A 144,179-nucleotide genomic window follows, 5' to 3' on the forward strand; every position below is an offset into this window, starting at 1 on the left:
GGTATCCTTACAAATGTTGCCTTCAATGACCAATCGACGACCCTACGATGTCCCTTTACATCCAAAGGATACGACTACTTACTTCTCAATAGTAAGGACAGTTTTACCCTCCTAAGGATAGGAAATACCTATAAAGACCTTGGTGAAGTATAACTCTTAAATGCTTGCTCACGACTTAAAATACTTTTCACACCTCACACTTTTCAAAACATCTTTTAGAAAATCACCACTTGGTATACATTCGCACCAGAATCATCGCCGAGTTATATTTTTCTAAACATCTTTCAAAATCAAACGAGATAAACACTTTGTATACATTCATACAAGAATCATTACAAAGTTAAATTCTCCTTTCAAAACATTTTCCCAAACACTTTCTCAAACAAGGAAAACATAAGTGAGTTAAGCAATTAAGAGCCCATGGATAACCATGGATACAAAGGGTGCTAACACCTTCCCTTTGTATAATGTACCTCCCGAACCCAAAATCTAATCAAGGTCTTTCCTGTTCTTTTCCGCCTTTCCTTATTGGATAAAAGAAAAGTCGGTGGCGACTCTTGCTATCCGCGACATTTGCTTTCCAAAGCAAAAACACCAAAGTCAGTTCACCGTATAACAGTTATGGTTGGAAGATTTATGTAAAATATGGATTTCACAACCATGGCTTACCAAATAGATTTGAAGGTAATTTGTTTATAGGTCGACTAAATGCTGATGAATAACAACATATCGTCGATTTGATAAAACATCATGATTCACCAAGACACATATTATTATCATTACAAGAGCAAGATTTGAAGAATGTGACTCGGATCCCATAAATATATAAACATAAGAGTAAGATTCAGAAAGACACATGGGGTCTTAGAACACAAATGTAACATTTGTTTAAGCTGATAGAGGATTCAGATTATGTTTACTGGAGTAAAAAAAGATGAGTTAGAAGTTATGAGAGATATCTTTTAGGCCCACCCAAAATCAGTGAAGTTGTTAAATGTTTCTTAATGTGTTGGTTATGGACAACATGTACAATATAAACAAGTATAGGTAACCTCTATTTGAAGTAGTTGGTATGACATCAACCGAGTTAAGATTTGTTGTTGCATTTGCCTATATGGAATATGACCAGACAAAGAACTTTTGTTGTGTATTGGATAAGTTGAAACAGTTTTTTACTTAGCAAGGGTTATGACCACAAGTGATTTTGACTGATAGAGATCTTGCTTTGATGAAAGAAATTAAAACAGTATTTCCAAGGACTACTAATTTGCTTTGTTGATTTCACATTAACAAAAATTGAAATCAAAGTGCAAGGAATAGGTTGTGAATGATATGCAAGAGCCAATAAAGAAATTATGGTATGAACTTGTAAGCGCTAGTGATGAGGTGGAGTACCATCAACAGTTGCAACAACTTGAGCATGCATGTGTTAATTTTAGACCATTTTTTTATTATGTGAAATACATGTGGTTGACTCCTCATAGGTATTGATTTGTTGGAGTATGGATCAATCAAGTGTTGCATTTGGGTAACACCACAACTAATAGGTATGTATGACTTTAGCTATAGTTTGTTTATCTTAATATTATGGATACTGATTTGTTTTTTTAGGGTTGAGTCTGTGCATTAGAAACTAAAGCAGATGTTGGAGAACAACTTAGGTGATATGTGCAAATGTTGAGAGTCTATGAATGGCAATATCAAGGTACAGTTGGGCAATATTAGAGCTTCATTTCAAAAGATTTTTTATGAAGTTGAACACACGTACACTAGTCCATTTTATGGGAATTTGCGTGGATCGGTATCAAGAGCTACTTTGAGGCACATTGCTGAAGAGTGTTTGAGGGTTGACATTGTGGGTACAAACACCCAAATGTGTGGGTGTACTCATAGAAAAGTATATGGGTTACCTTGTGCTTGTGAGTTAGGGAGATACACATTGTGTGGTGATTCAATACCAATTGATGTTATTCATATCCATTGAAGAAAGTTAAGCATGGGAGGAGAATAAGAGATAAATGTAGAGGATGGACCAGAGGTGGACATAATTAATGCAATTGATGCAATATGGAAAAGGTACATGTCACTAGATGTTGCAGGAAAAAGAGCACTAAAAAGTAGGGTGTGTGAAATTGCTTACCCCATTACAACAAGGATGTGTTCACCGCTTGAAAAAATAAAAACCAAAGGAGAGGTGAAGACGAAAGGGAAGAAACATGTGGGATATGATGTTTATCGTGACCCTTCATATCATGAGTATGTTGATCAAGTAAAATCGAGTTCTCAAAAATCTTCAAAGAGGTCATGTTCACAGTTATCCTAAACCTCGAAGAAGCAACCATCTAATAATTTCATTGTACAATTTCTAGATCATATCAGACCATTTATTGATGACATTTTTGATGTTAAGAGTGATGGAAATTATAGGTTTAGAGTCATTGCAACATTGCATGGATATGGTGAGGATGGTTGGCCAATCGTTCGTCATGACTTGAATAATGAAATTAGAGGTTCTAGAAGAAGCCTATATAAGAAGTTATTTGGAAATCGCTTATCAAAAGTTATAGAACCCTTGATGATATCATCTTTAGGTCCTTAGCCACCAGAGAAATGAATGACATTACTAGATATGGGTTATATGATAACAAATTGGTATACCGTCATTCTTGTCTCTTTGGGTTATCCTAAGAACATAAGTCTTAATATAGTAAATAAATAAGTCTCAAAATAATAATAATGCATCAATCACTCTGAGGTACTAGTTCGCCCTGAGCTACACGTGGTGCTCGAAATACCTCAGCAAAATCATTGTCGTCCTCATCATCCTCGTGATAATGTAAATAATGATGAAGCTCATGTGAAATAAATGATAACCTAGGATTTGGCGGTCCTTCGTTATAGACAGAAACCGGAACTTATCTCACTTCCCCCATGACATGGTGGTACCAAATGAGGATGTGACACCCTATAGTATCAATCCAAGTAATCATTGTTCACATCATATGGGATGCACTACTTCAAATAACCCCATTTTACCTCGTACGCAAATGGGATATAACCTCGGTTACACAAGCGAGGTAACAAACTGTGACATAAAAACCTGCCACTTTACCCCTCGGTTCTTGAATAACTGAGGGGGAAAGTGGCACTGATCATGTGTTCGATCCCCAACAACTGCCTTTTTTGGATTTTCAAAATTGCACAACTTTTTACCTCGGTTTTTTATAGCGGTAAATTCATGACCATTAAACTATGGATAAGTTCAACGTCAATAAAACCAGAGTCGCCGCCACGCTTTTATTGTTTGCAAAGGGAAAGGGAAAAGTACGAACAAAACCCAAAGATAAGAAGTTTTCAAATCAAAACTAATAAAATGCCAGAGATTACAGGTAATGGGGTTGGTTACATAGAGGGAAGGTGTTAGCACCCAAAATGTTCTAGGTACTCCTAGGGAGCCCTTTTTTATGTGTGTATGTGTTTTTGGTATAAAGATGTTTGAGAAAAAATAGAGTGTGGGGATGAGGAGAGAATTCATTGATTATATTTTTGTGTTTGACAAGACCTTCGGACTTGTGCCTATGTACCAACATAAAAATGAGGGATCAAAACCTTGTAGTTCATGGTATCAATTTCAAAATGGGAGAGTTGCTTTTAACAAAATTTAAGTGGAAAGAGGCACAAAATGCCCAAAAGTTTGAATGAGTGTTAGTTCTTTTTGCCTTTTAAAATTGTAAGTCAATATGATTAGATTTACTTACACGTTTGATTTAAGAAAAGAGTTTGAAAATCCATTGGCATAAGGCCAAAGTTTCTATTTTTTGAAATAAGGTCTAACTTTGAAATCACAAGCAAAGAAAGTTTTGAAAAAGGGGCAGAGGTTTGGAAATGTAAGAAGTGGGAGGAGATGAAGAGACTAATCCTAAGCATAAAATTAAAAGTTAAGAGTTGAAAAGGTCTGACCAATGGGATGCAATCCAACAGACAAGAGTGTCATATAGAAAACCTACTTCCCCTTTGGACTTGGAATCAAGCAAATAATCAGCAAGTAATTAGCAATATCAGTCATCATGTAGATCAAGACATCAAATAAAGATGGTCGCATCCAAGTAAGTAAATCCCATAGCTATCAGTCTTCTTTATCTTCTCATGTACCAGATGAAATACTCCTTGATTAACTCATAATAAAGCATTAGACACAAGATCAAAATAAAAGTTTGCATCAAGACAATGTAACAGATGAGTTCAAATAAATCCCAATACTTGCATCAAATGAATGCTCAATTCTAAATAACTTGGTCTTAGAATGTTGGCATTGGCCAAGTCCTTTTGCATATGGAATGTTGTCTAGTTATAAGTCCAAAAGTTCAAATCAAGATCAATAGTCCACCAAACATTTTTTAGGGTTTTTGTTGTTTATTAAGTATTTTAAGGTCCTAAGACCACAAACACAATCAAAATATATATTATCACAATCTATGGCTCAAATGAGCAAAAGTGAAAATGACATAAACATAAACAAGTTAAATGAAATGTAAATGGCAATGAATGATAAATGAATAGAAATTAAATCGCATAAAGTAAATGACTTGAAAATAAAGCAATATTAATAAGAGTTATTCAAATGTTAGTCAAAGTTAATTGGATGCTAGTAATGTTTTACTTTTTAATTGATTAAGTCATTCTTTGGAGAACACTCAACCATATATTCACAAGCATGAATCCTTGAACCAAGACATCTTCCATAGGAAGGAAAAAAGGCCAAGTTTCCACACAATACCATGAAATATGGGAGACTTACAATCTCACTTACTAGAATGTTATGCCTTTAGGTCAAATTTAGCTCTATGTTAAGCAATCGTAATTGGACTTATGTAGAAGTCACAACTATCTAAGGCCGGACAATAAAAATTTAGGTGTTAATGCATGTTAGAGATTTGGTATAATGAACCAAACTCCTAAATACCACACACTAAAATAAAAGATCAAAAGGGATGGACCTATCTCATCCATACTTGTATTGGCTCATCTGACACAAGGTCATTAATGAACCAATTAGCCTTAGGATATTAAGACTTCATTGGTCAATGAAAGGAACGGGAAAGAATATGAAGATGAAGAGGGAGGGAAAGTGAAAGAAACACAAATTGGTCATGGGAGGAATTTTATCAAATTAAAATCATTCATTCATTTTGGGAGATGAAATGTACATTTCATCAATCCCCTAAATCCATTGATTTTAATTCAACAAAAGTTAAATCAACCTTGACCAAGATCCAAACAAATAGTCAAACATCACAAGACCATAAAAATGACTCAACATAATTTTTATGCAATTAATCAATTAAAAATCAAATTAAAAATGCATCAAAATTCAATTTTATTTGGTCAAAACCTAAAATCTCTTCAAAACACCAAATAAATGGCCAAGAGGTTTATCCTAGGTCAAAGAACCTTAGAATTTTTTTTCATGATTTTTGAAAAGTCAGAAGTATTTTTAAACAATTAAAAATATGCACAAAAACATTTAGTTCATGAAAAATATCAAAATTAATCCAAATTTTAATTCAGAAAATGAAAGATAAAAATATTTAAAGATTTTTGGTGAAAGTCCCATATTTTTTGGATTAAAAATGAAATTAATATGAATTAAACAAAATAAAGCAATTAAATAAAAAATCAGAAAATACAAAAAAACAAGGGCCATCAAATCTCCCTCATTAATTGAGGTGGCAGATCTGATGGCCACACACGTTCTATCCATGGTGGACTTAAGTCAAAGTGCCACATGCGTGGTAATCAAAACCAATGGCCAAGATTAGAACGCTGGACCAAGATCAGATGGTTGAAACCTTGCCAACACACCACCAGAGCCCTATCTCCGGTCATCTTCTCCAGTGAGGACCACCAGACTGGTCCAACCTAAACTTCATGAAAAATGGAAAACAAGGACACTATCTTGAAGAGAAAATGCTCAGGATCAAGAATTTGACCTCAATTTTCTCCAATTCCAAGTATATAAAAAGATACAGGGATTTAAATTTTGAGGATCATGAACTAAGTTGCTTCGATTTGACCTCAAAGCAACTCAATCTTCTTGCCTACACTGATAGGACTTCAGCCAACCAAAAATCACAAAGAATAATGAAGAATTAAGAGAGAATCGAAGAGATGAAGTTTCTGAAATCCAACCTTCGAGTAGCTTCAATTCAACTTGATCTTGATCTGGATTTGCTTGATTCTTCCTCCTCTTGCTTGCAGTGATCAATTGAGATGGAAAGGGCAATGAATTCTTGGAGTTTGAACTTCAAAATAGAAGGTAAAATTCAAACTAGATTTCAATGAAATCCTCATGAAATTCTATGGAGTGAGGGGTCTAAGTTGTCTTGGAAAAGCTTGGACAAGGTGTTCATGCATTTCTGAGCTCACGACACTTGTATTTATAGGCTTATCAAATGCTTTTTGCAAATTTCCATTCAAACTCCAAATATAGCAATGATCTCATGCAAGCTTGCATGAGTGTGTACAAAGCCCAAAGAATGATGTCAAAGGGTCCAAAATCATGCACATGTGATGCTGAAAGCAATTCATGAAGCCATGAAATGTGGAATGGAAATTGGTCATGGAAATCTTCCAAATGGGGCCATGCATTGCACCCATGTGCAAGTCCTTCAATTTTAACCCAAATGAGATGATATTGGATTTTTTGGAAAGGTGAGATCAAGGGAAACAACTTTCATGTTGAACACTTTTATATTTGAAGCTTGGATCATAATGAATTTTGAGGTGGAAGTTTGGAAAATCTAACATATTTGGAAATTTTCTAAGTACCAAGTCAAATGTTCATTTCTTCCACCCTGGATAACTTTTGCTATGGACTTCAATTGGAAAAAGTTTATTCATAAAAGTTGTAGATATTCCAAACCTCTTCAATTTTGTCACAAATTTTACCTCATTTGGATTTGGCATGAAGGAGTTATGCATTTTAGAAGTTGAGGAAAATCACTTGTTCAAAGGTACTGGCCGAAAATGACCTATAATGTTTGCTCTTGGCATATGCATTTGCAAGTTGAATTTGAACTTCCTCAAAACATGAAAGTTTAAAAGGACACCTTGAATTTGATCATTTAATTTGAATGGCTTTCATCTCATAACAATTGAGCAATTTATGGTCTTGGGAAGTTGACCTCCTAACTAGGATTCAGACAAAATGACCTATAATCTTTTACCATAAAAAATGACTTTCCAAGAAAAAATAACTCTTGACTTAAACATGAAAGTTGTTTGTAATGTCATTATGAGTAACCGTTCTCTTGGAATCATTTTCATATGACAAAAATTGTAGGAAATAGGGTCTAGGGAACCCCAGTTTTGACTAGTTGACTTTCTCTTGTCAACCATCATGAACCAACTTGCAAACTTGAAATTCTCTTGATTTTTGGGACTCATGGAGGATCATACATATATGTAAGATGATGTAATATGAAATATCCCTTAAGATATTTCATCAATTGATGATGAAACTTTTTGAAGAAGTCACACAAGATGCCTAGATGAATTAGGGTTTCCAAGGCAAACAAGCTTCAAACTCTTGATGAATTCTTGATCAAAATGACATGTGAAGATCATGGGGATCCATGTATGTGTTGGAAATTTCGGAAAGATTAAAGGGATACAGGCTTGAATTGTGAACGCAACACTTTCCTTATAGTATTTCAAGCACTCTCGATTGTCTTAGAGTTCTGATGCAGAAATACCCAGGATAATTCAGCCTTATCGAGTTTGCGCAAGACCGGCGAAAACCCGAATGTAGCGAATAGCGTCTGGAATTATTTAGAGGATTTTCGGATTTTGTGTCTTTTTTTCTGAATCCAGATTTATGCTTTTATAGGCCATGTTGATATTGTTTCACAAGGTAGCGACCCTTGGTGAAGCAATGTCCTTTTCCAATAATCATAATGGTTGGCCTGCAACATGTTTCACCAATAGTTGCATGGTTTCGCCTTTGCAACATCTCATGAAGAGTTACAATCTCCGAATTCAAAATTCAAAATTCAAAATTCATGAAGAGTTATCTCATGCATTTATTAGCATTAACTCACTTCCACCATTTGTCATTTTGGAACACACTCGTATTTAATAAATTACATCAATCCCCCACTTGTTCTAATAATGACAAATCCAATTCCAGAATATAGAAAGCAAAAAGTGTTAATACAGTTAGGTATCTTTCGATTTGAACTTAACCTTAGTAAAGACAACGCAAAGCCTAATCGGAACGTTAGGTAGTTATGCTTTGAACCATTATCCCATGTGATCAAACCGGCGTTGCTATACACATACTTTTAGAGGTTCTTCGCCTACATATCTCGCCTAGCACTATTTATGGCCATGTGCTTTTCCTGTTTTCATGAACTTTTCATGAGAGAAACTCCAACTCTCACCTTAAGACGACACCATCTTGAAGTTCATATAGGTGAAGTTCAATTCGTATCTATTTCTTGAGATACATATCCTCCTTGATATAGAACTTCATTAAGAGTTTCTTTGAAAACTCAACCCTCAGTTTGTAATCGCCAACATTATCGCGGAATATTGCATAACCTTCCGAATCAACGACTTGTTGTTACCCATTGAATCTTAGGTTAAGATGTGTTAACTTCAGATTGGGTTGCTATCATTGTCGGAACCCTTATTCAAGGAGTTTTAATCCCATATCGAGGTAGTCTTTACTAAATCTATGGCCAGTGGTTTAGTAAATGGATCAGCCAAATTATAGCTTGTTTGTTTACATGTTAGTGAAATGATCCAATCCTTTATCATTTTTCTCACGAGAGAGTGTCTAAGACCTATGCGTCTAGACTTTCCACTGTACACTTCACTGAACGCTCTAGCCAGGGTGGCTTGACTATCACAATGTATCAATACTTATGAAACATTGTCTTTAGCTAACGAAACCTCCAATAAAAGGTCCCTCAACCATTCCGCTTCTTGTCCAGCAGACGCAGGAGCCATAAACTCTGATTCCATGGTTGAGAGAGTAATGCATGTTTGTTTCTTGCTTTTCCAAGAAATCGCACCTCCAGCTAATGTGAATATCCACCCAGTTGTAGATTTATAATCTCCAACACTTGATATCCAACTTGCGTCGGTATATCCTTCTAGTACGGCAGGAAACTTAGTTATGGCCTTCCAATGTTCATCATTTGGATTGCTAGTAAATCTACTCATCTTACTAACTACAAAAGCTATGTCAGGTCTGGTGCATTGCATTAAGTACATTAGACGTCCAATTGCACTTGCATATTCCAGTTGTGCCACGGTTCTCCCATTGTTCTTTTGAAGTTTGACACTAGGATCGAATGGAGTGTTTACTTCCTTAAAGTTTAGGTGTTTGAACATTTCCAACATTTTCTCAACATAATGTGTTTGACTAAGTTCACAACCCCCACTATTTCACTTTACTTTAATCCCCAAAAATGTGTCAACTAGTCCAAGATCATTCATCTTGAATATGAAAGTTTGAAACCTCTTTGTTTCTAAAATTCCATTCATCTTGTTGCTAATGATCAATCGTATAATCAATATGAATACGAGTGAATATCACAATATTCTCACACAACTTTGTGTACAAACACTTGTAACAAGAATTAGATGAATAATGTTTTTAGATAATCATGCATGATGATGTAAGAAGGTTTTTAGATGAAGTGAGAAATGAAATTATGAGCAATTTAAATTAGTATAATATAAATTTCAACGAGTACCTTAGTTATGTTCACTTGTCTCAAATCTTCACTTGAATTTCTATGTTCAACTTTCTTAATCAACTTCATCATTGATGTGCATGAACCTTTTGAACCTCTTCTCCTTTAATAATCTTTGTCTTCATCAAAATTGAACTAGATATAAGATTTATTCCTCACAATCTCCCCCTTTTTTATGATGACAAAATATTGTCTCCTCTTAAGTTATGTGTCTCCCCTTTTACTCATAACCTTATGGTTGATTCATGTAAATCTCGTCATCAAGATCTCCATATTGAAATTTCATTTTGACATCCATTTCATGAACTATAAAGTCATGCAAAGAAGCTAATGCAAACAATGCTCTAATTTTGTTGTGCTTGCTATTAGTGCATATGTATCAAATGATAAACACATTTTTTATTTAAAACACCATTGGTCATTAATCTAGACTTGTAGGTCTTTAGTGTACCATCACAATATGATACTTCCTTCTAAATAAGATGAGTCCCTTGAAGTTGTTGATTCCTTCCTTTTAAGTCATAGGATCATCTTCCACTTGAAGAATAATAAGAATCTTACAAACAAAATTCTTACTATTTCCTTCCATTAGATAAAAGAAATAAATTGATTATCAATTTTGTTTGATCCTAGATCCTTAGCCTTTCAAACTCTCTTTCTTATTCTAATTTAGGATTATGTTTCAGTAACCCATGAAGAAATTCTGGTTTGTGTTTCAACATTATGTGGAGAACTCTCCTCACAAGGGTCTTCATTGTAGGAATATTAAATTCCTTATTCTTTGTGATAAGGTTCTCAAAAATTTCATACATTAGAATTCAATAGTCACATTAGACTTCAAATTCAAAAGTTTATATAAGTCATGATACATCTTTGAATAATCTTTACATACCTTATTGAATCACAAATTATCCTTTATACATATTAATTTTAAAAATAAACAAAGGAACATCCCGTATTTTTAAAAAATAATTTCATACCAACTTGAATTGTTATGCAACATACATATAATATACATATAATATACATATAATAAGTAGTATTTATATGTCACCAAAATAAGGCACCGTATGGCAATCAATATGCCGGAAGAAGACAACATAGAACTCGTTATATGTTTATATTGTAAAACCTTTTAAAACTGTATATATAATTCCGTTTCCTTCAAAGGGCATAACATGTTTCTCTATTTCTTAAAGTAAAACAACATATTGTCATGCACTTCTATCATGGAACAAATTTACATATCATGAATGCACAATACGTATATTTACATATCATGAATTCCATATCCCATACTGGAATGAAAACTTTTCTATTATGTACAATACCAATGTGGAAATGTACATATTTCTTCCTATTATGTCCAAGACCCTTCAATTTCTATTCATATGGAAAATAGGTTACATAATCAAGTATAATATAATTGCATAATCATGATTTATTCATGTATTGTCAGATGCATATCATTCAACCATCAATATGTAATAATTTGTCCAACACATGGAAAATCATGATACGGATATTGCTTTTCTATTAAAAATCATGAAAACCATTAAATTAAGTAATACTATAGTTATTAAAGAAATCTAATTCAAAATCATATCAATTAGTTATTATCAAAAAATCACAATATCAATAATCTGACTCTGATCCTAATTAATAGAAAACTTTTATATTTAGATCTTGATATCATGATTTTCACGGTGCTCTAATTAATATGAAGAATAATAAAATCATACCAGATTTTGTAATACCGATTCTTCATGTGTTCTTTCTTGAGTTTTTCTTTTTGATGCTTGAAACTGAAGCCTTGATAACCATTATTTGAAATTACTATAAGACTGTTGGAAATTTCGGAAAGATTAAATGGATCCAGGCTTGAATCGTGAACGCAACACTTTCCTTATAGTATTTCAAGCACTCTCGATTGTCTTAGAGTTCTGATGTAGGAATACCCAGGATAATTCAGCCTTATCGAGTTTGCGCAAGACCGGCGAAAACCCGAATGCAACGAAGAGCGTCTGGAATTATTTAGAGGATTTTCGGATTTTGTGTCTTTTTTTCTGAATCCGGATTTATGCTTTTATAGGCCATGTTGATATTGTTTCATAAGGTAGCGACCCTTGGTGAAACAATGTCCTTTTCCAATAATCATAATGGTTGGCTTGCAACATGTTTCACCAACAGTTGCATGGTTTCGCCTTTGCAACATCTCATGAAGAGTTACAATCTCTGAATTCAAAATTCAAAATTCAAAATTCAAAATTCATGAAGAGTTATCTCATGCATTTATTAGCATTAACTCACTTCCATCATTTGTCATTTTGGAACACACTTGTATTTAATAAATTACAACAGTATGATGTCTAGAGTCTATGTTTAATAACGTGAAAATGTATCATATATTCGACTTAACATGCATTGCTTTTTACTTGATTTTCCATAGTATTACGTCGTATTTTATGTTTATTTCAGGTATTTATCGAATAAGAGATGTCTAGGCAAGCAAAGGGGAAATAGAAAAAAAGGAAATAAAAAGGGAAGAAAATGGAGCAAAAATGAAGAAATATGTGGCACCCACCATATTTGAAGAAGGTGGCACCCACCACAAGGAATTAAGAAGAGTGGCGCCCGTCACATTAGGAGAATATGGCGCCCGTCACATTAGGAGAATATGGCGCCCATCACATTAGGAGAATGTGGTGCCCACCATAAAGGAAAATGACGCCCGCCACGTATATCAAATTAGGGTTGTGGCAGCCACCACCAACCCAGTCTTCCTTGTTTCTCTCCATAATTTTCTCCACAATTTTCTCCATGTTTGGGTTTTGCTCATTCAACAAATCACTCCCCACTAGTAGATATTCAAGGCTAATTTTAAGGAGGAGTGGGGAGTATATATATAGACTTGGTCTTCAAGGCCAAAAGGTGGGCATTTTTCCAGTCAGATTTTGTTGTTAGATTTTCTTAGGCAGTTTCCTACTTTGTAAAAGCAATAGATTCTCCACATCGGGGACTATTGTAATTATTGTTTAAGCATCTGAATTTGATTGTAACGGTCTACTCGATTGCCAAAGCTTGCCGACATTGTTTAATTTGAAGAATCAGTATTCATTCCAAGTTCTCGATTTATATTCCAGGTTTTATTTTAATTGTCATTTTAATTACTTATGCCTTATTTTATGCTTAATTGTCTGAATATCATGTCTATTACCAGATCCATGTCCGGCTAAACCCTAAGTATCGGTATGTAAAGACCATCAAAATGACGGGATTCGTAAATAACTGGTGTTGGCTTTTATAAAATATTATTTTCCGGTTTTAGTTTCTTGCTTTATTCAAAAATGTTTTTCATACAAGATTACAAAGCAAATAAAGGTTACAGTCAATAAGAACGAGAGTTTGAGATTTTAACCGGATAGCTGAAACTATGCATTAATCCTAAACACAGCGAAAGCGCTTTAGGATTAATTAGACTTTATTCATATTCAAAAATTACTTTTAAATTCATAATGAGATCGCGAGAGCCAAGCATTCTGGTTTAAGAGTATGGTCAAAATCAATAAAAACGAGAGTGTGAGACAAAGTCCTTTTTATAAATAATTTCTACTGAAAAATATTTTGATCATTAAGATTACACCAACTATCTATCGAATCCCCGAAGTTTGATGCTGTAAGACCCCAATTTTGACCCTAAGATCCCTCATGCAATCTCATCATATGCATTAGCATTAGGATCTTACTTTGGCATCCTCCTTACCCCTCTTTGATTGGGTTTATTTTGGGAGAGATCACCAAGCACCATGTGATTGTATCATACTTGTATTTTTATCATTTTACTAACCAAAATACCAAAAATATGTCTTTGTATTTGCCTAACTTTTTGTAGGTAGGGCATGATCCTCCTTGATCTATCAAGTCCACACCTAGGTTTAAGACCCTCATGGTTACAAAGAGCACAACTAAGGATTGATTCACAATGTCTCAAAGAATCATATATGAGTCTCAATGATCTCTACATGTTATATTGATCAAGTTTTCTTCAAGAGTTTGGAGGTGATTTGCCTTGGAAACCCTAGTTTGATTGGGTATCTTGAGTAACTTCTCCAACAAGCTATCTCACCAATTGATCAAATTTCTCAAGGGATACTTCAAAAATTCATCATATTATGCATATATGATCTACCATGAGCCTATAAAGCCAAGAGAATTAAAGGTTAGCAAGTTGGTTGATGGTGGTTGGCCAGATGAATTCATATGATCAAAACTGGGTCTCCTTAGACCCTATCTCCTACAATTTTCACCATATGGAAATGATTCCAAGAGAAACGTTACTCTAAATGACATTCCAAACAACTTTCATTTGATACTTAGAGCTATTTTTGCTTGGACAATCATTTTCTGTGTTGAAACATTATAGGTCATTTTGTCTAAACCCTAATTTGAAAGTCAACTTCCCAAGGCCATAACTTGCTCAATTTTTATAAGATGAAAGATTTCCAAGTTGCACAATCAAATATAAGATGTCTACTTAAACTTTGATGTTTGGAGTGAGATCTAATTCAAATTTTATGAGCATGTGATATGAGGATACATTATAGGTCATTTTTGACCTATAGCATTGAGCAAGTGATTTTTCCAAACTTCAAAAATGCATAACTCTATCATTATAAATCCAAATGACATGAAATTTGTGACTATTTTGAAGTTCTTTGAAATAGATACAACTTTGATGAAGACATTTTTCTCATTTTAAGCTCACATAAAATGTTAAGCAAGATGGAATATTGAGATATATGGCTTAACACTTAGAAAAATTTTCAACAAGTTGAAATTTCCAAACTTCCACCTAAAAATGCACCATGATCCAAGTTCCAAATGAAAAAGTGTTCAAAATCAAACTTGTTCCCCTTTATCAAAGCTTTCCAAAGAACCCAATTTCATGCATTTTGGACAAAGTTTGTTAGGTTTACGCATGGCTTTAACAGAGCTGCATGATTGGAAGAAATCAAATGCCAAAAATCACATTTCACATTGCCTTCACATCCAAGCATGATTTGAACTTCAGAACAGATGCAAGTGGACCAAATTGGATTGCTTTATGGGCATGTACACGCCCATGCAAGCTTGTGCATGAAATGTCCAAATTTAGCAATTTTTCAAGTGTGCAAATATCAGTCCCAATTGCTATAAATACAGACCCTTGAAGCTCAATTCAAACACACCTTGCGCGCCAGCTTTTCCCCCCAATTGAAACCCTCACAATTCAAAGGAAAACCAGAGAATTTTCAACTTGAAATTTGAGTTTGAATCTCACTGTTTGGAGATTCAGAAACTCCAGGATCCAAAGCTTTGTACCATTGCTAAATCTCTCCTGGAAGCTTCTCAAGTGTGATCAGATCAAGGTTGAAGCAAGCAAGATCCATTTCTGCATAGCATTGAATGTAAATTTCAGAAAAGTTTTTCTCTTCGATTCTCACTCAATTCTCAATAATTCTCTTGGATCTTTGGTTGTCTGAAGTCCTACCAATATAGGCAAGAAGATTGAGTTGCTTTGAGGTCAAATCGAAGCAACTCAGTTGTCACACCTCAAAATTCAACTCCTCATATCTTTTTATATATTTGGAGTTAGTTGAAATTGAGGCCAGATTCGTGCTCTACGCCATTTTTTCTTTCAGATCATGTCCTCCTTTTTTATTTTGGTGATGGTTGAGGTTGGACCAGTCCGGTGAGGTCCACCGGAGAAGAAGATCGGAGCTCTGGCTCCGGCGGTGCGTTGGCACGTCTCCCAGCCACATGATCCATTCAAATTGTTTTAATCTTAGGAGTTAGTTATGATTACCACGCGTGTGGCGCGCTGACTAGGTTCCACCATGGAACGCGCGCGCTGACCCACTTGATCTGCCACCTCAATTAATGAGGGAGATCAAATGACTCACATTTTTTTGATTTTTTTTAATTTTAATTCATTTGATTTTCATTAATTCATATTAATTTTAATATTGATCCAAAAAATATGAGAGTTTCACCAAAAAAATTTAAATAAATCCCTCTTTCATATTCTGAATTAAAATTATTTTTTGGATCATTATTAATATTTTTCATGATTTAATTAATTTTGTGATTATTTTTAATTGTTCAAAAATACTTTTAAGTCTTTAAAAATTCTGAAAATTTTTCTCCAAGATCCTTTGACCTTGTTTGACCTATGATAAATCTCACGACCATTTTTTGGTGTTTTGATGAGGTTTTAGGAATTTGACAACCCATATTTAATTTAAATGAATTATTTTAGTATTTTTTTTAATTTGAATAAATGCCAAATAATTGTGTTGACCTCTTGTGATGGTTTGTGTAAGTTTGACTTGTGTTGTTGGGCCTTGATCAAGGTTAATTTGACTTTGCTAGGTTAATATCATTGGATTTAGGGGATTTATGAAATGTACATTCCATATCCCAAAATGAATGAATGATATTAACTTGGTAAAAGTCCTCCTTTGATCAATTTGAGTTTTGATCCATTCCCCTCCCTCTTCATCTAATTCCCTTTCTTTATGCATCCATTTCATTTGGCCTATGATGTCTCTAAATCCTAAGGCTAGTTGATTGTAAAATTGACATAAGTATGGATGAGATTAGGCCACCTCTTTTGCATATTATTTTTGTGTGTGGTATGTTTCATGAGCATAGTCCATTATAATATGTCTCTAACATGCATTAACACCAAAATTCTATTGCCCGACCTCAAATAGTTGTGACTTCTACATAAGTCCAATTACGATTGCTTAACATAACACTAAATTTTTGACACAAAAGGCATAGAATTCTAGTTAGTGAGATTGTAAGTCTCCCCTCTTTCATGGTATTATGTGGAAACTTGGTCTTTTTTCCTTCCTTTGAAAGATGTTTTGGCTCAAGGATCCATGCTTGTGATAAGTGGGTTGAGTGTTCTCCAAAGAATGACTTAAAAAGAAAAAGCAAAACAATACTAACTTCTAACTTATTAACAACTAACATTTAATTTCAAGTCCTTTATTTTAATGCGCTTTAATTTTTAAGCTCTATTCATTTGCCATTATTCATACCATTTTAATTGTTTATGTTAATGTCATTTTCCCTTTGTCCATTTGGACCATATTGTGTGATATATCTTGCTTGTGTATATTTTGTTTGTTTGTATGGTCTTGGACCATTAATGTACATAATAAGAACAAAAACCCTAAAAAACTTTTGTGTGAACTGTTGACTTGATCTTGAACAATTGGACTTAGAATCTAGGCAACATCCCTATGCAATAAGGATTTGGCCAATGCCAACTATCATGTAACCAAGTGCTTGCAATTTGAAACTTCATCTGGTACATCATTGAAGATCCTTTTGAGTTCATATGCAACATGATCATTGTGAAGCTGTTATTTTGAACCTGTGACTTGTGGAATTCATCTGCTACATGGGCAATTTTGAAAAGACATCATGGAGTGGCTAAGGCTTGGATGGGGCTATCTTTATTTGATGCCTTGCTCTTTAAGATAATATTGTATGCATTTGTTTGTGGCCTGATTCTAATGTCCAAGGGAATTTGGGGTTTCTATAAGACATTCCTGTCTATTGGATTGCTAGCCATTGGTCAGATCTTTTCAACTCTTAACTTTTAATTTTGTGCATAGGATTAGTCTCTTCATCTCCTCCCCACTTCTTTAATTTCAAAATCTCTCCCTCCTTTTAAAAATTCTTCTTTGCTTGAACTAGTTTTGTTCTAAACTTTGACCATTTTTAGGCCTTTGTGTCTTTCAAACTTAATTTTTATTAGAAGCAATGCATCCACTTTGAAATTTGTATCACAAACTATGAGGTTATGATCCCTCATTTTTATGTTGGTACGTAGGCACAAGTCCGAAGGTCTTGTCAAACACAAAAATATAATTAATGAATTCTTTTCTCATCCCCACATTCTATTTTTTTGTAAACATCACTTTGTACAAAATACATATGCATACAAAAAAGGGCTCCCTAAGAGTATCTAGGACACTTTGGATGCTAACACATTCCCTTTGTGTAACCAACCCCCTTACCTGTAATCTCTGACATTTTATTAGTTTTGATTTGAAAACTTCTTACTTTTGAGTTTTGTTCGTACTTTTTCCTTTTCCCTTAGAAACAATAAAAGAGCGGCGGCGACTCTTGTTATTTGATGTCTTGCTTATCCATAGCTTGATGATCATGAATTTACCGCTACAGATGTGTTACAGACCATTATCCCTTTATTAAATATCTTTATTAATATTCTGTTTATGTTATAGTTATTTCTCTTCATCCCTCAAATCTTAGAAATATCTTAAGCCTTAGATTTACATAGTAACATTAGATAACGGTACGTTCGATTATTAGTCCTTTGGGTTCGATAATATTTACAACTACGCGATACAATTGTGCACTTGCAGTCACGATTCCCATAGACTTACTAAGTCGCGATCAAGTTTTTGGCGCCGTTGTCGGAGAATAATTTAGTCGATATCGTAACTCCAGTATTGCCTAGTATAGACTAAGGCACTCTTTTCTCTGTTACTACGTATCACCCAAATTTTCTCTACGATTATCACTTCCACTATTTTGAGGAATCGCAAGATTCCTATAAATCCGACCTGGAAATATTAATGGAGGATTTCATTGCGATGCAAAATCACTCTAGGATAGAATCTATGATGGAATGCTTTGTGGCTACACAAACTCTTCAGAATGAAGAATTTAGAAAATAAAGTCTATATACCAATGAAACCCTTAGGCAACTGAACATTGTGGTCGAGTCCCTCGTCACTCACAACGAGGCATTGGAGACTCAAATATCCCTGCTTGCGCAGACACCTCTAAGACCATTCCCTGAGAAAAATGCGGATGTTGTAACAATCATCAGCGAAAAGTCTATCGAAAATCCTAAGGAGAGTGATAATGAGGAGGATTCATGTGAGAAAAGAATAGAGATTGAGAAAGATCCACCGACACCACCCGAAAGGGAGGTTATCGAAGAGGTAGAGAAGGAAGCACTATGTGTTGTTCCTACTCCCTATAAATCACCAATTACTTTCCCGCGAAGTTCTATGGAAGTTAAGGTAGACCCCAAATCCGAAAGGTATGAGGAGCTATTGGAAAATATCCACACCCAATGCACATTTATTTGAGACCCTGAATAAGAAGAGAAAATTAGAAGACCGTGAAACCAAGGAACTTATTAGTATTAAAAGGGGCAAGTTAGACTTTGAGGTGGTGGATAAAAAAATTGAGCCTAAACCTGAAAAGTTAGCTCTCAGGATAGAGCCAGAACCACCACCACAAGTTCAAAAGGATAAACTACCTCGCAGAAGAAAAAGAAGAAAAGGTGATGGATATGAGAGATGGCTTGATAAGTGGCCATGGAAATCGAGGATAATTGAATGTTTGACCGAGGATTCATCCTCGAAAGAACCACCATAAGTACTTACACTCCTGAGTCGTCGTGCTATCGGCGTAAAACATAGCGAATATTTCCTATTTTATTAATGTAATTTTTTTTTATTTATCCATTTTTTTTATTTCATAAATTCAATCGGTATTTTTCTTAATTATTAACCATTACTAACTTAATGCTATTATCCACTTAAGTTTATCTAGCTACTGACCATCACGAGGCAACAAATAGATTACATGGATATAGTCTTTAGAGGTAGAGGTCAAAGGAGACACTTTGAGGCCCTAGCTCAGAGAGAAATGGCACTAACCATATACCCAGATGGGCGTACCATGACCAAGTTAGGTATAAGAGACAATATTATGTTCCTAATTAACCAAATTGGCTGGGATACCTTTGCTATCAAAAGAAAATTTAGTTCCTACCGTAGGTTCACTTTAGAGTTCCTAAGCTCCCTAGTTTACTTGCCAAACCATGGTATGGGATTTAACAAAGGCCTCATCACCTTTAGGTTGTTCGATATTGAGTATCGCTACACTTATAGAGAAATAGTTGAACTCCTAGGATGCCCTAATGGTCTCGATACCTTTACCATCACCCAGGAAGACAGGCTTGTAGACCTTGAATTAAATTACTTTTGGGGTAGCATCATAGGAAACAATTATCCCGAGTCGGATCTCATGTATTCCGAGAAGATCCACAACCCTGCCATTCGTTACTTTCATAAGATCCTACCTCACACCCTATTTGGAAAGGAATAGAACATAAACTCCGTGTCCAAAGACGAACTCTTTATAATGTATTGTGCATCACATGCCCGACCTGTTAACACCGCTACATTTATGATAGCCAATTTGGACCGCATAGCGCAGGATAACCATGGACCAATCTTAGTGGGGGCCTTAGTCACTATGATAGCAAATGCCATTGGACGACAACCACTTATTAAGCTCAACCCTTTAGGTGGGATACGACCAATGAATATCTAATTCTGTTTCAACACTAGTATCATTAGGAACCTAGGCCCAGAAGTGTTTGAATTTCTAATTAACCGCCAAGTAGTACACATGTTTACCCTGCTAGACCATAGGACGAGTGTACATGATAAGAACAATGGGCTCTATGATTTGGATGGACCACCAAATGCACCACCTTCTCCTCCAGAGATGCCCCAAATCTACGACCACTATGATACCTTTCTCTCTGACGCTGAATCACATGTCCCAGCTATACCTAATGCGCCTCCTACCGATTATGTTATTGCCATCGAAGCTGTCCAGATAGACATCGCCAACCCGAGAGGCGAGCTGAGCACTTTGCGCATGGAATTCCATGACTTTATGGATGTAGTGATTGAGAACCTCGATCACATTTACCAGCACTTCTACTCGTTCGCTCCTCCTACCAGCAATCGCCGTAATGACTAATTTATTTAAATATTACCGATTTACTTACATTGACCTTATTTTATGTCTGGAATTTTATTATTGTTTTTACACATTGGGAATTTTTATTTATTTCATTTCTTTTTATTCCAGTAGACGAATTATATCATCTTTTCCTATCTACCTCATTCTTTTATTTTTCAATTTTGCGTTTTAATGTCATTTTACCATATCTTGTTTCTAATTCTTACTTCTATATATTATGTTGGTTTTCTTCTACCTAATTGTACAACTACTATTTAATGATGGTCAACTTAATTTATCATGCAAAAGATTTGGTCAAAGATAATATGCAGAGGCTAAGAATCCTAAAAGGATCACACATGGGAACACATAACACTGTATGTGGCGCCTGCCACATACAGGCTGCGGCGCCCATGTGAACACTGTGGCGCTCACCATAACCTCCTTGTGGCACCCGCCACACACATGAAAAGTGGTGCCAACCACCACATTAACACTCACGTGCACGCTGCTGTACTTTTGTCACATAAATCCTTTAATTTCCATGTCCCTTGCATGCTAGACATGGTAATAAAGCTTCTTCAACCACTAGAATTCCTATCTTTTAAGGACTCAGTCTATGCTCAATTTCCTATCTTTTAAGGACTCAGTCTATGCTCAATTAACACTAGAATTCCTAAGTTCGTTAATTTTTAGTCCCACACCCAACACAAACTGTTCCAGTGGGACTGTCCAATTTCACTTGTTTAACATAGAATATGCTTTTACCTTTGCCCAACTAGCGGACCTACTACAATTTCCTCATGAGGATGGCATAGTAAGTGAGGTCCCAGATACTGAAGGTTGGTAACGCGCCTTTCAACCATTTTGGAGGGCAATAACAGGTACAATAACCCATAGTTTTGAGGGAAACGTAGCCACTTTAATTCATAATCCGGCTATTCCATATTTCTGCCAAATATTGACATGCACCATTTTTTGCCGAGCAAACTCTAACAAGGTGGACGAAAAAGAACTCTTTTATCTGTTCACCACTTTTCTGCCACAAAAGGTAAATACCGTCCCTTTTATGTTCTCTCACATGCAGGCCATTATCAATGCGAAGAGAGGGCCAATTATTTTTGGAGGTTTAATAACCTCAATAGCCAGAGTCTTAGGACTCAAAGAAAAATTATCCCGGCTAACTCCGCTCCTGCCTCGTGCCATTGACATTGACATGACGAGGAGCAAGAAATTGGTAAAACGAAGGCGAGACGGTAAGTTTCACCTAATGGTTGCAAATAATGTTTTTCAAGATTTCATCCTCCCAAACCCAATTCGCACAGATGTGCGCAACCCGGAAAATTATTGCTATATTCATGATCCGATCCCTAACCAAGTCCCCGCGCACATTCCTGAGAATGTAGCTGCCGGAGGGGACATCGATGAGGATTATATTCAGGAGCAAGCTGCTCCCGCTACTGACACCAACCCATACACCACACACACATCTTCTAAAAATGTTGCAGGTACATCATCCAACCAAAGACCCAGAAGAAGAAATGTGGCACCTGCCACTCTTGAGGACATTTATGCTGAATTGCTACGGCATAACGAATTAGACGCTCACTGCGACCAACAAATCCAAAACATGGAAGCCCAACAAACATAAATGATGCAAATCCTTCGCCAGATGCAGCATGATCAATATGATTACACTTTCAAGACTAAACATAACATGTTTGGTCTGATTGATGAAATGGCAGCATTGGCAGTGCGTGTGGAGGATCTACAAGACTATGCCTCTTATGTGGGTACACCACCTCACCAACCTGGAAATTGTGGACATGGACGAACACGTGGCAGACGGCGCCAGTAGCAGGCTACCTAGGTTCTACCTTTCTTTCTTATCTTACGTCGTTGCATTGGGGACAATGTTCGGTTTAAGTATGGGGGAGGAAGCTTTACCGCTTGTATTTATCGCTTTCTAGGTAGATTTAAATTATTGTTATTTCCTTTTGTTATTTTATTTTTGTTAAGTGTTAGTTGAGTCAAATATAAATGTGGTGTCGAGTCTTTATGTGTGGTTTCCGTTATTTACTGATTCTCCCATTTGCTTAAGCCATACCAAAATTTTGCAAAAATTTTGGCTTAGAAATACAGTACATCTTTTGAAAATTCTAAACTATAAATAAAACTGAGGTTGAATTGTAGAGATTTGGAAAAACTTCACAAGATCGGTATCGTTTTAACACCTTAAATCTCCCAAGTATAAGATCGATTTGAGTACTTGTCATGCCGTAGCCTTAAACTCTATCCTTTAATATTCCTTAAGTAGTTTATCTAGCAGTCAACACCATCCTAAGCACACACTATGCAAGAAGTCGATGCAAATAAGTGTATGATCTCAGGCTTAAAAGAGAAAAAGATTGACAAATTATGAAAAATGTTGTTCCTTCTAAGTTAGGTGACCCTCACCCGGTTATTTAACCCAACAACATAACCATCTTTAACCATTATTTGAGCCAAAGTGCAAAAAAGAAAGAAATGAATAATGATGAGATCATAGTCACTAACATATTATCTTGCTATGAATGTGAAAGGATAACATGCTTAATGTGATTGCGCCAGAACGAAAAAAGGATAAAAAGAAGGATTGGTAAGGTAGGGTTATGCATGATGACATGATTCAAATTGGTTTGTGTAGAAGGGAGACTTATGGTTGCACGATTGCGACTATGTGTTCCAATGATACCCTTAGTGTGGTAGTTAGTACCTGTTGATGCAATTTCTGACCAAAGGAGAGTTTATAGGCTAGAATGAGTATCCGAATGCAACTGTGTCTTTCACGAGTCTTGATACTGTATGTTGCAAAGATTTTACAAAACTCTTTTATTCATGTACGCAACATTTGCTTGAGGACAAACAAAGGTTTAAGTATGTGGGAGTTTGATAACGCAAAAATGTATCATATATTTGACTTAACATGCATTACTTTTTACTTGATTTTACATAGTATTATGCCATGTTTTATGTTTATTTAAGGTATTTATCGAATAAGAGGTGTCTAGGCAAGCAAAGGGGAAAATAGCAAAAAGGAAAGAAAAGGGAAGAAAATGGAGCAAAAATGAAGAAATGTTTGGCGCCCATCACATGGAAGAGTGGCGTTCGCCACAAGGAATTAAGAAGGGTGGTGCCCATCACATTAGGAGAATATGGCGCCCACCACAAAGGAAAGTGACGCCCACCACGTATATCAAATTAAGGTTATGGCAACCGCCACCAACCCAGTCTTTCTTGTTTCTCTCCACAATTTTCTCCATGTTTGGTTTTTGCTCATTCAACAAACCACTCCCCACTAGTAGATATTTAAGGCTACTTTTAAGGAGGAGTGGGGAGTATATATATAGACTTGATCTTCAAGGCCAAAAGGAGGGCATTTTTCCAGTCTGATTTTGTTGTTAGATTTTCTTAGGCAGTTTCCTACTTTGTAAAAGCAATAGATTCTCCATATCGGGGACTATTGCAATTATTCTTTAAGCATCTGAATTTGATTGTAACGGTGTACTCGATTGCCAAAGCTTGTCGGCATTATTTAATTTGAAGAATCAGTATTCATTCCAAGTTCTCGATTTATATTCTAGGTTTTATTTTAATTTCCATTTTAATTACTTATGCCTTATTATATGCTTAATTATCTGAATATCATGTATGTTACCAGATCAATGTCCGGCTAAACCCCTAGGTATCGGTATGTAAAGATCGTCGAAACGACGGATTCGTAAATAACTGGTGTTGGATTTTATAAAATATTATTTTCCGGTTTTAGTTTATTGGTTTATTCAAAACTGTTTTTCATACGAGAGTACAAAGCAAATAAAGGTTACAGTTAATAAGAACGAGAGTTTGAGATTTTAACCGGATAGCTGAAACTAGGCATTAATCCTAAACACAGCGAGAACGCTTTAGGATTAATTAGACTTTATTCATATTCAAAAATTACTTTTAAATTCATAATGAGAACGCGAGAGCCAAGCATTCTGGTTTAAGAGTATGGTCAGAGTAAATAAAAACGAGAGTGTGAGACAAAGTCCTTTTTATAAATAATTTCTACTGAAGAATATTTTGATCATTAAGATTACACCAACTATCTATCGAATCCCCGAAGTTTGATGCGTTACATACCAATATACCTTTATTAAATATCTTTATTAATATTCTGTTTACGTTATAGTTATTTCTCTTCATCCCTCCAATCTTAGAAAGATCCTAAGCCTTAGATTTACATAGTAATATTAGATAACAATACGTTTGATTATTAGTCATTTGGGTTTGATAATATTTAAAACCACGCGATACGATTGTGCACTTGCAGTCACGATTCCCATAGACTTACTAAGTCGCGATCACTGAACCATCTCTTGATTAATCTCCTTGCACTGAGGGTCTTAAACCCAAGATATGAGCTTGATGTAGCATGGGTAAACACACACACACACACTACCTTCAAAAGCAACAAACTATATAATGACATATTTTTGGGTACTTTGGTTAGTAAATAATGAAAAACAAAGTATAATACAATCAAATGTGCTTGGTGACCTCTCCCAATGCAAACCCAATGAATGAGGGGTAAGGAGGATGCCAAGGTGTGATTCTAAAACCAATGCATATGATGAGATAACATGAGGGATCTTAGGGTCAATATTGGGGTCTTACAGTTTTAAACAATAATCGATGGTTAAAGTCCTGTCTACAAAATTTTAGTTCCAACCTGTTTTTTTTCTTCGTTTTAATCTGCAAAACATCAATTTTTTTAACAAATTCTAAATCTTTCTCATCATCATCAACAACAACGCCAATAACAACAACAAAAACAAAATCAATAGAATCCTTTAATATTAAATCTCAACAACAACAACAACAATAACAACAATAATAACAACAAAAATAAAACCCATAGAATATGTAAACGTCAATTCTCAACAACAATAGCAACAACAACAATAAATAAACAAAATCAATAGAATTGTTAAATATTAAATTCCAACAACATCAACAACAATATTAAATATTTTATTTGATACAACTACAACTAACATTAAACATTTTTAACAAGAAATTACTAGAGAAAATATTACATTAAGAGACCAACCTTGAAATATTATCCTGCTCTTATTTTAATTTTCATTGTTTTCAATATGTTAAGTTTAAATTTCAGCACTTTGCATCCAAGATGGATAGTTGTGACATTCACATTTTGATTGGTTAATGAGAGTTCAACGCAAATTACTAATGTTTAATGTGGATTTATGAGTTGTAAATATCTTTACCATTGTGATTTTATAAATGTGTAAGACCCCAATTTTGACCGTAAGATCCCTCATGCCATCTCATCATATGCATTGGCTTTGGGATTACACCTTGACATCCTCCTTACCCCTCATTCATTGGGTTTGCGTTGGGGAAGATCACCAAACATATTTTATTGTATCATAGTTTGTTTTTAATTATTTACTAAACAAAATGCCAAAAATATGTCAATGTATAATTTACTTCTTTTGTAGGTAGTGTGTGTGTTCACCTCTGCTCCATCAAGCTCATATCTAAGGTTTGAGACCCTCAATGCAATAAGACTAATCAAGAGATGGTGCAAATTAGTTATAGACATCATATATGGGTCCCCATGATCTTCACATATCATTTTGATCAAGACATCATCAAGAGTTTGGAGATTGTTTGTCTTGGAAGCCATAATTCATCTGGGTATCTTGTGTGACTTCCTCAGCAAGTTTCTTCACCATTTGATCAAATATTTTAAGGGATAATTCATATTACATCATATTACACATATATTATCCTCCATGAGTCCCAAGAGATCAATATAACTTCAATTTTGCAAGATGGTTCATGGTGGTTGACCAGAGAAAGTCAACTGGTCAAAACTGGGGTTCACTAGATCCTATCTCCTACACTTTTTGTCATATTAAAATGATTACAAGAGAAACTTTACTCCTTATGACATTACAAACAAGTTTCATTTTTAAGTCAAGAGCTATTTTAGCTTGGAAAGTCATTTTTTATGGTGAAATATTATAAGTCATTTTGTCTGAATCCTAGTTAGGAGATCAATTTCCAAAGACCATAACTTGCTCATTTTTTATGAGATGAAATCCATTCAAGTTACATGATCAAACTACATATATACTCTCCAACTTTGATGTTTGGAAGAAGTTTAAATTCATCTTGCAAATGCATGTGCCAAGAAGAAACATTATAGGTTATTTTGGGCCACTACCATTGAACAAGTGATTTTCCTCAACTTCTAAAATGCATAACTCCTTCATGCCAAATTCAAATGAGGTCAAATTTGTGACTAAATTGAAGAGGTTTAAAATAGATATAACTTTTATGAAGGAAAAATTTCCAGTTGAAGTCCATAGCAAAAGCTATTCAAGGTGGAAGAAATGAACATTTGACTTGGTACTTAGAAAATTTTCAAATATGTTTGATTTTCCAAACTTCCACCTCAAAATTCATCATGATCCAAGCTTCAAATCTAAAATTGTTAAACATGAAAGCTTTTCCCCTTGATTTCACCTTTCCAAAACGTCCAAGATCATCTCATTTGGCTAAGAAATGAAGGACTTGCACATGGGTTCTTTTCAAAGGTTCATTTGGATGGATTTCACATTCACTTTTCAATCTCCATTGCATGAGTACATGACATGATTTCAGCATTGCAAATTGGTGATTTTGGACCTGAATACATCACTTGATGGGCCTATCACACGCACATGCAAGCAAATTTCTAAATTTTGCAAATTTTGGAAGTGTGTGGAAATGAATCACAATGCCTATAAATACAACCCTATTGGCTCAGAATTGAGGACCTTGTGCCCAAGCTTTTAACTTGCAATCGAAACCCTCACCATTAAAGAATAATCTTGGAGGTTTTCATTTGAAAATCGAGCTTCAAATCTCATTCTGTTTTGAGATTGAAACTCCAAGAGTCCAAGCTTTTCTTTGATTCAACTCATCTCCTACAAGCTTCTGAAGCCAATCCAAGGACAATTGGAAGCAAGATCAAGCAAGGTTGAAGCTCATTCGAACGTGATTTTCCAGAATTTTCATCTCTTCGATTCTCTCTCAATTCTTCACTATTCTTTGTGATTTTTGGTTGGCTGAAGTCCTACCAATGTAGGCAACAAGATTGAGTTGCTTTGAGGTTAAATCGAAGCAACTCATTTCATGATCCTCAAAATTCAAATCCCTGTATCTTTTTATATACTTGGAATTGGAGAAAATTGAGGCCAGATTCATGATCCTGAGCATTTTCTCTTTGAAATAATGTCCTTGTTTTCCATTTTTCTTTGAAATGAAGTTGGACCAGTCCGGTGGAGGTCACCGGAGAAGAAGACCGGAGCCCTAGCTCCGGTGATGTGCTGATGCGCATCCTGGCCATCTGATCTATTTGAAATATTTTAATCTTGGTCTTTGGTTCTGATTACCACACGTGTGATGCATTGACTAAGGTTCACCAAGTGAAGCGCGCGCCTTTGGTTTTGATTACCATGCGTGTGATGCATTTACTAAGGTTCACCACACGTGTGATGGACCTTGTGTTTTTGTATTTTCTGAATTTCCATTTAATCCACTTATTTTATTTTATTCATAGAAATTTCATTTTTAATCCAAAAATGGGACTTTCACCAAAAATCTTTAAATATTTTTCTTTCATATTCTGAATTAAAATCATTTTTGGATTAATTTTGATATTTTTCATGAATTAAACGTTTTGTGCATATTTTTAATTGTTTAAAAGTACTTATGACTTTTCAAAAATCATGAAATTTTTTGTCTAAGGTCCTTTGATTTAGGTTTTGACCAAATTAAATTGTATTTTAATGCATTTTTAATTTTATTTTTAATTGATAAATTGTGAAAAAATTATGTTGAGCCATTTTTATGGTCTTATGGTGTTTGATTATTTGTTTGGGCCTTGGTCAAGGTTGATTTGACTTTTGTTGGATTAAAATCATTGGATTTAGGGGATTGCTGAAATATACATTTCATCTCCCAAAATGAATGAATGATTTTAATTTGATAAAATTCCTCCCATGACCAATTTGTGTTTCTCTCTTTACTATCCCTCTTCATCTTCATCCCCATTCTTTCCCATTCCTTTCATTGACCAATGAAATCTCTAATGTCTTAAGGCTAATTGGTTCATCAATAACCTTGTGCCAGATGAACCAATACAAGTATGACTAAGATAAGTCCATCCCTCTTGATATTTTCTTTTAGTGTGTGGTATGTTTTAGGAGTTTGGTGCATTATACCAAATCTCTAACATGCATTAACACCTAAATTTTTATTGATCGGCCTCAGATAGTTGTGGCTTCTACATAAGTCCAATTACGATTGCTTAACATAGAGCTAAATTTGACCCTAAAGGCATAACATTCTAGTAAGTGAGATTGTAAGTCTCCCATCCTTCATGGTATTATGTGGAAACTTGATCTTTTTTCCTTTCTATGGAAGATGTCTTGGTTTAAGGATCCATACTTGTAAATGGATGGTTGAGTATTCTCCAAAGAATGACTTAATCAATTAAAAAAAAACATCATTAACACTTGACTAACCTTTGACTAACATTTGAATAACTCTTATTAATATTGCTTTACTTTCAAGTCATTTATTTTATGCAATTTAAATTTCAGTCATTTACCATTCATTGCCATTTACATTTCATTTAACTTGTTTATGTTTATGCCATTTTGACTTTGCTCATTTGAGCCGTAACTTGTGATTGTATATATTTTGTTTGTGTATTTTGATTTTTTGTTTATGGTCTTAGGACCTTAAAACACTTAATAAACAACAAAACCCTAAAAAACATTGGGTGGACTGTTGATCTTGATATGAACTTTTGGACTTAGGATTAGGCAACATTCCTTGTGCAAAAAGGACTTGGCCAATGCCAACATTTTGAGACCAAATTATTGTGAATTGAGCCTTCATCTGACGCAAGCCTTGAATTCTGTTTTCATTTATTACTTTGTGTTTGTACTAATTGTTATTATGATCTTGTGTCTGATGCTTTATTCTGAGTTGATCAAGGAATATTTCGTTTGGTACATGAGAAGACAAAGAAGACTGTTAGCTATGGGAATCGTTGGCTTGGATGTGGCTATCTTTATTTGATGCCTTGATCTTCATGATGTCTGGATATTGCTTATTTGCTCATTGCTTGTTGTTTGTCAAAGTCCAAAGGGAAAATGGGTTTTCTATGTGACATTCTTGTCTGTTGGATTGCATTCCATTGGTTAGATCTTTTCAACTCTTAACTTTAAATTTATGCTTAGGGTAGCCTCTTCATCTTCTCCCACTTCTTAAATTTCAAAATCTCTCCCCCTTTTCAAAAACTTTCTTTGCTTGTGGTTTCAAACCTAGACCTTATTTCAAGTAGAAACTTTGGCCTTATGCCATTGAAATTTTGAACTTCTTTTCTTAAATCAAATTGGTAAATAAACTTAATCATATTGGCTTAAAATTTCAAAATACAACAAGAACTAACAACTCCATTCAAACTTTTGGCCCTTTGTGCCCTTCTCAATTAAATTATTTGTTAAAAGCAATTCACCGAATTTGAAATTATTATCACGAAATACGAGGTTTTGATCCCTCATTTTTATGTTGATACCTAGGCACAAGTCCGAAGGTCTTGTCAAACACAAAAATATAATTAATAAATTCTTTTCTCATCCCCACATTGTATTTTTCTTAAACATCTTTTATGCCAAAACACATACATACATAAAAAGGGTTCCCTAGGAGTACCTAGAACACTTTGGGTGCTAACACCTTCCCTATGTATACCCAACCCCCTTACCTCTAATCTCTGGCATTTTATTAGTTTTGATTTGAAAACTTCTTATCTTTGGGCTTTGTTCGTACTTTTTCCTTTTCCTTTAGAAACAATAAAAGCGCGACGGTGACTCTGGTTTTATTGACGTTAAGCTTATCCATAGCTTGATGGTCATAAATTTACCACTACAAAATGGACGACAAAGATTCGTTACTTAATTTTTTTCTTAAAATTGGTCATAGTAAAAAAAACTCTACTTTACCCATCGGTTTCCAGCAAAATCGAGGTAATAGGTCATTAAAAAATATTTAAAAATTAAAAGATGATAAAATGTAGTTGCTAAGATTCGAAGGCGTGTCCTCTAAATAATTTACCCCTCAGTTTCCAGCTACACCAAGGTAGTAGGTCATTAAAATTTTTTTTAAAAAAATAAAAGGTGCTAAATTGTAGTTGCTAAGATTCGAAGGCATGTCCTCTAAATACTTTATACCTGAGTTTCTAGCTCATTTGAGGTAATAAGTCATAAAAAAAATTAAAATTAAAAGGTGTTAAAATGTAGTCGTTGGGATTCGAAAGTGTGTCATCTAAATACTTTACCCTTCAGTTGCCAGCTCAACCGAGGGAATATATGGTATTTTAAAAAATATATATTAAAATGTGACACGTATATGATTTACACCTTGGTTTTTTGTTAGGTGAGGTGAAAGTTTTGTCATAAAATATATTACTTGTAGTAGTGGTGGTAGTGAAAACTGTCTGACGAATCACATTGAGCACGCTCACATGATATCCAATCCACTCAATATCCACATCGAGTGTGTCAGAAACAGGAGATGGACGCATTATGTATTGCCTATATCCAAACTGACGCATACATCTGTCAGGTAAGTATAATATAACTGTGTCATTAAATTTCAAGCCACCCTTATACATACATATATCATCAAATGGATGGTGTTATCCATGATCCTGAAAAAGACGCCAAATGACATCAACAGGTATCAATGCATCCAACATAAGCCTAAGCTCATCAAATTTTTGTGTGTCTTGCTTGTGAGCCCATTTCATCGCCCTAGGAAATGGACTACTGCTATCAGTAATCCTAGACAATTCTCTCTTTCAAACAATTGGAAAATACTCATGAATCCAACAATATTACACAACATGAATATTATCAATTAAAATAATTATAAATAAATAAAGATAAGTCAAAATAAAATTAAAATTAAACATTTGTACATGTAGCAGAGAAGCATATTCGCCAAGCTGCTTGCACGTAAAAAATGAAGCATCTTCTAAATATCTGTAAAGTGTGACATGTGCAGCTGCCCCCAACTATTTCTACCACATCCATCCATGTCCTTAAATAGTGATAAATATTTTGCCTCTATAAGATTAAAAGTCTTGTCGGGAAAAAAGGTGCAACCTATAAACAATAACATATATCAGCATAATCAAACCTACTATCAGCTCGTTGACGCATAAATACCTTCTTCAACCAATCCAACTTATAATAAGCACCCCTACAATTACCGATCTCTTCAGCTGTCTCCTTCAAGGAAACACCCAACAAATCAATAACAAGATTAATAACATCAACATCAGTGAAACCTCATGTAAGGTTCAAAAACTCACCCTACACGATAGCTGAAGAAGACAAGAAGCATCGTCCAATGTAATGGTCATCTGCCCAAATGGAATATGAAAGGATGATGTTTCTAGATGCCATCTCTCTACAAATGCTGATACAAAATTTTGATCTATCCTCGACAAACTGGTTCTCTGGAAAAAGGATAAACTAGAGTCAGACAACCAACTCTATCAACGGTGGGAGACTATATGGAACCCATTCTATCAATTTGCTACCATGTGCAACACTATTTAATTCTTTCTTCGGTTGTCTCTTCTAAAAACAGTTTATAGTATACGTTATAAAATGTAAGTAACTAAAATTAAAAATGATTCAACATAAAATGATAGAGATTAACTTACCTCGTTGTACCATAAACGGTGAGCAACATCATTCTGGTATCTCACCAGAAGAGACATATCATACGCCCCCGGGGAACTGTGGCTGCCATGGACAAGGCTCAAGTGCAACTATTTGATGTTCCTCTCCATCCATCACATGTCGAGGTTTTATTCCTTCACCTCTTCATGGAATAACTTCTCTGTTACGGCCTCTCATGCGTGCAACTAAAAATAACAAAAAGTCAATGAAAATTAAAAATAAGAACCAAATAACCCTTGACCAAGTTCTATAGAGGAAATATTAAGAACCTGATAACCTTGAGCCAAGTTCTCTGGTTGAAATATTAAGAACCGGATAACATGCTTCCGGGTTATCAGGTTAGTACAAATGTGAACTGTAGAACCACATACCAAGTTCTATGGTATGTAAAGTTTTTCATATGTAAAATCAAAGAACTTGTAAGATTTCTAGTGTGTTGAAAGAGTGAACCATATTTCTTTCCTTCGTGTTCTCCGGTTTGTTGTTGAATCGAATATCTTGGGTTTCTGTTTTCCAATTTGCAACTTCTCTCGCTTTATTTAAAATGAAATAAGGAAAAAGTGAAAAAATTTTAAGCCTAGGTATTTATATAGGGGTATTTTGGTCCAAACTCATAATTTGTAGGGGTAAAGGGCTAACTGATGGGGTATGGGGTAGAATTTTCATATGCTTAATATAATATATAATAATTTAAAAATTAATATTAAAAAATATAGTGATTGATTTGATTTATTTTAACCTCAAAATTATAAAAAGAGAAAAGAGAGGTTCAAGAGGGAAAGCTACGATAGAAGGCATCGACTTCACAGTTAAGAGAAACGAAAATGATACCTATCAAGTCTATTTCTAACACATTTTTCTCTAATAGAGATGGGGCAACTATCAAACCAAACATCATTAACCAAAGATAGACCTAAGTGGGTAAGCATATCCATATAATGATTACCTTCATAGTAGATATGGGAAACCATGAAATACATGTACCGAATCACGACCAAGAAGTTTTCCCGACAATTTCTTTACCTTCAAAGCATAGAAATACTTGACTTAAAATACAAGATGACAAGCATGAAGTCACGCTTCGATCAAAGCTTAGTACAACCTTCATGGTGAGCAATCTCAATTGCAAGCGTTGTAGTTGCATGTCCCTAATACATTCAGGGGATAACCCCAATACAATTATTTTGTTGTTTGTATCATCACTTTCATTTTGATTTACTTTCGATTATTGAGTTTCCTTCATGATTGCACCTCTCTGGATCAAGTTTTGAAATGATTTATTTTTAGCATGTATAAACCATTAGTTAGGTTTGAACTTGCCATATATTTTATTGATTCAAGTTAGGTGGAACGAAAAATCTCAAAGTCTTTTGAAAAACATGAAAATTGGGATTTTGGATGTTTGATTCGAATCAAGCACTAACCCTAATTTGAATCATTGATGGTACGTAAGAAAGGTGAAACTTCAAAGGCATATAATTCTGACTCCGATAATGAGTATTCTTATAATGAGTTATCGAAAGCATTCAATGAGATGTATGTGGATTCTAAAAAATCATTTAAGAAAATTTTTATCCAAAAATAAATGATTTTAAAACTTGAAGAGGAGATAAATCATCTTAATCGTGCTTTAGAATCTCTTAAGAAAGCACATACATCTCTAATGAATGAGCGTTGTAATGTTTCAGATACTTTAGTTGAAAATATGGAAATTATATAATGCGTTGAGTGTCCAATTTTAAAAATTTAAATTGAAACACTTAAGGGACAACTTGAAGGTGAGAAAAATATACACAAGAAGGAGGGGTTGAATTGTGTATGGGGAAATTTACTTCTTTTTCTTAAACTTGTTCAGAACCTGAGATGTCAAGCTCAAATTCTGATCTAAGTAAGGGTCTGAATCAGATCAGAATATGACTTAGAAGTTTGTTACACAATGGAATATAAATGTAGAAGTAAATAAAGAGACACACAATATATTCGGGTTCCACTCAAACCGAGAGTAGTCCAGTCCTCTTGCAACACAAGAGATTTTTACTATATCACTCAGACTATAATTTGCTCAATTAAACTAGAAAGAGACCTCCTCTTAAGCCCTCAAGCAAGAGACTTCCTTGCTTGAACTACCCATTTAGGATTTCCTGCTAAACCTATCCAAAAAGAGACTTCCTACTATGCCTGTAAGCATGAAACTTCATTGCTCAATCTATCCAAACAAAGACATCACTACGCCAAAAACTGGAATAGACAGCGCACCTTAGAGGGTGCTTTATTACAAAAGCACACTCTAAAGTGAAGAGAAAAAATAAGGAGCGAACAACTGGAATAGACAGCGCACTTTAGAGGGCGCTTTTGTAACAAAGCGCCCTCTAAAGTGAAGCGAAAAAATAATGAGGAAATGGAGGGACACCAATAAAGGGCGCGTTTATGAAAGCGCCCTCTAAGGGTACCCTTAGAGGGCGCTTTTAAAAAAGCGCTCTCTAAGTCCATGTACATTTCCAGTTTATAAGGCGCTTTTGGAAAGCCTTAGAGAGCGCTTTTAGAAGCGCCCTCTTAGGCCCCCTTTAGAGGGCGCTTTTTTTACACAAGCGCCCTCTAAGGTCCCCTTTAGTAAACATTAAAATTATAACATATACTGCATGTCTCTTTATTTTCCCTTGCTATATGCTATTTCGTTTACGTAACTGGGTTTTCTCTCTACTGCGATTACTCTCTACTGCGATTACTCTCGTCCTCCGTTCGTTCTCCCTCCCTCACCGTCGTCGTCGCCGTCGCCTTTTTCTGCTGCTGCGTTCACGTTCACTGAGTTATCTGCGTCCACCGTCGCTGTTCACTTTCTTCTCCATCGTTACCGTCACCTTGAAGGTATTTCTCTCAATAGTTTGTATTTTCAGGTGTTTGATTAGGGCATTTTCTAAACTGAGTTTTACATTTTGTGCATTATGTTGATTAATGTTGTTTAGGGCAAACGAGCACTATATGGTGTTCATGAGCACCTTGTTGAAAATCATTTTTTGTTATTTTTGTGTGTATGGTTTTGATCACTGAATGTTGTATGTTGTATGGTTATGTAAGGTTTTTTATTTCTGATTGAAAACTGATGTCATTTGGAGTGTGTTTGAGCTTGTGCTTGGAAGTTTGATGATTATGGATGCAAGTTTGTTCATGTTCCAAACACCATAAGTTTGCATTTGTCTTTTGTATGCAGTAGGTGTGTGTGAGTTTGTATTCAATAATGATGAAAAAAAGAGAGAGTTTAGATTGTTGTAACATGAGAGAAATGGAAGGTATATGAATGTGTTTTTTGTGTAGCTTCACGAATATGGTCATTGTCTTACTTGGGTCTTATTGAATCATTTCTATATTACAGATAAAATGGCTAGTAACCAAGACGATACCCATGACGCGAGTGGATCACGTAACAATGTTGAAAATGAAATCAAACGAGGATTGACTGTTATGAAGTCAATCATTCGTGCAAGAGACAAGGGTGAAAAATTCGAAGTACATTGGAATGCTGAAGACCAACTAATTGAGCCTAACGGTTCAATGTTGGCAAGTTATATTGGTTTCCTTGTTCGACAACATATTCCGATTACATGTGATAATTGGAGAAGTCCGGAATTGAAGGTTGGCAAAGAAAAAATATGGTCCGAGATACAGGTACTTACCATATATTGTTATATGTTTTTTTTGTTGACTACTTGTTGACCATATATTGTTATAATATTACTTATAATAACACACTCCATGTGTATGTTTTTTAGAGATCCTTTCACATCGATGAAAGCCGGCAAAAATATTGTATTCAATTGGCCGGAAAAAGACTCCGAGGATTTCGATCCTTTTTGTCCAACAAATTTCTCAAGGATGAGGAAGGAAAATTTGTTGAAGCAGAACGGCCAATGAAGTATGCGGAGATTATTTCAGCCGAAGAATGGGATAACTTTGTCGCCAAACAAAGAAACGAAAAATTCCATGTAATGTCTATTAATTATGGTATTATACAATTGTTAAGTTACTTGGTTCTGATATGCCTTAAACTTTTTTATCCAGGAAGTAAGCGACAAAAATCGGAAAAGGGCATCAAAACCCGCGTATCCGTACAAAAAAGGGCGTACGGGATATGCATGGTTACAACAAAGAATTGTGAGTATATTCAAATGCTATGAGCTTATACATTGTCACAATATGTTATAATTGATGATCTTATAATCTGATTCAATGTGTAGCTAGCCGAGGAGAAAAGTGACGCAACATCTCTTCCGGAGCACGTATTGTGGAAGGCTGCTCGGGTTGGGAAGGATGGGGCTGTCATTGAAGCGGTTCAAAATGTTTATGACGAATGTGTAAGTATATATAACATTATTTCTTTAATTATATCGAAAATTTGTTAGACATATAATTCATTTTAATCTCCTCTAATAATATTTCAGGAGACTTTATCCCAAACCTTACCTTCAACCGAGGTCCAGGATTGCAGGAGCCTACTTAGTCGAGTACTAAATGTTCCTGAGTATTCCGGTCGTGTGAGGGGTAAGGGTTTTGGTGTGACTCCGTCGTCATTTTATAAAAAACCAAAAACAAAAAATCCTACCAACAAAGAGGTGATGGAGACCTTGGCGGAGTTAAGGGCACAAGTACTCGAACTGCAAAAGGAGAATGCAAGGTATAGAGAGGAAAGGCGCGGTTCCGAGGCAAAAGATACTAGTGACCGAGCTAGTATCAATTGTCAACCGAAATTTCCCGAGGTAATTATATATGTTATTATGAAATTAAAATAACACTTTTTTACTTGACACATATACACGTTAACAATAACATATTTATTATTGGTTTAGGGCATTACACCTTGTCAGCTGTATCTATCGTCACCAACTTATCGCATAGTTGGCAAGGGAAAAGTGCACAACACTTTGGGTGAATTAATTCACCATAATCCCCTCCCGGTGGGATATATGAAAGTTTCGGTTGACCTTGTATTAGATACGGACGCGCTTCTACCATTACCTGACGTTGTTTCAGAGACAACGTTGATGCAAGATGCAGTCGGATCCTTTGTTGGATGACCGTCAGATCTAATTTTCCCATATGCCGAGGTATATATGTTCTAAATGATTATGAATATTTATTATTCACATTTCAATTCAGCTACAATTATGATATTAATCAATCCTTATTACATGGTAATGTTAGACTCCTACAAGACCCACACATAAAGCTGGTAAAGGGATTTCAAGACGCATCGAGTCGGTTGCATCTCAAAAAGAGGTACAAATATATATACCCATTGAATTATATACGCAACGATTCTGTTGCATCACAAAAAGTCATGATTTAATTTATATGAATTTTTAGGTTCCCGATCGAATGTTGAAAAAAGCTGGTAAGGATATTCCAACGAAGTCCGGGACAAAAACAAATCCTAAATCTCAAAAAGAGGTACAAATATATATACCCATTGAATTATATACACAACGATTCTGTTGCATCACAAAAAGTCATGATTTAATTTATATGAATTTTTAGGTTCCGGTCGAATGTTGAAAAAAGCTGGTAAGGATATTCCAACGAAGTCCGGGACAAAAACAAATCCTAAATCTCAAAAAGAGGTACAAATATATACCCATTGAATTATATACACAACGATTCTGTTGTATCACAAAAAGTCATGATTTAATTTATATGAATTTTTAGGTTCCCGGTCGAATGTTGAAAAAAGCTGGTAAGGATATTCCAACGAAGTCCGGGACAAAAACAAATCCTAAATCTCAAAAAGAGGTACAAATATATATACCCATTGAATTATATACACAACGATTCTGTTGCATCACAAAAAGTCATGATTTAATTTATATTTTTAGGTTCCCGGTCAAATGTTGGACAAAGCTAGTAAGGAAATTCCAACGACGTCCGGGACAAAATCTCAAATTATGATGCGTCTTGAGAAAATGGTGGAAGAGTCAGATATTATGCACGGTGCCATCCGTAGTGTAGATATGGATGAAGGTGTTTTCGGAATTGCTCATTCCGAATTAATTGCAAAGGAGGACATGCAACAACTTTTTGAACACGAAGAATTGGGCATCGCTGTCATTCATACATACATATGGTACTCCGATCAATCTATTATTTACTTAGTTGAACAATTTATTTACACATTTCAATGAGTAGTCTAATGTTTATTATGTTTCTATTTAAGGTATATGTATGACACATTGATGCGGGGAACTGAATTGTGTAACCGATTCAATTTTATTGCTGCTTCCCATATCAACACAACGTTTATAACGAAAAATCCAACATCCGTAATGAATGAACTAGTCGATAGATTCATGGTGGCCGGCGATAATACTACACCCAGTTTGCATTTTTTACCGTTTAATTCTGGCAACGGGTTAAATTTTCTTTCTAATAATTTCATTCTAATCTATGTATATCTTTTACGTAGAAAATTTTCATGCATCTAAATTTTTGTTTTATTTTACAGTGGTCACTGGGTGTTGGTTGCTATGGATCTTTCGAGACTAATGGTGTATTATCTCGATTCATTACCGGGTGATTGGAGTAAATATCCGAGTATGAAGAAGACGGTTGACGCGTAAGTGAAATTCCCCTAAATATTCGTGTGTATTTGTATATTTAATTATGTCTGTCAGATTGATCTCAATATACGTTTTTATTTTGTTAGGGCAATACTAAAATTTAGATCGAAAAAGAATTATCGTAATAGGAAGGACATTACCTGGGTCAGAGTTCAGGTATATATTAAGTTTCTTATTTTTGCTTATAATAGTGTTTGTTTTTTGCTTATAATAGTGTTTGTAAGAAATTAACTATATATATATATATATATTATAATATTATATATATAATATATATATATATATATATATTATATATATATATATATATATATATAATATATATATATATATATATAATATATATATTGTTTGTTTGTTTGTTTGTTTTTCTGTGTAGTGTCCTCAGCAAAATAATTCGATCGATTGCGGATTTTTTGTATTGAGATTTATGAGAGATATCATTGCGTTGAATCGTATAGACATCCCAAAAATGGTATGGAATAATAACTTAGGGTTTATTTTAATATTATCGGATATTTCATCTAATTTGTTACTAAATCATGAATATGTTTTATTCTCTTAATTGTAGTACTTTGACGAATACAAATCTTACTCAAGAGCTCATTTGGATGAAATGAAGGATGAATTGTGTCAATTCATTATTGATCATAGAATCATATAGGTTGTAGTTGTTGTACATATATGTATGGAATGTTGTTGTACATGCATGAATATCAATATATTAATGTTGTATATATGGAGGATTAATGTTGTATATAAATGGATTCATGTTGTATATATCAATGGATTAATGGTGTATAACATTGGATTAAAGGATGAAATCAATATGAATTTTACACTTTTGCAGCATGCGAACAGGTTCCCAATTAAATACCCACTGTTTTTCAAACAAATTTTTTTAAAATAACTAACACTTTAGAGGGCGCTTTCTGTAGGAAGCGCCCTCTAAACACTTTACATTGACAACTTTAGAGGGCGCTTTGTCCAGAAAGTGCCCTCTAAGGTGGCCCTTTATGGACCACTCCAGAGGGCGCTTTTTTCTGAAAGCGCACTATAATGTGGCCCTTAAAGGGCCACTTTAGAGAGCGCTTTCTCCAGGAAAACAAAGCGCTGTCTTTACCTATGCCAGCGCCACTTTAGAGGGCGCTTAAAAGCGCTGTTATAGGCCAAAATAAGCGCCCTCTTTTCCCTTATTTGGCGTAGTGCATCTTTTCTCAAGAACCCAACAAAAGACTTCTTTGCTCAACCTAACATAAAGAGACTCACTCTGAGCATATCGACTAAAGTCTTCATATTCTCTTAACAAAAGAGTCTGGTATTAACCTTGTGTTTTGTGTGTGCTACTTGGCTAAACAGATACACAAAGGTTATACACTTTTGAGAAGAATATAAGTTGATTTCTTCTAAGTGTGGAAGATTGAAGTTTTCAATCTTTTTCTCTTTAAGCACATATTTCATTTTTTGTTGTGCCTTTCTATTTTGTTGATCTTTTTGATCAACTTCACTCTACTCTCACACACTTAACCCTTGTGGTTATATTTTCCATTTAATGTATGTTTATTTTATCTATGTTTTCTATATATCTTAGTCCCTCTGTCAACCCATACTATGAACATGTCTCACATCTTTGTGAATGCAATCACGTATTCTTCAACCCCATACATTCTTGGTCAGAACAAACATGTTGAATATTTTCAATCTTCTTCTTAAATAGATACTGAGAATAGATCCGTTGAAGATTGGAACTGCCAATGGTACAAGTAGCCGTTTGAGGTCTTTAGCCAGGGTACGTGAAATGTACTTTAAATTCAGCTAGCATAAAGACTTTGAGAGGAACAGAGTAGACTTCATAACAATTAAAGAGATTAGATCCTAACAATGTTACTTTTCTTGATTTGACATAAAGTAGTGTACCGTTGTCACGTGATCTTCTTTAGATAACTTATAACCAGATACTTCTTGTAGACGTTTGTTGAAACTTGATCTGAGTCATTATTATCTTTATACTTGACTTTTTGAATCATAGGCTTTTTATAGAATTTGTTAAAGCATGATCAGAAGTTAAAGTATCTCTTTAAAACCTGGTTGGAGTGAGACTTCAGAGTCTTGGGTTCACGGGTTCCGAGCTCACCTTATATCAGAGTCTTGATCATAACTAATATGGATGAACACTTTCAAAGTTATTGAGTTGATATAGATAATAATCCTTTGAAGTAGACTCTTCAGAACTGCAGATGACGCTTGTTCGAAGTTGCAGAGTCTGCTTGCTTCAAACTACTTCAGTCTTTAGAACTTTGAATAAGGTTGATCATCTGAAGGACTTGAGTTGACTCTTCACAGTTTGAAGGCTTTGGCTCTGATCCTTTAGATTCAGAACAACCTTACTTCTCTTTAATTATTCTTCTTAGTAATTAACTTTATTTGTATCAAGGTTAATGTCTTTTTGATCATGCACACTAGAATAACCATTAGTAAACCCTATTGTTCTTTAAATACTTTCATCAAAACCTTTTAAGGGCATGAACAAATCTTGTTCCAATAATCTCCCCATTTTTGGTGATGACAAACAAAGGTATTTAAGAATAATGGTTGATGATTTAATTAACACAGTCTAACATTAGATTCTGAGATTTGTAAGCTCCCCCTAAGTTAGACAGTACATTAAGGTGAGGTTTGTAATCTCCCCCTAAGTATGATAGTCCATTAAGATGAGGTTTGTAAGCTCCTATTAACTCTTTATATATGTTAATTGAATTCTATAATTTTAATCAGAAAATTCTAACATCATAGTCTGAGGTTTGTAAGCCCCCATGAGTTTGACAAACCTTAGATTGAGGTTTGTAAGCTCTTCCTTTAGTCTAACAGTTCATTAAGTTATGTTTGTGAGCTTTCCTTAAGTCATTGTATTTGTTTAAAGAAAATTATTCATTTAAGCTTAATAAGATAAATTACTCAAAAATATAAATAACATAAAGCTTATAAATCAGATGTTGTTTTTGCAGAAACTGCTTTGTTCAAGTTCTGATGCTTCAATCTCTTCTTAAATACTCTATGCATTTTCTCCCTCTTTGTTATTATCAAAATGATTTTAAAATAAATAGAATAACAATAAAGTTGAGAAAAATTAAAATGAAATTTAAAACAATTTAGATGCACATGATTTTGAAGGAGTTTAAAACCCTGAAATATTTGAAATAATTTAATAGTTCTGACACCGACTGAAAATTTTGAAACTATTAACACTTTTTCAAAAGAATAAGACAATTTAAAACAATTTAAAGTTTTTTCAAGAATTTGAAAGAGTTTCTTTACTTCTTATGGTAAATCACCACCATTTCAGTTTTCATGGAGTAATTATGATCCAATATGGCATGGTTAATTAATGATTAACCTTTAGAATTTCAAAGATCAGAAACTTAAACATACAAAGTGTTTGGTCTTCCGAAATTTTCGTTATAAAATCACATGTTTAGGTCAAAATACAAATCTATACTCACTTAACATATATCTAATTCAAGATGAACAAAACTTCTGAACAAGCAACTATTCCTATTGTTTCAGAGACTCCTCTGGTCTTTAAAACAACTTATGATCAGAAGGTCAGACCTTCTGAAGGCATTCCTTTAACCTTTCTTCCTTAAACATTGAAGCAATACAATAAGATTAGTAGGAAGTAGAAGAAGTCCAAGAGAAGAAGAAGATTAATATAAGTGTTTCATTTCAATTCAGATGAAAAAGAGAAATTGGATTTAGATTGGGGAAACTTTTTCTACATTTAGAGACCTAGGGATGATTAGGATTACTGTTATAAACATATTTTTATAATCATTCCTTTAGTTCAATGAAGTTCTTTTCCCTTTTAATTTGCATACCATCTTTTAGTCATGATTATTTCCTTTATTGCAAACTGATTTAAGAAGTTCAGAATTCATAAAGAAAAACATAATACTCTTAACTTGATATTTCTTTTTCATTCGATTTATTTAATACATCCAATTAACCATAAAAATTTCTTTGGGGTTATACAATCAGAGGCTAAGAAAGAATACATAAAATTTACCTAAGAATTTGAACATATAAGTCTTAAGCAAAATAAAACAAAAGGAACACTCGAAACAAGAATTATCCAGTCTTGAAACAAAAGTACTCTTTCAATACAATAGCTTGCACAAAGCATTGGATCTCAAGAGATACAATTATTATAGGATTTGGAAAGACTTGACTCGAGGGAAAGAAAGAAAAAAAGAAAAACCAAGGAAGGTTACGAAGACTGTCAAAGCTTGAGTGGATGAAGAGGAAGTTAAGTTGTTCTTATGACCTCATCACGAGGTTAAATGAAACCTCGTCCAGATTTACAACCTTTCCTTGTAGACAGACGATTTCACCCATAATTCGTTCAGAAGAAATGAAGAGTCATATTCTCTCAAGGAGAGGCAGTGTTATCTTTGAGAAGTTGAAGATTACTTGATGAAATTTAACTTTTATGCCCGAGTGAAGGAGAAAAAGAAGATCATAGTTAGAGACTCCCAATTCTTCAAGAAGAGCTAGCCTTTCATTGATGCTCTCCAGATGGTTTCTCACGCCAAGGATTGATCTAGAGGTAATATCAAGTTAGGACAGAAGTGAGACATATGAGCTTTTGAAAACCAGAGCAAGATTGCACAACTGTGTCAACCAAGTTTGAGGGACATGTTGTAAAACCAGAATGAGAAATTTATACTGAGGATGATCAATTTAAATAGGTAATAAAAAGGAAAAACCAGAGAGAAAAAGATTTAAAACAACTAGATTTTGAAAAGACAAAACACAAAAAACCTTTTGGAAACCCACAAGTAAGATAACAAAGTACAAGGAAAAAGTAAGAAATAACGAGAGACAGGCCACAAAGAATCCAAGGAGTAAAGCATTACTACTCTACAAATTTTTCCCAAATAGCTTCATAGCTAGCATAATAGTTTTTAGACACGTGGATTTTTATAAAAAGTTACAAGTAATCCTTATTCTTTTTTGAGTCTCAAAGCCTGATGTTTTTCAGAGGCCACATGTCATCAAAGTCTTTGATACTCCATATTCAAAATCAACCCTTTAAAATAAGATCAGAAACCTTTATTAGAGAAGATTTTAGTATTTAAAAGACAAAATGTAAGACAAGCAAAACAACTCATTAAAGAATTTATTTGAACAACATCACTTTTATGATCAAAACTTTTGCGCCCACAATACTTAGTTCTAAATAAAGAATAAGAACAAGGATATAAAAAATATTTTTCACTTGTTCTGAAGATTCTTATGCAGACATATTATCTAGAATAGTTATGCATCAAAGAGATAGATATATAAACTAAAGTAAATAGTATATCATTCATAAAAGTTGTCTAGATAAAAAGAAGGAGTTTAGACATACCTTAGTGTAAGACCCCAATTTTGATCCTAAGATCCCTCATGCCATCTCATCATATGCATTGGCCTTGGGATCACACCTTGGCATCCTCCTTACCCCTCATTCATTGGGTTTACATTGGGGGGGGGGGGGGGAGTGGGGGGATCACCAAACACATTTGATTATATCATAATTTGTTTTTAATTATTTACTAACCAAAATACTAAAAATATGTCTATAAATAGCTTTGTTTCTTTTGTAGGTAATGTGTACATCCACCAATGCCTCATCAAGCTCATATCTAGGGTTTGAGACCCTCAATGCAAGGAGATCAATCAAGATATGGTTCACATTGGATATAAACATCATATATGGGTCCTTATGATCTTCACATATCATTTTGATCAAGAATTCATCAAGAGTTTGAAGCATGTTTGCCTTGGAGGCCATAATTCATCTGGGTATCTTGTGTGACTTCCTCAGAAAGTTTCTTCATCATTTGATCAAATATTTCAAGGGATACTTCATATTACATCATCTTACACATATATTATCCTCCATGAGTCCCAAATATCAAGAAAATGTCAAGTTCGCAAGATGGTTCATGGTGGTTGACCAGAGAAAGTCAACTGGTCAAAATTGGGGTTACCTAGACCCTATCTACTATAAGTTTTATCATATGAAAATGATTCCAAGAGAAAAGTAACTCTTTATGACATTCCAAAAAACTTTCATGTTTAAGTCAAGAGCTATTTTTGCTTGGAAAGTCACTTTTTATGGTGAAATATTATAGGTCATTTTGTCTAAACCCTAGTTAGGAGGTCAACTTTGAAGGACCGTAACTTGCTCAATTTTTATGAGATGAAATCCATTAAAGTTCCATGATAAAATTAAATATGTCCTATCCAACTCTTATTCTTGGAAGAAGTTCAAATTCAACTTGCAAATGCATGTGCCAAGAGGAAACGTTATAGGTCATTTTGGGCCATTACCATTGAACAAATGATTTTCCTCAACTTCTAAAGTGCATAACTCCTTCATGAAAAATACAAATGAGGTCAAATTAGTGACCAAATTTAAGAGGTTTGAAAGAGCTATAACTTTGATGAAGAAACTGTTTCCATTTGAAGACCATAGCAAAAGTTATTCAAGGTGGAAGAAGTGAACATTTGACTTGGTACTTAGAAAATTTTCAAATATGTATGATTTTCCAAACTTCCACCTCAAAATTCATCATGATCCAAGCTTCAAATAGAAAAGTGTTCAACATGAATGTTGTTCCCCTTGATCTCACCTTTCCAAAAAGTCTAATATCATCTCATTTGGTAAAGAAATGTAGGACTTGCGCATGGGTTCTTTTCAAAGGATCATTTGGATGGATTTCACATTCACTTTTCAATATCCATTGCATGAGTACATGACATGATTTCAGCATTGCACATTGGTAATTTTGGACCTGATAGCGTCATTTGATGGGCCTATCACACGCTCATGCAAGCATGCAATGAAATTTCTATATTTGGCAAATTTTTAAAGTGTGTGAAAATGAATTGCAATGCCTATAAATACAACACTCTTGGCTCAGAATTAAAGACCTCATGCCCAAGCTTTGAACCTGCAATCCAAACCCTCACCATTAAAGGATAATCTTGAAGGTTTTCATTTGAAAATCGAGCTTTAAATCTCATTCTGTTTTGAGATTGAAACTCCAAGAGTCCAAGCTTTTATTTGATCCAATTCATCTCCTACAAGCTTCTGAAGCCAAGCCAAGGACAATTGGAAGCAAGATCAAGCAAGATTGAAGCAAATTTGAGGGTGATTTTCCAGAATTTTCATCTCTTCGTTTTTCTATTAATTCTTCACTATTCTTTGTGATTTTTGGTTGGATAAAGTCCTACCAATGTAGGCAACAATATTGAGTTGCTTTGAGGTCAAATCGAAGTAACTCAGTTCATGATCCTCAAAATTTAAATCCCTGATCATTTTATATACTTTGAATTTGAGAAAATTGAGGCCAAAAGAGTGATCCTGAGCATTTTCTCTTTGGAATAGTGTCCTTTTTTTCCATTTTTCTTTGAAATAAAGTTGGACCAGTCTGGTGGAGGTCACCGGAGAAGAAGACCGGAGCCCTAACTCTGATGATGTGCTGGCGTGCATTCTAGCGATATGATCTCTTTGAATTGTTTTAATCTTAACCTTCCATACTGATTACCATGCGTACACTGCATTGACCAAGGTCCACCATGGAACGCGCGTGTGTGACCATCATATCTGCCACCTCAATTAATGAGGGAGATCTGATGGCCCTTGTTTTTTCTATTTTATTTTTAATTTTTAATTTTATGTTTAATCCACTTATTTTATTTAATTAATAGAAATTTCATTTTTAATCCAAAAAATATGGGACTTTCACCAAAAATCTCTAAATATTTTTCTCTTTCATATTCTGAATTAAACTTATTTTTTGGATTAATTTTGATATTTTTAAATATTTTTGTGCATATTTTTAATTGTTTAAAAATACTTCTGACTTTTCAAAAATAGTGATTTTTTTTGTCTAAGGTCCTTTGACCTTGTTTGACCTAGGATAAATCTCTTGGCCATTTATTTGGTGTTTTGAAGAGATTTTAGGTTTTGACCAAATTAAATTGTATTTTAATGCATTTTTAATTTGATTTTTAATTGATTAATTGTGTAAAAGTTATGTTAAGCTATTTTCATGGTCTTGTGATGTTTGAGTATTTGTTTGGGCCTTGGTCAAGGTTGATTTGACTTTTGTTGGATTAAAACCATTGGATTTAGGGGATTGATGAAATGTACATTTCATCTCTCAAAATGAATGAATGGTTTTAATTTGATAAAATTCCTCCCATGACCAACTGGTGTTTCTCTCATTCCCTTCCATCTTCATATTAATCCATATTCTTTCTCATTGATTCACTTGGCAATTGAAATCTCTAATATCTTAAGGCTAATTGGTTCATCAATGACCTTGTGTCAGATGAACCAATACAAGTATGACTGAGATATGTCCATCCCTCTTGATCTTTTCTTTTAGTCGGTGGTATGTTTTAGGAGTTTGGTTCATTATACCAAATCTCTAACATGCATTAATAGCTAAATTTTTATTGCCCAACCTCAGATAGTTGTGACTTCTAAATAAGTCCAATTACGATTTCCTAACATAGAGTTAAATTTGATCCTAAAGGCATATCATTTTAGTAAGTGAGATTGTAAGTATCCCATCCTTCATGGTATTGTATGGAAACTTGACCTTTTTTCCTTCCCATGAAAGATGTCTTGGTTCAAGGATCCATGCTTGTGAATGGATGGTTGAGTGTTCTCCAAAGAATGACTTAATCATTTAAAAGACACCTCTAACCTTTGACTAACCTTTGACTAACATTTGAGTAACTCTTATTAATATTGCTTTACTTTCAAGTCATTTACTTTATGCAATTTAAATTTCAGTCGTTTACCATTCATTGCCATTTACATTTCATTTAACTTGTTTATGTTTATGCCATTTTCACTTTACTCATTTGAGCCGTATCTTATGATTGTATATATTGTTTGTGCATTTTGATTTTGTTTGTGGTCTTAGGACCTTAAAACACTTAATAAACAACAAAAACCCTAAAAAATATTTGTTGAACTGTTGATCTTGATATGAACTTTTGGACTTAGGATTAGGCAACATTCACTGTGCAAAAAGGACTTGGCCAAAGCCAACATTTTGAGACCAAGTTATTCTGAACTGAGCCTTCATCTGATGCAAGTCTTGAGATTTATTTGAATTCGTCAGTTACTTTGTCCTAGTGCCAATTATTATTTTGATCTTGTGTCTGATGCTTTGTTCTGAGTTGATAAAGGAATATTTCATCTGATACATGAGAAGACAAAGAAGACTGCTAGCTATGGGATTTGCTTGCTTGGATGTGGCTATCTTTATTTGATGCTTTGATCTTCATGATGTCTGGATATTGTTAATTGCTTGTTGATTATTGCTTGATTCAAAGTCCAAAGGGAAAATGGATTTTCCATATGACATTCTTGTATGTTGGATTGCATCCCATTGGTCAGATCTTTTCAACTCTTAACTTTTAATTTTATGCTTAGGGTAGCCTCTTCATCTTCTCCCACTTCTTAAATTTCAAAAATCTCTCCCCCTTTTCAAAAACTTTCTTTACTTGTAATTTCAAACTTAGACCTTATTTCAAATAGAAACTTTGGCCTTATGCCAATGGATTTTCAAACTTTTTCTTAAATCAAATTTGTAAATAAACTTAATCATATTGACTTAAAATTTCAAAAGACAAAAAGAACTAACAACTTCATTCAAACTTTTGGCTCTTGGTGCCTTTCTTATTAACCTCTTGTTAAAAGAAATTCACCAACTTTTAACTTGTTACCACGAACTACGAGGTTTTGATCCCTCATTTTTATGTTGGTACGTAGGCACAAGTCAGAAGGTCTTGCCAAACACAAAAATATAATAAATAAATTCTTTTCTCATCTCTACACTCTATTTTCTGAAACATAATTTATACCAAAACACATATGCATACCTAAAAAAGGGCTCCCTAGGAGTACCTATGACACTTTGGGTGCTATAAGACCCCAATTTTGACCCTAAGATCCCTCATGGCATCATAACATTGCATTTCACATCTGGCCTCAAGGATCACAAGCATCTTGGTCTCTACCCTAGGGTGGGAACCTTTTTGAGTTGGTTGGATATCACCAAGCATGCTTGAATTGTATATTATTGCTTTTATCATTTTTAGTTACTAACCAAAAGCACAATAATATGTCACTAACATCTTTTGTTTGTAGCTTGAGCAGTCACAAGATCCAAAGATTCTAGGAAATCCTATGTGCATTGATATGGCCAAGTGAAGATGAAAGCAAGCATGGAAATGGCTCCCAAAGCTCTCATCCATCAAATGTGCCTCCCAAGTATCTCAATTCATCATTCTGATCAAAGCAAACCAAAGGGTTTGAGGCTTGTTTCCCAAGGAAACCCTAATTCATCTGTTCATCAACTGTGCCTTGCTCATGAAGCAACCTCAACCTATGGTCAAATACAATCAAGGGAAGTTCTTTAAATCATCATTTCATGCATATTTGAGATTATTTGAGTGTCTGATCGCGACTTTATGAGTCGAATTTGGGGTACAAACTGCAAGTGCACAGTTCTATCGCGTAGTTTTAAAAGATATCGATCCCACAGGGACTTATGAATCGATATACCGTTATCTAAGTTTACTTCGTAAAGCTAAGGCAGGTAATACTTTGATTTTTTTGGGGAAAAAGCTAAAACTAAAATAAGATCTAAAATTAATATCTAATAAGCGGATATCGGTATGCAGTTCGTCGTAATTAAGGAATCAATTCTTTGTTGGTTTCTTGGTTTTAAAATGAATCTTTTCAGTTGACTCTATTGATTAAAAGTTTTATCTCAAACTCTCGCTCTGTTGAATAAACTATGATTTTATATTAACGTAGCTGTCACTTATAGTTAAGTCAAAAACCACTTTTTGAAAACAATAGAATCCGTAGAAACTCTTTTTAAGAAAACACTAACAGTTTAAACACCCTTATCTCAAACTCTCGCTCTGTTGACTTAGGTTATATAATTAAATTCAAATGCTTAACTCTCGTCCTCACATTCAATCTTTAAAAATACTTTTTGAAAAAGGTTAGAATTTAATTAACTCTAAAAATTGCTCTCGCCCTGATCTAGAATTAATGTCTAATTTACACTGTCCAGTCAAAACCTCAAACTCTCGCTCTATTGATTCTAACTTCTTTATGTCTTTTACTTTCGTACAAAAACTTTGTTATTAAACCTGTAAATTGAGACCGTAAAAAGAGTGATTTTAATTTTAAACTTAATTAAACCAACTTAGTTTTGATTCCTTCATTCCGCTTACTTTACATACCGATACCTAAATGAATTAGCCAGACATACTCAACAGATCCAAATAATCAGCATGCATAAACAGATTCATCGCAGGCAAGCAGTATAAATTAATAATAAAAACAAGCATATATAAATTCAACAAATAAATAAAGAACCTAAATAATTAAATAGCAGTCTTGAACACTCCACCACAGACCGGTTGGATTTGTTCTTGAGTTCTTCAATCAGGCAGAAAAATAAAAGCGAAGGAATAAAAAACTAGATTCTAACGTAAGGTTAGATCCGGTAAAAGGTACACAATAGTTTCCGGTGTAGAAACTATTGTGCGAAAAATTAATTAAATGCTAGAAAAGAAAATAGAATTGCAAAAGAAACAATATAAAAATTGTAAAGGTAGTACTGTAAAAGTATGCTTAAGCTGCTGGAAAAAGAGAAAATGCGAAAAAGCGAAAACGGCGAAGGAGAGTGGAACCGAGAGCTTTCCAAAAAGCTACTATTTATATGCCACCTCTTGCAACTGCTTTCCGAACATTTCCTTAAATATAGCCATCACTTTGAAAAAGGGTCAAGCGTGCAACGTGGTCTGTGCGTTCCTTATGCCAAAAATATAGGGGAATGGTGTGACGTCCGTCACACCATGTGTGACGCTCGTCACACAAGTGTATATAGCGTGACGCTCGTCACAGCCTCTGTGACGCTCGTCACAGGCACAGGCGATGTGCTTTTTGGGCTGGGCTTGGCTTTTGCTATTTGTTTCCAAAAACTTCTTTTTGCACCTCCTTTTCTTCCTTTTTTTACTTTTGCTTCAAATAGACTACCTGAGATAAATAGAAAGGAAATACCGAGTAATATCGAGTAAAATGAAATAAATTGAAGCAAATGATAATATAATTTAATTGAATTAAGTCCTAAAATGTGATATAGTTTCATGTTATCAGTGTCCTCAATCATCAATTCATCAAGATATGAGGTATAGACTTGAGAAGTTGATCAGTCAATTCATCTGACTATTTTGAAGTACACTGAGACCTAACTTTTAATGTGTTTGTCAAATGGAGATGACCCAAAGAGAAAACATGTTATTAAGAACCAAATGAACAACTTTCATGTTCATCAAAAATTGATTTGAAGCTTGAAAGGTCATCATCCATTTCAAAACATTATAGGTCATTTTGACTGAAACCCTAATTTTGGGTCAACTTCCCAAGAACATAACTCATTCATTTTTCATGATTTTGAGGTGGGATCAAATGAATTGGAAAGATTAATATGTCTACTGAAAGTTTTATGTTTAGAAAAATTCCAAAATCCTAAAATAAATACATGTGATAATGCAAAAAATTATAGGTCACTTTGGACCAAAGGCATTGAAATGTGAAAAGGTCCAACTTCAAGTGCCCATAACTTCTTCATAAAAAAATCCAAATTATGCAAAATTTAAGGCCACATTTAGTGTCTTGAAAAGATCTACAACTTTTATGTTGAAGGTTTTATCATTTGGAGCTTGCATCATTGAAGCAGATGTGCTTAAAGTTTGGCCAGTTTTGAAAATCTCACATGTACATGCTTTGCACCCTACACTTCATGATCATTTTTTACCAATTTCAAAATGTCAAATGAAGTTTTGGTCAACATAAAAAATGATCCTCATGCAAAAAGCTTTCCAACCATTACACATAAGGTTATGCTTCACCTTTGGAGATACCATTTTCGAAAGCATGAACATATTGGTGCATTTTTGGAAATCAATTAAATTTGCATTGCATGAGCTCAGAACACTAAATCTGCACGTCCACTTTGTTTCCCTTTGACATAAGCTTGCAAATCCAAGTGGAATTGGGCCCTCCATGTGCCTGTACAGGCTCATACATGGAGGCCCTTTCCATCCATGCAATGCTATGTTCATGCATATCAGCTGCAATCTGCTATAAATACAAGGCCAATGCTCCTCATTTCAGTAACCTAAGGGCGCCTTACATGCTGCACGAATCATACCTCAACCATACTCAAAGGAACTCACCATTTTTCTCTCAAATTTTTCAGATCTAAACCTCAATTTCATTGATTGATTTTTAGATCTAAAGTTCCTAAGACTTGCTCACCTTGATCCATAGAGTATACTGCAAGCATCAACATTAAGTGATAATGCTCTCAAGCTCTGCACGCAGAGGTTTACTTCAAATTTTATTGTCTTCGAATCTGCTCATATACTGCTTGTTTCTTGTTGTTGCTGTGTTGTCTGAAGTCCTCTTCATAGAGGCAACCTTTTTGAGCTTTGAATTTTCAAAATCCAACAAGTTTCAGTTGAACTCCATAAAATTCAACCTCTGGTTTCTCTCTCAATAGAAATCTAGAGTGGATTTGGTTGGCACAGGGGTGATGTACATCACCCCAGCTTTCGTTTGGTACCTGGATCATGGCTTTTCATGAACTTTTATTTCTCTGCAATTTTTGCCTTCGCCGGAAGCTGGCCGGAGAAGATGGTGGTGTACACCACCGTCTGGTCTCCAGATCAAATCTGGACCGTGCATTTGTGTTTCCAGATCAGATCCCATCCATTCAATGTTATGACTTTTTAATTGGCTATGTGTGATGCATTGACTGAAGCGTATGGTGGAAGCGCGCTCAGGAGCCACACGATTTGCCAGCTCAATTAATGAGCTCTGCATTCAACGCTCCACGCTTTTTGCTATTTTTAAATTATGATTTTAATTTTCTTTTATTTCTTTTAATTCCATTTCATTTTAAAAATTCATATCTCCTTCATTATTGGTCAAAAAAATGTGAGACCAATTGCATTTTTCTTCTTTTAATTTCTAGTTTCTAAAAATGTTTTTTAATATTTTTTATTTTATCATTTGATATTTTTTATGAATTTTCTCTTTTCTGGTTATTTTTTAATTCATTTAAAATAGTTTTTGATATTCAAAAAATACAAAAATATTTTCCAATCTCTTTGAACGATGATAGATCTATGAAAAATATTCTCATCAATTTATTAATTGATTTGAGATTTATTTGAGATTTTAATTCAATTAGGTTGTTTTTATGCATTTTTAATTGATTAAAAATAGTTTCCGACTTCTAAAAATGCTGAATTTTTTTGTCAAACTTTGTTTGACTTTGGTGAACTTAGGATAATTCACTTGGACTTTTTTAAAGTTGATTTGAAGTGAATTTGAAGTTTGACCTTTCTTTATTATTTTAATTCAAGTATTATTTTAATTTTGAAAAGTACCAAAAATATTTTATTTGTTTCTTGACTTCTCATCTTCATTTTGCTTCTGTTTACTAATATTTGACCTTGATCTTCTCTATCTTTGGTCAATGCTTGTTGATTACCTCATTCCATTTCCATTAATGCACTTTATTATTCATCTTCTTCTTCTTTTTCTTTTTTGATCAATGAGTTAAAGATTGGTGGTTAGCCTTGATACATGGGAGGTTTAACCTTCCTTGATTCAAATCTAATTCAACTTGATTATGGATCAAGTGAATGGCTTTGCATTAAGGATAGGTTGCTTCCTAATCAAGCAAAGAACCTAAATCAATACAAGATCATTTCTCTTCTTCTTTTGGCATGGCAAGTTGTAGGAGCTTGATTCACTAATCAAGATCTCTAACTTGTGTTGTTGCCTACATTATTATTAATCGACCTCAGATAGTTGTGACTTCTACATAAGTCCAATTACGATTGCTTAACATAGAGCTAAATTGCCTTATGGCACACTAACACTAACCATTAACCATCAACATTTAATTCTTGCACTTTACATTTATGCAATTTACTATTCTTGTACATATTATTCATTTGCTTTTTCCTTTGCTCATTTGAGCACATGTTTATGTTAATGCAATTTGCCTTTTGCTCATTTGAGCACATAATTGTGTATATACTTTTGTGCTTGTGTTTTGTTTGATTGTTGTGAACCAAATGCCAAAATGGACAAAAAGGACTTAGACTTTAGGACATTCCCTATGCAAAATTGGAGTCAAAGAGAAACTAGGCATTGGGCCTTTAGAGTGCTATAAAAGTCAAAGAGCAACTAGGCATTGGGCCTTTAGAATGCTATAAATGTTGAAGAAAACTTTGAAAGGACCAATTTCTAAACTCCTTCTTGTTCATTCTTTGTTTGCTTGATAGAACTTTTTGATGTGTGTGTTCTTGTGCTAGGGATTCCAACATTGAGCCTAAGTGAAGAACCATTGTCATGAGCTTCTAAAGAGGGAGATCTAAGAGTCATTGGGGATCTTCTAAGAGCTTGCTTGAATTGATTGATTGCTTGAGTATACACTTATTTTGCTTGCTTATTCTAAAGGATGGGAGCTACTTCGATCATCAATATGATCTCAAGAAGGGAACTCCATTTTTGTGGTCTTATTTCTTCTCCTTCATCTCTTGTATGATTAGGACTTAGCCATTCTTCTTCTTCCCTCCACTCTAACCCAAGCCAAAACTTTTGTGCAAACATTAACACTTCTTTTCAAACATTAGAAACCTAAGCATTATGCTTTTGATTTTCAAACTTTCTTTTCATAACACTTATTTTGAATTGAATCTTTAAGTCAACTTTGACCATATTTTGTAAATACTTTTCATTGGTAAATATAACTCATTCAAATACTTTCGTGGTTTCAATGGCCACTTCCTTATCAAAAACCTTTTCATAACCTCTAGCTATTAGGTTTGAGTTATCCTTGAGGTAGATATAATACTCACCTATATCCTTAGTGATGGACAATGAGTCTTCCATGCTTATTATAGGGTTAACCCCTCACTAGGATGTTGAAGCTATCCTCACATGGTGGATTTGTGGTTTTTTGATTGAGTTTTCTCCCTTGGATAACAAAAGACCTTAAGGCTTTTGGACCAAATCAATTCACCAACTTGTTTTGAGATTTTTACCCCGAACTACGAGGTTTTGATCCTAATCTTTTTTAAGATGGTACGTAGGCAATGAGTTTATCCATTCAAACACAAAATTGTAAATAACTTGTATATTCTCTTCTCATCTCCCTAATCATGTTTGCACAAACAATTTTTCACAAAATACCAACCTTACAACGAGTGTGAAAGGGCTCCCTAGGAGTACCTAGGATGTTTTGGGTACTTAACACCTTCCCATTGCATAACCAACCCCCTTACCCCGATCTCTGACATTTTTATTAGTTTTTGATTCGATAAAACTTCTCGGTTTTTGTTCGCTTTCTAACCTTTCCTTTGGATAAATAGAAGTGCGGTGGCGACTCGACTTGTATGGTTTACTTTTGATTTAGTCAATAAATCTAAAGGTAACGAATACCCTGCTACAGGTGCTAACACCTTCCCTCTGTATAACCAACCCCTTACCCGTAATCTATGGCATTTTATTAGTTTTGATTTGAAAACTTCTTATCTTTGGGTTTTGTTCGTACTTTTCCCTTTTCCTTTGGAAACAATAAAAGTGCGGTGGCGACTCTGATTTTATTAGAGTTAAGCTTATCCCTAGCCTAATGGTCATGATTTTACCGCTACAAAAATTAAGTGGTGACTCTGCTGGGGAGTAGTCCTCAGTGGGTTTAGCCTACTTTTTATGTGTATATATTTGTATATTTGGTGTTGGTATATTTGTTTGTATGATATAATCTGTCTGTTATGCTTGGTGATCTCTGAGTGGTGAGATAAGTTCTAACCCGAACTTGAGTGAAATTCAGATAGGAGGATGGTATAGTCATGTTCAACTTGTGTGGAGTAGTCCTTAACAAGTTGGCTTGAAACCCATCTACTAAGTGGAGACCCTTTTGGAGTTACTGATGTCACACAAGTTATTTGTGGTTAGGCATTACTTTCTCTGATTTGGGGTCCGAGAAGCTGAGGGCCGTAGAACATTTAACCCAACTTGGCCTATTTAGGACGTAGTGTGGAGACTATTCAGTTGTAGACCTGATAACAGTTGTTACATGATACTATACTCAGACGAGTTTCTCTTGAGAATATTATGGGTTGATGAGTCGGTCATCCTAACCTGTAATATCCGATAGATAGGATTAAGACTTTGGAAACTTTTTTGAACATGATCTACAGGTTTTTATCATTAGTACACTCCTTTGGGATGGTTCCTAACCTGACTCCATGCTCGTGACTCACAACAAACCCTTTGATTCTCGGTTAACCGATCAAGTTTTTTCAATATCAATGGAACTTGGGTGTTGATAAGGTGAGAACCATAATCCACCAAAATGGATGATTGATCTCGATGATGACTTGATCCATCCTTTGACCTTTGTTTGTGTTTTCCTTGTGTGTGATCCCTTGTTTGTGATTGTTGCATTCATGCATTCATGTGCATCATAACATTCATCACTGAAAAATAAATTTCAAGGAACTAAGGTCTTATTTGCAAATATTTTCAGACCATGGATTTTGGACGAAGGAACACTAAGAAGTACAGTTTCAGATGTCCTGATTTGAAAGAGCCAAGATGCAGAGGAGTTGGAAGATGCACTCACCAAGGTGAAGCAAGAGAAATATATGTGGGAAGAGCGGTTCCATGCTTTGAGCCGAAAGCATGAAGAGTTGCAGCTTGAGTCGAAAGAAAAATATGCGCTTATTGAGATTCTAGAAGACCAAGCAGTGAAGAGACAGAGAGAGGCAGAGGGTCTATCTTCCTCTAGTATTCCTCAGCCTTCCGGTGCTTGAAAGAAAATTATTGATCAGCTTGTCCTTGAGAAGGCTCAGATGAAGACATCTTTTGAGTCCGAGATTCGACGCATCCGAAGGAAGTACACGCCCGCAACCAGATCATCTGATACCATTGCTAAGGGATCCTTAGGATGATTAGTTTCCTTTTCTCTTGTATTTATACTTTGGTTTCTGAAATTGTATTCAGTGTAATCCTTCCAAATTTTATGAATAAAAGGAGATTTTATGGTCAATGAAATTGTTGTTATTACTATTATATATTTGCAAATAAAACTTCATATGTTCCTTGAAATTAAACAAAAACAAAAACATTGCATTTCATGCATCATTTGCATAACAAGTTTTCTTTAGCCAGATGTCTTATCGGTTATTCTTCTGTGCTTCAGCCAAGCTGACTCACCGATACAACACTCGTGCTAACCAACCAAGGATAATGGAGCATCTAGAGCAAGAGAGCAGAGAGTTGAAGGACGAAATTTCCAAGTTAACAACATTGATGGAATCTGTCATTACTGCGCATAACCAATCTTCACCAACTCCTGCAACTCCTCCCCAGAGGACTGCTATTTGTGAGGTTGCTACCTCAACTGTTCCTGTTGCTACCATCCAATCCGGTCCTTCTATGCCTGTTGGGTTCCCTTGGGGAATGCCATCCAACTTTATGCCTGAAGGGTATGCACCCACTTTTGTCTCTTTGCTGGCATCTATCCCGGTCATGACTATACCGCTTCCAATTGTTCACACTCTGCCTCGTGTTGAGGATACTATCTACCACTCCGAGCCCTCTAAGGGTCCAGACGTGTATGAGAAAATGGACGAGATGAATGATCAGTTCCTCGAGCTGCGTAAAGAGATAAAGACTCTAAGAGGAAAGGATTTGTTTGGGAAGAGTGCTGCTGAGCTCTGCCTGGTGCCTAATGTGAAAATCCCGATGAAGTTCAAGGTCACTGACTTTGAAAAGTATAAGGGGAACACTTGTCCGCTAAGCCACCTTGTGATGTACGCCAGAAATATGTCTACTCAAACTGATAATGATCAGTTGCTGATTCACTATTTCCAAGACAGTTTAACTAGTGCTGCTTTAAGATGGTAAATGGGTCTAGACAGTGTAAGTGTCCATACTTTCAACGACTTAGGTGAGGCCTTTGTCAAGCAGTACAAGTACAACATTGATATGGCACCCGAGAGAGACCATCTGAGGTCTATGTCTCAGAAAGATAAAGAGACGTTCAAAAAGTATGCCCATAGATGGAGGGAGTTGGCTGCCCAGATAAGTCCATCATTAGAAGAGAAAGAGATGACAAAGATCTTCCTAAAGACGTTGAGTTTGTTTTACTACGAACGTATGATCGCAAGTTCCCCCAATGACTTTACCGAAATGGTAAATATGGGGATGAGGCTAGAAGAAGGAGTCCGTGAAGGACGTCTGTCTAAAGAAGAAGCATCGTCTAACAAGAAATATGGTGGGAGATTCACCAAAAGGAAGGAGGGAGAAACTAATTCAGTATCCGTGGGGAGATAGAGGAGGCCTCATGTCAGAAAGAGTTCTCAACCTCGACAACATCAACATCAAGTTTCATCAGTGATTCCTGTATTTTCCAACAATTCTAATAATCAATCAGTTCCGATTCAACAATAACAACGTCAACAATAACCACAATAGAGAACCAACAACAACAACAATAATAACCAACAAAGCTTTGAGAGGAAGAAGGTCTCCTTTGACCCTATTCCTATGTCATATGCAGAATTGTATCCATCCTTGGTTCTCAAGAACATCATTCAACCCAGAAATCCTCCACAAATTCCTGAGCCACTTCCATGGTGGTTCAAACCTGAACTTCGCCGTGCTTTTCACCAGGGAGCCCCTGGCCACGACATAGAGAACTGTTATCCGTTGAAGTATGAAGTGCAAAATCTTGTGAAGTGTGGGATGATGTCTTTGAGGACATAGCACCTAATGTGAAAGCTAATCCATTGCCTGCTCATGGTAATGCCACTGTCAACATGGTGGACGATTGTCCAGGGAATTTCCGAGTATTCGATGTACGACGTATCCGTAGGTCGTTGGTGGAAATGCATATAACCTTGTGTTTGATCAGTGACTGTGAACATGACTATGATGGTTGTGTAATCTGTAGCATGAACCCCTGTGGGTGTATGATTGTCAAGAGAGATATCCAGAAGTTAATGGATGAGAATGTAATCCATATTCAACAGTCAAGGGATATAGATGATGTAAATGTGATCGTGCCAATATTTAAGACCCCTGAGCGGGTAGTTATCCAGTTTGATAGAATATAATGCCACGATGATAGAAAATGGTCAAGAGGTTCCTTTTCCAGTTACAGACTCTATGGTAAATATTGTTGATATTTCAAAGGTGACCCGTAGTGGTCGTGTGTTTGGTCCGGTTTTTCTGAAAGAGGTAGAAGATGTTGTAACAAGCAAGAAGGCAGAGATTCTAGTGGCGAATCCGGTTAGTACTCCAGTGTGTCAGTCTGGTGAATCTAGCAAACTGAAGGCTAATGATAATGATGAAGTTTTGAAATTGATCAAAAGAAGCGAGTTCAATGTGGTGGAGCAATTTCTCCAAACTCCATCAAAAATCTCAGTGCTGTCACTATTAATGAACTCTGAGGCACATAGGGAGGCATTGCTGAAAGTGCTTGAGCAGGCTTATGTGGAGCATGACGTGACTTTGGATCATTTTGACCACATAGTTGCCAATATTACTTCTTGGAATAACATGAGCTTTTGTGATGAAGAGTTTCCTGAGGAGGGCCGAAATCACAATTTGGCATTGCATATTTCGATGAATTATAAAAAGGACGCTCTGTCCAATGTGTTGGTTGATACAAGGTCATCTTTGAATGTGCTTCAGAAATCAATTATGTCAAGACTTTCTTACCAAGGCGCCCCAATGAGATAGAATGGCGTAATTGTTAAAGCGTTCGACGGTTCTCGAAAAACTGTCATTGGTGAAGTGGACCTTCCAGTGAAGATAGGTCCGAGTGATTTTCAAATTACCTTCTAGGTAATGGATATACACCCGGCCTACAGTTGTCTATTGGGAAGGCCATGGATTCATGAAGCTGGAGCAGTGACGTCTACTCTACACCAAAAGCTAAAATTCGTGAAGAACGACAAGCTTGTCGTTGTCGGGGGAGAGAAGACACTATTGGTAAGCCATTTGTCATCTTTTTCATATGCTGAAGCCGAGGAGGAGGTTGGAACGTCGTTCCAAGCCTTGTCTATTGCTGAGGAGAAGAAAACTGGGGCACCCATGTCTTCTTTAAAGGATGCACAAAAGGCTATTAAGGCTGGCAACATTGATCAGTGGGGCTGTATGATAGAGATTGATGAGAACAAGAATAGGGCGGGATTGGGATTTCAACCAGGGCCATTCAACATCAGAACTGAAGGTATGCACCCGAGTTTCCGTAGTGGAGGGTTCATTCATGAGAATGATCAACACTCAGCTGCTGTGATTCAAGATAGTAATGATGAAGACGAAGCTTGCGCCAACTTTGTGACGCATGGCCAAACTTGCAACAATTGGATTGCTATTGATATCCCTACTATTATTCATCCCTCTAAGTAATTTGTTTTTTTCTTCATTTTTAAAGAAAACTCCTTCTTCTATGCCTAAGGGAGAAGTGAACATTGTTGGGCATTTCTATTATCATCTATTAAATACAATTTTATTCATCCACATCTATGATGAGGACAGGCAAGTCTTGAAGTGAGAAGCCTTGTTGGTCACCCCCAAGCAGTTTGGTTTGGTAACTTTTCCCCAACGGTTCGTCATTCATTCAACTTGGTTGATAAATTTCTCCCCGAGTAATTTATCATCCCCAATAAAGTTGAGCTGATGCGGTACCCCTTTTGATGTCCTCCAGTTTGTGACTTCGGAGATCCGAGACCTTTATTTGGTTTCCAGTAGTATATTTCGCAATTTCCTAAAGGAATTTGATTGATTTTTTAGGAATGCAACGATCTTGGTCATAGCATTCCCCGCATTTTTGCTTAGATCCCCATGCAGAGTTTTACCTCCTGTATTCCCTGGCTGAGTTTATCATCAGTTATTAAAGATCTCTTATTCCTGGCAGTGTTTGGCCCTGAGCAACGTCTAGTCCCCTGCGAGGTTGTTTCCCATTTGATATGGTGTTGACCTAAAATTCCCCACAGAGTTGACAATTTAGATCCTCAACAGATCTTCTCTCTTTCTCCTCAGCCAGGTTGAGTTGTGCAGAGCCAGATGATTTATGTTCATCCCTAACATTTTTCTCCAGTTGTTGTTTCCATCTTGTTGAGATTAGCCTAGTGTTGCAGCGATGGCTCAAACTTGTGATAATTGTACCCTTTGTGTTATTTTGTCAGCATAATCATTAATCATACACATACATATTCTTGCATAAAATACAACATCAAATATTTCATTATGCATTTTATTGCATTTAATTCCTTATTTCTAATCCCCTCCCACATTGATATTATTTCCCCATACAGGTTTGGTGCGTCTGCCCTCCTTCAATTATAGAGTGTCAGCCCCCTTAGGCAGAAAGAGTTTAACCTTTCTCATTCCCCACTGAGTTATTACATCGTGGATGATTATTATTTTAGTTTCCTCCCCAGTTAACTATCTGGATGGAACCACTCCCCTTGAGTTATATCCTCATTGGGTTGAATCGTTGTTTGACCGTTCTTTCTAGTTACTACCTAGATGGATATTTCCTGGTCCCTTTGAGAGTATGTTACCTAGTAACTGGTAATATTCTTCTCGATTTTTGAGTACTTTACTTTTACCCAATACCCGGTGAAAGTAATCTACTTCCTTTGTTGTCTCCAGCGAATTCATTTTCATGTTTCCCTAGGTAGTCTATCCTTGATATGTTTATCCTAACCGTTGACGCATATTCTTCCTTTGTTGGTTTTCTACCCAGTAAAAAGGTAGTTGTAATCCCTACTTTTATTCCCCAGAGAGTTAATCCTTAATATGTTCATCTTAACCGATGACTAATTTTCTCCTCTTTGCGGTCTTTTGCCCAGTAACTGGTAGTCGTAATCCCGCTTTCCCTTTCTGAGTCTATCCTTGATATGTTCATCCTTACCGATGACGAATATTCTCTTTGGTATTCTATCCAGTAACTGATAGATATAATTCCTATTTTCTCCCCGGTAGTCTATCCTTGATATGTTCATACTAATCGATGACGAACATTCTTCCTTTGAGTCTATCCTTGATATGTTCACTTTAACCAGTGACAAATATTCTCTCTTTGGTTTGCTTCCCAGTAACCGGTAGTTATAAATCCTATTCGACCTTTTTCCTAGCAGGTTGTTCTTACCCAGTATCCGGTAACGAATACACCGTTTTTGCCTCAGCGAGTCATCCTTGATATATTTACCCTAATCGGTAACGAATGTCCCTTTGTCAGAGTACATTATCTTCCTACCCAGTAACCAGTAATAGATAATCTCTGGTACTCATGTGTTGAAGTTCATTCTTCTCTAGTTGAGTTTGGTTCAGGTATTTCAACCTTGTTATGATCTTCCCGTTTCCCCTGCAGATTTTCCCTTATCCCCAACCGAGTCCTTCCATTGATTTATTTTCATGGAATTCCTCTCGTATCTCCAACAGTTTTCAAGTCGTAGCCTGGCCTACGCATAACATTTATCCCCCAGAGTCTCTGTTTCCCTAGTCAATTTTCCTTATAGAATGCATTATGCTCCTATGGACTTTCAGTCTCTCCCGATTCTTTTCCTTTGTGGCAATATATATTCCCCACGAAGATTACTTTTAGCATTCATATCATATGCATCATGAGGTCTCTTAAGGACCAAAATTTGTTTCTAGATGTTTTTATTTAAGTCCATTCTACTGAGTTGATACGAAGATTTTAACCTTCACATCCTCAATTAGAATGTCCTTAAATATGGGCATATGTAAGATCCCAATTTCGACCCTAAGATCCCTCATGCCATCTCATCATATGCATTGGCCTTAGGATCACACCTTGACATCCTCCTTACCCCTTACTCATTGGGTTTGCATTGGGGGAGATCACAAAGCACAGTTGATTGTATCATACATTATTTTTCATTATTTACTAACCAAAATACCAAAAATATGTCTATATATAGCTTTGTTTCATTTGTAGGTAATGTGTACATCCACCAATGTCTCATCAAGCTCATACCTAGGGTTTGAGACCCTCAATGCAAGGAGATCAATCAAGATATCATTCACATTGGCTCTAAACATCATATATGGGTCCCCATTATCTTCACATATCATTTTGATCAAGAATTCATCAAGAGTTTGAAGCATGTTTGCCTTGGAAGCCCTAATTCATCTGGGTATCTTGTGTGACTTCCTCAGCAAGTGTCTTCATCATTTGATCAAATGTTTAAAGGTATACTTCATATTACATCATCTTACACATATATGATCCTCCATGAGTCCCAAATATCAAGAGAATGTCAAGTTTTCAAGATGGTTCACGGTGGTTGACCAGAGAAAGTTAACTGGTCAAAACTGGGGTTCCCTAGACCCTAAATCCTACACGATTTATCATATGAAAATGATTCCAAGAAAAAAGTGACTCTTTATGACATTCCAAACAACTTTAATGTTTAAGTAAAGAGCTAGGTTTTCTTGGAAAGTCATTTTTTATGGTGAAATATTATAGATCATTTTGTCTGAACCCTAGTTAAGAGGTCAACTTCCAAGGACCATAACTTGCTCAATTTTTATGATATGAAATCCATTGAAGTTCCTTGATCCAATTTAAGATGTCCTGTCTAACCTTTATTCTTGGAAGAAGTTCAAATTCAACTGGAAAATGCATGTGCCAAGAGGAAACATTATAGGTCATTTTGGGCCATTACCATTGAACAAATGATTTTCCTCAACTTCTAATATGCATAACTCCTTCATGCCAAATCCAAATGAGGTCAAATTTGTGACTAAATTGAATAGGTTTAAAAGAGATATAGCTTGGATGAAGGAACTTTTTCCATTTGAAGCCCATAACAAAAGTTATTCAAGATGGAAGAAGTGAACATTTAACTTGGTACTTAGAAAACTTTCAAATATGTTTCATTTTCCAAACTTCCACCTCAAAATTCATCATGATCCAAGCTTTAAATGGAAAAGTGTTCAACATGAAAGTTGTTCCCCTTGGTCTCACCTTTCCAAAAAGTCAAAGATCGTCTCATTTGGCCAAGAAATGAAGGACTTGCGCATGGGTTCTTTTCAAAGGATCATTTGGATGGATTTCACATTCACTTTTTAATCTCCATTACATGAGTACATAGCATGATTTCAGCATTGCACATTGGTAATTTTGGACCTGATATCATCATTTGATGGGCCTATCACACGCCCATGCAAGCATGCAATGGAATTGCTAAATTTGACAAATTTTTAAAGTGTGTGAAAATGAATTGCAATGCCTATAAATACAACCCTCTTGGCTCAGAATTAAGGACCTCATTCCCAAGCTTTGAACCTGCAGTCCAAACCCTCACCATTAAAGGATAATCTTGAAGGTTTTCATTTGAAAATAGAGCTTTAAATCTCATTCTGTTTTGAGATTGAAACTCCAAGAGTCCAAGCTTTTCTTTGATCCAATTCATCTCCTACAAGCTTCTGAAGCCAAGCCAAGGACAATTGGAAGCAAGATCAAGCAAGGTTGAAGCTCATTCGAAGGTGATTTTCTAGAATTTTCATCTCTTTGATTCTCTCTCAATTCTTCACTATTCTTTATGATTTTTGGTTGGATGAAGTCCTACTAATGTAGGCAACAAGATTGAGTTACTTTGAGGTCAAATCGAAGCAACTCAGTTCATGATCCTCAAAATTTAAATCCCAATATCTTTTTATATACTTGGAATTGGAGAAAATTGAGGCCAAAAGAGTGATCTTGAGCATTTTCTCTTTGAAATAGTGTCATTGTTTTCCATTTTCTATTGAAATGAAGTTGGACCAGTCTGGTGGAGGTCACCGGACAATTGGCCCTTGTTTTTTCTATTTTATTTTAATTTCTGATTTTATGTTTAATCCACTTATTTTATTTAATTCATATAAATTTTATTTTTAATCTAAAAAATATGGGACTTCCACCAAAAATCTTTAAATATTTTTCTTTCCCATATTCTGAATTAAAATTATTTTTTTGATTAATTTTGATATTTTTAATGAATTAAATGTTTTTGTGCATATTTTTAATTGTTTAAAAATACTTCTGCCTTTTCAAAAATAGTGATTTTTTTGTCTAAGGTCCTTTGACCTTGTTTGACCTAGGATAAATCTCTTAGCCATTTATTTGGTGTTTTGAAGAGATTTTAGATTTTGACCAAATTAAATTGTATTTTAATGCATTTTTAATTTGATTTTTAATTGATTAATTGTGTAAAAATTATGTTGAGCCATTTTCATGGTCTTGTGATGTTTGACTATTTGTTTGGATCTTGGTCAAGGTTGATTTGACTTTTGTTGGATTAAAACCATTGGATTTAGGGGATTGATGAAATGTACATTTCATCTCCCAAAATGAATGGATGGTTTTAATTTGATAAAATTCCTTCCATGACCAATTGGTGTTTCTCTCATTCCCTTATCTCTTTATCTTCATCCATATTCTTTCTCATTCCTTCCATGACCAATTGGTGTTTCTCTCATTCCCTTATCTCTTTATCTTCATCCATATTCTTTCTCATTCCTTCATTTGACCAATGAAATCTCTAATGTCTTAAGAATAATTGGTTCATCAATGACCTTGTGTCAGATGAACCAATACAAGTATGACTGAGATAGGTACATCCCTCTTGATCTTTTCTTTTAGTGTGTGGTATGTTTTAGGAGCTTGGTTCATTATACCAATCTCTAACATGCATTAACACCTATATTTTTATTGTCCGACCTCAGATAGTTGTGACTTCTACATAAGTCCAATTATGATTGCTTAACATAGAGCTAAATTTGACCCTAAAGGCATAATTTTCTAGTAAGTGAGATTGTAAGTCTCCCATCCTTCATGGTATTGTATGGAAACTTGACCTTTTTTCCTTCCCATGGAAGATGTCTTGGTTCAAGGATTTATGCTTGTGAATGGATGGTTGAGTGTTCTCCAAAGAATGACTTAATCAATTAAAAGACACCACTAATCATTAACTAACCTTTGAATAACATTTGACTAACTCTTATTAATATTGCTTTATTTTCAAGTCATTTACTTTATGCAATTTAAATTTCAGCCGTTTACCATTCATTGCCATTTACATTTCATTTAACTTGTTTATGTTTATGCCATTTTTACTTTCCTCATTTGAGCCATATCTTATGATTGTATATATTGTTTGTGCATTTTGATTTTGTTTATGGTTTTAGGACCTTAAAACACTTAATAAACAACAAAAGCCCTAAAAAATATTTGGTGGACTGTTGATCTTGATCTGAACTTTTGGACTTAGGATTAGGCAACATTCCCTATGCAAAAAGGACTTGGCCAATGCCAACATTTTGAGACCAAGTTATTGTGAACTGAGCCTTCATCTCGTGCAAGTCTTGAGATTTATTTTAATTCATCTGTTACTTTGTCCTAGTGCTAATTGTTATTTTGATCTTGTGTCTGATGCTTTATTCTGAGTTGATCAAGGAATATTTCATCTGATACATGAGAAGACAGAGAAGACTTCTAGCTATGGGATTTGCTTGCTTGGATGTGGCTATCTTTATTTGATGTCTTGATCTTCATGATGTATGGATATTGCTAATTGCTTATTGATTATTTCTTGATTCAAAGTCCAAAGGGAAAGTGGGTTTTCTATATGACATTCTTGTCTGTTGGATTGCATCCCATTGGTCAGATCTTTTCAACTCTTAACTTTTAATTTTATGCTTAGGGTAGCCTCTTCATCTTCTACCACTTCTTAAATTTCAATCTTGTGATTGGACCGAAGATTTCCAGAAAGATTTTGACAGTATCAAAGAGTATCTGCTTGAGCCTCCGATTTTGTCTTCGCTTGTTGAAGGAAGACCCTTGGTCATGTATTTGACTGTGCTTGATGAGAGTATAGGTTGTGTTCTTGGTCAGCAAGATGAATCTGGAAAGAAAGAATACACAATTTATTACCTCAGTAAGAAGTTCACAAACTGTGAGACTTGGTATTCTATGCTTGAAAAGACTTGTTACACATTGGCTTGGGCTGCTAAGCGTCTGCGCCAGTATATGTTGAATCATACTACTCGGTTAATATCTAAAATGGATCCAATCAAGTATATTTTTGAGAAGCCTGCTTTAACTGGGAGGATTTCCCGTTGGCAGATGTTGTTATCCGAGTATGATATTGAATACCGATCTCAAAAAGCGATTAAAGGTAGTGTCTTGGCTGACCATTTGGCTCACCAACCAATTGAAGCTTACCAGTCAATGCAGTATGATTTTCCTGACGAAGAGATTTTGTACTTAAAGATGAAAGATTGTGATGAACCATTGCTTGAAGAAGGGCCATAACCTGGTTCCTATTGGGGCATGGTATTTGATGGAGCTGTTAATTCATATGGTGATGGCATTGGGGCAGTGATTATTACTCCTCAAGGCACTCATTTTCCGTTCAACTAGATTAACTTTTAATTTTATGCTTAGGGTAGCCTCTTCATCTTCTCTCACTTCTTAAAATTTAAAAATCTCTCTCCCTTGTAACACCCCAAAATTTGCCCTCCTCATTCATGCATTCATTTAGCATTTCATATTGCATTTCATCATGTCAATCAGAATTAGATCCGAAAAAAAAATGGAAAAAAAACTGAAAAATAAAACGAAATAAAAAAAAAAATTAATTTTTTACAAAAATAAATAAATAAATAAAAATAATAATAATAAAATAAATAAAAAATATAATAAAAAATTTTGGACTTGGGTCTCTCTCATTTGAGCCCACAAAACCATGAAATTCAGTCTATAAATACCAAGGTTTCACTTGAGAAAAAGGAAGAGAAGCAAAATACTCTGAGGTTTCCTTGGAACAAAACCCTGGACAAAACCTGAAGAGAAACCTGACAGAGAACTCAGAGCAACCTCCAAACCCTGAAGGGCCTCACGGGTGCAACTCAATTTCAATCAAGCTCTCCAATCAGGTTTGCCCTATTCCCATTATTTTACGCCTTCAATTTGAATGTTCTAAATGTGTGATGTATTATGAATGGGTGAAACCTATGCCTTGAATGTTTAATCACATGATTTCTGAAGTGTATGCCACAGGGTTTGAGGTTTCTAAAACCATACTGTTATTCATGAAAAAAATGCTTATCGTGTTTCACTAACCCTTTTGTTGAGTTTTTGTGAAGGCACATGACTTTTGCAGGGATAACTTGCGTGGTTTCCCACTTTATTTGTGGGATAACCCCTGGAGGTTTCATTCCGATTACCTGTACTGACTCACCTTTCTTTGATGACATTAGCTTGGGAGATCCCTGGGTTTCTTACTCCTTTAATTGCTGTTACTTCGGATCTTTATCCGTGTGGTACTTTTACCTCTTTTCCGCATTTTATCGCTTTCTTAGCTGGAAGACCTCGATAGGAGGCATTTGTTTTCTTTTGTTTATTTACTTCTGAGCCCCTTGTTGGCACGTTTACTTTATACATGTTTGTTTTGTATGTGTTCGTATCCCCACAGGTAGCGCGGTTCCTTCGTCGAGGACTGCCTTTTTACCCTTTTGCATGAGTAACCCTCAAACCCTAACCCTTTATTGATTTTTCTTCTCCTAAGCAACACGTTAACTCCTTCTACTACAGGCGAGTAAGTCTCCAAAGGTCGAGCATCCGGTAGATTGCGTAGTGACGTCGTTCGTCCAAAACCCAATCCACAACCCCGTAGTTAGCCGAACTACGACTTGCTCTGATTCTCATTCCAGATGAGATACGTAGGCATAAGATGCGATGTCTTAGCGAGCACACATCCCCCAACCCATAGGTCAGCCGAGCTACGAAGACTCTGATTCTCATATTCAGATGAGATACGTATGCAGTGGATGCGACATCCGCGCGAGTCATTTTCATTTAACCCTTTTTTTTTGGTAAACAACACAAGATAGACTCACACCCTTTAGACGAAAACTACAAAAGTGGATCCCGTAGATTACTACGGATGCGTAGGGGTGCTAATACCTTCCCTTCGCATAACCGACTCCCGAACCCAAGATTTGGTTGCGAGACCCCGTCTTGTCCTTTCCTTTTTCAGGTTTACTTCGAGCGTTTCCTTTCCCTCCTTTGGGATGAATAACGCACGGTGGCGACTCTTCTGTCTTTTTCTTTCGCCGGTTGTTTTTTTCGCGCACTGTATTTTTCAGGTTGCGACAGCTGGCGACTCTGTTGGGGACTAAGAAGTTGACCTCTTGCTGGTCCATCTTCCCTAAGCGAGTCCCTCCTAGCTTGTGTTATTTCTTGTTTATTGGGTGTTCATGCTTTTGTACATTTATTTGCTTACCTGCTTGCATGCATCTGTTGTATCTATTGGATCTGTTTGTTTGTTTGTTGGGATGGGATGTTCTATGAGAGATAAGCCCATTACCCAGGCTTGAGTGTACACACAAGTTTTAGAGTGGATGATCATGAGGCTTGCGTGGCATGTTGCTACGTTAAGTCGTTCGTGAAGAACCACACCCAGACGAGGTTTCTTTTGGATATATTATGTCCTACGGATGTTCCGTAACGACATGGTGTTCCTTTAGAAATCGTCGACTCTGGTGACCATTTCCCGAGAACTCAGTCGAGGCCTCTCCTCCGAGACGTGATTATGTTAGCTCTGGTGGGCACATTCTCGCTGATCAATCCGAGGACCCCGAGACTGGGAACTTGCTTTAGGATGTCCTGTTGAGGGGAGTCAGTGGAGGACTTTTATTCTGTAATAATGCCAAACCTTCAGTGGTAAACATATTATTCGCGACTGAAGGGCTGAAGCTGACGAACTTCTGTTCTTAGAACCTACCAATGAGGGGTGGGCTAAATTCAGGAAACCTTAACCTCCAACCAACCCGGTTTTCTGGAGCAGAGTTTTGGTCTTGTATTATATTCCTCAGTGAATTTCTCTCCAGGAAGTGCAACCTGACAGATGTTCAAGCGGATCCATCAATTCTGATTGACATGCCTTTGCATTGCATAACATCATCTGCATATTTGCATCCAACATCTCATGCTTATTCATTTGCAGGGTATTCCCTTTCAAACGGGGGTGCCTTAAAACTGAACAAGCAGTGCATCGCATACCATGCATATTAACCCTTGTCTGTTTTGCAGGTGTCACCGCAGTGTCTAATGTTTGTTCCCTGTATCAGGCAGTTATTGGTCCCAGGCGAGTTCACAGATACCCGACAAAGGAAAACCGTCCACGACTAGCGATGGACCAAGTACAGAAAGAGCTGGCTGATATGCGTGAAAGGATGGATCAGTTCATGACATTGATGACTGGTATGGCAACAGGTCAAGAAAAGCTGAGGGAATTGGTTGAGCAACCGAGGCCTGAGGTGGAGATACTAAATGCTGAGGGAAACCCTGGTAACCCTGGGAACGCTGATAACCCTGTGAACACTGGTAACGCGGGTAACGCAAATGCTGATGGAAACCCGGGTAATGTTGGCAACACAGGGAATGTTGGAAATGGTATTGGCGGAAGGTACAATGTGAATCAAGGAATTCGGATTAACGGGCACCCCGTTACTGAAGATTATCAGTATGATCAATTTTCTTTGCACGACGAGGCCCTCGAGACCACTCGCCGTATGGATGAGCTTGCTGAGAAGCTCAAATCTTTGGAGTCTCAAAATTCCTTAGGCTTTGATGTCACAAATCTTGGTCTGGTTCAGGGAGTAAGGATTCCTCACAAGTTCAAACCCCCTACTTTTGAGAAATACAACGGGGCTTCTTGCCCACGCACTCATCTCCAATCTTATCTGGGAAGGTTGGGAGCTCACACGGAAGATGAAAAGCTGTGGATGTACTATTTTGAAGACAGTCTAACTGGAGCTTCTCGTGAATGGTATTCTCATTTGTCTCGTACTACCATCAAGAGCTGGAAAGACTTGGCAGAGGCTTTTGTCAAGCAATATCAATACAACTTGGACATGGCTCCAAATCGGACCTTGTTGCAAGGTATGTCCCAGACTGCCAAGGAGACCTTTAGAGAATATGCTCAGCGTTGGAGACAGATTGCTGCGTCCGTCCAACCCCCTATGTCTGAAAGGGAGATGGCGAACATGTTCATGAACACTCTTCAAGGCAATTATATTGAGAGATTGGCTGCTTGCCCGTCAATCAGCTTTGCAGAGATAGTAATTGCTGGAGAAAGAATCGAGAGTCTGTTGAAGATGGGCCGAATTCAAGACAATAGTGTTTCCAACCCATCAGGTCCCAAGAGACCGTTTGCTGGTAACGGTCAGCGAAGAAAAGAAGGCGAGGCAAGCGTTGTGTATGCCGACAGAGGCAGGAGTAAAGGACGCCCTAATTATTATCAAGATCAAGTGGCCGCAGTCACTATTCCAACACCTGTTCCTCAACCGCAATATCATCCGCAACAACAACCCAGGTACAACAATCAACAACAAGGAGGTAATCCGGGTCAGCAGAGACACTATCAACAACGTCCAAGGCAGACAGACCGGGTCATCGAGCCAATCCCAATGCCTTATTCAGTATTACTTCCCAAGCTGATTGACATGAATCTGGTTACATTGAGAACTCTGGCCCCACCAATCGATCCCAATAATTTGCCTAGAGGTTATGATGTCAACGCCAGATGTGCTTTTCACTCCAACGCACCTGGCCATACTACAGATAATTGCAAGGCTCTCCAGTTAAAGGTACAAGATTTGAGAGATGCCCAGGCTATCAATTTTGCTCCGGTGCCTAATGTTATCCAGAACCCGATGCCGGCTCACGGCGGGCAGAGGATTAATGCTGTTGATAGTGGGGAAACTTTGAATTTGGTTTCTGATGTGACTAAGGTGAAGACTTCGCTATCGGTGGTTAAAGACCGACTTCTGAAAGGACAGATTTTCCCGGGCTGTGGGGAAGAATGCAGAAATTGTCAAGCTGCCGAAAACGGATGTGACAGTTTGAGAAGGGGTATTCAGCAGCTGATAGATGAAGGTTGTCTTCAGTTCGATCAGGCCCGTCCGGTGAAGAATGATGTATCGACGGTGACGTTTTATTTCACTCCTGAAGAAATATATGTTCCCGAGAGACTCGCTCCGACAATAATATATTTCCCAGAAAGTACAGAACCAGCAGCGGTGAACATCGAAAGTTCAGCACCAGTCGCAATTTACTCTAACAGCCCTCAACCGACTTTGGTTGGTCCAATCACCATCACGGTACCAGGACCTGTTCCGTATGAGAAAGACAGTGCTATCCCGTGGCACTATGGGGCTGATATCTACTGCCAGGGGCAGAAAGTTAACGAAGAAGACATTGACATTGGTAGCTCCGCTGTAGACAATGTTGGAGGGGTTGGTGGCTTCACTCGCAGTGGACGCCTATTTGCACCATCAACATTACGCGCGAATACTGAAGCCGAGGCAGCTGCCAAGGCTAAAGGGAAACAGGTATCCACCGAAGAGGTTACTACTGAGGAAGATCCTCCTAAGACCGCATTCGAGAAGGAAGTGGATGAGTTTATGAGGATTATCAAGAAAAGTGACTACAAGGTAGTCGACCAGCTAAATCAGACACCCTCAAAGATCTCCATTCTCTCACTATTGTTGTGCTCTGAGGCGCACAGAGCAGCCTTGTTGAAAGTACTGAATATGGCCTATGTTCCACCGGAGATAACTGTTAACCAGCTGGAGTCGGTAGTTTCCAATGTAAACGCTAGCCGGGGGCTAGGTTTCACCGATAATGACCTGACACCTGAGGGCAGGAATCACAACAAAGCCTTGCATATCACAATGGAGTGCAAAGGGGTGGTGCTTTCCCATGTTTTGGTTGATACAGGCTCTTCTCTGAATGTTCTTCCAAAGAAAGCCTTAATGAAGTTGGATTGCGATGGCATCATCCTGAGGCCAAGTAACTTAGTTGTGAGGGCTTTTGATGGCTCTAAGAGAGCTGTTTTGGCGAAGTTGAGTTGCCAGTTAAGATTGGACCGCAGGTGTTCAAGAGCACCTTTTATGTGATGGATATCCAGCCTGCCTACAGCTGTCTGCTAGGTCGGCCTTGGATTCATGTTGCCGGTGCTATTACTTCTACCCTCCACCAGAAGCTCAAATATGAACTAGAAGGTCAGATCGTCACTGTATGTGGTGAAGAGGATATTTTTGTTAGCCACCTGTCTACATTTAAGTATGTAGAGATGGATGGCGAGATGCATGAGATGCTGTGTCAGGGCTTCGAAACTACAAACATCAATGAGGTCGCGCCCGAAGCTGTCTTTTCACCTGAGTTTGAGAAGGTCGGGACTTCTATCTCTTCATACAAGCAAGCTGTCGAAGTGGTTAAAGCTGGTAATGCCCAAGGCTGGGGCAAATTTGTGGAGCCAGTCATCAAAGAAGACAAGTTTGGATTGGGGTATGCTCCGGGATCTCAGAAGAATGAAACCGGTACTCTCTCCAGCGGGGGTTTGGTTTCCCCCCACATCGTCAATGCTGCAGATGAAGACAAGGCTGACAGCGACTGTGACTTAGATAGCTGGATTCGCCCGTGTGTCCCGGGAGAAAAGCTCGACAATTGGTCGTCTGAAAAAACCGTCCGGGTTACTCTGCTGAAAGAGTGATTTTTATTGTTTTCCTTTATTACATGCATAATAAAGTCTTACACTTTGCCCAAGGTGTAACGGCTCATTTGTAGGGCCATCCATTTAGTTACGTTTCGCAATTATTTTTATCATCAATAAAGGACGGCTTTTGCAAACAATTTTGTGTTCTCTTTCTTTCAGTTTTTTTTACTTTTTACAAAAAAAAATGGCAATGTTTCTTTTTTCGTTTTTCCTTTCTTTCAAAAAAATCTCTCATTCTAAGGTAAAGCATGATCCTCCATCATGCAGAGCCGACCACTCGGATCTCACTGCTAACGACACTGCTATGGCCAAGTATGACTTTGACAATCCTATCTATCAAGCCGAAGAAGGGGCTGAGGAAGATTGTGAATTGCCTGAAGGGTTAGCCAGATTGTTGAAACAGGAGGACCGAGCTATTACACCTTATCAGGAGGTGGTTGAGACCATCAACGTTGGTACCGAAGACGACAAGAAAGAGATCAAGATCGGGGCCAGTCTACAGGCCGAGAGGAAAGACCGTTGATCATGTACTTGACTGTGTTAGAAAGGTCAATGGGTTGTGTGCTCGGTCAGCATGACGAGTCAGGTCGAAAAGAGCATGCAATATACTACCTTAGCAAAAGTTTACCGACTGTGAACAAAGATACTCATTGCTCGAGAAAACTTGCCGCGCTTTGGCATGGGCTGCTCGCCGACTAAGACAGTATATGTTGACTCACACGACTCTATTGATATCAAAAATGGATCCAGTCAAGTATATTTTTGAAAAGCCATCACTTACCGGAAAGGTTACTAGGTGACAAATGATACTGACAGAGTATGACATCCAATACACTTCACAAAAAGCCATCAAGGGAAGTGTCTTGTCAGACTATCTTGCAGAGCAACCGATTGATGATTACCAACCTATGAGGTTTGACTTTCCTGATGAGGACATCATGTTTCTCAAATCGAAAGATTGAGAGGAACCACTCCCGGAGGAGGGGCCTGACCCTGAATCCAAATGGGTTATGATGTTTGATGGGGCGGTCCACGTCAATGGTCGCGGAGTTGGTATAGTGTTGATCACACGGGAAGGGGGTTCATATGCCATTTGGTGCCAGAATAACTTTTCCCTGCACCAACAATGAAGCCGAATACGAAGCTTGTATCCTAAGACTTGAGGAAGCCGTCAATATACAGATTAAAACCCTGGATGTATACGGGGATTCAGCTTTGGTCATCAATCAAACCAACGGGAAATGGTATACACCTCAGCCTCATCTGGTTCCTTACAGAGACTACACGAGAAGATTGTTAATTTTCTTTTGAAGAAAACCAATTTGCTGATGCTTTGTTTACCTTGTCTTCGATGATTAAGTTGCTATGCTGGAACTACGTACCCAAAATTGACGTATCTCGGTCAGAGACGAATGAAGAAAGCATTTGGTCAGAAAGTGCGCCCTCGGGGGTATCAAGTCGGTGAATTGGTACTCAAAAGATTTCTTCCTCCCAACACAGATCACAGGGGCAAATGGACACCGAACCATGAGGGTCCGTACGTGGTTAAAAGGATTTTCTATGGCGGAGCTTTGATGCTAACAACCATGGATGGCGAAGGATTCCCGTCCCCTATTAACTCAGACGCAGTTAAAAAAAAATACTTCGCATAAAATAGACCCGCTGGACGATAAAAAGAATAGTCCAGGCAAAAAAAAGGCATCCCGACGAACCAAAAAAAGAGAATAAAGAGGTTCGGGCAAAAATTAGGGATATAAAAAAGAGTACACCCGGTGAGTCGAAAACCCAAAAGGGCGGCTCAGGCAAAAATGGGTATCCCGATGGATTGAAAACCCGAAAAGGGGGCGATCCAGGCAAAAGTTAGGGAATAAGCGAATGACTGTGATCTGAGTTCATCAGTGTTATATCACCGTTTCATTCAATCCGGCAATCTTCGAAGGTTAAAGATCGACTAATCATCCACTTCAGAAAGCAAGATGAGCAGAGCGTCTTGAGGACATACGAGTCATAGCAGAGTCGAAACTCAGTGGGACCCCGTATTCCCGTTGTCATTAGGATAGTTCTCTTTTTATAGCGATCACCTCTTTTCAGGGATCAGCTTCCTGATACCCTCGCCTATTCCTGGCACAAATTTTCTCCCCATTAAGAGTCGAATAATTCAGTTAAAGAGCCTCTTTATTTTTCATTTATCAGTTTGTTTGCAAAAATGTCCGAATTTTTGATAAAACATATTGCATATGAACATAATGGTGGCTTTTGCAGATGATTTGCACAGGAAAATATTTAAAATTGCTTTGAATGTGCTTAATCCCGAACGGTGAATTCAAACCGAGTAATTCCCCCGAGGCATACGTGTATTTTTGGTTGTAGGTCACAGGAACCGGATGCCAAGTCATGAATCCTTATCCCCAAGCGGTTGACAAAGTCTCTCCTCAGCAGAGCATGTTCCCCAACAGAGTTGACAGTATCCAGACTGTCTATCCCCAGTAGAGCTGACAGTATCCAGACTATATATCCCCAGTGGAGTTGACAGTGTCAGACTGTATCTTCCTAGCAACAGCGGAGTGGTTGCATAACCAACAGATGAGAGGGTGGCGTTCCCAGTGTTCATCTCATTCCCCAGCAGATTATTTTTAACAGATTTGTTAATCCCCAGCTTGAGGGCGATTAGCAAGTTCATATCCCCAGCAAAGGCCGTTTCCTACGACATTTTCCCAAGAAGTGTTTTCCCCACAGACTCTCCTCACAGAGCCTCGTCGAACAAAGTTTCCATAGTTGATACTCCCCCCGCAAGGTCAACTTTTCAAGCAGCCAATTTATTTTTGGTGGCTCATTGGTCCCGGCAGACGGATCATTCCCCACAGAGCATTCAAGGATTGATACAGCGATCTGTTCCCTACCGGAGTTTGCTTCCCCAAGCATATTTCTTTTTACACCATGCATAACATTTGCATTTGCATGCATATCATATCAAGCATACACATAAGCTGATAAACAGGTTCTTCCAAGCAGACTAAAGAATTACTTTACAACCAAGGTCATGAGATCCAGCCAGAGGATCAAGCGTGAGTGATCCAGCCTGAGGGTCGTTTTGAAGATTCAGCCTGAGAATCGTTGTCCAGTGATCCAGCCTGAGGGTCATTTTGAAGATTCAGCCTGAGAATCGTTTTCCAGTGATCCAGCCTGAGGGTCATTTTGAAGATTCAGCCTGAGAATCATGTTCCAGCGATCCAGCCTGAGGGTCATTTCAAAGATTCAGCCTGAGAATCGTGCTCCAGTGATCCAGCCTGAGGGTCATTTCGAAGATTCAGCCTGAGAATCGTGTTCCAGTAAGCCAGCCTAAGGCTCAATTTGAAGATTCCCCAGTGAAGTCGCCTACAAGCTTTATTTCCCCAGCAAGCCCAAGTCTAATTGAGGAGTCGTTACAACATGTTCTAGCCCGAAGAATATGTACGAAGCCCAAAAGTGGAATATTCTCGAAGCTGCATATCTAATATGAAGGTTGGGTGTAGATTTCAAAAGAGGGTCAACCAGCGCATGCCTCAGATGCGGGATCCTAATGACGGGAATTTATCATCAAAACAATCCAGATTTAGCCAGAAGATCGAAGTAGATTCAGCCAGAGAATCGAAACAAAGAAGATCTAGCCAGAAGATCGAAAATCGCAACAATTCAGATCTAGCCAGAAGATCGAAGTAGATTCAGCCAGAGAATCAAAGGAAATAGATTCAGCCAGAGAATCGAAACGGAGGAGATCTAGCCAGAAGATCGAAGAAGATCTAGCCAAAAGATCAAAATCGTATCCAGCCCGAGGATCAAAATTAATATCCAACCAGAGGACTAAATTGAGTATAGGTTCAGCCAGAGGATCGAAACTCCAGATTAAGCCAGAGGATCGGAAGAAAAATAAACAGCACGGTGTACTTCCGCGTTTTTGTGGTGTTCTCGGAGCGCAAATTTTCGGTCTGTCTTTGGTATTCAATCACAGCTCACCCCGTTTGTCTGATAAGCTGTTCGCTTTCATCCTACTCGGTTTAGCTGATGATTGAATAAGGGCAGCTGTAACACCCCAAAATTTGCCCTCCTCATTCATGCATTCATTTAGCATTTCATATTGCATTTCATCATGTCAATCAGAATTAGATCCGAAAAAAAAAATGGAAAAAAATGAAAAATAAAACAAAATTTTTTTTTTTACAAAAATAAATAAATAAATAAAAATAATAATAAAAAAATAAATAAAATATAATAAATTTTTTTGGACTTGGGTCTCTCTCATTTGAGCCCACAAAACCATGAAATTCAGTCTATAAATACCAAGGCTTCACTTGAGAAAAAGGAAGAGAAGCAAAATACTCTGAGGTTTCCTTGGAACAAAACCCTGGACAAAACCTGAAGAGAAACCTGACAGAGAACTCAGAGCAGCCTCCAAACCCTGAAGGGCCTCACGGGTGCAACTCAATTTCAATCAAGCTCTCCAATCAGGTTTGCCCTATTCCCATTATTTTACGCCTTCAATTTGAATGTTCTAAATGTGTGATGTATTATGAATGGGTGAAACCTATGCCTTGAATGTTTAATCACATGATTTCTGAAGTGTATGCCACAGGGTTTGAGGTTTCTGAAACCATACTGTTATTCATGAAAAAAATGCTTATCGTGTTTCACTAACCCTTTTGTTGAGTTTTTGTGAAGGCACATGACTTTTGCAGGGATAACTTGCGTGGTTTCCCACTTTATTTGTGGGATAACCCCTGGAGGTTTCATTCCGATTACCTGTACTGACTCACCTTTCTTTGATGACATTAGCTTGGGAGATCCCTGGGTTTCTTACTCCTTTAATTGCTGTTACTTCGGATCTTTATCCGTGTGGTACTTTTACCTCTTTTCTGCATTTTATCGCTTTCTTAGCTAGAAGACCTCGATAGGAGGCATTTGTTTTCTTTTGTTTATTTACTTCTGAGCCCTTTGTTGGCACGTTTACTTTATACATGTTTGTTTTGTATGTGTTCGTATCCCCACAGGTAGCGCGGTTCCTTCGTCGAGGACTGCCTTTTTACCCTTTTGCATGAGTAACCCTCAAACCCTAACCCTTTATTGATTTTTCTTCTCCTAAGCAACACGTTAACTCCTTCTACTACAGGCGAGTAAGTCTCCAAAGGTCGAGCATCCGGTAGATTGCGTAGTGACGTCGTTCGTCCAAAACCCAATCCACAACCCCGTACTTAGCCGAACTACGGCTTGCTCTGATTCTCATTCCAGATGAGATACGTAGGCATAAGACGCGATGTCTTAGCGAGCACACATCCCCCAACCCATAGGTCAGCCGAGCTATGAAGACTCTGATTCTCATATTCAGATGAGATATGTATGCAGTGGATGCGACATCCGCGCGAGTCATTTTCATTTAACCCTTTTTTTTGGTAAACAGCACAAGATAAACTCACACCCTTTAGACGAAAACTACAAAAGTGGATCCCGTAGAGTACTACGGATGCGTAGGGGTGCTAATACCTTCCCTTCGCATAACCGACTCCCGAACCCAAGATTTGGTTGCGAGACCCCGTCTTGTCCTTTCCTTTTTCAGGTTTACTTCGAGCGTTTCCTTTCCCTCCTTTGGGATGAATAACGCACGGTGGCGACTCTTCTGTCTTTTTCTTTCGCCGGTTGTTTTTTTCGCGTACTGTATTTTTCAGGTTGCGACACCCCTTTTCAAAAACTTTATTTTCTTGTGATTTCAAACTCACACCTTATTTCAAATAGAAACTTTGGCCTTATGTCAATGGATTTTCAAACTTTTTCTTAAATCAAATTTGTAAATAAACTTAATCATATTGACTTAAAATTTCAAAAGACAAAAAGAACTAACAGCTTCATTCAAACTTTTGGCCCTTGGTACCTTTCTTATTAACCTTTTGTTAAAAGAAATTCACCAACTTTGAAATTATTACCACAAACTACGAGGTTTTGATCCGTCATTTTTATATTGGTACGTAGGCACAAGTTTAAAGGTCTTGCCAAACACAAAAACATAATCAATGAATTATTTTCTCATCTCTACACTCTATTTTCTCAAACATCATTTATACCAAAACACATATGCACACATAAAAAAGGGCTCCCTAGGAGTACCTAGGACACTTTGGGTGCTAACACATTCCCTCTGTGTAACCAACCCCCTTACCCGTAATCTCTGGCATTTTATTAGTTTTGATTTGAAAACTTCTTATCTTTGGGAAAGGTTGAAAGAAAACCAACTCCATTATTTTGAAATATAATGGAAGAGTTTTGAAGGAAGAGACTCGTTATATTTCATCCTACCAATCAAGAGTCTCATCACGTCCTTGTATCTTTCCCATGCTTCGAAAAGAGACTCGTTATCTTTTTGCTTAAATCCATTTATCTGGGCTCTCAACATAGCTGTTTTGCTTGGAGGAAAATATCGGGCAAGAAAGACTTTCTTCAACTCATTCCATGTGGTGACTGAGTTGGAAGGAAGAGACTAACGCCATCTTCTAGCTTTATCTCTTAACGAGAAAGGAAAGAGACGAAGTCGAATTGCCTCTGAAGTGACACCATTAGCTTTAACAGGGTCAGTGTATTGGACAAATACGGATAAATGAAGGTTTGGATCCTCGGTAGGATTTCTAGAAAATTGATTTTGTTGCACTGCCTACAACAGCGAAGGTTTAAGTTCGAAGTTGTTCGCTTCGATTGCGGGTGGAGCAATACTCGAATGCGGCTCATCCTACGATGGAGCAGCGTAATCTCGAAGAGCACGAGCTGGTTCGGCCATCGCTGGTATCGTCGAAGGAAGGAGATTTTTGAGATCAGGAATTTCGATTGGAGGAAGATTGTTTCTAACACGATACTCCCGAATTCATCGTAATAATCGGAGATATCGTTTAACGTCGTTGATTCGTAAGTAGTACGGCTCGCCTTGTGAGCGAGTGTGTGGCATACAAATCAGCGAAAAAGAAGGGAAAAAAAATAAAAATTGCCTTAGTCTCTACAGCGTAACAGAAGAGTTACGATATCGACTAAATAAAAGTCCCCGGCAACGGCGCCAAAAACTTGATCGCGACTTTATGAGTCTATCGGGGTACTAACTGCAAGTGCACAGTCTAATCGCGTAGTTTTAAAAGATATCGATCCCACAGGGACTTAATGAATCGATCTACCGTTTTTCTAGGGTTACTGCGTAAAGCTAAGGCGGATGATACTTTAATGATTAGGGGGAAAAATAAAACTAAATTTGGGTCTAGATAAAATATCAAATAATATGGATATCAGTATGTAGTTCGTCGTAATTAGGGAATTAAATCTTCGTTGGTCTTTTTCTTAATTTTAAAATAAGTCTTTTCAGTAGACACTACTAATTAAAAGTCTTTTCCTCAAACTCTCGCTCTATTGAATTAGACTATGACTTTATATTTTAACGTACGCTCTCACTATTTCGTCAAATCTAAAGTCACTTTTGATAATAATAGAATCTATAGAAACTCTTTTTGAGAAAATACTAACAGTTTAAACGCCCTCGTCTCAAACTCTCGCTCTGTTGACTTAAAGTATATGATTAAACTTAAATGCTTAACTCTCGTCCTCACATTTAACTTTTAAAAATAATTTTTGAAAATGATTAGAATTTAATTAACCTTAAAAATTGCTTTCGCCCTGATTTAAAGTTAATGTTCAATTTACACTGTCCAGTTAAAAACTCAAACCGTCGTTCTATTGATTTTAACTTCTGTATGTCTTTTACTCTCGTACAAAAACCTTGGTATTAACTTTGTAAATTGAGACCAGAAAAAGAGTGACTATATTTTGAAATAAATTTAAACGAACTCCATTTTGATTCCTTTATTCCGCTTACTTTACATACCGATATCTAAATTAATTAGCCAGACATGCTAAACATGCATAAACAATAATCATGCTTAAATACGGCCATATCAAACAAACAATATATATAAACAGCGGAACAAAGCATATGTAAATCAAAACAATAAATCAATTAATTAATGAACCTGGAAAGATACTAGAAATCTGGATTTTATCTCCTAACTTCGATGCTCGAACACTCCACCACACGCCGGTTGGATTTGTTCTTCACAATTCTCAATCAGATAGGAAAGTAAAAACAAGGAAATAAAATACTATGATCTGACGTAAGGTTAGATCCAGTAAAAATTACACAATAGTTTCCGGTGTAGAAACTATCGTGAGAAAATAAATTGAATGCTTCGGAAATTTAACTAGAAAAGAAAAGAAAATAAAAATTGCTTGAAGACTTAGAGTGCTGGAAAATTATAAGGCTGGAAAAAATATTGCACGGCGAAGGGGACCAGAGCAATTTGCTTTTTGTGAGGTCTATTTATATTCACCCTTCAAAATAACCGTTTTCTCAAAAGTATCTTCCGTAGGGTTCCAAAGCGTCAACGAGTGCAGGAGGAAATTTAGGGGAAACTGTCCACTCTGTTACGCACGTCAAGCCTAAAATATAGGATGAAATGTGTGATGTCCGTCACACTATGTGTTACGGTCGTAACATAAGGTTTTGGGGCGTGACGCTCGGAACATGAGTGTGGCGGTCGTGACAGCCATTTCCTTTGTTCCAAACGTGGGCTAGGCTTTGGTACTTCAGCTTGCTGCTTTTCCTAGAAAATCTTCTTTTTGCACCCCTTTTCTTTCTTTTTCACACGTGCTTTAAATAATGATATCTGAAATAAATAATAAGAAAATACCGAGTAATATCGAATAATATAAAATAAATTGAATCAAATAACGATATAATTTAATTAAATCAAGTCTAAAAATATGATATAGTTTCATGTTATCAAACTCCCCCACACTTAGATTTTTGCTTGTCCTCAAGCAAGAAACAATGTAGAAATCGATTTAAAATATTAGCCAAATGAAATTTCCAAACACACATCAATTCGTACTAGGTTGCAAGTAAATCTCGTTTAGAAATAACCTGAGTTTAATCTTAACATCAAAAACTACCGTAACAACACTAGACAACCTCACCTTATGCAAACCAGTTCGAGTCATGCTATTATAGCTCAGCCTAGTTCTTTTACTTTTATTTCACCCGTTTTCATTCGAGCGAAATCACATTAAGCCCTTTATCTTTTTGCGCACATAGTGGAGTAACCGGTTAGCGATTCTGATTCCCTTTTAGTTAGAAGTTCTGGTACATAAGTTGGATAAATTCTTTGTTTAGTCTATTGCAAATTGCGGGGGATCGGACCGTAGTTCGCCCTACCAAGTTCAGCACCAGAAACCGCTGAACCAACTCACAATGGACCGTTCATAGTATGTTTTTGTAGGGTCCGCAACCTTTGGATTAAATGATCGGGTAAGGATCACCTAACATTCTGAGGTTTTTAGAGTGTTGGGGCGGTAATAATTTTGTCTTAATTTCACTCAAGTTTTATAAAATAAGCAACCTTTATACTTATTGAGTGTGTTGAATTTTGTTATGGCTCAAGAAAATTGAGGAGAATAGATAATAAAATTTTTCACACTAGGGACTTGACTTAAAATAATTTTTTTTTTATTAATGAAAGGGAAATATCATACTTGAAAGGGAAATATTGAAAGGGAAATAAACATAACTGAAACAAAGTTTTCCCCCCTACACTTAAATGAAACATTGTCCCCAATGTTTCAAAAAATGAAAGAAAAGGATAAAATGGAACCCAAACTCAATTCTGCCTGCGTCCTCTTGTTCTTGGACCCGGTGATCGTTCACGTACTGCCAAGTCATCAAACCGGTTAAGCAAGTCAGTGAACCTCTGGTCGGTTATTGCATTCGTCTCTTGTTGTTGTTGTTGCATCTGGCGCAGCAGTTGCATTACTTCGTTATTCTGCGCATGCATGGCATCAATCCGTTGGGCCTGATGTTCAATAGCATCCATGATGTCATCATTTGTTGCAGGCCTTCTTCTTCGACGACGTCGGGAGGATGGACCAAGCACATTATCAGAAGGATTATGTGGGACCGAATGTTGTGCAGGACCTTGATCACCTTGATCACCTTGCTCCATTTCATCAAACTCGTCTGGGGGCGGGTTTGCTTGTGTAGGCATGGTAGGTTCGGGAGCATTTAGATCGTAGATGAATCTGTTGGGGTTAGTAACATCGGTGAGCGCAATGTTGGGCATAACGATGCTTGGGACTTCTTGGTTATTCACCATAAGATAATACTTCCCGCCTACCCTATTTTTGATTAAGCGGCAGGAGCGACAATAGCTGATATCCATAAACAGGGGTGGCAAAGATTGCAAATTCTGAAGTCGGTCCCCTAGATTTAAACCGAGTGCGATGGTGGTTATTAATCCTCCAATCACAAAAGGTTGACTGCCTCGAGAACAAAGGGTACGGATATGGTGAAGTAAGAAAGAGGCGGCGTTTACCTTTGTATCTGTTGAAAAGATGCAGTGTAGGAAGAATAATTCTTTTGCGTTGACTTTGCTGTTGTTGGCTCTTCCAAAGATGGTGTTTTGCAAAATACGGATAAAATACCGGGTAGTGGGGTTGTGTATGTGCGAGGAAAGTAATGCATCCCAGTTGGTGGTTTCCACACCGGATATTTCTCCAAAAAGGTCGAATGCGTTCGTGTTCCATTCTGAGTTTGGAGGGATTCTTGGGTGGACGTGGTCTCCTTCAGGAAAATGTAGCATGACACTCAACTGTTCTTGAGATAATGCGTACTCAGTGTTGAACATACGGAATTTTGCGACACCGGTTAAGTACTCGTCCTCACCGGTTGGAGTGGTGTATGAATAAGAGCTTAAAAACTCCATGGTGAGTGATGGGTATGTTGGGTGATTTTGTGTGCACAGAAAAGTTAAATCGGATAATCTAAGCAGCCATTGCACACCTTGAAGTAATCCTAATTCTTGTAAGCAATTGAAATCTGGGTACCTGGTAGATATGACACTGCGTTGCTGGAACCGAACGAATTGCTCCCGTTGATAGTTACTATCTTCAGATCGGAAAATAATATTTCCGAATTGCACTTCTTGATGTTGGTTCTCCGCCATTTTGATTGGTAGGTAGAAAGAAGGAAAAGAGGATGAAATATATTATTTTTTGTGTATAGAATGGAATGATATGGTGTAGGAAGAGATGTAGAGAAGGTATTTATAGGAAGAGTTTTGAAATTGGGAAGAGGAGTGGGTGAGAAAAAAATTAATGGGGATGAAGGTGAGTGGAATGGGGATAAAGAGGTGAGATGAATGGGAGTAAAGAGGTGAGATGAAGGGAGTAACGGTCATGTCGTAATGATCAGCAACATTTTACGAGGAAACAAGCTGTCACGCTCGTGACAGCATGTGTTACGGGCGTCATGGGGGGCGTGGCGACCGTGACAGCCTGTGTGACGCTCGTCACACTTCTGAGTTTGCAACGATCGTGACAACGTTCGTGACAGGTTTTGTTTTATTATTATTTTTTATTTTTTTATTATTTTTTTTAAATTGCCATGAATGCTACTTTACTACGCCATAGAATATATATTTTTTCTCTAATAAGCCATGTAAGTAGCATACAATCATCATTGGTAATTTTAGACAGTGCATAAATCAAAATAAAATTTAATTTAACCAATAATTCCAGTAACTTCATAAAAATAAATATAATGTAATATTCGACTGAAGATAAAATAAAGCATGCGAAAAATAAATCCTAAGATTAAAAATATTGTCAAACGAAACTATAAATTTCCTAAAACTAAAAGTAGTTAACTCCAATTCTTCTAGCCACTTGTAGAATCTCTCGTCAGAGGAGCAAAGGAATTGACACGGTGTAGCAACTCGTGAAATTGATTTGTCATTCGACTCATGTATTCCATAAATTCATGTCCCATCATAGTTAACTCTTCTCTAATGGCATCTTGTTCAAACATCAAGGCTTGAATAGCGGTATTATAATCAGTTTCGGGCATATGATGTCTAAGATCAGGTACTGCCGATTCTGCGGACGGGATAGGATGAGGTGGAGAGGCAGCATCATGGTAACCAGTTGGTGTCTGCGGATCAGACTCAGCATTAGGAATCTGGCTGTCAAGAATCTCATAATCTTGAATGGTTTCAACAGATCTAACAGGAGAAGGTATTCCATCCAGGTTGTAGAGCCAATTATTTCGGTTATGGACACTAGTCATCGGGCTAGGCATGGTGAATAGGTAAAAAGCTTGGTTGTTAATTAATAGTTCAAACTCTTCAGGTCCAAGGTTTCCTATAAACATAGTGTTGAAAAGGAAAAGTATATTCATAGGCTGAATACCACAAAATGGGTTCAAATCAAGCATGGGTTGACGCAATCCAATAGCATTAGCAATCATAGTTATCAATCCTCCTATTTGAATCGGTGCACAGCCATCTTGAATAAGGAGGTCAAAACTCGCCAACATATAAGTGGCACCATTCACTGGACGATTCTGGGAAGCACAAAATATTATGAAAAGTTCATCACGTGATATTGTGGTAATGTTTGATCTTTTCCCAAAAAGAGTGTGTGCTAGGATCTTGTGGAAATAACGAAAAGCTGGGTTATGTATGTTTCCAGAAAGAAACTCATATTCCTCAAGGTCGTCATTTCCCGTCAAACTTCCCCAAAAATGCTCAAGCTCTCGATATTCAAAGAGGTCTTCTTGGCTCATGGTGAATGTGTCTAAAGAAGTAGGGAACCCTAAGAGGTTGGTAAATTCTCTAATGTTATACTGATACTCCATATTGAACATCCTGAATTGAATGAAACCTCGGTTTATTCCTTTTCCATGGTTCGGCAAATAAATCAGGGAGCTAAGGAATTCTAGAGTTAGCCTCCGGTAAGTAACAAATTGTCTCCGAATAGGAGTGGTTTCCCACCCTATTTGACTCAGCAGATATAGGACACTATCTCTTAGCCCAAGAACGGTCATTGCACAATCATCAGCATAAAAATTTGGGTGCATCTCTCTCTCAGCAAGTTCTTCAAATTTTTGTCTCTGAGCTCTCCCTCGGAATTTGATACCCATGCGATCAATATGTCCCATCAGGTTAGTGTTAACTAAAGAAAAGAAAAACAAGAGTTTTAGTCAGGATTTGGCCAGATGCCGAAAGAAGAGAACAAGAAAAATTCAATAATATAAAGAAAATGAAGAATGAAAACTGAATAAAATCAAAAGAATAATCAAAGAAAAATAAAAATTTGTGGGTTGTCTCCCACGAAGCGCTTTGTTTAAGGTCGCAAGCTCGACATAAAACTATTAAATGTTAATCTATTAATTTTGGGGACAATACGTCTAAGTGCAGGACTTGCGAGTCTTCATTGTTTTCAGCATAATGATAATGTTTTAGACGCTGCCCGTTTACGATAAATAATTCAATAGATTTTCCTTTAATTTCTACAGCCCCACTAGGAAAGACATTAGTGACTTGGAAAGGGCCAGACCACCTAGAGCGTAGTTTTCTTGGGAAGAACTTAAGTCTAGAGTTAAACAATAGGACTACATCGCCTTGTTTGAAATTTTTCCTTGATATACGTTTATCATGCCATTTTTTCGTTCTTTCCTTGTAAATTTTGGCATTTTCGTATGCATCTTGCCTAAGTTCCTCTAATTCGTTTATATCTAGAATTCGCTTTTCACCGACGGCCTTATAGTTTAAATTTAAATTTTTAATAGCCCAATAGGCCTTATGTTCTAACTCCACTGGGAGGTGGCAAGATTTACCATAAATAAGCTTAAATGGGGTTGTTCCTATGGGGGTTTTGTAAGCGGTTCGATATGCCCATGAAGCTTCGGGTAATTTTGATGACCAGTCTTTCCTCGATGTAGCGACTGTTTTTTCCAATATCTGTTTAATTTCTCTATTAGACACTTCCACTTGTCCACTAGTTTGAGGATGGTAAGGTGTTGCTACTCGATGTTTTACACCATACTTAAACAATAATTTTTCGAGTATCTTAGATATGAAATGAGATCCACCGTCACTGACGACTATTCTTGGGACACCAAATCTTGGAAAGATTATATTCTTAAAGAGTTTAATTACTACTCGTGTGTCGTTTGTTGGAGAAGCTATAGCCTCAATCCATTTTGATACGTAGTCAACTGCTACGAGTATGTACTTATTACCGAAAGAAGGTGGAAAAGGTCCCATGATATCTATTCCCCACACATCGAAAATTTCTACTTCCAAAATGCCTTTTTGTGGCATTTCGTCACGTCTAGATATGTTTCCTGTGCGTTGACACCTATCGCATTTCTTGACAGCGGTATGTACATCCTTCCATATGTTTGGCCAATAAAGACCGGCTTGTAGGATTTTAGAGCAGGTTTTGGATGTACTTGCATGTCCACCATAAGGAGCGGAATGACAATGTTGGATTATACTTTCTACCTCTTCTTCAGGTATACAGCGACGGAAAATACCATCGGGGCCTCTTTTGAAAAGTAAAGGGTCGTCCCAGTAATAATGTTTTATGTCATGGAAGAATCGTTTCTTTTGTTGGTAGGATAGATCAAGTGGAACCACTCGGGCGGCTAAATAATTGACAAAATCAGCGTACCATGGTGTAACGCATACAACCAAGGTGGTCTCTACCTGTTCGTAAACTCTATTTTCTTCCAAATTAGCTATAAGTTTATCGTACGAGAAATCATCTTTGATCGATGTTCTTTCCTGTTCCAGGTTTTCAAGTCTAGAGAGGTGATCTGCTACTAAGTTTTCAGTTCCTTTTTTATCTTTGATTTCCAAATCAAATTCTTGTAGCAACAAGATCCACCTTAGGAGTCTAGGTTTAGCGTCCTTTTTTGTTAAGAGGTACTTAATGGCAGCGTGATCAGTGTAAACGATTATTTTAGCTCCGACCAAGTAGGAACGAAATTTATCTAATGCAAATACTACTGCTAAAAGTTCTTTCTCGGTCGTGGCATAATTCATTTGCGCTTCATCTAGAGTTCTACTCGTATAATATATGACGTGGAGTTTTTTTATCTTTTCGTTGTCCTAAAACAGCGCCTACGGCGTAGTCACTTGCGTCACACATTATTTCGAAAGGTTCATTCCAATCCAGGGTCTGCATTATGGGCGCGAAGATAAATGCTTGTTTAAGTGTTTGAAATGCTTCTAAACATTTATTGTCGAAGATGAATTCAACGTCTTTCATTAATAATTCGGTTAAAGGTTTAGTTATTTTAGAGAAATCTTTAATGAATCGTCGGTAAAAGCCGGCATGTCCTAAGAAGCTTCGTATTTCCCTCACAGTTTTCGGAGGTTGAAGGTTTTCGATTACTTCTATTTTGGCTTTGTCTACTTCAATTCCTCTATTTGATATGATGTGTCCTAAAACAATTCCTTCTTGTACCATAAAGTGGCATTTTTCCCAATTAAGTACTAGGTTTACCTTTACACATCGTTCTAGAACTCTTTCTAGGTTTTCAAGACATTCTTCGAAACTTTGCCCGCATACGGAAAAGTCATCCATAAAAACTTCCATGATGTTTTCGAGAAAATCGACGAATATCGCCATCATGCACCTTTGGAAAGTTGCAGGAGCATTGCACAAGCCAAATGGCATTTGTCGATAAGCGAAGGTACCAAAAGGACATGTGAACGTTGTCTTTTCTTGGTCATCAGGATGGATCGGTATTTGAAAGAAACCTGAGTAACCGTCCAGATAGCAGAAATGAGAATGCTTGGCTAGTCGTTCTAACATCTGGTCTATGAATGGTAAAGGAAAATGATCTTTTCGGGTCGCTTTGTTTAGCTTTCTGTAGTCAATGCACATTCTCCATCCCGATTCAATTCGTTTGGTTATAGTTTCTCCTTTTTCATTTTCGATCACTGTTATACCTCCTTTCTTTGGTACTACATGTACAGGACTAACCCATTTGCTATCGGATATAGGATATATGATACCTGCCTCTAATAACTTCGTTACTTCCTTCTTCACTACCTCACTCATGATCGGGTTTAGTCTCCTCTGATGTTCCCTAGAAGTCTTACAGTCTTCTTCTAGCATGATGCGGTGCATACAAATAGAAGGACGTATCCCTTTAAGATCGGTGATGTTGTATCCTAATGCGGTTGGATATTTTCTTAAGATATGTAGGAGTTTTTCGATTTCAAGTTTTCCTAGGTCTGCATTGACTATTACTGGTCGTTCAAGTTCTAGGTCTAGGAATTCATATCTCAGATTTTTGGGAAGTGTTTTCAGGTCGAGGGTTGGTTTCTTAAGGCATTGCGTAGGATCTGATGTTATTGCTAAACATTGGTTCAGTCTGTCTTCTACATGATAGTCAGACAAATCGTCATTTTCTAATTCTGTTTCTTTTATGCATTCATCGATGATATCCATGAAGTAACATGTGTCTTCTATTGCAGGTGCTTTCAAAAATTTGGAAAGAATAAACTCAATTTTCTCTTCTCCTACTTCGAAAGTGAGTCGTCCTCGTTTTACGTCTATGATAGCACCGACGGTTGCTAAGAAGGGTCTTCCCAATATAATGGGGGTAACTTCATCTTCTCTTATGTCCATAATTATAAAATCTGTGGGGATGTAGAATTGACCTATGCGCACGGGAATGTTTTCAAGAATTCCTATGGGATATTGTCGCATCCGCGAAAAACAACCGGCGGGCTGAAACAAAACAACACAGAGCCGCCACCGTGCGTTATTTATCCCAAAAGAGGGAAAGGAAACGCTCGAAGTAAACCTGGGAAAAGCATGGTCTCGCGACCAAAGAGAAAGGGATCGGGAGTCGGTTATGCGAAGGGAAGGTATTAGCACCCCTACGCATCCGTCGTACTCGACGGGATCCACGCTCAAAAAGATAGGTTAAGGTTGCTAAAACTGCTCACAAACATCACACACACACACTGAAAACAACACAGGTGGGGGAAGAGAGAAAAGGGCTCGATAGGATATCGCATCCTATGCCTACGTATCTCGTCTGGAACAAGAATCAGAGCTACCGTAGTTCGGCTCACGCACGCCGAAACAAAACACACGCACAGACGCTGAGACGTCAAAGCAAACACACAAATAGGCAAACATGGAACCCGAGCGCCAATCGCTGGACTTACATCAGCTTCCGAACCAAACAAACCCACACTGGAAACCAGATGCCACTTGATGGACTTATACCGGACTCCAAGCACATAACAAGAGGATACAGAATGGCAATTGTTGGGCTTACATCCATCTCCTACACACGAGAGGGTTAACAAACAAACAAGTTACTAAGGAGTCAGGCACTCGAGCCTAGCAACTGTCAAGCAAACACACTCAAAAAGAAAAAGGGTGCCCGGAGAGACCTCGCACGGTCTCCTGCCTACGTACCTCATCTGGTATGAGGATCAGGGCGACGTAGTTCCCCTGAACGGGAGAAAGACTAACCTAACCAGATACAAAGGGAGACACAAACTACTAGGGAGCTGGACTCGAGCCTAATAGTTATCATGCATCATAGCCCTATGTTAAGGTTTCTATCCTAACTTGCACAGGCAGCAAGCTAATCCTAAACAGGCAAAGCAATCAAAGCAAACAATCACAAATAGCACACACTATATACAGACAAAGTGGGCTCACACAAGGGTTAGGCTGCAAAAGCAAGCCAACTGTATCAGGTGATGTTAGCTCTTAACCCTAACATTGAGAGTTAGGGTGAAGCAGATGAAATGGGAGTGAGGGGTGTGCCTCACAGCTCTTATCCCTGGCCAGAGAGAGCTTTAGACAAAGGAAGTGTGGGTTCAGAAAGTGGGAACCCTTCTACACTTATGACACTGACTCAACTGTACAACTGTACAAGGATCTTGGGTTACTATCCTTAAGGCATCAACATGTAATGTGAGCCAAGGGATGACTCAACAGAATAGCAGGAGATGGATTGCACATCTCTTGTGTCTGCCAATTGCCTTAACAAAGGTCTTTTCCTGCTTGGGGACAAAGATAAACAAGCACAAGCATTGCCTCTTAAGGAGGACTTCAGACAGGTGCCTGGCCAAGTAACAGGCCAGGTCTTCCAGACTACATGGAGAAAAGGAATTCTACCTCAATTGGTTAAGCAACCAAGCAACAGCACAAGCAAGTTCACAATGAACTATAGCAACTAATGTACCTGAAATCAATCTAACATAATCAGTACTCAGCTCAAACAGTCAAACAGACAAACTAAAAGTCAACAGTTAACTGTACACAAGCAATGCATCAAGCAAAGCATAAGCCAATGCTCAACACAAATGACTTAGAAGCCACCTACAAAACAAACTTAATTTTAATCAACATCAATCAAATAAGTAACTCAAGCCAAGTGAATTAATTCCTCCATGCCATATGCCTTTTGTCCTGAAAACACAACTTAAACATGAGAAGCAAACCCCTGGGACAAAGCCTAGGGTCAAAAAGGGAGAAATATTTCAAAACAGAACATGAAAATTGGCACAAATCAAGTTCAATCAAATTAGAACAATGTCCAAGTGGTATCACATTCATATCACACACCAATTTCATTTCATACAACAAATAGGGCAAAACATGCAAGTTCAAAGCTCATTGGACCAAACAGAATGAATCAATCCAAACTCAATCAAAAACAAATCAATAAATCCCAGGAAAAATCATGGCTAAACAGAACTCATAACATGATCTACACACCAAATTTCAAGCCATTTGGACAAGTGGAAGCATGTCAATTAAAATCCCTAAGTCAAAGAATGTTCAAACAAGCTCATACAAGGCACCAAATCATGTATCAACTTCAAACAAGCATAAAACAGAGTAGGTACATGATAAATGCACCAAACCAAAGCCATGGCAAACTTCAATGTGTCTAGAATCACTACACCAAATTTAAAGTCCATCAAATACATATCAAGAATTTCACAAATGATTTAAGATCATGACTCATAAAAGGTCCACATTTGGTCAAACAGAAAGGAAATTCTCAAACAAATTTAAAATACATCCAAAAATTCCATAAAAAATCACACGTGAACCTAACATCCAGAAGTATCAACATGCAAAAATTCAGCTCATTTCAAGTTCATATGACATGGCAAATAAAATCAGGAAGTTAGATAAGAAATGGTGTGACACAAATTGTCACACCTAGATTCAACAATTCATATCTCACAAACCAGGAATGATAAAATCACAAACTCAAAGCCAAAATGTCACTTAAGGTCTCTAGTTTATGCATGCAAAATTTCAAGAATTTTGGATTAAGCATCATGATTTCATGATCAACACATCAAGCAAGGTGCATGAAAGAACACATATGAACAAACCCTAGGCCATTCAAAAAACCACACGTGCACAATTTTAATAAAAATAACCAAAAAATAGTAGAGGTTACAAGGATCATGGCACAAAAAATTTCATCTCAATTGGATTAATGGTTGGAGAGCTACGATTTTTCTAATGTAAAGAAAAAAATAAAAACATCATTAGTGAAGGCATGTGAAGTATGTGAAGCATATGAATAAAAATGCCAAGCCAATATTGGAAATGCACTGGAGCGGGATCGAAGGGAGTATGGATTTAAAAATGAGCGCGCGCTACAGTGACTAACACCAACAGCCAGGCAAAACGCGAAAATATGGATCAACAAGCGTTTCTGGAAAAATTTTCAAACATTCATGCATGTTCTTCATCCAAACCCTAGCTCAAGAACTTTTTGTCACGAAAATTCACAAACCATACATCATTGGAAAGATCTCCTAACGTACAATACGAATCCAGCAATAATTTCATCTAATTCTACTCATGCTCAAAGAATCGATCAAAGAAAGTTTCACATGTCAACATTCAAATCATCATAACTTCCTTGTTTCTCAACCAAATTCAGTGGTTCAACTTGCAGAATTACCTCCTAAACAAGATCTATCTAAAGCATATATCAATTGCAAGAATTAGGAAAATCGAAAACTGACCTTCTTGGAATTGCAGTTATGAATTCGCGTGTTTCAAGCCATGGCAATGCAAAACAGAAGTCCTTTGATGCTTGGATAGGTGAATGAAGCAAGGCTTGGATGCTAATTGTGCACGATCTTGATGAAAATCCAAATTTCCATTGTTGAAGCTCACTTTAACAGTCCTTGAATTGGCTTGGAAATGATGAAATCTTGCTTCAATAAGCTTCCATAATGCACATGGATGAAGGATTGATGAAGATCTTGGCAAGGTTTGTGAAGAAAATTGCAGAAAAAGTGAGAGAAAGAGATGAAGAGTTTTTGGATTTCTAGATCTAGATTTCAATTCTGTTATGGTTAATCAGAAAACAGTTATGATTATGGCTTTATATGTGATGTTAATGAAGTTGCTAATCATGATTAGCAAAAATGCAAATGTTTAAGCCAAAACCAAGTTTTATGCTAAATTTAGCATTTCACCCTTACATACACAAAACCAATGCAACAGTGTAACTTCTGGTTTGGAGCAATTCAGAAATGTGGTTTGTAAGCTAATGCAAGTGGAATTGAGTGAAAACAATGAATATTTCTCAAAATCACCTTTTTCCCTCCAAATTCAAAATAGGTTCACTTGAAAAATGCACTTTTTGTGTGATGAGTTTTCATGAAATGTGATGCATGAATTGGATAGAGGAGATCAAAATAAATTTGCTGCAAAAAGTCTCACTCCATTTGGCCTTGTGAATCAAAAGTTATGCACTTTTGAAATTCAACTTTTCTTGACAATGATCAATCCATAACTTGCCAACCACAAATGAGAAATTCATGTTCTTGGACTTTTTGGAAAGGTGAGAGCAAGATCTACAACTTTCATGTTGGACAAAATTTCATTTGAAGCATTTTTGGACATGTAATTTTAAGGAGAAAACCTTTCCATTTTTGGCAATTTTGAATTACAAGTCACTTTCTATTTTTGGAAAGTTTTCATCTGACTTTATTTTCTTCATTCTTGATGTTTGAAATGTCAAATGAAACTTTTTTGGACATGAATGAAGTGTCTCTAACCCTCTCCCACCCCCAAATCCATCAGTTGACCTCTGGTTGACTTTTTCTAACTGATAGATGAACTGGCCATGCACTGATGATCTTGAGCTTCAAACTCCTGATGAAATGGCTCAAACATGAAACCCTAGCTTCCATAAGCTCATTAAAATCATATGATGATACCCCTATCCATTGAAAACCTCATCTCCTTGACAAGCCCTGATTGGCACAATTCAGATGATTAGGGTTGACCAGAGGTCAAAACCCTAATCCCAAGGTATCTGATCAAGCATGATGAATCTCCTGGTGATGATAAGACCATGATGATGATGATGTACCATTTCAACCAAGATAAATCTCAACCCCCCTTGAGGAATCAAGAAACTCTAATTTGAAGCACAAAACCCTCAGATGGTTAGTGATCCATTCATAAAACCCTCAGCTTGAATATCTTAACCTCTTTATCTTCTGATCAAGACCTAGGAGGATGACTTGTTCAATGTAACCACATGATATGCAAATATGCAATGACTAATGACCTAAGAAATGAAATGCAATATGCTAAGCTAGTCCCAATAGAAGAGGGCAATTTTTGAGGTGTTACAGCTGCCCCTATTCAATCCACTGTGAACCTGTCGATATGAACAGCCTCGGCTTTCAGATGATCAGGATGAAGAGTGATTGAATACCAAGAACAGACAAACAATTTGCACTCTGATGGGAAATAATTAACAATGCCTGTCAGAATTGGCAAAGAAACAATCTTGAAAGAAGAATCTGTCTGATATGGAGAAAGTCGGCCTGATCACCGAAACAGAATGTCGACCTGGATACCAAAATAAATGGTAACGCAGGGATAACCATGGCCTGAACACCACACATCCGCTGGGGATTATCATCTCTTTTTAATGCTTTTCTTGAACCCCAAAAATCTTCTCTTTTTTTTTTCATTTTCTTGGACCCCGAAATTTTCCTTCGCGCAAGTGATCCCGGATCACTGCATTTGAACCCCGACATCTTATTTGCCAAAATAATGAACCCCATTCTCCATTTGAACCCCAGTCGCCTGACGATAACTCGCGATCGCCATTGTGAACCCCGTTCTCCAGAAAACACCTCGTGTCTCCTTTTCTCCATTTGAACCCCGCTCTCCAGAAAATGCCTCAACATTTCCCTTTCTCCATTTGAACCCCAGTCTCCAATTTCTTGTGATAATTCCACTGGCAATGTCGGAAATAACACCAAACACCACTCTGAGGGCGACATATCAGAGGGTACACCTTCACAAAAGGAAGGTAACATGTGCATCTCTTCCTCAGAAGACACCCATAACGACCTCCATTGGCCTCAGCCAAAGTCTAAGGTAACACATGAACAGAAGACAATCCTGAGGACCTCATCCCGGATATAATCTTCAACTCCAATCTCCATTTGAACCCCGCTCTCCAAAAAATGCCGCAACATTTCCTTTTCTCCATTTGACCCCGTTTGTCGCGCTGATCGCGTAACGTCCTTTGATTTCATTTCCATCTCCGTCCGACGGAAAAGTTTCCCCCAGTATCGCACTACTGGGGAACATTGTTGATCTGACGTCATGATGCTGAACTCCTCAGAGTAACACCTTCACCATCCGGTGAACTAAATCTCAAACGGTAAACACGGCTTGAGTCGCGCTGATCGCGTCATGATGTTAAACTCCTCAGAGTAACACCTTCACCATCCGGTGAACTAAATCTCAAACGGTAAACACGGCTTGAGTAACTGATACTTGCAACGCTGCTGCTTTTCCAATTAATGAAACCACTCCTCAAACGGTAACCACGGTTCGAGTAGCATCTTCACCCACTGGCAAAACCATATCTCAAACGGTAACCACGCCCTGAGACTAGCCTATGCTTGCAATGATGCATGACTTTTTTCAACGCAATGCTCCATAATCATGGAAATGCTACGCGATTCATTATGCAATATGCTATGCTTATTCTACATGATGAATGTATAAAAAGTATCCCCCTTAAGGGACTCTTCTGGGGAGCTCGAGACACTCTGCTGAGGAACTCGCCACCACTCCAATTTCCACCCTGCTGGGGAATAGCACTGCTGTTGGGAAAAGGCAACCCTTGCTACGGATGATCTCCTTTGCACCCGATCTGCTTGGGGAATTGCTGGGGAAGGAACCACCAACGCTCTGTGGGGGATACACCAGTCTTTGACTTGCTGGGAATGCAACACTCCAGACTCTGCTTGGGAAACCACCACCCACAGATACTTCCCCTGGGAAAGAGCAACCTCCAGACCTGGCGACTAGGGAAGCATCGATCTCAAACCTGCTGGCGAAAACCATCCTGACCCTGCTAGGGAAACCACAGACCTGGGATCTGCTGGGGAATTAGTCCTCCCGACTCTGTTTGGGGATGAGGACAGTCTGGTACTGAACACTCGACGACTCGTCGAACCATGGTATTCATATCCAACTCCCATGTCAGCTTTCCAATTTTGAGAACTCCCAGACTCGTCTGGAATTTTCTGATTCATCACCTTGTATTCCCAACTGCTCCGCGCTCGACGGAGAGCGAACTCCTGGAATTGATACAAACTTTTCAATCTTCAGACTTTGAAGAGTCTTCTTGATTAATTTCAAGGATCGTCGTACGTCTCGTCGTCGTCTTTTCACCGTTCTTCTATTCATTCGTCCCTTATTGGACTCCATGGGGATTGTTTTGTCAAGAGCTTCCACATCATCACCTGCAAGTGAGCGAAAAATATCTAACAGTACCTGCAAAAGAGACCGTTAGATAAAACCGTGCCCCAGGCGTGTCAAGAATTCAACACTTGGGTCACTCAACCTTCCGAATAAGATTTCAAGTTTTCAATCTTATAAACATGCATTGGAAGGGACCTGTATGTCTTTAAAATGCAAGATTCTTTATCACAAACAATTGGATGTTTTCGCAATCAAAGCGGTAATGAAAAACAAAAACAAAATTATTTGACTGAATATGCATTTTATTGATTGAAAAGTGTGGCTCATAACCGAGCAATACAAAGGAAGCAATTCCTGAAAAGAGGTAATTGCGCACAAAAGGAAAAATCTATCCTAATGGCAATGTGCAACCCGTGATCTCATCGAGTTCCAACTCGGTTACACCCTCTATGTCCTCAGACTTTCCGTGCTTTCTGCCTTCTGAACAAGACGCTTCTGATCGATCCCTACCGGGTATTATCCATGTGCCTTAACCAAAGCGCAAACGATCATGCCGGGCACAGTTGTTCGTTTCAATCCCTCTTTTGCCTGGACCGCCCTTTCGGGTTTTCAGTCCACCGGGATACCCTTTTTTGCCCAAGTCGCCTTTTCAGGTTTTCGACTTGCCGGGTGTACATTTTTTCTTTTTATCCCTAATTTTTGCCCGAACCTTTTCTTTCTGTTTTTTTGGTTCGCCGGGATGCCCATTTTTGCCTAGACTATTTTATTCTTTTCGTCCAGCGGGTCTCTTTATACGAAGTATTTTTTAACTGCGTCCGCATTCACAGGGGATGGAAAATCCTCGCCATCCATGGTCGTTAACAACAAGGCTCCGCAAGAGAAAACCTTCTTGACCACGAATGGACCTTCATAATTGGGTGTCCATTTGCCCATACGATCGTTTTGAGGAGGAAGGATCCTTTTCAGCACCATATCACCTACGTGATACACACGAGGTCGTACCTTTCTGTCAAAAGCACGTTTCATCCGTTGCTGGTACAACTGCCCATGGCAAATGGCTGCCAGCCTCTTTTCCTCAATCAGGCTCAACTCCTCATACCGGGTCCTTACCCATTCAGCCTCTTGCAACTTCACGTCCATCAGGACTCTCAAAGAGGGAATCTGAAATTCAACCGGTAGCACAGCTTCCATTCCATATACCAACGAGAAAGGCGTTGCCCCAGTAGATGTACGTACCGACGTTCGATACCCATGCAATGCAAACGGCAACATCTCATGCCAGTCTTTATAGGTCACCACCATTTTCTGCACAATCTTCTTTATATTCTTATTGGCTGCCTCAACCGCCCCATTTATCTTCGGACGATAAGGAGAAGAATTGTGATGCTCAATCTTGAATTCCTGGCACAGTTCTGCCATCATCTTGTTGTTCAAATTAGAACCATTATCAGTAATGATTCTTTTGGGAACCCCATATCGGCAAATGATGTCTCTCTTCAGGAATCTGGCCACGACCTGCTTCGTCACGTTCGTATAAGAGGCTGCTTCCACCCACTTGGTGAAGTAATCAATAGCCACTAATATGAATCGGTGCCCATTCGAAGCCGTAGGCTCAATCTTTCCAATCATATCAATGCCCCACATAGCAAACGGCCACGGAGACGACATTAAACTCAACGGATTTGGAGGCACGTGCACCTTGTCAGCATAAATCTGGCATTTATGACACTTCCGCACGAAATTGAAACATTGGGCCTCCATTGTCATCCAGTAATAACCTGCCCTCAGCAGCTTCTTTACCATTGCATTCCCACTGGCATGGGTACCGAACGATCCCTCATGAACCTCTTTCATCAATTGGCTTGCTTCTTTATCATCAACACATCTAAGCAAGACCCAATCAAAATTCCTCTTGTACAGAACCCCATCCTTATTCAGATAGAACACCATGGCCAACCTCCGCAGCGTCTTTCGGTCCTTTTTAGATGCTCCCTCAGGATACTCTTGAGTCTCTAGATAGCGCTTGATATCGTAATACCACAGCTTCTCATCATCAGGCGCTGTATCAACAACAAACACATAAGCCGGTCTATCCAGACGACCTACCTCAACGCTGGGGAACTGATTCCACCACTGCACCTTAATCAAGGCAGCCAGAGTAGCCAGAGCATCTGCCAAAGGATTCTCCTCTCTAGGCACATGATGCAACTTCACCTTGGTGAAAAACGTCAACAACCTCCTCGTATAATCCCGGTATGGAACTAAATGAGATTGATGCGTATACCATTTTCCGTTAACTTGATTCACAACCAGAGCTGAATCTCCATATACGACAAGGTTCTTGATCCTCAAATCAATCGCCTCTTCAATCCCCAATATGCAAGCTTCATATTCAGCCACGTTGTTGGTGCACTCAAATGTTAGCCGGGCAGCAAAAGGAATGTGGAATCCTTTCGGCGTAACCAAAACAGCACCAACACCGCTACCATTCACGTTAACGGCCCCATCAAACATCAGAATCCATTCGGATTCAGGGTCAGGCCCCTCCTCCGGGATTGGTTCCTCGCAATCTTTCGATTTGAGAAACATGATGTCCTCGTCAGGGAATTCAAACTTCATCGGTTGATAATCCTCAATGGGTTGCTGAGCGAGGTAATCAGACAATACACTCCCCTTGATCGCCTTCTGAGAGGTATACTGTATATCATACTCAGTTAAAATCATTTGCCACCTCGCAACCCGTCCGGTCAATGCTGGATTTTCAAAAATGTACTTGATTGGATCCATCTTGGAAATCAATAAAGTGGTATGAACCAGCATATACTGCCTCAGTCGGCGAGCAGCCCAGACCAAAGCACAACAAGTTTTCTCGAGCAGTGAATATCTTGTTTCACAGTCGGTAAACTTTTTGCTAAGGTAGTATATGGCATGCTCTTTTCGACCAGACTCGTCATGCTGCCCCAATACACACCCCATAGACCCCTCGAGGACCGTCAAGTACAGAATTAACGGTTGTCCCTCCACAGGAGGCATCAGAATCGGAGGCTCCTGCAAATATTCTTTTATCTTTTCAAATGCCTCTTGGCAATCATCATTCCACCTGACCGTTTGATCTTTTCTCAACAACTTGAAAATCGGTTCACACGTGGTCGTTAGATGAGATATGAACCGTGAAATGTAGTTCAATCTACCTAAGAAACCACGAACCTCTTTCTCTGTTCTCGGTTCAGACATTTCTCTTATTGCTTTTACTTTAGCAGGATCAACCTTGATTCCTTTCTCACTTACAATGAACCCCAGCAATTTACCGGACCGCACTCCGAAAGTGCACTTGTTCGGATTCAACCTCAGTCTGAACTGTCTCAGCCGGTCGAACAACTTGGCCAGATCTACCAAATGCCCCTCTTCTGTCTGGGACTTTGCTATCATGTCATCAACATAGCATTCAATTTCATGATGAATCATATCATGAAACAAAGTCACCATGGCCCTCTGATAAGTAGCACCGGCGTTCTTGAGACCGAATGGCATCACCTTGTAACAAAAGGTGCCCCACGGTGTAATGAACGTTGTTTTCTCCATATCATCTGGCGACATTTTGATTTGATTATAGCCAGAAAAGCCATCCATGAAGGAAAACATCGAGAATTGAGCTGTATTGTCTACCAACACATCAATGTGAGGTAGTGGAAAATCATCTTTCGGACTAGCTCTGTTCAGATCTCGGTAGTCCACACACATTCTTACTTTCCCATCCTTCTTCGGGACTGGCACGATGTTCGCGACCCATGGCGGATAATTAGTGACAGCAAGGAAACCAGCATCCCACTGCTTCTGCACTTCCTCTTTAATTTTCATCACCATATCAGGTCTAGTTCTGCGCAACTTCTGCTTCACTGGAGGACAATCCGCTCTCAACGGTAGCTTGTGCACAACGATATCGGTATCCAACCCTGGCATATCCTGATAAGACCAGGCAAAGATGTCGACATACTCTTTCAACAATGCCACCATTCTGCTCTTGACACTCGCCTCCAGAGCAGCCCCGATTTTCACCTCTCTTTTGACCTCATCGGTACCCAGATTCACAACCTCAATCTGCTCTTCGTGCGGCTGAATCACTTTCTCCTCTTGTTTCAACAACCTGGCTAACTCCCCTGGCAGTTCACAATCTTCTTCGCCTTCTTCTTCGGCTTGATAGATCGGATTGTCGAAGTCATACGAGGGTGTAACAGGATTGTTATCAATGAGATCCGGAGAATGATCGCATCTGCATGAATGTGGATTCATGCATTGCTTTAGAATCGGTGCGAGACAAATCGAAAAGAAAAATGAAAACATTGCCATTTTTATTTTTTTTGTTTTTAAACTGCAAAAATAAATGAAAAACAGGGAACACCGCTTTTAACTGAAAAACATCCTTTTATTAATGATGCAAGAAATTTGCAAAATGAAACATGAGGTGGCCCTTACAATGAACCATTACGTGTCGGGCAACACGTATGGCTTTCATGCAGATAAAAATTGAAAACAGAAATCATTACTCTTCGAGCAGAGTGACCCTGATGATCTTTTCAGCCTTCCAGTTCTGGATTCCCATCCCTGGTGCGCACGGCTTTATCCACCGGTCAATTTCGCAATCACTATCAGTTTCATCACCCATCATGCAAATGTGATCCGGATCCAGCATTCCGGCACTGGTGAATGTGACTGACGTACGGCGTCCTCTGCCTTGTCCAGGCGAGCCTCTGTTCGGTTGATACCCCACTCCGAAGCGGTCCTTCTTGGCGGAGATATCCATCATCCTACCCCAACCGGGAGCCTCTCCATTCTTCACCACCTCGGCGGCCTGTTTGCACGAAGATATGGACGGTTTCTCCTCTTCTTTTGCAAACAGAGCATTCTCCACCTTAACGGTTTCAAATGCTTGACTTGGCGTCTCCCATATCTCACCGTCCATCTCCACGTACTTGAATGATGAAAGGTGGCTGACAAAGATGTCCTCTTCTCCGCAGACGGTAACAACCTGTCCTTCCCAAATATACTTCAGCTTTTGGTGCAAAGTCGAGGTTACTGCCCCAGCAGCATGAATCCACGGTCGACCCAACAGGCAACTGTATGCCGGCTGAATATCCATGACGTAGAAAGTCGACTTAAACACCTCAGGGCCTATCTTCACCGGGAGCTCAACCTCTCCGAACACAGCCCGCTTTGACCCATCAAAAGCCCGCACTATCAGATCTGTGGGCGTCAGGATCAACCCTTCACAATTCATCTTTGTCAGGGCTTTCTTTGGCAACACATTCAATGAGGAGCCGGTATCAACCAGCACATGCGAAAGCACGGCCCCTTTACATTCCATTGCGATGTGTAAAGCCCGGTTATGATTCCTTCCATCTACAGTCAAATCCATATCGGTAAAACCCAACCCATGGTTGGCATGCACATTAGACACTACCGTTTCCAGTTGATTGATTGTTATCTCCTGAGGAACATAGGCCTTCTTCAAAATTTTCAACAAAGCCTCTCTATGCCCCTCAGAGCTTAACAGCAAAGATAGGATTGATATTTTGGAAGGAGTCTGCTGCAGATGGTCCACAAGCTTGTACTCAGACTTCTTGATGATTCTTAAAAATTCTTCTGCATCATCATCAAGTTCTTCTTCCGACCCAACAGGCGCCGGTGTCACTACGGGAGTACCATCACTAACCACTTGTTTTCCTTTCGCCCTGGCTAAAGCCTCGGCCTTTTCTTTTTTCTCTTTTTCTCCTTCTCCTCCCCTCAACGTATCGGGAGCAAACAGTCTTCCACTGCGAGTGAAACCGCTAGGGCCGACATTATCCACCTTTGAAACGGTGGTTTCACTTGCAGCTTGCTCTTCCACCTTCTCTCCGTTGCAATAAACTTCCCCACCATAATGCCACGACACGGCATCATCTTTGTCATAGGGAATCAGCCCAGGTACCATGATGGTAACTGGAGTCGCCTCCGCCAGAGTTGACAAATCAACCGGGTCGAAGTAAATTGTTATGGTGGAGACCTCATCTTTCCCCAAACCAGCCTTCTCAACCCTAACACTTCCTTCGTCCATCAGCCTCTGGATAGTTTCTCTCAATAGTATACACCCCTCAACAGTAGTGCACGCAGCACAATCATCACCACAGCCCGGATAAACCCCATTCAACAACAACTGCCTCTTGACCTCAGCCAAAGGAGTCTTCAGCTGATCAACATTCAACAGCCCGATCCTATTCTCCTCAGAGATAGCATTCACCCCCCTTTGACCATGCGCGGGCATGGGATTAGCATTCATATTGGGGGACGGTGCAAAGTTGATTGCTTTTGAATCCACCAGGTCTTGAACTACATGCTTAAAAGCTTTGCAGTTCTCTATGTTGTGTCCGGGCGCACCTGAATGAAATTCACATTTTGCATTCTCATCGTAATTGGCTGGCCTCTGATCAGGTCTCAAAGGTGCCAGATTTCTCATTTGTACCAACCCCAAGTCTTTCAACTTTTTCAGTAGAAAGGAATAGGTCACAGGCGGCCTGTCAAACTGTCGATCATTCATTCTCCCCCTGACTTGGTATCCAGCCCTCTGCTGAAATGGTTGTCTTTGTTGTTGCGGTTGCTGCTGTTGCTGTTGTGCAGGCTGATTATCAGCAGGAATAGTTACCGCAGCATTGTGCTGAAAGTAACGATCCCTACTGGGTCCCCTTTGAGTGTACACGGCGCTGGTATCACCCTCTTTCTTCCTCTGGCCGTTCCCGAAAGGCTTCTTCGACCCAGCCGATGAAGCATTACCACCCTGAATTTTTCCGAGCTTCAGCCAGCTCTCAATCTTTTCTCCGGCCACCACTATGTCGGCGAAGTTAGTCATTGGACAACCCACCATTCTTTCAGCAAACGCCCCCTGCAGGGTACCCATGAACAAATCAGACATCTCTCTATCCACCAGCGGAGGTTGCACTCTGGCAGCCAACTCCCTCCATCTCTGCGCATATTCTTTAAACCCCTCACTTGACTTTTGAGACATACCCTACAGCTGGGTACGACTAGGGGCCATGTCAGCGTTGAATTGATATTGTTTAAAGAAAGCATCACCAAGATCCTGCCAGCTCTTGATGTCAGAAGATTTCAGCTTGGTGTACCATTCCAAGGATCCTCTGGACAGACTGTCCTGGAAGAAGTACATCCAAAGCTTTTGGTCCATCGTGTATGCAGAGATCTTGCGGACAAAGGCTTGAAGGTGAGTTTCCGGGCAAGAACTCCCATTATATTTATCAAACGCGGGCGCCTTGAACTTCTGTGGGATCACAATCCCCTCGACCAACCCCATGTTTGACATGTTTACGACCCCGGGAGTGGCATAGCTCTCCAAAGCTCTGATCTTTTCTGCCAGCAATTGGATTTCCTTATTCGGTGGTTGGACGCCATATTGCCCAAACGGCTCGTTGTGCATAGAGAACTGATCAGCTTCTCTGTCTTCCTCTATGTCATCATCAACCCCAAAGAATGGCGGGAATAGACTATCTTTCATATTGTTGCCCATCGGACCAGGTTGACCACCAGTAGCAGCACCAAAACCTCCGACATTGTTCACTACGCCCACGGTCGTTCTCTTTCCGCCATCTCTTGAGCCACCCAGCCCCTGGTTGGAGACACCATCCAGGTTAACACCACTATTAGCAGCTGAAGCCCGCTCGAGCTTCTCAACTTTGTCAGCTAACGCTTTCTGACCAACCGCAAAACCCTGCATGATGTTGATCAGTTCGCTCATTTTATCTTTCAGCTCGAGAATATCAGTGTTTGGGAGATCCATCAGCCTTGGAGTATTGCGTCGGGTAAAATATCTGTGAGGGCGTGTTGAGTGCAAAGGTACAACTCTACGAGCACGAGCAATGATTCCTGAAACAATCAAGCATGTTAGGACTGATACCTGTAAAATAAAAACAAGTTATTATGATCATGCATGAATGCAGTGTTTATCCCCATGAGGAACACTTTCTCTCTCGATACTGGCTTCATTGAGACAAATAATAATCCGGCAGCAATATTCTGACATTCATCATTTGATTTCATCATACAGATCAGAGATATATGATTTAGCAAAATACCCCCAACCATGTGTGTGCTGTGTGAGTGCATACGGTATAGCAAATAAAGCTTGAAGATTGATCACAGAATGAAAATAACCATCACATAGCAAAATGCACAATAAGTGCCATAGTCATACATCAAAGTTGATACAAATCAAATACAATTCTCCAGAATCAGAAAGGAAAATACAAGAAAGTGAATTCCATCAACAGGCCTGACGGTAATCCACACAAAAGATAGGTCTAGCCTGATGAAGGTCCTACAGAAGGCCCTATATCATCAACCATCTTCGTGAACTCTGCGGCGAACCTGAGCTCGGTGTTCTCCTGCTGTAATCTCCCCACCTCCTTCTGATGAATCTTCATCTGCCTGAAGTAATGATCTCTCTCAGCAATGTAATGATCTCTCTCAGCGATATAATGATCTCTCTCAGCAATGATCTTCAGATTCTCTGTTTCCTTAATCTTCAGCTTTTCCTCCCACTCAGTGATGAGGACTCTGACTCTGTCTTCTCTCTGATCCTTCACAAGGATTTGCCTCCTCTTCTGATCTTCGATGACCTTTGCATCTCTGGCTAGCTTCTCCTTAGTGATGTCGTGCTCCTTTGTAGACAACGCTAAAGCTTGACTGACCTTGCCATAGTAGGCAGTATCCATCTCAAAGCGCTTCACTTCCAAGGCATGTCACTTGTCTTGATCTTCCATCTTCCCTTTGATCTCCTGATTAGCCATTTTAACCCGAGCGACACTCATCTCCAATTCTGTCTTCTCTGCAAGCAACTGATCTCTGGCCCTCTTCATCTCGAGGAATTCTTCCATACTGATAGAAGAACGCGGACCCTCAATCAGAGGACACCCAGGATCGCCTCCCGGAAATGGTAGATGTGTGAGCTCTATCCTCTTCCGAAGCCAATCATAAAATAGAGGGAAATACCGGCTATTAACCTTGCCATAAGGAACTTTGCCCTTTCTCTGAATATCGCACCATTCATCCAACACTTGCCTCAACTTGGCCTAATTGCCCTCAATTGGGAAGTAGAAGGACTCCTGAATCTCTCGTCCAAGAGGAGGACCCTCTATAGCAAACCCCATCTGTCTCCTGAGAAGCGTTGGGTTGTAATTGATGCAACCTTGAACTCCTACAAGAGGTACATTGGGAAGACTCCCACAACTGTATATGAAATCCCGTCCAGCCATATCGTTATGAGTCCAAGCTATATCAGTGGCTCCATGAACCATTTGTACAGCATCTGAGCACAACATCGGATCAAACCTCCACGCCGCTTCTCGTTCCTGTTATGAACCGAGTAGTAGACATCTCCAATCAGAGTAGGAATATGGTTCCTCTGTATGAACAATCTGATGGCATTAATGTTCACGAAGTTCTTCTGATTAGGAAACAAAATGGTCCCATAAATGCTCACAGCGATCAAGGCACAGACCATCTTCCAATTCCCCACAGCAGCATGTTCCTTGGCCTTAGCTTCCAAGAAACTCAGATGACAACCAGGTAATTTGCCCTTCTCCTTCAAACCCTCCTTGATCATCTCCGGACTCAAATAAAGAGCACGGGAAATCCCAAGGATGTCAGGCTTTCCCCTAATGGCACAAAAAGGAATCTGATCTCGGATCTGAATACCCAAAATGCTGGCATAGTCCTCCATCAGAGGCCCCAACAAATAGTCCGGGAACATAAAACATCTCAAACCCGGGTCATAGAACTGGAGAAGAGTATGAATGGCGCTCCTGTCACTGTCCGTGAGCCTGAAAACCAGCTTCAGAATACCACCGTATATCTCACGAAACATCCCCACATGGTCGGGTGTAATCAATGCTATCATATCCTTCAGCACACCGATCTCTGGGTCTAAGAAGCTATAGACAACATCGTCTTTCAAACCGGTCCTCATGTCTGAGCAAGAAGTCTCTCAACCAGGATCTTGATCGAAAATGTCCCTGCATATGGATAAACATGTGTTAGATGCAGGTAAATGCAAAATGTTAATGATGCTGATGAATGAATGCAATGTATTGCCATCCTCCAAGTCATCTGAACATCTATTGCTCTGAGTTACAGCCCTGATCTCTGAATTGATCACAACCATCCGAAGGAATATGTAACCACAAATCCAACTCAAGGGTTCTGAAATAAACGGAACTGAAAGATACATCACCATCATCACCAAACAATCTCTGAGCAGATAACCACAATCCTCTGAATCGGCCCGGGGAATCCTGAAATAAACGGATCCCCACTGATAAATACCACGGACAACACTTCGGCGTCCATAAATAAACGTCCACAAATCCGACTTATAAATATGACTCTGATCAATGGAACCAATAGTCACCATCTGAGTCACCATTTGAACATGCATCTGTAAGAATCACCCTCCCCTCACAGGTAAATTCTAATCAGGTCATCCTAAGGCGGATAATGGTCTCGACAATCAGGCAAAGATACTCAATGGGTTTGCCCTTTCGGGTGTGCCATTGTAGCTCCCTTAAGATCGTCTAAACCAAAGATCCGGGAAAGATCGGTCACCGAAGTCAATAGCTCAGATGAAGTCACTAAACCAAAGTGGATACTCCACAAAGGAAAAGTTCCCTCAAAAGAACCTCGTCCGGCTTGTGGTACATCACGTTGCCAAACACATGTTGACCTAACATGAAGGAGGCAACATGAGACCACACTAATCCTAGGTGTATACTCGGGCCTGGGTTTTAGCCCCACTCAGAACACCCACCCCAAAACAGACGAACCACCTGTACAGAGGACAGCAACATGATAGTATGATGCATGCAAATATTTATGCAAATATATACACAACAGAATAACAAATGCAATAAATAGAGCAACAAGCAACCTAAACTATCCTAGAACGCTAGGAGAGACTCGCTTAGGGAAGACGGACCAGCAATAGGTCAACTTCTAGTCCCCAGCAGAGTCGCCAGCTGTCGCATCCGCGAAAAACAACCGGCGGGCTGAAACAAAACAACACAGAGCCGCCACCGTGCGTTATTTATCCCAAAAGAGGGAAAGGAAACGCTCGAAGTAAACCTGGGAAAAGCATGGTCTCGCGACCAAAGAGAAAGGGATCGGGAGTCGGTTATGCGAAGGGAAGGTATTAGCACCCCTACGCATCCGTCGTACTCGACGGGATCCACGCTCAAAAAGATAGGTTAAGGTTGCTAAAACTGCTCACAAACATCACACACACACACTGAAAACAACACAGGTGGGGGAAGAGAGGAAAGGGCTCGATAGGATATCGCATCCTATGCCTACGTATCTCGTCTGGAACGAGAATCAGAGCTACCGTAGTTCGGCTCACGCACGCCGAAACAAAACACACGCACAGACGCTGAGACGTCAAAGCAAACACACAAATAGGCAAACATGGAACCCGAGCGCCAATCGCTGGACTTACATCAGCTTCCGAACCAAACAAACCCACACTGGAAACCAGATGCCACTTGATGGACTTATACCGGACTCCAAGCACACAACAAGAGGATACAGAATGCCAATTGCTGGGCTTACATCCATCTCCTACACACGAGAGGGTTAACAAACAAACAAGTTACTAAGGAGTCAGGCACTCGAGCCTAGCAACTGTCAAGCAAACACACTCAAAAAGAAAAAGGGTGCCCGGAGAGACCTTGCACGGTCTCCTGCCTACATACCTCATCTGGTATGAGGATCAGGGCGACGTAGTTCCCCTGAACGGGAGAAAGACTAACCTAACCAGATACAAAGGGAGACACAAACTACTAGGGAGCTGGACTCGAGCCTAATAGTTATCATGCATCATAGCCCTATGTTAAGGTTTCTATCCTAACTTGCACAGGCAGCAAGCTAATCCTAAACAGGCAAAGCAATCAAAGCAAACAATCACAAATAGCACACACTATATACAGACAAAGTGGGCTCACACAAGGGTTAGGCTGCAAAAGCAAGCCAACTGTATCAGGTGATGTTAGCTCTTAACCCTAACATTGAGAGTTAGGGTGAAGCAGATGAAATGGGAGTGAGGGGTGTGCCTCACAGCTCTTATCCCTGGCCAGGGAGAGCTTTAGACAAAGGAAGTGTGGGTTCAGAAAGTGGGAACCCTTCTACACTTATGACACTGACTCAACTGTACAACTGTACAAGGATCTTGGGTTACTATCCTCAAGGCATCAACATGTAATGTGAGCCAAGGGATGACTCAACAGAATAGCAGGAGATGGATTACACATCTCTTGTGTCTGCCAATTGCCTTAACAAAGGTCTTTTCCTGCTTGGGGACAAAGATAAACAAGCACAAGCATTGCCTCTTAAGGAGGACTTCAGACAGGTGCCTGGCCAAGTAACAGGCCAGGTCTTCCAGACTACATGGAGAAAAGGAATTCTACCTCAATTGGTTAAGCAACCAAGCAACAACACAAGCAAGTTCACAATGAACTATAGCAACTAATGTACCTGAAATCAATCTAACATAATCAGTACTCAGCTCAAACAGTCAAACAGACAAACTAAAAGTCAACAGTTAACTGTACACAAGCAATGCATCAAGCAAAGCATAAGCCAATGCTCAACACAAATGACTTAGAAGCCACCTACAAAACAAACTTAATTTTAATCAACATCAATCAAATAAGAAACTCAAGCCAAGTGAATTAATTCCTCCATGCCATATGCCTTTTGTCTTGAAAACACAACTTAAACATGAGAAGCAAACCCCTGGGACAAAGCCTAGGGTCAAAAAGGGAGAAATATTTCAAAACAGAACATGAAAATTGGCACAAATCAAGTTCAATCAAATTAGAACAATGTCCAAGTGGTATCACATTCATATCACACACCAATTTCATTTCATACAACAAATAGTGCAAAATATGCAAGTTCAAAGCTCATTGGACCAAACAGAATGAATCAATCCAAACTCAATAAAAAACAAATCAATAAATCCCAGGAAAAATCATGGCTAAACAGCACTCATAACATGATCTACACACCAAATTTCAAGCAATTTGGACAAGTGGAAGCATGTCAATTAAAATCCCTAAGTCAAAGAATGTTCAAACAAGCTCATACAAGGCACCAAATCATGTATCAACTTCAAACAAGCATAAAACAGAGTAGGAACATGATAAATGCACCAAACCAAAGCCATGGCAAACTTCAATGTGTCTAGAATCACTCCACCAAATTTAAAGTCCATCAAATACATATCAAGAATTTCACAAATGATTTAAGATCATGACTCACAAAAGGTCCACATTTGGTCAAACAGAAAGGAAATTCTCAAACAAATTGAAAATACATCCAAAAATTCCATAAAACATCACACGTGAACCTAACATTCAGAAGTATCAACATGCCAAAATTCAGCTCATTTCAAGTTCATATGGCATGGAAAATAAAATCAGGAAGTTAGACAAGAAATGGTGTGACACAAATTGTCACACCTAGATTCAACAGCTCATATCTCACAAACCAGGAACGATAAAATCACAAACTCAAAGCCAAAATGTCACTTAAGGTCTCTAGTTTATGCATGCAAAATTTCAAGAATTTTGGATTAAGCATCATGATTTCATGATCAACACATCAAGCAAGGTGCATGAAAGAACACATATGAACAAACCCTAGGCCATTCAAAAAACCACACGTGCACAATTTTAATAAAAATAACCAAAAAATATTAGAGGTTACAAGGATCATGGCACAAAAAATTTCATCTCAATTGGATTAATGGTTGGAGAGCTACGAGTTTTCTAATGTAAAGAAAAAAATAAAAACATCATGAGTGAAGGCATATGAAGTATGTGAAGCATATGAATAAAAATGCCAAGCCAATATTAGAAATGCACTGGAGCGGGATCGAAGGGAGTATGGATTTAAAAATGAGCGCGCGCTACAGTGACTAACACCAACAGCCAGGCAAAACGCGAAAATATGGATCAACAAGCGTTTCTGGAAATTTTTTCAAACATTCATGCATGTTCTTCATCCAAACCCTAGCTCAAGAACTTTTTGTCACGAAAATTCACAAACCATACATCATTGGAAAGATCTCCTAACGTACAATACGAATCCAACAATAATTTCATCTAATTCTACTCATGCTCAAAGAATCGATCAAAGAAAGTTTCACATGTCAACATTCAAATCATCATAACTTCCTTGTTTCTCAACCAAATTCAGTGGTTCAACTTGCAGAATTACCTCCTAAACAAGATCTATCTAAAGCATACATCAATTGCAAGAATTAGGCAAATCGAAAACTGACCTTCTTGGAATTGCAGTTATGAATTCGCGTGTTTCAAGCCATGGCAATGCAAAACAGAAGTCCTTTGATGCTTGGATAGGTGAATGAAGCAAGGCTTGGATGCTAATTGTGCACGATCTTGATGAAAATCCAAATTGCCATTGTTGAAGCTCACTTTAACAGTCCTTGAATTGGCTTGGAAATGATGAAATCTTGCTTCAATAAGCTTCCATAATGCACATGGATGAAGGATTGATGAAGATCTTGGCAAGGTTTGTGAAGAAAATTGCAGAAAAAGTGAGAGAAAGAGATGAAGAGTTTTTGGATTTCTAGATCTAGATTTCAATTCTGTTATGGTTAATCAGAAAACAGTTATGATTATGGCTTTATATGTGATGTTAATGAAGTTGCTAATCATGATTAGCAAAAATGCAAATGTTTAAGCCAAAACCAAGTTTTATGCTAAATTTAGCATTTCACCCTTACATACACAAAACCAATGTAACAGTGTAACTTCTGGTTTGGAGCAATTCAGAAATGTGGTTTGTAAGCTAATGCAAGTGGAATTGAGTGAAAACAATGAATATTTCTCAAAATCACCTTTTTCCCTCCAAATTCAAAATAGGTTCACTTGAAAAATGCACTTTTTGTGTGATGAGTTTTCATGAAATGTGATGCATGAATTGGATAGAGGAGATCAAAATAAATTTGCTCCAAAAAGTCTCACTCCATTTGGCCTTGTGAATCAAAAGTTATGCACTTTTGAAATTCAACTTTTCTTGACAATGATCAATCCATAACTTGCCAACCACAAATGAGAAATTCATGTTCTTGGACTTTTTGGAAAGGTGAGAGCAAGATCTACAACTTTCATGTTGGACAAAATTTCATTTGAAGCATTTTTGGACATGTAATTTTAAGGAGAAAACCTTTCCATTTTTGGCAATTTTGAATTACAAGTCACTTTCTATTTTTGGAAAGTTTTCATCTGACTTTATTTTCTTCATTCTTGATGTTTGAAATGTCAAATGAAACTTGTTTGGACATGAATGAAGTGTCTCTAACCCTCTCCCACCTCCAAATCCATCAGTTGACCTCTGGTTGACTTTTTCTAACTGATAGATGAACTGGCCATGCACTGATGATCTTGAGCTTCAAACTCCTGATGAAATGGCTCAAACATGAAACCCTAGCTTCCATAAGCTCATTAAAATCATATGATGATCCCCCTATCCATTGAAAACCTCATCTCCTTGACAAGCCCTGATTGGCACAATTTAGATGATTAGGGTTGACTAGAGGTCAAAACCCTAATCCCAAGGTATCTGATCAAGCATGATGAATCTCCTGGTGATGATAAGACCATGATGATGATGATGTACCATTTCAACCAAGATAAAGCTCAACCCCCCTTGAGGAATCAAGAAACCCTAATTTGAAGCACAAAACCCTCAGATGGTTAGTGATCCATTCATAAAACCCTCAGCTTGAATATCTTAACCTCTTTATCTTTCTGATCAAGACCTAGGAGGATGACTTGTTCAATGTAACCACATGATATGAAAATATGCAATGACTAATGACCTAAGAAATGAAATGCAATATGCTAAGCTAGTCCCAATAGAAGAGGGCAAATTTTGAGGTGTTACAGATATCTAACGGAACGATCTGCTAATTGCACTGACATTTTAGTTGGTCTTAATTCTCCCATTTCAAGTTTCTTGCATATGAACAAGGGCATAACACTGATACCGGCTCCTAAATCGCATAAAGCTTTGTCTATGACAAATTTTCCTATATGACAGGGTATAGAAAAACTACCAGGATCTTTAAGTTTAAGAGGGAATTTTTGGATTATTGCGCTACACTCAGCAGTGAGTGTAACGATTTCGCTATCTTCAAGTTTCCTTTTATTAGATAAAATTTCTTTTAAGAACTTAGCATATGAGGGCATCTGTGTAATGGCTTCTGTAAAAGGAATTGTAACGTTTAATTGTTTCAGTAGGTCGACAATTTTTCTAAATTGGCCCGCGTCTTTGGTTTTAATTAGCCTTTGAGGATAAGGGATAGGTGGTTTGTAAGGCGGTGAAGGTACATAAGGTTCTTTTTTCTCTACGGTTTCCTTATTACACTCTTCCTTTTCCTTAGGTTTACCTTCTTCCTCAGTTGACTTTTTAGAGTTTTGGTTCTCAATCCTTGGGTTAGATGGTCCTTCTACCTCTGTACCACTTCGTAATATAATTGCATGAGCGTGGCCTTTCGGATTAGGTTGGGGCTGTCCAGGAAATGTACCAGTTGGGGCAGCAGTAGGCGCTTGTTGTTGAGCTACTTGCGAGATTTGTGTTTCCAGCATTTTGTTATGGGTAGCCAGGGCATCTACTTTACTTGCTAGTTGTTTAATCTGTTCGCTAGTGTGTACATTCTGGTTTAAGAACTCTTTATTGGTTTGCTGATGAGAAGCTATGAAGTTCTCCATCATGATTTCCAAGTTGGATTTCCTAGGAACGTTATTGTTAGGTGTAGATGGGGTCGGCTTTTGATATCCAGGAGGTATAGCTGGAGCTTGACTGGGAGCTTGACCTGGTGCGTATAAAGCGTTGTTACTTTTATATGAAAAATTAGGATGGTTCTTCCAGTTTGAGTTATAGGTATGCGAGTAAGGATTTCCTTGAGCATAGCTCACCTGCTCTGTTTGAATTCCTGTTAGGAGTTGACAATCTGTAGGAGTGTGACCTTGAATTCCACAGACTTCGCAATTTTGAGTTACGGCAACCACGGTGGCTGGAGGTGATACATTTAAACTTTCAATTTTCTGGGAAAGAGCATCCACTTTTGCATTAACATGATCAAGGCTACTTATCTCGTACATGCCACCTTTCGTTTGAGGTTTTTCTACCATTGTTCGGTCGCTTCCCCACTGATAATGATTTTGGGCCATGCTCTCGATAAGTTGATAAGCGTCGGTGTAAGGTTTATCCATAAGCGCACCACCGGCAGCGACGTCTATTGTTAACCTTGTGTTGTATAAGAGACCATTGTAGAAGGTGTGAATTACTAACCAGTCCTCTAAACCATGGTGTGGACAAAGTCTCATCATGTCCTTGTATCTTTCCCATGCTTCGAAAAGAGACTCGTTATCTTTTTGCTTAAATCCATTTATCTGGGCTCTCAACATAGCTGTTTTGCTTGGAGGAAAATATCGGGCAAGAAAGACTTTCTTCAACTCATTCCATGTGGTGACTGAGTTGGAAGGAAGAGACTAACGCCATCTTCTAGCTTTATCTCTTAACGAGAAAGGAAAGAGACGAAGTCGAATTGCCTCTGAAGTGACACCATTAACTTTAACAGGGTCAGCGTATTGGACAAATACGGATAAATGAAGGTTTGGATCCTCGGTAGGATTTCCAGAAAATTGATTTTGTTGCACCGCCTGCAACAACGAAGGTTTAAGTTCGAAGTTGTTCGCTTCGATTGCGGGTGGAGCAATACTCGAATGCGGCTCATCCTGCGATGGAGCAGCGTAATCTCGAAGAGCACGAGCTGGTTCGGCCATCGCTGGTATCGTCGAAGGAAGGAGATTTTTGAGATCAGGAATTTCGATTGGAGGAAGATTGTTTCTAACACGATACTCCTGAATTCGTCGTAATAATCGGAGATATCGTTTAACGTCGTTGATTCGTAAGTAGTACGGCTCGCCTTGTGAGCGAGTGTGTGGCATACAAATCAGCGAAAAAGAAGGGAAAAAAAATAAAAATTGCCTTAGTCTCTACAGCGTAACAGAAGAGTTACGATATCGACTAAATAAAAGTCCCCGGCAACGGCGCCAAAAACTTGATCGCGACTTTATGAGTCTATCGGGGTACTAACTGCAAGTGCACAGTCTAATCGCGTAGTTTTAAAAGATATCGATCCCACAGGGACTTAATGAATCGATCTACCGTTTTTCTAGGGTTACTGCGTAAAGCTAAGGCGGATGATACTTTAATGATTAGGGGGAAAAATAAAACTAAATTTGGGTCTAGATAAAATATCAAATAATATGGATATCAGTATGTAGTTCGTCGTAATTAGGGAATCAAATCTTCGTTGGTCTTTTTCTTAATTTTAAAATAAGTCTTTTCAGTAGACACTATTAATTAAAAGTCTTTTCCTCAAACTCTCGCTCTATTGAATTAGACTATGACTTTATATTTTAACGTACGCTCTCACTATTTCGTCAAATCTAAAGTCACTTTTGATAATAATAGAATCTATAGAAACTCTTTTTGAGAAAATACTAACAGTTTAAACGCACTCGTCTCAAACTCTCGCTCTGTTGACTTAAAGTATATGATTAAACTTAAATGCTTAACTCTCGTCCTCACATTTAACTTTTAAAAATAATTTTTGAAAATGATTAGAATTTAATTAACCTTAAAAATTGCTTTCGCCCTGATTTAAAGTTAATGTTCAATTTACACTGTCCAGTTAAAAACTCAAACCGTCGTTCTATTGATTTTAACTTCTGTATGTCTTTTACTCTCGTACAAAAACCTTGGTATTAACTTTGTAAATTGAGACCAGAAAAAGAGTGACTATATTTTGAAATAAATTTAAACCAACTCCATTTTGATTCCTTTATTCCGCTTACTTTACATACCGATATCTAAATTAATTAGCCAGACATGCTAAACATGCATAAACAATAATCATGCTTAAATACGGCCATATCAAACAAACAATATATATAAACAACGGAATAAAGCATATGTAAATCAAAACAATAAATCAATTAATTAATGAACCTGGAAAGATACTATAAATCTGGATTTTATCTCCTAACTTCGATGCTCGAACACTCCACCACAAGCCGGTTGGATTTGTTCTTCACAATTCTCAATCAGATAGGAAAGTAAAAACAAGGAAATAAAATACTATGATCTGACGTAAGGTTAGATCCAGTAAAAATTACACAATAGTTTCCGGTGTAGAAACTATCGTGAGAAAATAAATTGAATGCTTCGGAAATTAAACTACAAAAGAAAAGAAAATAAAAATTGCTTGAAGACTTAGAGTGCTGGAAAATTATAAGGCTGGAAAAAATATTGCACGGCGAAGGGAGCGAGCCCATTTGCTTTTTGTGAGGTCTATTTATATTCACCCTTCAAAATAACCGTTTTCTCAAAAGTATCTTCCGTAGGGTTCCAAAGCGTCAACGAGTGCAGGAGGAAATTTAGGGGAAACTGTCCACTCTGTTACGCACGTCAAGCCTAAAATATAGGATGAAATGTGTGACGTCCGTCACACTATGTGTTACGGTCGTAACACAAGATTTTGAGGCGTGACGCTCGGCACGTGAGTGTGGCGGTCGTGGCAGCCATTTCCTTTGTTTCAAACGTGGGCTGGGCTTTGGTGCTTCAGCTTGCTGCTTTTCCTAGAAAATCTTCTTTTTGCACCCCTTTTCTTTCTTTTTCACACGTGCTTTAAATAATGGTATCTGAAATAAATAATAAGAAAATACTGAGTAATATCGAATAATATAAAATAAATTGAATCAAATAACGATATAATTTAATTAAATCAAGTCTAAAAATGTGATATAGTTTCATGTTATCACATATCTACAAACACAACTTCAAATTTTGGTACCCACAAACTTATGAGTCCTTTTGTGTTTGTTACTCTAGGCCTTTTCTTAATATGTTTCATTGCCTTAGAGTAATGTCTAGTCTTATTTCAGACTTTCTTTTTATAAATTTTTTGTCTTGGATAAGCTTTGACATTAGTTTCTGAACTTTTCAGAAGCTTAGATCCAGAAGTCTTGGGAGTTGGTTTTCTTTCAACCTTTGACATGAGGACCTTAGGTTATGAATTCCTTTGACCTTTTGACTTTTGGATCATAATTTATGGTTTCATTAGAACTAATAACTTTTAGATCTTTGGTTCTGACTCATGCAGAACTTTTGACCTTAAGGTCTCTGGTTCTATCAAAACCTTTGACTTCTTTATTATTGACTCTGATGGGTTTATAACTTTGATCCCTTCAGCATTAGACATAAATAGGTTATTAAGCCTTTTATCAACATGACTTGAAGAAGATGGTTCTGAGAGTTTCTTCCATGTCAAGGTTTTGGAAACCACACTTTTTCATGGAATCCCACACCATCTCCTATTATTTTACTTATTCCATAGATCATGGTTGCAAGAAAAGTTCTGTTAAGATCTATTATTAAGAAATATTTGAGATCCATATTCTTCTCAAGCAGCAACTAGATTTCTTTCTAATGTCTCAATAGTTCCTTTAGAAGATTTCAATTCTTCCTTAAGAAACTGAAGTTGTTTCTTAATAGCCTTTACGTGCCTTGACTAATCTTGACAAAGGCTCATTAAATCATGAATACGATCAAACCAAGATAGTTTAGAATATACCTCATCTTCCTTATTAGATTCACATCCAAAACTTGACTCAAATTCTGAATCAGAGAGTGTAAGAGCCGTTAGTGCAAGGTTGACTTCTTTAGCTTCTCTATCTAAATCTTCTTTATCATCAAGTTAATCCCATGTTCCCATGAGGCCTTTTCTTGATCTTGCTCTTGAAAATTTCCTTCAAAAGGCTTCTCTTAAATGATATTTCCTTTTGTAGATTAGGACAATCATTTCAGAAGTGACCAGGCTTGTTGCAGTTGTAGCAGATCTTCTAATCATCTTCACTGTTTCTAGAACATAAACCTTTTAAGTTAGAGCTTCTACTAGAGAGTCTCTTGTTTCTCTTGGTCATCTGTTGAAATCTCTTAAAGAGGAAGACCATTTCCTCATCATTAGAGTCCCTATTAGAATCATATTCATCAAAAGCTTCTTCTAGTTTTCTAACTCTTTAGGATCTGGAAATCTGATAAGTCTTCCTTTTAAACAAGAAGATAAAGATTAAACCTTGATTCCTGCAGCAAGCACATTTACCCCACTAGTCAGTCTTAAGAACTAAGAAACCCTTTCATACTCACAAAGAAAATGACTTAAAGCAGAAAACGTTTCTTGATTTCTTCAACAAGCACACTTATCCCACGAGTCTGTCTTAAAGATTAAAAATCCTTTCATACTCACAAAACAAGTGACTTAGAGTCGAAACAAGTTTCTTGATTCTCTTAAGGTCAACTTTCTTTTCCTTATGTAGTTTCCATTTTGTAACTAATCGAGGAAACTTCAAAGACAGCTAAACCACTAATTGAATACCTTTTTCTCACTGGATCTTTTTTGTTTCACTATGTAGCGGTAAATTCATGACTATCAAGCTATGGATAAGATAGAAGTCAATTAAACCAGAGTCACCACCGTGCTTTTATTGTTTCGAAGGGAAAAGGGAAAAGTACGAATAAAACCCAAAAAGATAAGAAGTTTTCAAATCAAAACTAATAAAATGCCAGAGATTACAGGTAAGGGGGTTGGTTACATAGAGGGAAGGTGTTAGCACCCAAAGTGTCCTAGGTACTCCTAGGGAGCCCTTTCTTGTGTGCATATGTGTTTTTGTATAAAATGATGTTTGCAAGAAATAGAGGGGAGGGATGAGAAAATAATTCATTAATTATATTTTTGTGTTTGACAAGACCTTCAGACTTGTTCCTACGTACTAACATAAAATGAGGGATCAAAACCTCGTAGTTCGTGGTATCAATTTCAAAGTGAGTGCATTGCTTTTAATAAAATTTTAAATTTAACAAAGGCACAAGAGGCCTAAAATGGTTTGAATGAGTGTTAGTTCCTTTTGTCTTTGGAAAATTTTAAGCCAAGTATAGTTAAGTTTATTTACAAGTTTGTTTAAGAAAAGAGGTTTGAAAATGCAATGGCATAAGGCCAAAGTTTCTAATTTGCAATATGGTCTAAGTTTAGAAAACAAGCACACGCAAAGAAGGTTTTAAAAAAGGGGAGAGATTTTTAAATTAAAGAAGTGAGGATGAGATGAAGAGACTAATCCTAAGCATAAATTTAAAAGTTGAGAGTTGAAAAGATCTGACCAATGGGCTGTAATCCAATAGACAAGAATGTCATATAGAAACCCAAATTTCCCTTGGACTTTAGAATCAAGCAACAATCAATATACAAATAGAAAGTTGAAGAGAAAGACATCAAATAAAAATAGCCACAACCAAGCTTAGAAACTCCATGATCTTCTTCAAAATTTCCCATGTATCAGATGACTTCAAAGATGATCATAAGACACAGGTTCAAAATAACAACTCCACAATGATCATGTTGCAGATGAACTCAAATGGATCTTCAATTTTGTATCAGATGAAATTTCACTTCACAAACACTTGGTTTCATGAAAGTTGGCATTGGCCAAGTCCTTTGCATATGGAGTGTTGCATAAATTCTAAGTCCAATAGTCTCAAATCAAACCAACAGTCCACACAAGATGTTTCTTTTAGGGTTTTTTGTTCTTATTATGTACATTAAGATCAAAAGACCACACAAGTAAACAAATATATACAAACACAATATATAACAAAATATGGTCCAAATGGACAAAGGGAAAATGACATTAAAGTAAACAACTTGAATAGTATGAATAATGGCAAATGGATAAAGCTTAAAAATTAAAGTGCATTAAAAGTAAATAACTTGAAATTAAATGTTAGTTGTTAGTTGATTAGAAGTTAATATTTCTTTTGCTTTGTTTTTGTTTAAGTCATTATTGGAGAACACTCAACCCATTTATCACAAGCATGGATCCTTGAACCAAGACATCTTCCAAAGGAAGGAAAAAAGGCAAAGTTACCACACAATACCATGAAAGATGGGAGACTTACAATCTCACTAACTAGAATGCTATGCCTTTTGTGTCACAAATTTAACACTATGTTAAGCAATCGTAATTGGACTTATGTAGAAGTCACAACTATTTGAGGCCGAACAATAGAATTTTGGTGTTAATACATGTTAGAGACATAGTATGATAAACTATGCTCATGAAACATGCGACACACAAAAAGAATATGCAAAATGGGGGACCTAATCTCATCCATATTTATGTTGATTTTGCAATCAACTAGCCTTAGGATATAGAGATATCATAGGTCCATGACATGAAAGAATAAAGAAGGGGAATAAGATGAAGAGGGAGGGGGAATGGATTCAACACAAATTGGTCAAAGGAGGACTTTTACCAAATTAAGATCATTCATTCATTTTGGGAGATGGAATGTACATTCCATCAATCCCCTAAATCCAATGATCTTAACCTAGCAAAGTCAAATCAACCATGATCAAGGCCCAGCAACACAAGTCAAACTCACAAAGTCAATTAAAATGACTCTACACAATTAATTTGGAATTTAAACAATAAAAAATAATAAAAATATGCATTAAATTAAATTATGGTTGATCAATTTCCTAAAATCTCATCAAAGCACCAAAGAAATGGCTATGAGATTTATCATAGGTCAAACAAGGACAAAGGACCTTGGAGAAAAAAATTCATGATTTTTGGAAACTTAAAAGTATTTTTAAACAATTAAAAATATTCAAAAAATCAATTAAATCATGAAAAATATTAATAATGATCCAAAAAATAAATTTTAATTCAGAAAATGAAAGTGGATTTTTTTTTGATGAAACTCTCATATTTTTTGGATCAATATTAAATTTAATATGAATTAATGAAAATAAAACAAATAAAATGAAAATCAATTAATCAGAAAAAACGTGGACCACTTGATCTCCCTCATTAATTGAGGTGGCAGATCAAGTGGACCAAAACACACGTTCCATCGTGCACTTGAGTCAGCACGCCATACAATTGGTATTCAAAAGGAACGCTCATGATTAAAATAAAATAACTTGATCCTGTGGCTTAGAACCTATCCAGCTTATGGCCGGAGCAAACCACCGGTCGTCTTCTCAGGCGACCTTGGTCGGACTGGTTCTCTCATCACCATCACAAAAATGAAAAAGAAGGACATGATCTTAAAGTAAAAATGGCACTGATCACGAATTTGGCCTCAATTCATCCTAACTCTAAGTATATTGAGAGATACATGGAGTTGAAATTTGAGGTACATGAACTGAGTTGCTTCGATTTGGCCTCAAAGTAACTCAATCTTCTTGCCTACATTGGTAGGACTTCAGACAACCAAGGATCCAAGAGAATTGATGAGAATTGAGAGAGAATCAAAGAGAAGAAAAAATCTGGAAATACCTTCAATGCTGTGTAGAACTCAATCTCTCTTGATTCAATTCTTACTTGATCTTACTTAGGAAGCTTGCAGGAGTGGCTTAGGATTGGAGCAAAGCTTTGGATCCCTGGAGTTTTGAATCTCCAAACAGTGAGATTCAAACTCAATTTTCAAATGAAAATTCTCAGGTTTTCCTTTCAATGGTGAGGATTTGAAGTGTGGAGGCAAAGCTGGCGCGCAAGGGTTCCCATTTCTGATGCTAGAGGCTCTTATTTTTAGCAAATTCAAGTGTTATTTGCATCTTCCAAGTTGTTTCCAAATTTGGCAATTGAGTGATGCATGCTTGCATGGGCGTGTACAGGCCCATGAAGCTACTCCATTAAGTCCATAAGCAAGTGCAATTGAGTCTGAAAGTGAATTGGAATGCAAGGCAAGTGTGCAGCTGTTTGAAGTTTGATCCTTGCCAAATGATGCAGCCATGTTTGGACCATGCGCATACCACTCAAACCTTGTCCAAAATGGATGAAATTGGACTCTTTGGAAAGGTTAGATCAAGAAGAAAAACTCTCATGTTGAATACTTTTCCATTTGAAGCTTGTATCATGATGAATTTTGAGGTGGAAGTTTGAAAATTTCAACATGTCAAAATGTTTTCTAAGTGTCAAGCCATATGTTCAATTATTCCACCTTGGCTAACTTTTTATGTGAGCTTCAAATGAGAAACACGTCTTTATCAAAGTTGTAGCTATTTAAAAAACCTTCAAAATGGTCACAAATTTGACCTCATTTGGATTTGGGATGAACGAGTTATGCATTTTTGAAGTTGAGGAAAATCACTTGTTCAATGGTATTGGTCCAAAATGACCTATAATGTATCCTCATATCACATGCTCATAAAAGTTGAATTAGCTCTTCATTCAAAAACAAAAGTTGAATTAGCTCTTCATTCAAAAACAAAAGTTGAAGTAGACACCTTAAATTTGATTGTGAAACTTGTAAATCTTTCATCTCATAAAAATTGAGCAAGCTATGGCTTTGGGAAGTTGACCTTCAAATTAGGATTTAGACAAAATGACCTATAATCTTTCAACATAAAAAATGACTTTATAAGAAAAAATAGCCCTAGACCTCAACATGAAAGTTGTTTGTAATGTAATTTAGAGTAACGTTTCTCTTGGAATCATTTTCATATGTGTAACACCTCAAAATTTGCCCTCCTCTTCTTGGGACTAGTTTAGCATATTGCATTTCATGTTTTAGGACATTAGACATTTGCATATTTGCATATCATGTGATAATAAGAAAGTCATCCTCCTAAGTCTTTCTCAGAAGATAGAGAGGTTAAGAGATTCATGCCTGAGGGTCTTATTGAATTGATGATCAATCATCTGAGAGTTGCTCTTCAATTAGGGTTTTATTGGTTCCTCAAGGAGGTTGAGTATTATCTTAATTTCAAGGGTACATCATCATCATCATGGTTATTGTCATCTGTAAGGGGTTCATTGTTCATGCTCAGGTTCCTTAGGATTAGGGTTTTAACCTCTGGTCAACCCTAATCAGTTGCATTCTTCCAATCAGTGATTTTTAAGGAGATGAGGTATTCTATGGAGAGTGGGATCACGTGATCATCCTATTGAGTTTATATGAGCCAAGGTTCATTTTGAAGCCATTTCCTCCAGTGATAGGGGCTCAAGCTGATCAGAGCATGGTTAGGTCATCTGAGGACTTAAAAAGTCAACAGAAAGTCAACTGTGGGTTTTGAACTGGGAAATTGATTTGTTTCATCCCTTTCATGTTCCAACAATGTTTATTCATCATGTCAAATACATATCTTGAAGAATTGGAGGTCAGATCAAAAGTTTCCAAAAATGGAAAATGACATGTAATTGAAAGTTTCCAAAAATGGAAAGTTTTGGTTCAAATTCAACTTGATCTTACATCATCAAAGAAGCTTCAAATGAAATTTTGTCCAACATGAAAGTTGAATATCTCTCTCTCCCATTTCCAAAAAGTCCAAGATCATGAATTTATGATGAATGGTTGAGGAGATATGATCCAATCATTGTCAAGTGTGCATGGGACTTCAAAAGGGCATATCTTTTGACTCATAACTCCAAATTGAGTGCTCCTTTTTGCCAAATTCTTCTCATGACATGAACTTTCCAAATCATTCATCACATTGCATGAAAATTCATCTTATGATCATATGCATATTCATGCTTATTTTGGAGGGAAAATGCTAAATTTGAAATTGGTGCATCATGGGAACAAATCACCATTGCCATTGTGTTAATTGGAAGATTTTTAAGTGAAATTGATCATCCATTGGTTACTGTTCACGTCCATTTTCTCCATGCACCATGCAAAATGTCATTTTTGGCCAAACACCTTATTTTCACTTAATCACAATTAACCTTGCTTAATTTTGATTAGAATGTAATTAACACATGGTATATAAGGTAAATCATAACAGAATTTGTGATTATTCATCATTCTAGATCTAGATCTCATTTTCCCTCTATTTTTTTCTCTCAACCAAAATTCAAATTTCTTCCACATAACCTTGCTTTTTTCTTGCATATTCTTGTTCTGTGATATGGATTTGGTGTAGATCAAGCTTTGTTTTGAAGGATTCGTGTAAAAATCAAGCATATCAAGTTCATGAAGGTGAAGATGGAAATGGTTATTTGAGCAAGATTTAAGTTGTGTCAAGCCTCAATTTCAACTTCATGCTACATAACAGTGATATAGGAGTGGATTTGGATGCTTGCCAAGCCTTAAATCTACCACTGCCATTGTTGGAGCTTCAAGAGGTCAAAAATTCAAACCTCTTAATTCGTGATTTTATGTGCATATTATTGTAGATCTTTCCACGCTGAAAATTCTGATCTAAATTTCATAAAAAACGGATGATTATTGAGTGAGATATATGTGTTTAAAGTTTGGTGTTCAAAAATGTTCTTGATCGATTCTTGAAATTCATGATGATTTGGACCAAAATATTATTAGATTTGTAATCTACATGCCAAGACGAGTTGAATGATGTATTCGTTTCAAAATTCTGCAAAAAAAAATTCGAGTGGTACTGTTCACCACCGTCTTCATGAGGAAGACGGTGGTTTCCGCCTTGGACAACCGTGCGTGAACAGTGGCAGCGCCACTCTGGTTCAGCTAGGGCAAGGCGCGTGAAATGACGTCGTTTCAGGTCCCAACGCGCCCTCACATCGATTCCAGCATGAGGCGTTTTCAAATTCACTTCACTTCTCTCCATTATCATGCATATGTCACAATTTAATTCAATATTTTTCCCAAACTTCCAAAAATCATAACTAATTGAAAATAGCTCCAAATTGAATGCAATTTTTTGCCAAAGGTTCATTGAGATGTCTAGTATTTTATCATGTGATTTTCCTGATTTTATCATTTATGGATTTTGACTGGTGAAGTGTTATTTAATCATGATGCAAAATGTGACATGCTTCATTCATTCTATTGTAAAATGCTCATACGCTGGCCAGTTGACTTGAAATTTGGTACACTAATTCCTAACATGTTGATGGATTTTTGAGGCTTGGTTGTGTATTTTTCTCATTTTTCATTTCTATTTTAGGCACATGAATGTGTGGTGTGACAATGTGTGTCACACAATTTGATGTTGATCTTCTCCATTTTCATTATCTTATTAATTGAGCTCCTCTGTTTATAATTTTTGGCATGGTGATTGTGTTTGATGTGTTGTGTACTCATGAAAATTTCCAGAATTGTTTGAGTCGTTTCTGATTTAATATCGAATTTTGATTCTTCATGTCCAAGTGTGATCACCTTGTGTACCTTTTGCCTTATCTTGTGCAATTGATGACTTTGCTTGATGATTTTGACTTGGTCCTTTTTAGGACATGTTCTAATTTGTTTGAAGTTGCTTCTTGTGGAATATTGGTTGCTGTTTTGACTTTTTGCCTTACCTTTGACCCTAGCCTTGGTGCTAGTGGTTTGTACTCATCTTTTGAGTTGTGCATTTCAGGTTCAAGCTTCTAGCCTTGATGGTTGATGTTGATCTTATCACTTGAGATACAAGTTATTTTGGTTGACTAACCTTGCTGATTTATAGGTCTTGTGGATGATGAATTAATTTAGTTTGCTTGCATCTCATGCCTTGCATTGATGTTGTCTGATGATTGGTTGTCTCACTGTTGGATTTTCGGATTGTTTTGTCTGAATACTATACTGATTGTTTGGATGTTTACACAGGTACTTTAGCCGCTTTAACTCATTATTTGAGTTGCTTTGTTTGTGGTTGGCATACCACCTAGGTAACTTCCTATTCTCCATGTAGTCTGGAAGACCTGTCATGTTATTTTGGCAGGCACCTGTCTGAAGCCCTCCTTAAGAGGCAATGTTTGTGCTTGTTTACCTTTGTGCCATGTACTTCAAAGACCTCCTAAGTGAAGAGGCATCGGCAGATAGAAGGGATGTGCAATCCATCCCCTGCTATTCAGTTGAGTCTTTCATCTTGCTCACACCATGTGTTAATGCACTTTGAATAAAAATCCAAAGTCTTGTATATAGAGTCTGTCATTGTGGAATAGAGTCCCACATTCTGGACTCCCACACATTCTTTGATTCAAGCTCACCCAGGCTCGGGTTAAGAGCCATGAGGCATAACTCTCATCTCCAGTTCATCTGCTCACCCTAACTCTCAATGTTAGAGGTTAAGAGCCTGACCACCCATTCCAGTATTTGGCTTGTTTGTCAAGGTCGATATGACCCCTTGACTAAAGCCCAACCTTGCTTGAGCCCAATTGTTTGCGTATAATGTGTGCTGATTGCTTTTGATGTTTATCTGTTTTGCTTCTCATCTCCTTTCTGTAGGAATCGTATGATCAACTTTCAAGGAAGTTGAATGTACGTAGAGATAGACTTGAGTTGACTCATTGCCTGTGTGAGTCAAACTCTTGTTAGAAACCTCAACCTAGGGCTATTGTAGATTACATGACAACTTTTAGGCTCGAGTCAGTCTCCCTATTAGTTTGTTATTTCCCGGTCTCTGGTTAGGAGAAAGTTTCTCCCCTGTTAAGGGGAACTACGTCGCCCTGATCCTCATACCAGATGAGGTACGTAGGCAGGAGATCGTGCGAGATCTCTCCGGGCACCCTTTTTGTTTTTCAACCTTTTCTTTTTGTGTGTGTTTGCTTGACAGCTATTAGGCTCGAGTTCCAGACTCCTTGTTAGCTTGTCTGTTTGATAACCTTCTTGTGGTGTGTTTGGAGTCTGATGTAAGCCCAACAATTGGCATTCGGTTTCCTGTTTGTGTTTCTTTTGTTTGGAGTCTGATGTAGGCCCAACAATTGGCATTCGGTTTCCTTGTTTGTTTGTTGTTTGGAGTCGGGCGTAAGACCAACCATTGGCAGTCTGTTTCCGTTTGCGTGTTTGCTTTGATGTCTCAGCGTCTTTGTGTTGCGTTTTGTTTCGGCGTGCGTTAGCCGAACTACGGTAGCTCTGATTCTCATGCCAGATGAGATACGTAGGCATAGGATGCGATATCCTAGCGAGCCCGTTCCCATTTCCCCGAACTACGTTGACACTGATGTTTGTGTCTGACAAACTACGTAGGACCAGGATGCGACATCCTGCCGAGTCCGCTTCCGTCTTCTTCCATCTGTGTTTTATTCTAGTGTGTGTGGATTCTTTTGAGCAGTTATTCAATAACCTTACTCTATTCTTTTGAGCGTGGATCCCGTCGAGTATGACGGACGTGAGGGGTGCTAATACCTTCCCCTTGCGTAACTGACTCCCGTACCTTGTAATCTCCGGTCGCAAGACCATTTCCTTTCCAGGTTTACTTCGAGCGTTTCCTTTCCCTCCTTTGGGATAAATAACGCACGGTGGCGGCTCTGTTTGTTTGTCTTTTCCCGCCGGTTGTTTTTCGCGTTGCGACAGCTGGCGACTTTGCTGGGGAAAAAAGAACTTGACCTCTTGCTGGTCCATCTTCCCTAAGCGAGTCAGTCCTAGCGCTCTCGAGGGTAGTTTTGGTTGCTCTTATTGCTCTATTTATTGCATTTATGATTATTATGCTGTGTATATATTTGCATAAATGTTTGCATGCATCATTTTATCATTGTGCTGGATTCTGTACAGGTTGGTTCCTCTAATTTGGGGTGGGTGTTCTGAGTGGGGCTAAAACCCAGGCCCGAGTATACACCTAGGATTAGTGTGGTCTCACGTTTCCTCACATGTTGGATCAGCATGTTGTTGCGACGTGACATACCACAAGCCGGGCGAGGTTCTTTTGAGAGAGTCCTTCCGGATGGAGTATTCCACTTTGGTTGGGTTACCTCATTTGAGCTATTGACTTCGGTGACCGTTCTTTCCCGGATCTTTGGTTTAGACGATCTTATGAGAGCTGCAGCGGCACACCCGAAAGGGCAAACCCGTTGAGTATCTTGTCCGATTGTCGAGACCATTATCCGCCTTAGGATGACCTTGTTAGAATTCACCTGTGAGGGGAGGGTTGATTCTTACAGATGCATGTTCTGTTGGTGACTTTGATGGTGACTAATGGTTCAGTTCTTGATCAGAGTCCTATTTATAAGTCGGATTTATGGATATTTATTGCTGAGAACGCCGGAGTTCTGTCCGTGGTATTTATCAGTGGGGATCCGTTTATTTCAGGATTCCCTGGGCTGGTTCAGAGGATCTGGTGGTTATCTGTTCAGAGGACTTTTTGGTGATGATGGTGATGTATTCTCCGGTTCCGTTTATTTCGGAACTCCCTGAGTTGGATTTGCGGTTACATATTCCCTCAGATGGTTGTGATCAGTTCAGAGACCAGGGCTTCAGTGCAGATGTTCAGATGACTTGGAGGATGGCACAGTGCATTGCATTCATGCATCAGCATCATTCACATTTTGCATTTATCTGCATCTAACTCATGTTTATCCATATGCAGGGGACATTCTTGATCGAGATCCTGGTTGAGAGACTTCTTTGTTTCAGACATGAGGCCCGGCTTGAAAGATGACGTCGTCTACAGTTTCTTCAATCCGGAGATTGATGTGTTGAAGGATATGATAGCATTGATTACACCTGACCATGTGGGGATGTTCCGTGAGGATTATGGTGGTATTCTGAAGGTGGTTTTCAGGCTTACTGATACAGATAAGAGTGCCCTCCACACTTTTCTCCAGTTTTATGACCCGGGTTTGAGATGTTTCGTCTTCCCGAATTACTTGTTGGGACCTTTGATGGAGGACTATGCCAGTATCCTGGGTATTCAGATCCGAGATCAGATTCCATTCTATGTCACTAAGGAAGAAGCAGATGTTGCTGAGATCTCCCGTGCTCTTTATTTGAGCCCAGAGGTGACTAAGGGAGGTTTGAAGGAGAAGGGAAAGTTGCTTGGTTTTCATCTGAGTTTCTTGGAGGCTACAGCCAAGGAGCATGCTGTTGTGGGTAATTGGAGGACCGTCTGTGCTTTGATTGCTGTGAGCATCTATGGGATCATCATATTTCCTAATCAGAAGAACTTTGTGGACATTAATGCCATCCGGGTGTTTATGCAAAGGAATCCTGTTCCTACCTTGGTTGGGGATGTGTATTACTCGGTCCATAATCGGAACGAGAAGAGGCGAGGGGGGTTGATCAGATGTTGTGTTCAACTGTTGCACAAGTGGTTCATGGGATATCTGCCTTCCAGAGGTGCTTTTGTTTCTCTTGATCCTACGGTTAATTGGGCGACCAAGTTGATGGGTTTGCGAGCCAAGGACATAGCTTGGACTCACAGTGGTATGGCTGGACGAAACTTCATTTACAGTTGTGGGAGTTTTCCCAATGTGCCTCTTATAGGAGTTCAAGGTTGCATTAATTACAACCCGACGCTTCTTAGGAGACAAATGGGATTTGCTGTGGAGGTTCCTCCTCTCGAGTGTGAGATTCAGGAGTCTTTCTACTTCCCGGCTGAGGGTAATCTGTCACAGTTGAGGCAAGTGTCCGGGGCATGGCGTAACATTCAGAGGAAGGGCATGGTTCCTTTTGGTAAGGTTAATAGCAGGTCTTTTCCTCCATTTGATGATTGGCTTAGGAAGAGGATTGAGCTCACGCATTTACCATTTCCTGGAGGTGATCCTTGGTGTCCTTTGATTGAGGGGCCACATTCTTCTGTCAGCATGGAAGAGTTCCTTGAGATGAAGAAAGCCAGAGATCAGTTGCAAGCAGAGAAGACTGAATTGGAGATGAGTGTTGCTAGGATTCAGATGGCTAATCAGGAAATCAAAGGGAGGATAGAAGATCAGGATAAGAGGCATGCCATGGAGGTGAAGCGCTTTGAGATAGACATCGCTTATTATCGGAAGGTCAGCCAAGCGTTGGAGTCATCTACGAAGGAGCACGACATCACCAAGGAGAAGTTAGCTAGAGCTTTGAGGGATATTGAAGATGGGAAGAGGAGACAGGTCCTTGTGAAGAATCAGAGAGATGTCCGAGCCAAAGTCCTTGCCACAGAATGGGAAGCTAAGAAAGCGAAGATTATTGCTGAGAGAGATCACTATCTTGCTGAGAGGGATCATTATTTCCGACAGATGAAGATTCACCAGAAGGAGATAGGAAGACTGCAGCAGGAGAACACTGAGCTCAGGTTCGCCGTGAAGTTTACCAGGATGGTTGATGATGCAGAGCCTTCTGTAGGACCTCCTTTGGTGTAGACTTTTGTTATCATGTGTTGGATTACCGTCAGGCCTGTTGACGGAATTCACTTGTTTGTATTTTCTTTCTGATTCTGGAGAATTGTAACTTGATTTGTATCAGCCTGGTGTTTGACTTTTGCACGTGTTGTGCACTTTTAATATACAGTGGTTGTTGTCATTCAGTGATTGATCTTCAAGCTTTATTTGCTTTCCTATATGCACTCACATAGCACACACGTGGTTGGGTGACATCTTTGCTAAATCATAATTCTCTGCTCTGTATGGTGAAACCAGATGATTGATGTCAGAATGTGGCCGGCGAATTATTATCTGTCTCGATGAAACCAGGATCGAAAGACAGAGGGTTCCTCATATGGATAGACATTGCATTCATGCATGAATCATAATAACTTGTCTTCTATTTTGCAGGTGTCGGTTTCTAACGTGCTTGATTGTTTCAGGAATCATTGCTCGCGCACGTAGAATCATTCCTTTGCACGTAGCACGTCCACACAGATACCCTACCAGGCGCAACAAATCCAAGCTGATGGATCTACCCAACGCAGATATTCTCGAGCTGAAGGAGAAAATGGGTGAGCTGATAAACGTCATGCAAGGGTTGGCCTTGGGACAGAAAGCACTTGCTGATAAGGTGGAAAAGCTCGAGCGGGCTTCGGCTGCCAACAATGGTAATAATCAGGAGGGTGTTTCCAACAATGGTCTCGGTGGATCAAGAGATGGAGGAGATCTCAAAAAGAAGACTATTGCTGGGGTGGTGATCAATAATGGTGGTGGTTTTGGTGTTGCTACAGGTGGTGGACCGGGTCCGGTGAACAACAATCTGAAGGATAGTCTGTTTCCTCATTTCTTCGGGGCTGAGGAGGATAGAGAGGAAGACAAAGAAGCTGATCAGTTCTCCATGCTGAATGAACAGTTTGGTCTGTGGGGTGTTCAACCACCAAACAAGGAGATTCAGGTGCTGGTGGAGAAAATCAGGGCTCTTGAAAGCTATGCCACTCCGGGGGTTGTTAACATGTCAAACATGGGGCTTGTTGAGGGGATTGTGATCCCGCAAAAGTTTAAAGCGCCTGCGTTTGATAAATATAATGTGAGTTCTTGCCCGGAAACTCATCTCCAAGCCTTCGTCCGAAAGATTTCTGCTTATACAAGGACCAGAAGCTTTGGATGTACTTCTTCCAGGACAGTCTATCTGGGGGATCTTTGGAGTGGTACACCAAGCTGAGGTCGTCTGATGTCAAGAGCTGGCAGGATCTTGGTGATGCGTTCTTTAAATAATACCAATTTAATGTTGACATGGCTCCTAGTCGTACCCAGTTGCAGGGTATGTCTCAGAAGCCTAGTGAAGGGTTTAAAGAATATGCACAGAGGTGGAGGGAGCTGGATGCTCGAGTCCAACCTCCGCTGGTGGATAGAGAAATGTCTGATATGTTCATGGGTACCCTTCAGGGGACGTTTGCAGAGAGGATGGTGGGGTGCCCAGTTACCAACTTTGCTGATATAGTGGTGGCTAGGGAAAGAATAGAAAGCTGGTTGAAGCTGGGGAAGATACAGGGTAATGCTTCGTCGTCTGGATCGAAGAAACCCTTTGGTAATGGCCAACGCAAGAAGGAGGGTGACACTAGCGCTGTGTATGTCCAGAGGGGAAAGAGTAGGGATCGTTACTACCAGCACACTGCTGCGGTAACCATTCCTGCTGATAATTCACCCGCACAACAACATCAGCAACAACAACAACCGCAACAACAACGACAGCCATTTCAACAGAGACCGCAGAGGGTCGGGTATCAGGTGAGAGGGCGAATGAATGATCGTCAATTTAATAGACCACCTGTGACCTACTCATTCTTGCTGAAGAAGTTGAAAGACTTGGGGTTGGTTCAGCTGAGGACGTTGGGTCCGTTGAGACCTGATCAGAGGCCGACCAATTTTGATGAGAACGCCAAGTGCGATTTCCACTCTGGTGCCCCTGGACACAATGTGGAAAATTGTAAAGCTTTTAAGCATGTTGTCCAGGACTTGGTGGATTCTAAGGCAATCAACTTTGCACCATCACCAAATGTGAATGCTAATCCCATGCCCGCGCATGGTCAAATGGGGGTGAATGCAATTTCTCAGGATGAGGGCCGAATCTGGGTGCCGGATGTGAGCCAGTTGAAGACTCCTTTGGCTGAGGTCAAGAGGCAATTGTTGAAGAATGGGGTCTTTCCGGGCTGCGATGATTGTTGTGATACGTGCATTGTTGCTATTAATGGGTGTGTATTGTTGAGGGAGGCTGTCCAGAGGATGATGGATGAGGGAAGCCTCAGATTTGAAAAGATTGATTCGGAGAAGGAGGATGTCTCCACCATAACCATTTATTTTGATCCGGTCGATTTGTCAACGCTGGCAGATGTGGCTCTGGTTACTATCACGGTACCTGGGCCAATTCCTTATGACAATGATGATGCGGTACCGTGGCATTATGGTGGAGAGGTCTATTGCAATAGGGAGAAGTTGGATGATCAGACTGCAGGTGAAACCACCGTTTCAAAGGTGGATAATGCCGGACCCAGTGGTTTCACTCGCAGTGGAAGGTTGTTTGCACCAGACACTTTAAGGAGTGGGGAGGGAGAAAAAGAAAAGAAAGATAAGGCCGAGGCTTTAGCCAGGGCAAGAGGGAAGCATGTGATAAATGAGGGTACTCCTGTGGTGACACCGGCGCCTGGTGGGTCGGAAAGAGAACTTGATGATGAAGCCGAAGAATTTTTGAGAATCATCAAGAAGTCAGAGTACAAGCTTGTTGACCATCTGCAGCAGACGCCGTCCAAAATCTCAATCTTATCTCTGCTATTGAGCTCAAAGGGGCATAGAGAGGCTTTGTTGAAAATACTGAAGAGAGCCTATGTTCCTCAGGAGATAACAATTAATCAGTTGGAGACGGTGGTGTCAAACGTCCATGCCAGCCATGGGCTGGGATTCACTGATTTGGATCTGACTGTGGATGGGCGGAATCATAATAGGGCATTACACATTACCATGGAATGTAAAGGAGCCGTGCTCTCGCACGTGTTGGTTGATACCGGCTCGTCACTCAATGTGTTGCCTAAGAAGGCCCTGGCGAAGCTGGACTGTGAAGGGTTGATCCTGAAGCCTACTGACCTGATAGTTAGAGCCTTTGATGGTTCGAAATGGGCTGTGTTTTGGGAAGTGGAGCTCCCGGTGAAGATCGGGCCCGAGGTGTTTAAGTCTGTGTTTCATGTCATGGATATTCAGCCGACATACAGTTGCCTGTTGGGTCGACCGTGGATACACGCTGCTGGGGCAGTGACTTCGACTTTGCACCAGAAACTGAAGTATATCTGGGAAGGGCAGGTCGTCACCGTTTGTGGGGAAGAAGATATCTTCGTCAGCCACCTATCATCGTTCAAGTATGTTAAAATGGACGGTGAAATATGGGAAACGCCAAGTCAAGCATTCGAAACCGTCAAGGTGGAGAATGCTATTTTTGCTAAAGAGGAGAAGCCGTCTATTTCTTCGTACAAGCAGGCTGCCGAGGTGGTGAAGAGCGGAGAAGCCCCAGGTTGGGGAAAGATGATTGACATCGCCACCAAGGAAGACCGGTTTGGGGTTGGTTATCAGCCGGGCCGAGGCTCGTCTGGGCAGAACAAGGGACGTCGTCAACCATTCACGTTCACCAGTGCTGGAATGCTGGATCCAGATCGCATCTGTATGGTGGGTAAAGAAGTTGACAGTGACTGTGAGATTGATCAATGGATAAAACCGTGCGTACCAGGGATGGAGATCCAGAACTGGAAGGCCGAAAAGATCATCACTGTCACTCTACGTGAAGAGTAATATTTCTTATTTTTCAATTCTGTCTGCACGAAAGCCATACGTTTTGCCCGAAACGTAATGGTTCATTGTAAGGGCCACCTCATATGTTTCATTTTGCAAAATTTGCATCATAAATAAAAGGATGTTTTTCATTAAAAGCGGTGTTCCCTGTTTTTCATTTATTTTTGCAGTTTAAAAAACAAAAATAAAAATGGCAATGTTTGTTTTCATTTTCCTTTTAATTTGCTTCGCTCCGGTTCTAAAGCAATGCATGAATCAACATTCATGCAGATGCGATCATTCACCGGATCTCATTGATAACAATTCTGTTACACCCTCGTATGACTTCGACAATCCGATCTATCATGCCGAAGAAGAAGGCGAAGAAGATTGTGAACTGCCAGAGGAATTAGCCAGGTTGTTGAAACAAGAGGAGAAGGTGATTCAGCCGCATGAGGAGCAAGTTGAGGTTGTGAACCTGGGTACCGAGGAGGTCAGGAAAGAAGTGAAAGTTGGGGTTGCTTTGGAGGCGAGTGTTAAGAGCAGAATGGTAGCGCTGTTGAAAGAGTATGTTGATATCTTCTCCTGGTCTTATCAGGATATGCCAGGGTTGGATACCGATATTGTTGTGCACAAGCTACCATTGAGAGCAAATTGTCCTCCAGTGAAGCAGAAGTTGCGCAGAACTCGACCTGAGATGGCCATGAAAATTAAAGAGGAAGTGCAGAAGCAGTTAGATGTTGGTTTCCTCGCTGTTACTAATTATCCTCCTTGGGTCGTGAACATTGTGTCGGTCCCGAAGAAGGATGGGAAGGTGAGAATGTGTGTGGACTACCGGGATTTGAACAGAGCTAGTCCGAAGGATGATTTCCCATTACCTCACATCGATGTGTTGGTAGATAATACAGCTCAATTCTCGGTGTTTTCCTTCATGGATGGCTTTTCTGGCTATAATCAAATCAAAATGTCTCCAGATGATATGGAGAAAAAAACGTTCATTACACCGTGGGGCATTTTCTGCTATAAGGTGATGCCATTCGGTCTCAAGAACGCCGGTGCTACTTATCAGAGAGCTATGGTGACTTTGTTTCATGATATGATTCATCATGAAATCGAATGCTATGTTGATGATATGATAGCAAAGTCCCAAACAGAAGAGGGGCATTTGGTAGATCTGGCCAAGTTGTTTGACCGGCTGAGACAATTCAGACTGAGGTTGAATCCGAACAAGTGCACTTTCGGAGTGCGGTCCGGTAAATTGCTGGGGTTCATTGTGAGTGAAAGAGGAATCGAGGTTGATCCTGCTAAAGTAAAAGCAATAAGAGAAATGCCTGAACCGAGAACAGAGAAGGAGGTTCGTGGTTTCTTAGGGAGATTGAACTACATTTCGCGGTTCATATCTCACCTAACGGCCACGTGTGAACCTATATTCAAGCTGTTGAGAAAAGATCAAACGGTCAGGTGGAATAATGATTGTCAAGCGGCATTTGAAAAGATAAAAGAATATTTGCAGGAGCCTCCGATTCTGATGCCTCCTGTGGAGGGACGCCCGTTAATTCTGTACTTGACAGTCCTCGAGGGGTCCATGGGGTGTGTATTGGGGCAACATGACGAGTCTGGTCGAAAAGAGCATGCGATTTACTACCTTAGCAAAAAGTTTACCGACTGTGAAACAAGATATTCACTGCTCGAGAAAACTTGTTGCGCTTTGGTATGGGCTGCTCGCCGACTAAGACAATATATGTTGGTTCATACCACTTTGTTGATTTCCAAGATGGATCCGATCAAGTATATTTTTGAGAAACCAGCATTGACCGGACGGGTTGCGAGATGGCAAATGATTTTGACCGAATATGATATACAATATGCCTCTCAGAAAGCAATAAAGGGGAGTGTATTGTCTGATTACCTCGCCCAACAACCCATTGAGGATTATCAACCGATGAAGTTTGAATTCCCTGATGAGGACATCATGTTTCTCAAATTGAAAGATTGTGAGGAACCAATCCCGGAGGAGGGGCCTGACCCTGAATCCGAATGGATTCTGATGTTTGATGGGGCCGTTAACGTGAATGGTAGCGGTGTTGGTGCTATTTTGGTTACGCCGAAAGGATCCCACATTCCTTTTGCTGCCCGGCTAACATTTGAGTGCACCAATAATGTGGCTGAATACAAAGCTTGTATCTTGGGGATTGAAGAGGCGATTGATTTGCGGATCAAGAACCTTGTTATATATGGAGATTCAGCTTTGGTTGTGAATCAGGTTAACGGAAAATGGTATACGCATCAATCTTATTTAATTCCATACCGGGATTATACGAGAAGATTGTTGACGTTTTTCACCAAGGTGGAATTACACCATGTGCCGAGAGAAGAGAATCCGTTAGCAGATGCTTTGGCTACTCTGGCTGCCTTGATTAAGGTGCAGTGGTGGAATCAGTTCCCTAGTGTTAAGGTGGGACGTCTGGATAGACCGGCTTATGTGTTTGCTGTTGACACAGCGCCTGATGATGAGAAGCCGTGGTACTATGACATTAAGCGGTATCTGGAAACCCAGGAGTATCCTGAGGGAGCATCCAAGAAGGACCGAAAGACTCTGAGGAGGTTGGCCATGGTGTTCTATTTGAATAAGGATGGGGTTTTGTACAAGCGTAATTTCGATTGGGTGTTGCTCAGATGTATCGATGACAAAGAAGCAAGCCAATTGATGAAAGAGGTTCATGAAGGGTCGTTTGGTACCCATGCCAGTGGGAATGCAATGGTGAAGAAATTGTTAAGGGCTGGATATTACTGGATGACAATGGAAGCCCAGTGTTTCAATTTCGTGCGGAAATGTCATAAATGCCAGATTTATGTTGATAAGGTGCACGTACCTCCAAACCCGTTGAGTTTGATGTCGTCTCCGTGGCCGTTTGCTATGTGGGGCATTGATATGATCAGAAAGATTGAGCCTACGGCTTCGAATGGGCACCGATTCATATTAGTGGCTATTGATTACTTCACAAAGTGAGTGGAAGCAGCCTCTTATGCGAACGTGACGAAGCAGGTTGTTGCCAGATTCTTGAAGAGAGACATCATTTGCAGATATGGGGTTCCCGAAAGAATCATTACTGATAATGGTTCTAATTTGAACAATAAGATGATGGCAGAGCTGTGCCGGGAATTCAAGATTGAGCATCACAATTCTTCTCCTTATCGTCCGAAGATGAATGGGGCGGTTGTGGCAGCGAATAAGAATATTAAGAAGATTGTGCAAAAAATGGTCGTGACCTATAAGGATTGGCACGAGATGTTGCCGTTTGCATTGCATGGGTACCGAACCTCGGTGCGTACATCTACTGGGGCAACGCCTTTCTCTCTCGTATATGGGATGGAAGCCGTGTTGCCGGTTGAGGTTCAGATTCCTTCGTTGAGAGTCCTGATGGACGTGAAATTGCAAGAGGCTGAATGGGTAAGGACTCGGTACGAAGAGTTGAGCCTGATTGAGGAAAAGAGGCTGGCAGCCATTTGTCATGGACAGTTGTACCAGCAGCGAATGAAGCGTGCTTTTGACCGAAAGGTACGACCTCGGGTATATCACGTAGGAGACATGGTGTTGAAAAGGATCCTTCCTCCTCAAAACGATCGTAGGGGCAAGTGGACACCCAATTATGAAGGTCCATTCGTGGTTAAAAAGGTTTTCTCTGGCAAAGCCTTATTGTTGACGACCATGGATGGCGAGGGTTTTCCATCCCCTGTAAATGCGGACGCAGTTAAAAAATACTTCGTATAAAGAGACCCGCTGGACGAAAAGAATAAAATAGTCCAGGCAAAAATGGGCATCCCGGCGAACCAGAAAAAATGATAAAAAGGTTCGGGAAAAAATTAGGGATAAAAGGAAAAAACTGTACACCCGGCAAGTCGAAAACCCCACAAGGGCAGCTTGGGCAAAAAAGGGTATCCCGGTGGACTGAAAACCCGAAAGGGAGGTCCAGGCAAAAGAGGGATTGAAACGAACAACTGCGTCTAGCATGATCATTTGTGCTTTGGTTAAGGCACCGTGGATAATCCCCGGTAGAGATCAGTCGGAAGCGTCTTGTTCAGAAGGCAGAAAGCACGGAGAGTCTGAGGACATATGGGGTGTAACTGAGTTGGAACTCGATGAGATCACTGTTTCACATTGCCATTAGGATAGATTTTCCTTTTGTGCGCAATTACCTCTTTTCAGGAATTGCTTCCTGTGTATTGCTCAGTTATGAGCCTCACCTTTTTCAATCAATAAAATGCATATTCAGTCAAATAACTTTGTTTTTGTTTTCATTACCGCTTTGATTGCAAAAACATCCGTTTATTTTGATAAAGAATCTTTGCATTATGAGATATGGAGATCCCTTCCAATGCATGTTTATAAGATTGAAAACTTGAAATCTTATTCGGAAGTTTGAGTGACCTAGGTGTTGAAATCTTGGCACGCCTGGGGCACGTTTTTATCTAACGATCTATTTTACAGGTGTTGTTAGATATTTTCACTCACTTGCAGGTTGAAATATGAAGCTTTGACAAAAGATCCCCGTGGAGTCCAATCAGGGACAAGGGATTGAAGAATGGTAAAAGGACAGCGAGAACGTACGACGATCCTGGAAGATTAATCAAGAAGACTCTTCAAAGTCTGAGGACTGGAAAGTTTGTATGAATCCACGGAGTTCAATCTCTATGGAGTACGGAGAAGGCGGGAATACAAGGTGATGAATCAGAAAAGTCCAGACGAGCCTGGGAGCTCTCAAAAGTGGAAAGCTGACACTGGATTTAGATGTTGAATACCTAGGTTCGACGATTCGACGGGTGTTCTGTGCCAGACTTTCCTTATTTCCCCAAGCAGAGTTGGGATTGTTATCTCCCCAGCAGATTCAAGGTCTGTGTCTTCCCTAGCAGAGTCGGGATTGTTATCTCCCGAGCAGTTTCAAGACTGGTATTTCCTCAGCAGCCAGGCCGGAAGGTTGCTATTTCCTCTAGCAGGGTTGAGATTGTTTTTCCCCAGCAAGTCGAAGATTGCTGTTTTCCCCGCAGAGTGTGTGGGTGGTTGCTTCCCCAGCGAAGTCCCCCAAGTGGATCGGGTTCGGTGGAGTTCATCCCTGTTGAGGGTTGTCCTTTCCCTAGCAGCAGTGCTATTCCCCACCAGGGTGGAGATTGGAGTGTTGTCGAGTTCCTTAGCAGAGTGCCTCGAGCTCCCCAGAAGAGTCCCTTGAGGGGGATACTTTTTATGCATTCATCATTTAGATAAGCATAGCATATAGCATAGCTAATTGCGTAGCATTTCCATGATTATGGAGCATTACGCTAAAAAAAATCATGCATCATCATTGCAAGCATAAACTAGTCTCAAGCCGTGGTTACTGTTTGAGGATTGGTTTCGCCAGATGGTGAAGATGTTACTCTGAGGAGTTTATCATCATGATGTCAGATCAATAATATTCCTCAGAAGTGCGATATTGGAGGAGGAGTTTCTGTCGGGCGGAGATGGAAATAATAAAAAAAAATCAAGAGAAGTTTTGGGGTTCAAGAAAAGCAAAGAAAAGAGAAAGAGAATAATCCCCAGCTGAGCGCAAATTGTTCGTTTACTAGGGTTGAATAGAGGATAGCATGCTCATGGCTTGTTATCCCCAGCATGGGTCGTTGGCACGCGTGCCGCCTCCCTTATCACTGTCCCTTATTTCTGCCGATGCTGATAGGCATGACAAGTTTTTCGGGTATTCAGACCGTTGTGGCGCTCAGTTCAATTTCCGATGTTCAGATCGAAGAAGTTTCCGACGATCAGGTCAACGTACTTGTGGCACTCAGGCCAATTTCCAATGTTCAGATCGAAGAAGTTTCCGACGATCAGGTCGACGTACTTGTGACATTCAGGCCAAGTTTCCGATTTTCAGATCGAAGAAGTTTCTGACGATCAGGTCGAAGTACTTGTGGCACTCAGGCCAGTTTTTCCGGTATCCAGACCGAAGTGGTATCCAGACCGAAGCGGTATTCAGACCGAAGTGGTATTCAGACCGAAATGGCATTCAGGCCAATTTTTCGAGCATTTAGGCCAATCTCTCGGTGTTCAGACCGACATTAATACTCTCATATTCCGATGCTCACTATTCAGACTGATGAGAGGCGTTCAGGCCATGGTGGTTCCTGTGTTACCATTTATTTTGGGTATCCAGGTCAACATTCTTTTCGGTACTCAGGCCGACTTTCTCCGTACCAGACGGATTCTTCTTTTGAGATCGCATCGTTGCCGATTCTGACAGGCATTGTTAATTATTTTCCCGCGGAGTGCAAATTATTCGTTTGTTCTTGGTATTCAATCACTCTTCACCCTGATCATCTGAAAGCTGAGGCTGTTCATATCGACAGGTTCACAGTGGATTGAATAGGGGCAGCTGCAACACCTCAAAATTTTCCCTCCTCTTCTTGGGACTAGTTTAGCATATTGCATTTCATGTTTTAGGACATTAGACATTTGCATCTTTGCATATCATGTGATAATAAGAAAGTCATCCTCCTAAGTCTTTCTCAGAAGATAGAGAGGTTAAGAGATTCATGCCTGAGGGTCTTATTGAATTGATGATCAATCATCTGAGGGTTGCTCTTCAATTAGGGTTTTATTGGTTCCTCAAGGAGGTTGAGTATTATCTTGATTGCAAGGGTACATCATCATTATTATCATGGTTATTGTCATCTGTAAGGGGTTCATTGTTCATGCTCAAGTTCCTTAGGATTAGGGTTTTGACCTCTGGTCAACCCTAATCAGTTGCATTCTTCCAATAAGTGATTTTCAAGGAGATGAGGTATTCTATGGAGAGTGGGATCACATGATCATCCTATTGATTTTCAAGGAGATGAGGTATTCTATGGAGAGTGGGATCACATGTAGAAGTCACAACTATTTGAGGCTGAACAATAGAATTTTGGTGTTAATACATATTAGAGACATAGTATGATAAACTATGCTCATGAAACATGCGACACACAAAAAGAATATGCAAAATGGGGGACCTAATCTCATCCATACTTATGTTGATTTTGCAATCAACTAGCCTTAGGATATAGAGATATCATAGGTCCATGACATGAAAGAATAAAGAAGGGGAATAAGATGAAGAGGGAGGGGGAATGGATTCAACACAAATTGGTCAAAGGAGGACTTTTACCAAATTAAGGTCATTCATTCATTTTGGGAGATGGAATGTACATTCCATCAATCCCCTAAATCCAATGATCTTAACCTAGCAAAGTCAAATCAACCTTGATCAAGGCCCAGCAACACAAGTCAAACTCACAAAGTCAATTAAAATGACTCTACACAATTAATTTGGAATTTAAACAATAAAAAATAATAAAAATATGCATTAAATTAAATTATGGTTGGTCAATTTCCTAAAATCTCATCAAAGCACCAAAGAAATGGCTATGAGATTTATCATAGGTCAAACAAGGACAAAGGACCTTGGAGAAAAAAATTCATGATTTTTGGAAACTTAAAAGTATTTTTAAACAATTAAAAATATTCAAAAAATCAATTAAATCATGAAAAATATTAATAATGATCCAAAAAATAATTTTAATTCAGAAAATGAAAGTGGATTTTTTTTTGGTGAAACTCTCATATTTTTTGGATCAATATTAAATTTAATATGAATTAATGAAAATAAAACAAATAAAATGAAAATCAATTAATCAGAAAAAACGTGGACCACTTGATCTCCCTCATTAATTGAGGTGGCAGATCAAGTGGACCAAAACACACGTTCCATCGTACACTTGAGTCAGCGCGCCATACAATTGGTATTCAAAAGGAACGTTCATGATTAAAATAAAATAACTTGATCCTGTGGCTTAGAACCTATCCAGCTTATGGCCGGAGCAAACCACCGGTCGTCTTCTCAGGCGACCTTGGTCGGACTGGTTCTCTCATCACCATCACAAAAATGAAAAAGAAGGACATGATCTTAAAGTAAAAATGGCACTGATCACGAATCTGGCCTCAATTCATCCTAACTCTAAGTATATTGAGAGATACATGGAGTTGAAATTTGAGGTACATGAACTGAGTTGCTTCGATTTGGCCTCAAAGTAACTCAATCTTCTTGCCTACATTGGTAGGACTTCAGACAACCAAGGATCCAAGAGAATTGATGAGAATTGAGAGAGAATCGAAGAGAAGAAAAAATCTGGAAATACCTTCAATGCTGTGTAGAACTCAATCTCTCTTGATTCAATTCTTACTTGATCTTACTTAGGAAGCTTGCAGGAGTGGCTTAGGATTGGAGCAAAGCTTTGGATCCCTGGAGTTTTGAATCTCCAAACAGTGAGATTCAAACTCAATTTTCAAATGAAAATTCTCAGGTTTTCCTTTCAATGGTGAGGATTTGAAGTGTGGAGGCAAAGCTGGCGCGCAAGGGTTCCCATTTCTGATGTTAGAGGCTCTTATTTTTAGCAAATTCAAGTGTTATTTGCATCTTCCAAGTTGTTTCCAAATTTGGCAATTGAGTGATGCATGCTTGCATGGGCGTGTACAGGCCCATGAAGCTACTCAATTAAGTCCATAAGCAAGTGCAATTGAGTCTGAAAGTGAATTGGAATGCAAGGCAAGTGTGCAGCTGTTTGAAGTTTGATCCTTGCCAAATGATGCAGCCATGTTTGGACCATGCGCATACCACTCAAACCTTGTCCAAAATGGATGAAATTGGACTCTTTGGAAAGGTTAGATCAAGAAGAAAAACTCTCATGTTGAATACTTTTCCATTTGAAGCTTGTATCATGATGAATTTTGAGGTGGAAGTTTGAAAATTTCAACATGTCAAAATGTTTTCTAAGTGTCAAGCCATATGTTCAACTATTCCACCTTGGCTAACTTTTTATGTGAGCTTCAAATGAGAAACACGTCTTTATCAAAGTTGTAGCTATTTAAAAAACCTTCAAAATGGTCACAAATTTGACCTCATTTGGATTTGGGATGAACGAGTTATGCATTTTTGAAGTTGAGGAAAATCACTTGTTCAATGGTATTGGTCCAAAATGACCTATAATGTATCCTCATATCACATGCTCATAAAAGTTGAATTAGCTCTTCATTCAAAAACAAAAGTTGAAGTAGACACCTTAAATTTGATTGTGAAACTTGTAAATCTTTCATCTCATAAAAATTGAGCAAGCTATGGCTTTGGGAAGTTGACCTTCAAATTAGGATTTAGACAAAATGACCTATGATCTTTCAACATAAAAAATGACTTTATAAGAAAAAATAGCCCTAGACCTCAACATGAAAGTTGTTTGTAATGTAATTTAGAGTAACTTTTCTCTTGGAATCATTTTCATATGTGTAACACCTCAAAATTTGCCCTCCTCTTCTTGGGACTAGTTTAGCATATTGCATTTCATGTTTTAGGACATTAGACATTTGCATCTTTGCATATCATGTGATAATAAGAAAGTCATCCTCCTAAGTCTTTCTCAGAAGATAGAGAGGTTAAGAGATTCATGCCTGAGGGTCTTATTGAATTGATGATCAATCATCTGAGAGTTGCTCTTCAATTAGGGTGTTATTGGTTCCTCAAGGAGGTTGAGTATTATCTTGATTGCAAGGGTACATCATCATCATCATGGTTATTGTCATCTGTAAAGGGTTCATTGTTCATG

General features: G+C 38.4%; 1 non-coding gene across 1 annotated transcript; it reads left to right on the plus strand.

Moving 5' to 3' along the window:
• Window positions 1-114,927: 114,927 nt before the first annotated feature.
• LOC127108709 (small nucleolar RNA R71) lies at window positions 114,928-115,034 on the plus strand. Its single transcript, XR_007796231.1, has one exon. It is a non-coding gene; the product is annotated as a small nucleolar RNA R71 (small nucleolar RNA).
• Window positions 115,035-144,179: the final 29,145 nt, after the last annotated feature.

This window comes from Lathyrus oleraceus, chromosome 7, assembly GCF_024323335.1.
Source record: "Lathyrus oleraceus cultivar Zhongwan6 chromosome 7, CAAS_Psat_ZW6_1.0, whole genome shotgun sequence".
In the NCBI taxonomy this organism is placed as follows: Eukaryota; Viridiplantae; Streptophyta; class Magnoliopsida; order Fabales; family Fabaceae; genus Lathyrus; species Lathyrus oleraceus.